The 121,896-nt window shown below is 45.3% G+C and overlaps 4 protein-coding genes and 1 long non-coding RNA gene across 5 annotated transcripts; 2 read left to right on the top strand and 3 right to left on the bottom strand.

Moving 5' to 3' along the window:
• The first annotated feature begins 528 nt into the window (after positions 1-528).
• Positions 529-17,810, top strand: SLC31A2 (solute carrier family 31 member 2). The gene is made up of 4 exons (XM_069748366.1): positions 529-610; positions 11,714-11,780; positions 16,013-16,265; positions 16,346-17,810. The coding sequence occupies exons 1-4, from the start codon at positions 605-607 to the stop codon at positions 16,530-16,532; spliced, it is 513 nt and encodes a 170-aa protein (XP_069604467.1). The 5' UTR covers positions 529-604; the 3' UTR covers positions 16,533-17,810.
• NIBAN2 (niban apoptosis regulator 2) lies at positions 17,627-72,426 on the bottom strand. The gene is made up of 15 exons (XM_069748365.1): positions 72,332-72,426; positions 69,974-70,060; positions 36,532-36,662; positions 36,234-36,362; positions 36,055-36,160; positions 35,453-35,617; positions 33,613-33,728; positions 33,375-33,479; positions 29,680-29,842; positions 29,226-29,413; positions 28,606-28,761; positions 26,442-26,558; positions 22,429-22,536; positions 20,495-20,606; positions 17,627-20,404 (listed from the first exon to the last, which is right to left on the bottom strand). The coding sequence occupies exons 2-15, from the start codon at positions 70,026-70,028 to the stop codon at positions 19,422-19,424; spliced, it is 2,634 nt and encodes an 877-aa protein (XP_069604466.1). The 5' UTR covers positions 70,029-70,060; positions 72,332-72,426; the 3' UTR covers positions 17,627-19,421.
• Positions 72,427-80,870: 8,444 nt separating this feature from the next.
• Positions 80,871-83,364, top strand: LOC138662572 (uncharacterized). The gene is made up of 4 exons (XM_069748364.1): positions 80,871-81,049; positions 81,512-81,615; positions 81,709-81,855; positions 82,329-83,364. The coding sequence occupies exons 1-4, from the start codon at positions 80,933-80,935 to the stop codon at positions 83,248-83,250; spliced, it is 1,290 nt and encodes a 429-aa protein (XP_069604465.1). The 5' UTR covers positions 80,871-80,932; the 3' UTR covers positions 83,251-83,364.
• Positions 83,365-84,180: 816 nt separating this feature from the next.
• On the bottom strand, positions 84,181-85,121 carry LOC138667299 (uncharacterized). Its single transcript, XR_011318697.1, has 3 exons — positions 84,763-85,121; positions 84,507-84,657; positions 84,181-84,426 (listed from the first exon to the last, which is right to left on the bottom strand). It is a non-coding gene; the product is annotated as an uncharacterized lncRNA (long non-coding RNA).
• A 25,103-nt stretch (positions 85,122-110,224) lies between these two features.
• On the bottom strand, positions 110,225-112,596 carry LOC138666316 (mucin-6-like). The gene is made up of 5 exons (XM_069754543.1): positions 112,552-112,596; positions 112,123-112,206; positions 111,833-112,043; positions 111,596-111,752; positions 110,225-111,480 (listed from the first exon to the last, which is right to left on the bottom strand). Exons 1-5 carry the CDS (start codon positions 112,594-112,596, stop codon positions 110,277-110,279), a joined length of 1,701 nt encoding a protein of 566 aa, XP_069610644.1. The 3' UTR covers positions 110,225-110,276.
• Positions 112,597-121,896: the final 9,300 nt, after the last annotated feature.

Raw genomic sequence — 121,896 nt, 5'->3', positions numbered from 1 at the left:
GTGGCCCCTGGACCCCTCTCCTGCTTTGTAGGTGGCACCTGATGCTTCATCACAAGGGGGTGGGCAAACACTGCAGAACCCCAGCCCCTGCTGCCACCACCTCCTCTACCAGCTGCGCTCTTACATAGGACTGCCGGGCAGCTCTGCTACATCTGGCCACCACTTTGCTTGTGCAGGCAGGACTGCTTGCCGTTTCGTAGACTACATTGTCCCCACACAATCCCTGTCTGCTACACAGTATACTGCCTCCATGCTGCACTGGCGGGTGCGGTCACGAAAAACTGCCATATTCGTTTATTATATAGCAAAAGCCGCACAAATAATGCCTGCCCCGTGATCTAACGCGATAATATGGCGGCACTGGTAAAATCCGGGAGCAGCAGCACGTACAAAACTGACGCTACTCGCAACGGAACAAAACTGCAGTCTACTCTGCAGCGTCCGCCATCGCAGAGTATATATAGTCACGTGACTACTCAGACCGCGCCCCTTTCCTACCGTGTCTCCGCCCCCCAGTTTCCCGTCAGGCTCCGCTCGGTCAGCTGATTTCAGAACTCCAAATGCTCCTCGGTGTTGTGAGCTGCTGGTTCGTGCGCCCGGTGCCATGCAGGTACGTCACCCCCCGTCCTGCCCGCGCTGCCAGCGGTCTCCCTCCTGCCAGGGAAGCAACGCCTGTTAGTCACTCATAACCTGTGGTTCAGCAAGTGTTGTAGAACTACAACTTCCAGCATGACTTGCAAATGCAGTGCAGCCATTAACGTAAAATATTCTGTAGGCGAGCGCTCACCCGTCCGATTTACCGGTGTACCTGTAGTAACCAATCACAGTGCAGCATTCATTCTTACAGGTGGGTTGGAGGAATAAAAATTACGCTGTAATTGGTCGCCGGGAGCTCTGAGGTGAACAGTACAGTACTAAAAAGTGATGGATGATAATCCTGCAAAGTTTCCTTGTCCGGGGACAATAGTAATGTGACTGGAGGGCTGCTGAGGACCCTCCTCACCCGTGACCCGTGCATCATCCCTACACTAGCTACAGGAGGCAGCACTGTCTGTGCGTATATTAGTTATTACAGGGAGGCAGCACTGTCTGTGCCTGCACTATTTATTACAGGGAGGCGGCACTGTCTGTGCCTGCACTATTTATTACAGGGAGGCGGCACTGTCTGTGCCTGCACTATTTATTACAGGGAGGCGGCACTGTCTGTGCCTGCACTATTTATTACAGGGAGGCGGCACTGTCTGTGCCTGCACTATTTATTACAGGGAGGCGGCACTGTCTGTGCCTGCACTATTTATTACAGGGAGGCGGCACTGTCTGTGCCTGCACTATTTATTACAGGGAGGCGGCACTGTCTGTGCCTGCACTATTTATTACAGGGAGGCGGCACTGTCTGTGCCTGCACTATTTATTACAGGGAGGCGGCACTGTCTGTGCCTGCACTATTTATTACAGGGAGGCGGCACTGTCTGTGCCTGCACTATTTATTACAGGGAGGCGGCACTGTCTGTGCCTGCACTATTTATTACAGGGAGGCGGCACTATCTGTGCCTGCACTATTTATTACAGGGAGGCGGCACTGTCTGTGCCTGCACTATTTATTACAGGGAGGCGGCACTATCTGTGCCTGCACTATTTATTACAGGGAGGCGGCACTGTCTGTGCCTGCACTATTTATTACAGGGAGGCAGCACTGTCTGTGCGTATATTAGTTATTACAGGGAGGCAGCACGGTCTGTGCCTGCATTATTTATTACAGGGAGGCAGCACGGTCTGTGCGTATATTAGTTATTACAGGGAGGCAGCACGGTCTGTGCCTGCATTATTTATTACAGGGAGGCAGCACTGTCTGTGCCTGTACTATTTATTACAGGGAGGCAGCACTGTCTGTGCCTACATTATTTATTACAGGGAGGCAGCACTGTCTGTGCGTATATTAGTTATTACAGGGAGGCAGCACGGTCTGTGCGTATATTAGTTATTACAGGGAGGCAGCACTGTCTGTGCCTGCACTATTTATTACAGGGAGGTAGCACTGTCTGTGCCTACATTATTTATTACAGGGAGGCAGCACGGTCTGTGCGTATATTAGTTATTACAGGGAGGCAGCTATGTCTGTGCCTGCATTATTTATTACAGGGAGGCAGCACTGTCTGTGCGTATATTAGTTATTACAGGGAGGCAGCACGGTCTGTGCGTATATTAGTTATTTCAGGGAGGCAGCACGGTCTGTGCCTGCATTATTTATTACAGGGAGGCAGCACTGTCTGTGCCTACATCATTTATTACAGGGAGGCGGCACTGTCTGTGCCTGCACTATTTATTACAGGGAGGCGGCACTGTCTGTGCCTGCACTATTTATTACAGGGAGGCAGCACTGTCTGTGCCTGCACTATTTATTACAGGGAGGCAGCACTGTCTGTGCGTATATTAGTTATTACAGGGAGGCAGCACTGTCTGTGCGTATATTAGTTATTACAGGGAGGCAGCACTGTCTGTGCGTATATTAGTTATTACAGGGAGGCAGCACTGCCTGTGCGTACATTATTAATTACAGGGAGGCAGCACTGTCTGTGCCTACATTATTTATTACAGGGAGGCAGCACTGCCTGTGCCTGCACTATTTATTACGGGGAGGTAGCACTGTCTGCCTGCACTATTTATTACAGGAAGGCAGTACTCTCTGTGTAACACATTATTTATTACGGGGAGGCAGCACGGTCTGTCTACATTTTTTATTATGGGACGGCAGCACTGTCTGTGCCTGCACTGTTACAGGGAGATAGCACTGTCTGTGCCTACATTATTTATTACAAGGAGGCAGCACTGTCTGTGCCTACACCATTTATTATGGTGAGGCAGCACTGCCTCTACCTACACTATTTATTAAGGGGAGGCAGCACTGCCTGTGCCTACACTATTTATTAAGGGGAGGCAGCATTGTCAGTGCCTACATGATTTATTACAAGGAGGCAGCACTGTCTGTGCCTACATGATTAATTACGAGGAGGCAGCACTGTCTGTGCCTACATTATTTATTATAGGAAGGCAGCACTGTCTGTGCCTACATGATTTATTACAAGGAGGCAGCACAGTCTGTGTCTACATTTTTTAGTATGGGACGGCAGCACTGTCTGTGCCTGCACTATTACAGGGAGGTAGCACTGTCTGTGCTTACATTATTTATTACAAGGAGGCAGCACTGTCTGTGCCTACATTATTTATTATAGGAAGGCAGCACTGTCTGTGCCTACATGATTTATTACAAGGAGGCAGCACAGTCTGTGTCTACATTTTTTATTATGGGACGGCAGCACTGTCTGTGCCTGCACTATTACAGGGAGGTAGCACTGTCTGTGCTTACATTATTTATTACAAGGAGGCAGCACTGTCTGTGCCTATACTATTTATTATGGGGAGGCAGCACTTCCTGTGCCTACATTATTTATTACAGGAAGGCAGCACTGCCTGTGCCTACACTGTTTACATTGTTTATTACAGGGAGGCAGCACAGCCTGTGCCTACATTATTTATTACAGTACAGCAGCACTGTCTGTGTGTACATTATTTATTACAAGAAGGCAGCACTATCTGTGCCTACATTTTTTTTATTACAGGGAGGCAGCACTGTCTACATTTTTTTTTTATTACGGGGAGGCAGCACTGTCTGTGCCTACATTTTTTATTACAGGGAGGCAGCACTGTCTGTGCCTACATTTTTTTTCTATTACAGGGAGGCAGCACTGTCTGTGTCTACATTTTTTATCACAAGGACGCAGCACTGTCTGTGCCTACATTTTTTATTACAGGGAGGCAGCACTGTCTGTGCCTACATTTTTTTCTATTACAGGGAGGCAGCACTGTCTGTGCCTACATTTTTTATCACAAGGACGCAGCACTGTCTGTGCCTACATTATCTACAGGGAGGCAGTAGTGTCTGTTCCTACATTATCTACCGGGAGGCAGTAGTGTCTGTCCCTACATTATCTACAGGGAGGCAGTAGTGTCTGTTCCTACATTATCTACAGGGAGGCAGTAGTGTCTGTGCCTACATTATCTACAGGGAGGCAGTAGTGTCTGTGCCTACATTATCTACAGGGAGGCAGTAGTGTCTGTGCCTACATTATCTACAGGAAGGCAGTAGCGTCTGTGCCTACATTATCTACAGGGAGGCAGTAGTGTCTGTGCCTACATTATCTACAGGGAGGCAGTAGTGTCTGTGCCTACATTATCTACAGGGAGGCAGTAGTGTCTGTGCCTACAACTTCTAGGGCGTTAAACTAGAAGAAGAGGGGACGGGAAGAAAAACATTAGACTTGAACAAAGAAGACCCAGGAAAACATACTCAGATGGGAGGTAAGAACATTTCTAAAGCAATCCACAGCGAGGAGATTGGAACAAAACAAAATCCTCTAAACTGCATGCTCGCAAACGCCAGAAGCCTGACAAACAAGATGGAAGAACTAGAAGCAGAAATATCTACAGGTAACTTTGACATAGTGGGAATAACCGAGACATGGTTAGACGAAAGCTATGACTGGGCAGTTAACTTACAGGGTTACAGTCTGTTTAGAAAGGATCGTAAAAATCGGAGAGGAGGAGGGGTTTGTCTCTATGTAAAGTCTTGTCTAAAGTCCACTTTAAGGGAGGATATTAGCGAAGGAAATGAGGATGTCGAGTCCATATGGGTCGAAATTCATGGAGGGAAAAATGGTAACAAAATTCTCATTGGGGTCTGTTACAAACCCCCAAATATAACAGAAACCATGGAAAGTCTACTTCTAAAGCAGATAGATGAAGCTGCAACCCATAATGAGGTCCTGGTTATGGGGGACTTTAACTACCCGGATATTAACTGGGAAAGTGAAACCTGTGAAACCCATAAAGGCAACAGGTTTCTGCTAATAACCAAGAAAAATTATCTTTCACAATTGGTGCAGAATCCAACCAGAGGAGCAGCACTTTTAGACCTAATACTATCTAATAGACCTGACAGAATAACAAATCTGCAGGTGGTTGGGCATCTAGGAAATAGCGACCACAATATTGTACAGTTTCACCTGTCTTTCACTAGGGGGACTTGTCAGGGAGTCACAAAAACACTGAACTTTAGGAAGGCAAAGTTTGACCAGCTTAGAGATGCCCTTAATCTGGTAGACTGGGACAATATCCTCAGAAATAAGAATACAGATAATAAATGGGAAATGTTTAAGAACATCCTAAATAGGCAGTGTAAGCGGTTTATACCTTGTGGGAATAAAAGGACTAGAAATGGGAAAAACCCAATGTGGCTAAACAAAGAAGTAAGACAGGCAATTAACAGTAAAAAGAAAGCATTTGCACTACTAAAGCAGGATGGCACCATTGAAGCTCTAAAAAACTATAGGGAGAAAAATACTTTATCTAAAAAACTAATTAAAGCTGCCAAAAAGGAAACAGAGAAGCACATTGCTAAGGAGAGTAAAACTAATCCCAAACTGTTCTTCAACTATATCAATAGTAAAAGAATAAAAACTGAAAATGTAGGCCCCTTAAAAAATAGTGAGGAAAGAATGGTTGTAGATGACGAGGAAAAAGCTAACATATTAAACACCTTCTTCTCCACGGTATTCACGGTGGAAAATGAAATGCTAGGTGAAATCCCAAGAAACAATGAAAACCCTATATTAAGGGTCACCAATCTAACCCAAGAAGAGGTGCGAAATCGGCTAAATAAGATTAAAATAGATAAATCTCCGGGTCCGGATGGCATACACCCACGAGTACTAAGGGAACTAAGTAATGTAATAGATAAACCATTATTTCTTATTTTTAGGGACTCTATAGCGACAGGATCTGTTCCGCAGGACTGGCGCATAGCAAATGTGGTGCCAATATTCAAAAAGGGCTCTAAAAGTGAACCTGGAAATTATAGGCCAGTAAGTCTAACCTCTATTGTTGGTAAAATATTTGAAGGGTTTCTGAGGGATGTTATTCTGGATTATCTCAATGAGAATAACTGTTTAACTCCATATCAGCATGGGTTTATGAGAAATCGCTCCTGTCAAACCAATGTAATCAGTTTTTATGAAGAGGTAAGCTATAGGCTGGACCACGGTGAGTCATTGGACGTGGTATATCTCGATTTTTCCAAAGCGTTTGATACCGTGCCGCACAAGAGGTTGGTACACAAAATGAGAATGCTTGGTCTGGGGGAAAATGTGTGTAAATGGGTTAGTAACTGGCTAAGTGATAGAAAGCAGAGGGTGGTTATAAATGGTATAGTCTCTAACTGGGTCGCTGTGACCAGTGGGGTACCGCAGGGGTCAGTATTGGGACCTGTTCTCTTCAATATATTCATTAATGATCTGGTAGAAGGTTCACACAGTAAAATATCGATATTTGCAGATGATACAAAACTATGTAAAGCAGTTAATACAAGAGAAGATAGTATTCTGCTACAGATGGATCTGGATAAGTTGGAAACTTGGGCTGAAATGTGGCAGATGAGGTTTAACAATGATAAATGTAAGGTTATACACATGGGAAGAAGGAATCAATATCACCATTACACACTGAATGGGAAACCACTGGGTAAATCTGACAGGGAGAAGGACTTGGGGATCCTAGTTAATGATAAACTTACCTGGAGCAGCCAGTGCCAGGCAGCAGCTGCCAAGGCAAACAGGATCATGGGGTGCATTAAAAGAGGTCTGGATACACATGATGAGAGCATTATACTGCCTCTGTACAAATCCCTAGTTAGACGGCACATGGAGTACTGTGTCCAGTTTTGGGCACCAGTGCTCATGAAGGATATAATGGAACTAGACAGAGTACAAAGGAGGGCAACAAAATTAATAAAGGGGATGGGAGAACTACAATACCCAGATAGATTAGCGAAATTAGGATTATTTAGTCTAGAAAAAAGACGACTGAGGGGCGATCTAATAACCATGTATAAGTATATAAGGGGACAATACAAATATCTCGCTGAGGATCTGTTTATACCAAGGAAGGTGACGGGCACAAGGGGGCATTCTTTGCGTCTGGAGGAGAGAAGGTTTTTCCACCAACATAGAAGAGGATTCTTTACTGTTAGGGCAGTGAGAATCTGGAATTGCTTGCCTGAGGAGGTGGTGATGGCGAACTCAGTCGAGGGGTTCAAGAGAGGCCTGGATGTCTTCCTGGAGCAGAACAATATTGTATCATACAATTATTAGGTTCTGTAGAAGGACATAGATCTTGGGATTTATTATGATGGAATATAGGCTGAACTGGATGGACAAATATCTTTTTTCGGCCTTACTAACTATGTTACTATGTTACTATGTTACATTATGTACAGGGAGGCAGTAGTGTCTGTGCCTACATTATCTACAGGGAGGCAGTAGTGTCTGTGCCTAAATTATCTACAGGGAGGCAGTAGTGTCTGTTCCTACATTAACTACAGGGAGGCAGTAGTGTCTGTGCCTACATTATCTACAGGGAGGCAGTAGTGTCTGTGCCTACATTATCTACAGGGAGGCAGTAGTGTCTGTGCCTACATTATCTACAGGGAGAAACAAATTTACAAAGAAAATACAGGGTGGTCTAAAAGTAGGTGGACAGAAAATAATATTTATTTTGATCTATTATTATTTATTTTGAATTTTTATTCTGTTAAACCAGAGATATGTCACACAAAATACTTAATAAATAACATTTCCCACACATCTACTTTACATCAGCACAATTTTGGAAACAATTTTTTTTTTTTTTTGCTAGGAAGTTATAAGGGTTAAAATTTGACCAGCGATTTCTAATTTTTACAACAAAATTTACAAAACCATTTTTTTTAGGGACCACCTCACATTTGATGTCAGTTTGAGGGGTCTGTATGGCTGAAAATACCCAAAAGTGACACCATTCTAAAAACTGCACCCCTCAAGGTGCACAAAACCACATTCAAGAAGTTTATTAACCCTTCAGGTGTTTCACAGCAGCAGAAGCAACATGGAAGAAAAAAAATGAATATTTCACTTATTAGTCACAAAAATTATCTTTTAGCAACAATTTTTTTATTTTCCTAAGGGTAAATGGAGAAAGTGGACAGCAAAAGTTGTTGTCCAGTTTGTCCCGAGTACGCCGATACCCCATATGTGGGGGGGAACCACTGTTTGGGCACCCGTCGGGGCTCGGAAGAGAAGTAGTAGCGTTTTGGAATGCAGACTTTGATGTAACGGTCTGCGGGCGTCATGTTGCGTTTGCAGAGCCCCTGATGTGCCTAAACAGTAGAAACCCCCCACAAGTGATCCCATATTGGAAACTAGACCCCTCCCTCCCCCCAAGAAACTTATCTAGATGTGTGGTGAGAAATTTGAACCCCAAAAGCCATGTTTGATAAATCTCCCCCTTCATAACCCTATTACACATACTGTCCACCTACTTTTGGACCACCCTGTATATTAGATCTTTGCAAGGTTCTTCATAAGTCTATCATAGATATAGATCGTAGTAGCAAAGTAGTGACCCAACAGATCTGACTTATATAAGGTAATGGGGACAGTCAGAAAACCATAAAGTGAAGGGAGGGAGAGGAAAAAGAAACCGACCAAAAAAGTTCCAATACAGTATATCATATATTATCATAAGTAACTTTATTAAAGATAGCAGCAACAGGGGTGTCAGCACAATGACACTAAAAACACAATTAAAAGCAGGGACGCACACACAGGATATATGGCAGTGTGGGAAGGAGGGCAACAGATCAACATAGTGTGCATATAGTCTTATCAAAAAGAAGTCCTTACACGAGCAACACAATAGTGAGTCTCGTTATAAGCAAAAAAGTAAAGTGTCGGTGCAATCCTCAATGTGTTGAATGATTACATAGCAGGTCCTAATCTAAAACACTATAAACATGGAAAGGTGCTCATCTCATCGTGAGCCCATATATAGTAAGTCACCTCGTGGTGTAGATCATATTGAAAAAAGTCTAATCAATAGTGGCTTACATTTATATACTGTAGCCCCTTCATCCGAATGCCGTCCACCCTGCTTTTAATTGTGTTTTTAGTGTCATTGTGCTGACACCCCTGTTGCTGCTATCTTTAATAAAGTTACTTATGATAATATATGATATACTGTATTGGGACTTTTTTGGTCGGTTTCTTTTTCCTCTCCCTCCCTTCATTATCTACAGGGAGGCAGCACTGTCTGTGCCTACATTATCTACAGGGAGGTAGTACCTATTCACAGAGTAAGGAAGTACTAGCTGTTCTCCCATCATTTACAGAGAGATACAGAGGACAGTACTACTTATTTACTAGAGTCAGAACCATCTGTCCCTATATTATTTATAGGGTGGCGATACTGATCATAGGAAGAGTGGGGGGAGGCAGCACTATCTGTGCCTATAATACTGTGCTGCTTACCGGGTGAGCACTATGTTGATTCTGCTGCCTTGTGACTGCCTTCATCCCCATCATTGTAGATATGTAAAAATCTTCAGTTTTCATTGTCCAGTGTAGTGTCAGGAGACGCGTCGTGCAGCTGCAATTTATGACCTTTGGCCAGTTTCACACTTGCGTTTCAGTCCGCAGCGTATGCCTGAGTACAGATCCGCATGCGTCTTGCGTACCTATGTTTAACATTGTGTACGCAGGGAAGTGCGTTGTGTGCGGATGCGTCCCCGTGCGTCATTTTGACGTACCCGTCAAACACCGAGCAGGATCAGCGCTGAAAAATCCGCATAGGAATCCGCAACGTGTGCACATAACCATAAGGGCGAAGTCAGACGGCAGTATAAATCGGAGTGCTGTGCACGGACTGGCTGGCGGCTCTCCTGAGCGTGACAGCTGCATAGAAAAACATGAAGCGATCACTCTCAGGATGGGAGAGCCGACAGCCAGTCCGTGCGCTGCACTCCGATTTATATGGCCGCCTGACTGTGCCCTAAGGGTTATGTTCACACGACAACTTTTTTGAGTGGGGAAAAAAAAGAAGAAATGGCCCATCCAATGCAGGGATTGTAAAAGCAAAAAAAAAAAAAATAGTAGACCGCTCAATTACTCCATAAGGCTATGTGCACACGTAGAATGGTCCTCTGCGGATTTTTCCACAGCGGATTTGATAAATCCGCAGGGCAAGAACACTACGTTTTTCCTGCGGGTTTACCGCGTTTTTTGTGCGGATTCCCCTGCGGTTTTACACCTGCATTTTTCTATTATGGAGCAGGTGTAAAACCGCTGCGGATTCCGCACAAAGAAGTGACATGCTGCGGAATGTAAACTGCTGTGTTTCCGCGCGTTTTTTTCCGCAGCATGGGCACAGCGTTTTTGGTTTCCCGTAGGTTTACATTGTACTGTAAACTCATGGGAAACTGCTGCGGACCCGCAGCAAAATCCGCAGCGTGTGCACATAGCCAAAGTCCTCCTAGAAATGTATTAAATGAACATATTCCTGACTGATAGAAAGAGATGTAAAACGGTATAAAAAAAAAAAAAAAGGTAAAAATTGTTTAAAAATTGACGAAGTGTTTCGGAGATCGGGGTCCCCTTTTTCAAACCAGCAGAAGTGATCACTTCGCGATCACCTGATATTTCTCCATATCCCAGGCTAGGTTGGCAAGGGTTTGGGAAATATTCAGTTGTGTCTTCCACATCTAGATCCGCCCGAGGAGAGCATTATTATTTTCATCTTTTATTAACGCATATGGTCCATTGACTTACTCTCCCTATCTGACACTTTTATCCAGATTTTTCCAGTCTTCTGCCCTTTTTCATCTTGTTTTTCAAGAAGAACAACATTCAGGAATTGTTCCTTTTCTTTCACACTTTGCTAATTTGAAGCATTTTTTTGTGTGTTTTCCCAGAGTTTTTGTTTCATCCCTTTTTTTTTTTACCACTGATAAAACACTTAAAAAAAACCACCCAGTTTTGTTCTGAGCAGAAGTGAAAGGTTGTGCTGCCCCTCTCGCTTCTGCGTTAGGATGTGATATTTCATAGGTCTTGCCAAGTGTAGTGCACACCCAGTGGGGATCACACTCTGCAGTACGATGTATGCACGACTTATAGAAGATGGCACCAGGCTCCATGACAGTCTGTCTATTCTTTGCCAAGCCAGAACGCAAGGCTTGGAATATTAGTGGAGAATGTGTTTTCTAATGAAGGCGAACCCCTGTCTAGATGCGCTATTAAGTCATTTGGACATTAACGAGGGGCTTCCTATACTCAGACCACCATCAGTGAGCCAAAATGAAGAATGGCTCCTGTTCTGTGTCGCATGCATCTAACCGGTGGGTCTCTCCAGGCTCCTGGTAGGTGTATAATCCAGCTTAAAAATAGGTCATCAATATCTGATAAATGGAGTTATCTCCAGGAGCGGCTGGATATAAGCGGTGAACGGGGAGGATTAGCGCAGCATGTTTTTTGGGTTCTGCAGTTCAGATCACATTCCCTTGAATAGTAGCCAAGCTGCAGTACCTGGAACAGCCACTACTAGGGATCGGAGCTGTGCCGTTACCGCTCCGTACACGGTTTACATCTGACCAGAGCCAATCACAGCTGATCAGTGCCGGACACCCACCCATCTCATTTTGATGACCCACTCTAAGGATAGATCAGCAAGATCAGAGGTCTGGAGGACCCATCAAATAAAACAACGTCTGTATCATGGTTGAATGGCGCTTCGGTGCAAGACTGAAGGCCGCTACTTCACGTATTCAGGCAATTTCTCTTTTTTTTTTCCTCAGATGCATTTTATTTTCTCGGACCATGTGACCCTGTTGTTTGATTTCTGGACGGTCCAGACCTTGGCAGGTAGGAGATGTAATTAAATCCGGTTCTGGGTGCGTCGTGGAAATGATGTTTGTATGTGGTTTTTAATGGATGATGGATGGCTCTGAACCCGGGGGGGACTGAAATGCAATTTTCTTCATTGCCGCTTGTAGTATCTGTTGGTGATTAAAACAATTTACCATATTCCTACCATCGAAACCTTCAAAAAGAACCTGAAGACCTACCTCTTCAGACAAACCTACAACCTGCAGTAACCACCGATCGACCAAACCGCTGCACGACCAGCTCTATCCTCACCTACTGTATTCTCACCCATCCCTTGTAGATTGTGAGCCTTTGCGGGCAGGGTCCTTTTGTCCTCCTGTACCAGTTGTGACTTGTATTGTTCAAGATTATTGTACTTGTTTTTATTATGTATACCCCTCCTCACATGTAAAGCGCCATGGAATAAATGGCGCTATAACAATCTAATATATAATTGCCTAGAATACTACTTCCTGCAATTTGTGCCAACTTCCGTGGCTTTGTCCGGAGCTAATGTCCGGAGCTTAATTGCCTAGAATACTACTTCCTGCAATTTGTGCCAACTTCCGTGGCTTTGTCCGGAGCTAATGTCCGGAGATAAGTGACGTCAACAGTGTCCAGTGTCTGATTGGTTGCCGCCTGCTGCGAGCGACCAATCAGAAACGTGCCGTACTGTGACACACTCCGCCCGCCATTTTGGTGTGATTTTTGAATTTTTACCTCACAGCAAGTTTCTACTGCGTGGAGGCGGGCCCAGTGACGTTGCTCTTCAAGCTCCTGCCGAATTTCGTCAAAAAAATGATAATACCATTTACCAAAACTATATATATTTAGTTGTGAAGTGGTTCAGTGACATTTTCACACCAATTTTGAACTTTTGTTTGGTGTTTTCTCCATATACTGCCTATTATTTTTGTTCTTTCTTACTATTATTTATTAATTGTATTATTCTTACATTTGAATAAATAAAGTATATATGGATTCTAGACTCCCGATTCTTTAGAATCTGGCTGCCATCTAGTAAATAATAATAATATTGCACTTTACAGGAATGCCAAACTTCCTGCAAATCCCACCATGCAATGTTGGACCTAATTTTCCCACTTTTGTATCCCGGAATATTTTGGACCATTTTGATTCTGAATGGGCCTTTAATAATAAACTGACGAGGACTAGTGATGAGTGAATATGGTGGGATAAGGTATTCTGATTATCTGATCATGCTCAGTTGCTAACTGCTTGTCTTCATCGTGCTCGAAAGATATGTTTGAGTCCTGCAGCTCCATGTCTCGTGGCTGTTCGACAACCGCAACACATGCAGGGATTGCCTGAATGTTAGGCAATCCCTGTATGTGTTGCCTCTGTCTAATAGCCACGAGACATGGAGCTGCAGGACTCAAACATTTTTCGAGCACGCTGAAGACAATCGGTTAGCACCTGAGCCTGATCAGATAATCAGAACACCTTATCCCAGCACGTCCAGTCTTCACTAACGAGGACTCATTATTGGGTGATGGCGCAGACTGAAAAGTCAAATCACTTCTGCAAAGTCCATGTCAGATGTCACTCAGGGGCGCAGTCTTATGATTATAAGAATCACTTCCTTTTTCTGCGAATTTACATTTTGGAGAACAGAACAATATCCTTATCACAGAACATTGTTTGCTTTAGGCCAGGTTCACACAATGCAGCTCCGATGATGGTTGTAAAGAGCTGACCAAAATAGCAGAAGGATTTGGTTCGGTAGACCCATAAGCTGTACTAGGTCAAGGAGCCAAAAGCTTGTTCAGACATCCATTTTTCACAGTTTGACTATAATGGGTCCATGTATTTTTGGACTGTTTCCTTATTATAGATGAATGTCCAATCATCAAGAAGTTAGAGCTCTCTGTCGGATCATTAGAAGAATCGTGCAAGTTAGAATCTAATTTAACGCTGGCACCTTCAAGTATGTGCCCAGATAGTGTTTCGCTGCTCCCCATTGCACCTCTGGAGCTGTGAATAGATGGTGACATGCCCACTGAATGTAGCAGACGAGTAATATCCACAAATATCAGACTTGACTGGGCCCGGGTGCCCATCCACAAAGCGGATGGGTGCAAGAGCTACCTGCTGTTTACATGTACTAGTCTGGTCCCTAAATTACGGTACACCGGACTATCACATTGCTGGGATTTTTTTTTCTTTTTCAAAAGGACCCGAGCTTAATAATAGTTCATATAATCCAGCACTTGAGAATGAAGGGGAAAAAAAATGTTAGCCTATCATACACCTATCACGCCTATCCTTAAAAAGCCAACCCTCAATCCAACTGCTATGTCCAGCTATCGCCCAATATCACTGCTCCCATTCGCTTCCAAACTTCTGGAGCAGCACGTCCACTCTGAACTTTCCTCCCACCTCTCATCTAACTTGCTCTTTGACAATCTACAATCTGGTTTCCGCCCCCATCACTCAACTGAGACATCCCTGACCAAAATCACTAACCGCCTACTTACCGGGAAAGCTAATGGACAATACTCTGTACTCCTCTTTCTAGACCTGTCCTCTGCTTTCGACACTGTTGACCACTGCCTCTTACTACAGATCCTCTCCTCCTTTGGCATCAAAGACCGTGCCCTATCCTGGATCTCCTCGTACCTTTCCAACCGCACATTCAGCGTCTCCCACACTACCTCCTCATCCCACCCTCTCTCTGTTGGAGTCCCCCAAAGCTCTGTTCTAGGACCCCTACTCTTCTCAATCTATACACTTGGCTTGGGACAACTCAAAGTCCCATGGATTCCAGTACCACCTCTATGCCGATGACACTCAGATCTACCTCTCTGGCCCAGACGTCACCGCTCTGCTGTCCAGAATCCCAAAGTGCCTATCAGCCATATCCTCCTCCTTCTCCTCTCACTTCCTCAAACTCAATGTGGACAAATCTGAACTCATCATCTTTCCTCCATCCCATAGATCTTCCTTACCTGACTTATCTATTGCAATCAATGACATCATGCTTTCCCCCGTACTGGAAGTCCGCTGCCTTGGAGTAATCTTTGACTCTGCCCTGTCCTTCAAACCGCACATCCAAGCTCTCTCCACCCCGTCGCCTCCAGCTCAAAAATATCTCCAGAATCCGTCCTTTCCTCAACCGTCAATCTACTAAAATGCTTGTGCATGCCCTCATCATCTCCTGCCTCAACTACTGCAACATCCTTTTCTGCAGCCTCCCTGCTAACACCCTCGCACTTCTCCAGTCCATCCTTAACTCTTCTGCCCGACTAATTCATCTCTCTCCTCACTACTCCTCCGCTTCTCCCTCTGCAAATCTCTTCACTGGCTCCCATTCCCTCAGCGTATACAGTTCAAATTACTAACAATGACCTACAAAGCCATCCACAACCTGTCTCCTCCATATATCTCTGAACTAATCTCCCGATATCTTCCCTCACGTGATCTCCGGTCCCCCGAAGACCTCCTTCTCTCCTCCACACTTATTCGCTCCTCATCCAACCGCCTCCAAGACTTCTCCCGAATATCCTCCATCCTCTGGAATTCTATCAGACTATCAAACACATTCAGATCCTTCAGACGGAACCTGAAAACCCATCTCTTCAGGAAAGCCTACAGCCTGCACTGACCCCACCGCCTCCCCATCACTACCGAAGCTACCGCCTCACCAACACCGGAGCTCCTGCAACCCTCAACCTACTGTCTCCTTCCCCATGATCCTGTAGAATGTAAGCCCCCAAGGGCAGGGTCCTCACCCCTCTGTGCCAGTCTGTCATTGTTAGTTTGTTTACTGTAAGTGATATCTGTAACCTGTATGTAACCCCTTCTCATGTACAGCACCATGGAATCAATGGTGCTATATAAATAATAATAATACACCATTACAACCTACGCCAAGTTCACACTTCGTTTTATTGCCTCTGATGAATGCACATGCTGGATAAAGCATTCGACTTTTGCATTCCAGAGAGTCTGCCAGCACAAAATGCCGAGGACAAACGATTCAGTGCACCTTCCTTATAGAACAATTATACTATTACAACACAGACCAGAAGATATGTTAAATAAATCAGGAAAAGGAGAAAAAAAAAAAAAGTGTGTTTGTTTGGGGGTGCACATTTGAGAAAAACATCCGTCTGAAACCAGCCTAAGGGTCTGTCTCATGACTGTGGCAGCTGCAGAACATTGTTCAATCTTTCCCGGTGTGATTATATTGTGTTTTCTTCCTCCAGGTCTCGTGCTTTCCTTTGTGGTCGTCCTGCTCCTCACGGTTCTCTATGAGCTTTCTAAGGTGTGGAAATCAAACCTCCTCGCCCGGGTCATCCAGACGCTGCCGGTGACCCCGGATTCTGCACTTTACCCCCCACTCATCTCTGACGCAGAGAGTAACCTGCCAGTGAGCTCTGACGCCTTGCTCACCCCCGATCCTTTGTGTCCTGAGGAGACCCCCGTTCCTTCCATGCAGTTTTCGTCTTCTACCTATCGGTAAGTGCCCGTTCTGCCGCATTCTCCATATTTTTCGTTCCTTTCTTTTGTACACCATTCACCGCGCTCTCTACACACAGGTGGTGGCTCCTGCACTCTTTTCTTGCCCTCCTGCACACCGCCCAAGTTTTCCTTGGATACGCGTTGATGTTGTGCGTCATGACCTACAACGCCGCCATCTTTATTGCCGTCGTTCTCGGGTCCGCCCTCGGATACTACGTGGCTTTTCCTTTTCTTGCCAAATACCCAAAGCCTCACAGTTTATAGAGGACTGAGCCGCGATGAATAAGAAAAAAAGTCTTCCAAACATGGCAGCCAAAGCAGTCCTGGATAACTCTTCCTACATATACACCTTGTGGATCTGAGCTTTTACTCCCCCATCATAAGGCAAGCTGCCACGCCTCGACAGTAACCAGTATAACCAGTTAACGTGTTGCTCACTGCTTTCTCTGCAAGGGTGCCGGTCCTTGGTTTGGTGGCCTTCCACTTTTTAGATTGCACTTTTAGCTCATCAAGAAGTAAATTTATATGTTTTTATGATGCAGACACCCATTTAAAAAGTAAATTATTTTATCATTGTACAGGCTGTGTATACCTTCATCATTTTTTAGTTTTTTTTTTCTCCAGTACAGAAATTTCTATAGTCATCGGTCTCCGTAGAGCTGGAAAGCAAAAGGACATTTTTATTTTTTTTTTTTTTAAATTAGGAACTATTACAAAGTTGTTTTTTTCCATTTTTTATGCATTTAGTTGCAGAGGTTGACAGCCTTTTAGGGATTTTTTTTTCTCCCATGCATTGTATTGTTTTGTCTAGACAGGAAAATCTGCTGGGTATTACACTCACACTATTAAGAAAATGTACAAAGCAATTTGACCAATGCTTGAGACTTGGAATCCGCAGAGTTATAAATGTAGGCTGTGGTCCTTCCCCCTTTTGCAACGTAAAGTGTATGGAAATTTGCAGCATACCCCTCTGCAAAAATTCAACAGAGGTGTCCAATGTGAGCAAACCCTTAAAGCCCCCCACCCAAACGAGGGTTTGGCTGGCACTGATCTCACCCGAATCTCCCATACACAGGAGCGCTCTTATGTTCTTTTGGAAAGAGCCGCTGTCAGACATCTCTGGTGGCTGTTTATCTCGGAGGACAAAGGATAAACAGTCTGAATCCTTTTCTGCCCCCCAACATCATCAGGTCCGAGGACCCCCATACACAGACTATCGGCCGAACCTGCCGATGTCGGTGGGTTTAGCTGACGTTAGTGTATGGAGGGGCTTTATAAGAAACAAGGAGTACAGAACTGGAGGAGCCAACTGTGCGCATGGCGTTAGGATTTCTCCTGAATACAACACTGACGCAATGTGTCTTTATACTGTTATTTCTCCAGCTTTATTCTTTTTGGTTGATGGTTTATCCATTTTACACTGGACTTAAAATGTGTCTCTTTCTCAGGATACGGGGTGCAATCCACATCCATAAAAATACACAGAAAATATTTCATACACCTCTGAATTTCTTATAATAAAGTATTTATTAATAATTAGAAGCTTTTTTTTGTTTGTTTCTTCTTTAAAACATTTAAAAGTTTTAATAAAATATAATAGAGAGAAGAAAATCCGCAGGTGTGGATCGAGATTAAAAAAAGGCACTGCTCGGCTTAAAACATTGGGTTGCCCCATATTGGCGTGTAAGGAATGAGATTGCTCCCCCGTGTCTCGGTCTCCTCCATGTGTCGACTGGTCGGTGGGACCCTACTTCTTCCTTTTCATGGAAGGATAAACTAATGTCCCTAATCCAGCTCATCTCATGTTGCTTACCCTTGCAAAGGTTAGGACTAGTGATGAGTGAGTGTGCTTGTTACTCGAGATTTCCGAGCATGCTCGGGTGTTCCCCAAGTATTTTGGACATGCTCGGAAATTATGTTTGAGTTGCCGCAGCGGCATGATTTGCGGCTGTTAGACAACCTGAACACATGCAGGGATTGCCTGTTTGTTAGGGAATCCCCACATGTATTCAGGCTGTCTAGCAGCCGCAAATCATGCAGCTGCGGAGACAAAAACATAATCTACAAGCACGCCCAAGATACTCGGAATACACCCGAGCATGCTCAGAAATCTTGAGGAAGGAGCACACTCGCTCATCACTAGTTAGGACTACACTGGTCTTCTATGGCCAGTTCACAAGGCAAGTTTGGATTGCCATAGGCCAGCACGAAGAATCGGGGACGTGTAAAGACACTTCAAGCATGAAGGTAAGTAAGAGTGACTTTTGCAATATCATACGGTTGGAGTGTTTGAGCTGGTGAAAATCGATGCACAGGACCCCATCCAGAGCGAGGGCAGTAATCCCGAACCTGCAACTGACTGGTTTTGATCAGCTGTCCTGGCACGACGTCACATGTGCTTCATACCGGAATGGTGATGTCCTGCCAGGCCGAATAATCAAAAGAAGAGCCATGGATGCTGGCAGGTAAGAGGCTCCTGTTCTGGTTCTGAGGGCTTACAGCCCCAGCCGCTGGATTGAGTCCTGCAAATGGATTTGTACCAACTCTACAGTGTGTTAAATATAATGATTTCATACCCAGATTTTTTTTTCTAAAGGGCAAAACTTAAGAGATAGGTGTTACTTTCTCAATCTTGTGTCAAATCACTGTTGCATCCTCTGACCCTTCCACAAGGGGGAGACAGTGAGGGCTGATGCTTGGGTTAGTGTTTATACAAGTGTGTGCGGTCACGGGCAGAGAACGTGTATACAGGAAGTGGCAGTAATAGAAGTGTGTAGGAGGTGACATCTAGATAAAAATAATGAAGCTCTAGAACGGTGATCTGCATCAGCTCAAAACTCAAATTCCCCCTCAGGACGGGCGTGAATGAGATTTAGTGGCAGACATGGTGAATCGGTGTTGCCTGATGGGCGAGGAAACAGCAGCAGTGTAATCGTGGGGTGCAGTGATGTGTGCTGATGAACATTGAAAACACTGAAAATGAAGGAAAAAAAAAAAAAAAAAAGCAAAAATATCAGTCCTGGCATAGCGGAGAATAGCAGAGCCAAAAAGCATTTAAATAAGTAGTTTTGTGCCAAAAGGAAGCAGCTCGGCGCCACCTCTCTGCCCTCCATAGAAGTTCATTGTACAACCTCAGTCTCTTGTTACTGCTACTCAGAATTGGGTGATGGCCTCACCACCCTTCCTTGGCGCAGGTACAGGGATTTCTCTGAACCCCTCACCACCTTCCTCTTCCTCCTCACTTAGGGGTGACTGGAATCCGCTATCGTCGGGAGTGCAATGTACTATGTGCGTCACCGGAGATTGTGGCGACACTGCATGGCATTCTTCTGTGGGGGTGACGAGGGAAGAGGTTTCCTCCTGCGGTGACTGGGGATGGGTTATTCCTTGTACTGTACGGTCTTCTGCTTCAGTCTCATCGTGTTCTGGACTTGCACGATCTATTACGAGTTCCAGTGGAGGAGCCATGCTGTCGTGAATTGCAAATTTCTCCTCCGGAGCTAAATGGTCATTGGGCTCTTGTGGCCGTTCGTCCTGTGCAGAATGCTCTTCTTCATCCTCTAAGACGTCTGTTACATGGTGATTTTCTGGAGTGGCCTCTACACTGTGCACAGCTGGTATGTTGTATTGTGGCGGTATTTCCTCTGCCCGACTGTGATCTGGCGTATCTGCATAGTGCTCAAGCGGCTCGGCACACATTTCCGGTTGCGGCCCAGCTGGCGGCACTTGCTCTGTGTGTGGCTGGATCACATGCACCACCGGCTCTTCTTCAGGTCGTACTTCGTCAGATTGCTCTACAATGTCTTTTACTGGAACTTCAACATCAAATTGTTTGACGAGCATGTTACGGATGGCGTGCACGTCACTGGACCCTGGTTCCTCGGGGATGTCTTCATTGGCTGGTACTTCCTGGCACGATTCCAAGTATTCTGGTACTTCATCATCTTGAATAATAGACACCACTTGGCGAGCTCTGGCATGTCGATTTCCAGACACGTCACTACTATTGGCATATTCATTAGTCCAGTTGATCGGAGGCCCCTCGCCGAGGAGATGAAGATTGGGGTCACTGTTATTCATCACCATACTATCCCGGTACAGGTTGTGCTTACGCTGAGTGGCAGCGTCTTTAACAGCTGGAAACAGATGAAAAATACATACATTATAAAGGGAACCATATGCCGACCTCACCGCCACCGCGTGTCCGATATCTGCGCCGGCCTTACCTTGCACAATATCTCTCATTACAGTTTGCAGTACAACTTCTTCATAAATATTCTCCAGCAGCACAAACCGGGACAACTCCTCAAATATAAGTTCCTGGTAACGGGGCAATTCCTGTAGAGGACAGAGAACAGAGCCATAAAGCTAAAATGCAGCAAGCCTTGTAGGAGCAGCCCATGTAATGGCAGGCGCTAGTTTCTAGGCTACTCTTCACATTGTTCTCCTGATCGTCAGTCCGAAACAGGATATTCCCGATCAGCATCTCCTCCGACCATCAGTCGGCCAACCCCCCATACACATTAGACCAGTGGTCCCCAACTCCAGGCCTCGAGGGCCGCCAACAGTGCAGGTTTTCAGGATTTCCTTAGTATTGCACAGGGATTGGAATCATCACCTGTGCAGATGATTACATTACCACCAATGCAATACTAAAGAAATCCTGAAAACCTGCACTTTTGGCGGCCCTCGAGGCCTGGAGTTGGGGACCCCTGCATTAGACTATCAATATCATTGGGTTTAGCCAACGTTTGTCTAATGTGTATGAGGGGATCGCAGGTGTTCAACATCCTTGTATCCAGTGCAGCAAGCAATACTGATTCTCTAAAGGCCCCATACATTAGAGAAAGGTCGGTCAAACATTCGGGTGACCGCTCTCCCCCAACTCAAGCCCTGACAAATCGCTCCTGTGCTCACTTTGTAAGAGCTGCTTCCAGACTCCATATTTCAGGGGGTGTGAATAATAAAAGTTCAGCAGCTGAAATTCAAGCGTATGGATCCTTCTTGCCCCTGATATCTGTCAGTAGGGTCGGGAGGACCCCCATTCACATTAGATCATAGTCTTGTCATCCAAAATCTGAAGGTTTGGCAATCTGATGTGTACGGGGGCTTTCGGACTATCTAATAACAGATCATGTCAGGAGGGAAAAGAAGTATTGGGCAGATGGAGTTTCTTCACCTGATCCTTGTGTCATCATGAATGAGCCACTGTCGGAGGTGTCCGGTAGCTTTCTCCACTCTCTCCCGGTGGAAAATGCGGCAGGACTGAGCACTCGTGTATAGGAGAGAGTCAGGAAACTGTCTGACAAATGCACATTAGGGTGACTAATCTCTCAGGTCTGGCCACATGGCGTTTTTTGCTGCGTTCTTCTGCAGCAAAATCTGCACTCTTGGCAGTAAGAAAGCTGCAGAGAAAACAGGTTTTTCTTGTGTTTGTTTGCAGCTTTTTGGTCATGCTACATTTGTGTCTGGTGCATGCTGATAAAGTTTAGTGGCAAAAAAATTAAAAAATAATTTTCTACTTCATAAGATTTTGGCACAAAAAAAAGCATCAAAACCGGGTATCTGCATTTTTTCAACACACATTACTTTCAGTGGGTGAAAAATGCTGAAAGAAGTGACGTGTTCTGTAAAAACCAAGCAAAGTACGAAATACTGGCACAAAAAACAAACAAGGCGTGTGCATGAGATTTCTGAAATCTCAGACTTTGCCGATACTGTAAAACGCAGCTGAAAACTTGCATTTAAAAAACCGCAGCAAAAACTCAACGTGTGAACATACCCTTAGATGAGAAACTCTGCCCACATACAGAATTATTCCTTAGTAGCTAAGGACTGTGTAAGGAGATGTGCACAGGGAGGACAATGTGCCAGGAATACGCAGCAGACACGGTGAGCGATTTGCATTGTGTCCACTTTTCCCATCACATTCATTTTTAATACATTTGTCAGAAAGCCGTGGTGTCGCAATAAGACGGAATTATCAGTGTGTTTGAGGGTAAGTTTTGTAAGACCAGACAGTCAGAGACTTCCGCTTTCTGTGACCTCTCCCCTCCGGTATGTGTCACACCTCGCTCATCGCTGCTGACACCGGTTTCCTGCACTCGTCCTGCTGCCCGTCCCACCATCCCCTGGTTTCCTCCCTTCACCCCGCACTCACAGATTTGCAGGTTGGAGCCAACTTCTTCAGTAGAAATGGGATGATAATTTGTAGTAACGCTTCTTGGAAGAACTTCTTGCGGACAGTGCTGCTGTCGTAATCGTATTTCTGTAAAATACATTAGTCATTAATGCTCTCATACCATGAATTCAATCTTCCAGAAATATTTAGAGGGGTTTTATTTTCCATGTGGTCATATGGTGCTAATAAAGCACTTGGTGACCATCCAGCCGCCACAGAAGAGGGAACTCTGGGCTCATACACTGCTGCAGATATGGAAACACGTGCAATAATTCACACATTCCACCTTAGCCTTGTCTGCAAATTGCAGAGGCAACTGCATCCGCGTGCGGCTCTGTGCGATCGTGCACATGGTGGAGAGGCGCAGTAGTTATCCCTCTTACAGTACATGGGAAACTAGCAAAGTCTCACTTGCAAAACACATGATTACTGACCGACATTACATTAGTCTGATCGTACGAGAATGCAGCTTTACTCCACTAAGGAGAAAATAAGAAATAACTGCTAGAAACCTCTCCTAAGGAAACAAAGAATCAGACATGTTGAAGTCTAATCTGCCCAACCCTTCGTTCCCCACATAGCTGCCTTTAGGGAAGAATAGGGTCTCATACATTACACTGCTGCTCTTATCCCCAGGCCTGGATGACTCTAATATCATGTGCGTGGTCAGCTTTAAACGCTACACCACTCCCTTGAAGAAGACCTGTCACTTGCTCAAAAAAACATTAAATACATTGTAAAAAAAAAAAAAACTCTGAGCTCCCCTGATTTTGCAGTTTTTTTCCGTTTTGACCTGTGTTGCTCCTTTGCAGAGATATTCACATTTGTTGCTTCCAGAGTGCAGTATGTGAAATCTCTGTTTTGTTACCCAACTGGGCATATCTTCAGAGTCTTCTCTGGTATGCGGGGGGAGTGCTTTCACCCCTACCAAACACTGCCAATCACAGGACGGCAGCAGCCGAGACTATTGTGATTGGCAGGCTTTGAGAGGGATGAAAGCACACCCCCCACCCCAGAGAAGACTGAAGAAACATGCAATTTGGTCTGCAAAGCAGAGATTTCACATACTGCAGAAGAAACGATGATATCTTTGAAATGAAGTGGCGCAGCCAAAAACAGAAAAAAGTGACAGAATCGAGGATTTTTACAAGGTATTTGATGCAATTTTTTTGAACAAGTGACCCCTATTAAAAAAGCACTCCTGCATTATTTACCCATTTAGTGCAGCAAAGGCCATTTTTAAAGAATAATGTAGACTCTTATGTATGCCTTTTATTCGATTCCCATTGTGTATCCTATGCGTTATATACGGCAGAATCTCATTGTATCCTATGCGATGTTGTATACGGCAGAGTCTCCGTATTTTCTATGCAGTGTATACGGCAGAGTCTCAGTATCCTATGAGATGTATACTGCAGAGTCTTGGTATATCCTATGCAATGCATACGACAGTCTCAGTGTATCCTATGCAATGTAAACTACAGTCTCAGTGTATCCTATGGGATGTATACGGTAGTCTCAGTGTATCCTATGCAATGTATATGGCAAAGTCTCTGTATATTCTATCCAATGTATATGGCAGTCTCAGTGTATCCTATGTGATATATACGGCAGAGTCTCAGTGTATCCTATGTGATATATACGGCAGTCTCAGTGTATCCTATGCAATCTATACGTTAGAGTCTCAGTGTATCCTATGGGATGTATATGGTAGTCTCAGTGTATCCTATGAGATGTATACTGCAGAGTCTTGGTATATCCTATGCAATGTATACGGCAGAGTCTCAGTGTATCCTATGTGATGTTTACAGCAGAGTCTCTGTATATCCTATGCAATGTATACGGCAGAGTCTCAGTGTATCCTATGGGATGTATACGGTAGTCTCCGTGTATCCTATGTGATATATACGGCAGAGTCTCAGTGTATCCTGTGCAATGTATACGGCAGAGTCTGTGTATCCTATGGGATGTATACAGTAGTCACCGTGTATCCTATGTGATATATACGGCAGAGTCTCAGTGTATCCTGTGCAATGTATACGGCAGAGTCTCTGTATATTCTATGCAATGTATACGGCAGTCTCAGTGTATCCTATGCGATGTATACGGCAGAGTCTCGGTATTCTCGGTATTTCCTATGCGATGTATACGTCAGAGTCTCAGTGTATCCTATGGGATGTAAACGTTAGTCTCAGTGTATCCTATGAGATGTATACTGCAGAGTTTTGGTATATCCTATGCAATGTATACGACAGTCTCAGTGTATCCTATGTGATGTTTACGGCAGAGTCTCTGTATATTCTATGCAATATACGGTAGTCTCAGTGAATCCTATGCAATGTATATGGCAGAGTCTCAGTATTCTCGGTATTTCCTATGTTATATATAAGGCAGAGTCTCAGTGTATCCTATGTGATATATACGGCAGAGTCTCAGTGTATCCTATGCAATGTATACGGCAGAGTCTCAGTGTATCCTATGTGATATATACGGCAGAGTCTCAGTGTATCCTATGCATTGTATACGGCAGAGTCTTAGTGTATCCTTTGTGATATATATGGCAGAGTCTCGATTTATCCTATGTGATGTATACGGCAGAGTCTCGGTATATCCTATGCAATGTATAAGGCAGAGTCTTGGTTTATACCTATGCGATGTATACAGTAGTCTCAGTGTATCCTATGCGATGTTGTATACGGCAGAGTCTCGGTGTATCCTATGCAATGTATACGGCAGAGTCTCGGTGTATCCTATGCAATGTATATGGCAGAGTCTCTGTATATTCTATGCAATGTATACGGCAGTCTCAGTGTATCCTATGTGATGTATAAGGCAGAGTGTCACCAACTATTTCAAACTTTTTTTTTTTGTTTAAATAGAAATTATAGTGGCAGATTTAGGAGAATGTATAGATATAACTGAGGTGGAATGAAATAAATTGCCGTAAACAGAGAAAAAGCAATACACATGTAAAAGCATCTTAAAACCGATGACTAAAAAACCCCAGAGTGCTCACAGAGCCTGTATTAGAGCAATCATGAGTGTGCCTACTGAGAGACGCCTACACATCTTACCTGTCACTCAGAAAATGTCAAACTTTCCCTCCACTGTAATTATTCTAGTCGGGGTGACATAAGGTAGACTGGATCTACTGACGATCACACAGGTAAGGTCATAGAATTTTCAAGGGATTTTCTATTAATAGGTTTTCATCCACAGAATGTTTGCTGTCCCGGGCCTTTATCGACAGGCTGCAAAAGGTGAGGAGTGCAGCGCACATGACCACTGCTCCCTGCGTACATTCTGATATAGCAAAAGACTGCCAAGGACAGTGATCGGCTGCATCGGTCACATGTGCTGTAGTCCTGATACCAACAAACTCCGGGGGCAGAGTGAGAATAAAGTGGATTTTATTATCCATTACCCAGAACCAGCATATAGGCATAACAGAGTTACTGAGGATAAAACCTAACTCTTACCTTTATGCATTAACAATGTTAGCAGGAATATTTAGATTTAAAAGGGGTTGCACAAAGTTTGAAAGTTATTCTCTATCCATAGGGTAAAGGATAACTTCCCGATTCCTAGGGATCTGCCAAGAACCAGGGGTGTGAATGGAGCGATTGATCCTGCGCTCTCTGATCCATTAATTCCTAAAGGGAGACCAGACGAATGCAGCGCTCAGCTATCTCGGGTGGTCCCATACAGAATGAGTGGAGCAGCAGTGCACATGACCGACCACCCTCGGTTTTTGCGATAAGTGTTGGTCCCTGCAGTCCTAATGATAACAGATAACTTCTAAACTGGGAACAACCCCTTTACATATTCAGGAGTCAGTGAAAGCTTACAGGCAGGATGGAGCCTGTGATCTTCGCTCTCCTGAGGGTCCTCACATATACACCCCAGTATACTAGCCGGGTCATAAACAGGCATGGGTTGTATTTGGCAATTCCTGCAATATAAAAGCTATGTGGATGTAGGTAGGGTCTTACCTTAAGAACACGTTCCAGTATGCGCTGGATGTCTCGGCACAGGTTCTCTGTTCCTTCAGACTTGCCCAGCTCCTGATGGATCAGCTGCTCGAAGGTGAAAACTGCATTGTCTGTTTGCTACAAGGAAAACATACCGAGTTATTATCTGTCATCCACCAGAGATTGTCAGAGAATAGAACCGTAATTGGCTGCATTTTATTATTACGTTACCATTGCTGAGCTCGGGAACGGAAGTTAGATTTAGTGAGAGGTCGTTACCAGATTTGGGCTACATCAGAGGATCGCCATCACACCAGACGATTGATATGGTACATGTAACATTGGTCAGGCTACAGAAATCCTGACAGTTGGTAAAACCCAACATATTTGTGCCATTTGTCTGCAACTATTTTAGAGCAGTTTGGTCATTTAGAAAATAATTACATAAAATAGATTGCAGATAAGACAAAACCCTATAGCAAGCAACTTGCATCGGAGACATGGATGGCAAGTACTTGCACCCAAAAAGTTTGGATTTTTTTTGCAATGACGATCTCTACATGGGGTGTCATGATGAGACACTGCGATCTTCATGCCGATCAGACGGAGCTTTATCCTATTAGCGTAAAGGGTCTATGGAGGCCGCGGGTTGTGCAGGAATCCACTGCACAATGTGGACACATTAGAAATGATCTCTGTGTAGAAAGACTAGCAAGGGTTCACAAAATGACACACCATTACAAAAGAAAGACCACTAGATGGAGTCACTGATTGTAAAAAATACAGCGTTGCCATTTAAACCCCACCACCACCTCCCAAAGGGGTTTTTCCAAGATATAGAATCTGCAAACTGCATGGAATGCTCTAAAATAAAATAACAAAAATAAACATTACTCGCAGGTTCAACTCTCCGGTGGTTCCCTCGCTGTCTCCATTTATTTCCCTTCCCTGCAGCAATCACATGCTATCTACTCCAGCATCACTGCTGACGCTGGTGATTTGGCTACAGAAGAAGTGTATGGCACAAGAGCAGCGCTCCTCGTGTGATCAGTGCAACAAATGGGCTCTACATGCAGGTGTGGTGACTGTCACACAGCCGCAACACAAGCATCTGCGGAGCCGAACAGCTGATCAGCCGCAGCCATCCAGGAAGCCTGGTTCCCTTTGCAGCTTTTATTCAGTAAGCACTATAGCTTGCCGAATAAACCCTGACCCGAGCAAATTCACTCATCTCTAACAGAGAGCCCTTTAGAGATGAGCAAACCTGAACTATAAAGTTTGGTGTTTGTACTGCACATCTAGAGTCCAGTACTGAACTCCAAACACTGACTCCTCCTGGAAGTCGGTTGTACAGTTTGGGAGTTGGTAGAGAACGTGGAAAAGAGGAGAGCGCGCGTGGAAAAGAGGAGTGCGCGCGCGGAAAAAAGGAGTGCGCGCGCGGAAAAAAGGAGTGCGCGCGCGGAAAAGAGGAGAGCGTGCGCGGAAAAGAGGAGAGCGCGTGCAAAAAAAGCGAGAGTGCGTGATTTTTCCAGCTCCAAAGTTCAGGTCACCATTCCTATGGGGTTCAGGTACAGAACCTGACAAGCCCGAACTTCCACGGCTCCGCTCATCCCTAGAGCCCTTCTTCTGTCTTAACCCCTAGATGCCAAGGGCACTATTAACTGCGGCATCTGAGGGTTTAAACGTCCGGGATTGGAGCTAGTAACTGCTTCTGTCCAATCAAGTGTAACAGACTCCCTCTGCACCATTCACAGTAATATCTGGAGCCTTTCATGCCAAGACTTGAAATGTACAGCCCAGGGTGGGAAACAAGAGACAAAGTTAACAGCGGAGTTTATTAGCTATTTTACCATTGTGTGCAGATTTTTTGACTTGTGACTCTGTGGCTTGATGATGCATACAAAACTGAACATTTCCTACTCTTATCTACTGTAAGATGGTTGATAATTGCTATGTACATGAATGCAGACACTTGATGCCGGTGGACACAGATCACGGCAAACCAAACAGTCCCCATATCTTTATAGATGAGAAGCTGTGATCAAACAAGTGGTTACATCATTGTGTGCATTATGGAAATATATAACGCTACCATACTATGCATTGACATTCATCCTGTAATTAGAGGCACGAGACCACCGTACGGAGCCATTTGAGGCTTGTAACCCTGTAAGTGTTCACTCACCTCTCGCATTAGGATTTGTGCCCTTTGCTTGAAAACAGACGGACTTCCGACATCAAACCTCTGCTGCAGGCCTTCCAGGTTCAGGAGATCCATCTTCTCATAGCACTGCTGCATTTTTACAGGATGATAGGCCAGCTGGGATATTTTCTCCATATGCTGGTGGAAATATACAATTAAAAGTTAGAGTAACAGTCCCCATAAATGAATGGTAAACATGAAAATAAGAAACCTTCTAACATATCTTATCAGACATATTTGCTTCTTTCTCCTCCAGGACTGAGCTTTAGCTCTCATCAATCTCATTTCACAGGTAAAAATGTGTCGTCAGTAAATTCAGACTTTCCAATTCCAAGGAAGAAGAGGAGACTTGGTGCTCATAAAGTTCTCTGGAGAACTTGCAGTAGAATGTTGGTGTCTCCCTATAGTTCCTCCGTAGAATTTTATGAGCACCGACTGTCTTCTCTTACTTCTGTAATGGGAATGTCTGTCTTCACAGAATACATATTTTACCCATGAATTGAGAATGAAAGAGCAGTCCAGAATTCTCTGATAAAGATATTACACAAGTTTCGTGACGCCACCGTGTGCGCCTCAGCCTGGCACCATCTTTCTCCCCTTACCTCACCCAGCTTGTCCCGTCCTCCCTCATTCACCAAGTTCTTGTTCATTTCTGTGGACTCGGTAAAGACTAGTTCTCGTACTTCAGAAAAGCCCTGACTTGTTGGCACCATCAGAGCCTCCAGAATAGACGGGATGTGAGACTGGACGTGGTTTCTCACGCACAGCTCCGCTTTGGGCAGCACTGCCGCTGTTGGATACAAACATCTGATTCAGGATCAAGCACGAATAAAGTAATCATTTATCGGTCATTTATTGTAAGTGATATCATCATTAATGGGGCTTTCTTGTGGGCCCCCATCAGCCGTTGTACAAGGCACCGGTCAGTCAGAATCCATAGTCTTTAATGCCCGATAAAATTTCATTCATAGCACTAAGGTCATAAGGTCAAATTACATACAGTAATTGGAGAAATAAATCTATGAAATTCATCTAAATTATCCGTTCCTCCTGTACCTCGAATCTTGTTGGACACGTGCTCCTTGCAGGCAATGATCTGGTCCATGTCCGTTCTGATCTGACTCTCCATCTGTGCTCTCCTGTCACCACATCGCTTTTCTAGTCCTTCATAAAACATACGTGCCTGCTCGTGGACCATCCGGTATACCGTATCAGAAATCTGTAAAAAATAAAAAATTGTTTTAGGAGCATATCTATCTTATTACAGCCCAGTCCAAAGCTTTCTACAGACGTCTTTTCATAATCTTGCAGGTTCAGCAAGCAGACGAGGGTGGAGCGCAGCCAGACAAATGTGGAGTCTGCTTATCTCAGGGGAAACAATAAAGATTGTATAGAAAAATCCAACAGAGATTTCCCTGAAAGAAACTAACCAGACCGCACCATCCATACTAGTGACCGAAAGCCACACATTAGATGGCCGTCAGCTGGCAACTATCTTGTCAGACTGTCCCACACACTAGTGCTCTCTGCTGAACACTTCTGTGTTCTCCTCGAGAGCCACTGCCAGACATCTCTCACTTATCTCTAATGAACAAGAAGATTGGCCATCAGAAATCGGCACCCATACATACTGACTGTTAGCAGAATGCATCAATATCAGTGGGTTCAACAGGTAGCCCGGTTGGGTCCCCCAACAGGTAGAGCGGTTGGGTCCCCCAACTGGTAGAGCCCATTTCCTATAGAGCATCACTTCACAGACAGGATCCATTCTCCTCCACACTTTAAAAGTGTAAAATTTGGGATCTCAATTAGTAAATCAGAAGTTAGAGATTCACTTGCCGATATATCTGCGTTTTTTCAGGTGTTTTTGCAAAATGACGATTGACAGAAGTAAAAATTTCTTTCAAAAATTGATGTTAATATCTTCGTCAATGACTGAATAAGGTGACAAAAAGGACAACTTGATTGTTACTTTTGTGAAACCAGTGTACGCGAGGTCAATATGGCCACACTTCCTATTTTAGGAAGTAAAAAAAAATGGCCCTTATACATTTTCTATACAGGGTCAATTCTCTATTACATCTGGGATTTATTTGGGGCAGTGATATGGGTCGGCAGCCTCTTCCTGTCCGATTCTCCCTCCATAATACACGTTGTATCTGGTGCACATGGCTCTGGTGTCAGTGAAGTGTTTTCTCTGCGCTTATCTCACTTATGCACTTGGGTTACAGATAATAACCGGCAAATACTTCAGCTTCACACTGGCTATCAGAGGGAAGGGAGCAGTCTAAGGAAATAAAGTGATGGCCTCAAACGAGGCTTCACAGCAGAGTAATAAGTGGCAGATGCTACGTTATGTGCGCTAAAATCCAACCTTAATATACAGCAGATTTTATAACACTCTGCTCCTCCACATGTCACTAATGTCAGCAGCTCATCTTACGCCCCCATATACATTAGCCTGGGTGCTTTAATGCAGAAATCTCCCAGCATGCATTGTGCAAAGATTTAAAGGGGTTGTCTGGAGCCACGTCTGCACATACTGCAGGGACGCACGGGAAGTAATCAGATGCAGAAAGTAAAACCAACTACTACTCCTCTTAGGTAGGAGCTCGGCTGATCTGCTATAGAAGTGCAACAACAAACTTCTGGACAGTTTCTGACAACAACCAGCAAAATTGTATTTGCAGGCTGTAATCCGGAATCCATAAAATATACCTGATGGAATTTCAGGCTTGGTTTTATCTGTGTTGTGGCTTTGGTTTACAACGAAAGAGCAAATCTTACATTATAGACCTCAGCAGTACCAAAAGACCCCACTGAATTAGATGAATTTCGAGAAAAAGAAATGAGAAAAAAAATATAGCAGCAAAAGTGCCTCTAAAACAGATCGGAGCCCTAACTCCATATACAGGCTAGTATTTAACGGTGGACAAGCTCTTCAGGACTAGATGGGGAAAATTATATTTTAGGAATAGTGACCTTTCCGAAATGTGAAATGACAAGTTGCACTCTCCTATCTTACAGAAATTCGCCCGCAGTTTCCTCCAATTGACTGTCACAGGAGAAATCTTTTGTATACTGAAAAATAGAACAAAGGCCAAATACCCCGTGTGAGTGGCTCCTGGAGAGTCAGAAGACTTGTGCATACAGTACTGTGACCCTGTACGCTGAGATCAGACACACATAGTTCAGTCTGTGTGCTCATCGTGTACAGGATATAATTAATGTGTGCTCATTGTGTACATGACTGCCCGCAGACTAACGAAGGTCAACAGCACCGTTCAGACTGCTCACAAACTGGTGAAGGTCCGCGACACCGTTCAGACTGCCCATGGACTATCAAAAGGTCAGCGGCACTCTTCAGACTGCTCACAAACTAGTGAAGGCCAACGACACTCTTCAGACTGCTCACAGACTAGTGAATGTCAACGGCACTCTTCAGACTGCTCACAAACTAGTGAAGGCCAACGACACTCTTCAGACTGCTCACAGACTAGTGAAGGTCAACGGCACTCTCCAGACTGCTCACAGACTAGTGAATGTCAGCGGCACTCTTCAGACTGCTCACAAACTAGTGAAGGCCAACGACACTCTTCAGACTGCTCACAGACTAGTGAATGTCAACGGCACTCTTCAGACTGCCCGTGGACTAACGAGGGTCAACGGCACTGTTCAGACTGCTCACAAACTGGTGAAGGTCAATGGCACTCTTCAGACTGCTCACAGAATAGTGAAGGTCAACGGCACTGTTCAGACTGCACATGGACTAACGAGGGTCAGCAACACTGTTCAGATTGTCCGTTGACTAACAAGGGTCAATGGCACTGTTCAGACTGCCCGTGGACTAACGAGGGTCAATGGCACTGTTCAGATTACCCATTGACTAACGAGGGTCAACGGCACTGTTCAGACTGCCCGTGGACTAACGAAGGTCAATGGCAGTGTTCAGACTGCCCATGGACTAACGAAGGTCAACGGCACCGTTCATATTGCTCACAGCTCACAGACTGAGAAAAGTCAAGAACAGTGTTTAGACTGTCCACGGACTAACGGAGGGTACAGTAAGCATAAAAAAATGCAGCATGCAATAGTCAAGTCTTACTTGAGGAAGACTTACATTTAGCTCAAGAGATGCATACAAAAAAAAAATTAAAACGTAGAGCGCACAGACCATTGTGGACATGACAGAACAGAAGTCATACCAACCCCATATGGATAAAACAAATAAATATATATTTCTGGATGCCAAACAGATGTTTTTTCATATGCTCATCAGAACTCCGGCTTAGATAACTTTTGGCCAAACACTTGTTCTGCTGACGGCAGACTCTCCTGACTCCGCTCCTACATATGCACGCTCAGTTTTGCAGAGCATACATGTGGTTTCAATGAGAAGAGCAAAGGAAGACATCTCTAGCGGCATCTTGTCTCCTACAGGAACAAGAGGACCAGGTGTGGAAATTCAAGAGCCCCCTATCCACAAGATGGTCCATTACTCCCAACCCTTCCCCCTAATCTTGTGTTTCATAGAGTTGCAATGTATCGCTATAGAACAGACACGATGTTACAAGTCTGCTAGGAAACTAGAAGTGATCATACAAAAATACAAGACCGGGAAGAGGAGAACTACTGTTCACGCCACATGTACGATGTCCGTGTAGGGGAGGGCAGCTACCACCTTCTGTTTCATTTCTCCCATAATTATTTTATCCATCATATTTAGAGGTCAGGAAATGATGGAGACTTACCAACCACCAGGTCCTCTGACGTTCTTGGGGTTTACCCCTTAATCTGGGGCCAATTATGTTTTTCAAATCAGGAATAAGGTCCTCCATCACCAGATTGCAGAGGACCTGCACGATAAAGAGACATTTAAACGATGGAAATATAAAAAGTATCCTAAAACTAGAACAATAGAACATAGAAAAGGATTTAGTATAGAACAATACAGGTTATCGGTCAGATGGCAGTAGATGCGTATCGTACCTGTACTTGGTTGCCGCACAACATGTCCCAGGTGCCATACTGATCGCGTGCTTGTCTATACAGCCTGACCGAGTCTGTAAAAGCCGCAGATTCCACTCGAGCGTCTTCAGGGATACCTGAACGGTGGAGAGGAAATGTACTATTAAACTTCACTTACTGTGAATTCATGTCGTTTCCAACCAGATTGTGTTCTGGGTGTTAAGATTAGGCGATTTACAGTGTCAAAAACTAATGGCAGACACAATAATTTACTGTACACTTTTATTGGACACTGTAGTTTTCCTTGCTTTTGCTCTGATATCTTCAAGCTTGGACCAAATGAAGACCTCAGCCATCTTTCTAAAACTTAAAAGGGAATCTTTCAGCAGGTTTCTGCCATAATCTGGCAGCGGCATAATGGAGAGAGAGACCCTGATTGCAGCGATGTACCATTTAGTTTACTGGGTGCCACAGTTGCGATACAATCCCTGTTTTTTCTGCCGAAGAGCTTTAACTGCTGAGCTCTGTATAATTCCGCCCACATCACTGATTAGCAGCTTACTGACAGTGTACACAGAAAGCAACCAATCAGTGCTGGGGCCTTGTTGGATCAGGAGGCACAAGACACCTAGTCCTGTAGTGATAATTTCCTGCTGATAGAACACTGATTGTACTGAAACAAATACACAGACTAGTAAGTGACGCATCGCTGGAATCAGTCTGTGCCCCTACAACACGGGTGCTCCCAGATTAAATAGCAAAAAGCTGCTGACAGATTCCCTTTAAGGCGATTGTCTACTCCTTAAATGCTCAAGTGTCCTTAATAAAAAAAAACACATACTTGTCACCAGGACCAGCATTTCCAGCATCGTTGACACATGATCGCTGCAGTTAATCAGCAACTGATTAACTGCAGCCTTCACGCATCAGACAGAACTGTGAAAGCCTCAGCCAATCAGCGGTCGCTGATGGGCTGCAGTGCTGGTCACAATGTCACGCTAGGAGACACCGCTGGAACGGCACCGGGCCAGGAAGTAGGTTTTTATTTGTTATTTTTATATAGCACTTTAGCATTTAAGAAGGGTTTGGCCAGTAGTGAACAATCCCATTTACAGATGTTTTACATGGGACTGATAGCAATGGCGGATCTATAGGTAATGTGACTCGCCATGTGGCTATAACCTGTGTTTAATGAAGCCCACTGGCACACCGACTTGTAAATGTGCAGAATTATCGTTCTGGGAGGAGAGGAAAGCAGCAATGGACGTCCCAGACATTTAAGAGACTTTTCAGACAGCTGGATTGTGAAAGAACAAATGCATGAATAGCCGTAGCCCAGACAATGGGTTCTTACACAATTGCTGGCCCCCATAAAATAAAAGTTTGACATTTGCATCAAACAAAAACACAGAAAATCCGGCATTCTCTTCTCGCTGTGCATCCACACATTGCCGCACGGCTCTCTACCTCCCCTGCAGACAGGGAGTTGTATTTACAGGGGTGCATTATACAGGTGTAATTGTGTGTATCTAAGCGGAGGACGCGGCAGAACAAGCGGGAGACGAAAGAATAGAAAAAAGCCTAATGAGATAACAAGGTACGGTTCATGGAGTGGCTATGTAGTAAGGAGGAAAGAATTTTTGCAAACTGGGATGAGGTCAGGACCTGAAATTTTCCACCAGTAAAATGATGGACTTCATCCAGTCTAACCAGTACGATCTCAACCGCAAGCGTGCGAATTTCTGATGACACTGTAGTCAATGGTAGACTTATTACAATAATGTAAGTGTCCACTGTAACTTCTTCCGTGCTTTTCTGTGCCTTCTTACCCATTACCGTTTTTTTCAGGCTTCATACGTACCATTATTGCAATGACGTACACAGTCCTGAAAGACGGCACTCCATCGCTGTTGCTCGCGCTCGGTCATAAAACAGAAGAAGTAATGACGGCAGTATGGGTGCCACAAGATTACGGGGAACTGTGTTGCACATTTCATCTGTGCACTGCCTGCCTTTGTCTTTAAACCTGCACATGACACAAGCATCATTAAGCCACGGCTCGTATTCATTCCTTGTGATTTTACAATAGCAGAGAAGCATTAACGTAAATACTATGTAATGCACCAACTGTACATTCATATCTCATTGCTGCCTAAATTCGCCAAGTTTCAGGACCCCACATATGTTAAGGGGGCTCTCCGAGAATATGATAAAAAATAGCTGCCATCACATATTTCAAGCGGCAAGCCATCATGACACAACTAGATAGAAATATGTGACGGCGGTTACTTATCACATTCTCGGTGTGCCCCTTCAATGCATTGGGATCCAACACAATGAGCTTTATATGGTGATCAAAATGTTGCACAGTTCAGACCTGGACTGCTAAGCGAAGGCTTCAGCAATTTCAGTACATAAGTGACTGGCACAGTTGAAAAATCAACAATGGGAAGAAGTACGTACCTGGAATTGTGCTATTAAGCATTTCTGTGTACTGATCCAGGGAGGTGAGGACTCTGTACCCAGCGCAGTTGATGCCAGCTCGGGGTTGCAGGCCACGCTCATAAGCCTGGTATGATAATTACATTTTAGCAGCTAGAACCACCTATAGGCCGCTTATGATGGCTATTGACAACACTTACTATTTTATTCTCATACAGTACTGGTCCATAATGGTGAGGAACGACGCAGAAACGGTTCCTCCACTTTTTTGTATCATCTAGATACTGGAATAGGTTCCCAGAAAAGATCACTCTGTCCTTAAGCGGGATCTTAAAAGGAAGAAAAAGAATAACAAACTGGTATATTTTCTTGTCCTCTTAATAGAGATGTACATCTTCAGGTCCCAGGTATACCTGACTGTATATATAGTCCAAGGGTATGAAGGAGGAAGCTACTTGACAATCTAATATTCAGAGTTTGATATTTTTCCATTCCTACCTTTCGATGGAGCAGTTGTGTCTGCGGACCTCCGTTCCCTTCGATCTCGTAACGAACACTGTTAAACAAAGCAACTCCATATTGCTCTTCGTATAACTTTCCAAATTCTGCCAGCAGTTTTCCTGTCCGTTCTGCAATAAGAGAAGACAGATGGTCAGCATCTAGAAAAATGAGGATATCCTCCCACAGAATAACCGATTGCTCTTATAAATCATATTCCTGTTCAATTCTTAGCTTTAAATTTTCCAAAAAACTTATGTTTAATCCCTAAGCAAATGTGGGTGCTCAGTGCACCCTTGGTGTGGCCGAAAATCTGCAGGAGCAGAGTGCACACAGTGTCAGTGCATGAGCAGAGCAAGTGCGTACACATTCACCTCTCCTGTCTGCTGTGACCGCACACTATATTGATTAGGTTTTAGAACATTTCACACATTTGTTACAGACTGAACAGAGTGGCAAACAAGCAATTTTCACACTGATTTATTATAAGGCTGTAATAGAGGAAAATAATGGAAGTGTCCGGCGGGTATGTGTCCAGACATACGTCCAGCGTCGGATTGAGACTGGGAAAAGTCATCAGATCCATAAAGAAAACTTTGGGATCGGGGCTCAGCGTCGATGTCCGAGAAGAAGAGCTCAGGGAGGATTATCTTTTTACTAATGTAGGCAAAATCATAACCCAGAGAGCAGCTGACTCAGACCGAGGCAATGTGTGAGCTGTCACTGTCCGCACACCCCCTGACAGTATGCGTCACTGGTCATTGATCATGTTCCAATTAATAAAAAGCAGAAAACATCCGAGAAGTTTTCTGATTACCAGTTACTGTAATTACCCTGACCGGACTGTAAGACAAGCAGCTGTGGTATTCCCCAAAAAACAAACAAATGGGATTAGTTTGAGGGGTTGTTTAATCTTTCTTCAGGAGCGCACTGCTCCCCTATCTCCTAGCTTGCCGGAAAGCAGCATGCTCCTGCAGGTCGACAGATCAGGCTGAGAACTGGCCTCTACAAAAGGTCTTCCGAGTCAGCTTTGCCTCCATAGCATCAAAAGAGCGCAAGAGCACTGAGGCTGTTCAAATCCAGCCAGTTTTAGAGCTGCACTTTCAAGCTCTATAGTAAACCGCTTGCAAGTGCCGCCCTTTTTGCTACTACTGATAGGACTTCAGAAGTGGCTAGTAACCACAGCAACAAGCAGTAGACTAATTAAAATTAGAACCCATCTTGTAGCAATCCGATGCGTCAGTGTTAAGAAATGAAGCTTTGAACAAATGTACATTATCCTGGAATTGCATTGATGCCCTCTGAGTGCAATGACACACCCACAATGCACTGCCAGGCTAATTTACATGTGACTTTAAAGCTTGATTTCTACATAATAGGTATCCGTTTTATTCTATACAGCTGTACCACTAGTTTCACTAGGAAAATCTTCCTGAAAGGATCCTTTTAACTCATCCAGCTGTGCATCCTTTACACAGAGGTGCCAAACCACTTTGTATGTAAGGTATAGGCCAGGGTATGTACGTGTCCACTCTACTGTGATTATACCAAGCCCAAAAGAAAACCATAAAGTGCATTATGCATTACAGGTCACATTGTAACCACCATGCTTGGCCATATAACGCTGCATTAACAATACCTGATTATATGGCTACATCTTCATTATCACAGTCATTTCAGCTATAATTAAACCCTACCTGCAACTTAACACCGTCACACCCGCTATACTACACGACTGCTCACAATACTTGTTTACCACGTGCTCGACATGCTGTAATATGTGTATCCCAAACGACCGATACCATAAAAAAGTGCGGGTAGGCTAAACCAAGAACGAGATAATCAGTAATGCCCTGTTCACACCCTGAGCTTGGGAATGGTTTTCAGAGGTGATTAATCAATGGGATTTTATAAATCTTAGCTCACGTTGTATTCTAGCCAACCATGTTTTTTTTTTTTTTTTTATTAAAGAATCTAGCAATTGTGATTGGCTGCAGCGGTCATATGTCCTTCTGGCTGAAACAAGAGGTAAGGAGATCCAGGCAGCGTTGGGAGAGGAGTATGAAGGGTATCAGTTGGGCGAGTATTTTTAGGTAGTTTTTTAGTAATTAGTGACGAGCGCAAGTGCTCGTTACTCTAGCTTGCCTAGGGTGCTCAGGTACACACTGGGTATCGCGGGTGCTCGAGTGACATGTTTGAGTTCCCACGGCCTCATGTTTCAAGGCTGTTAGACACAAAACATGCGAGCATTGCCTGACAAACACAGGCTAATCCCAGCATGTTTTGTGGCTGTCTAACTGCTGTGAAACATGCAGCCGCAGGGACTCGAACATATCACTGGAGCACCCGCGATACTTGGTGTGTACCTGAGCACCCTAGGCGAGCTTGAGTAACGGGAACACACACAGTCATAGCCAAAAGTATTGACACCCCTGCAATTCTGTCAAATAATACTCATTATCTTCCTGAAAATGATTGCAAACACAAATTATTTGGTATTATCTTCATTTAATTTGTCTTAAATGAAAAAACACAAGAGAATGAAGCAAAAAACAAAACATTGATCATTTCACAAAAAACTCCAAAAATGGGCCAGACAAAAGTATTGGCACCCTCAGCCTAATACTTGGTTGCACAACCTTTAGCCAAAATAACTGCGACCAACCGCTTCCGGTAACCATCAATGAGTTTCTTACAATGCTCTGCTGGAATTTTAGACCATTCTTCTTTGGCAAACTGCTCCAGGTCTCTGATATTTGAAGGGTGCCTTCTCCAAACTGCCATTTTTAGATATCTCCACAGGTGTTCTATGGGATTCAGGTCTGGACTCATTGCTGGCCACCTTAGAAGTCTCTAGTGCTTTCTCTCAAACCATTTTCTAGTGCTTTTTGAAGTGTGTTTTGGGTCATTGTCCTGCTGGAAGACCCATGACCTCTGAGGGAGACCCAGCTTTCTCACAGTGGGCCCTACATTATGCTGCAAAATTTGTAATGCCATGCACACAGTCAAGCAATCCAGTGCCAGAGGCAGCAAAGCAACCCCAAAACATCAGGGAACCTCCGCCATGTTTGACTGTAGGGACCGTGTTCTTTTCTTTGAATGCCTCTTTTTTTCTCCTGTAAACTCTATGTTGATGCCTTTGCCCAAAAAGCTTGACTTCTGTCTCATCTGACCAGAGAACATTCTTCCAAAACGTTTTAGGCTTTTTCAGGTAAGTTTTGGCAAACTCCAGCCTGGCCTTTTTATGTCTCGGGGTAAGAAGTGGGGTCTTCCTGGGTCTCCTACCATACGGTCCCTTTTCATTCAGATGCCGACGGATATTACGGGTTGACACTGTTGTACCCTCGGACTGCAGGGCAGCTTGAACTTGTTTGGATGTTAGTGGAGGTTCTTTATCCAACATCCGCACAATCTTGCGTTGAAATCAATTGTCAATTTTTCTTTTCCGTCCACATCTAGGGAGGTTAGCTACAGTGCCATGGGCTTTAAACTGGCCATGACTGACCGACTGACTATAGGTAGAATATATATATATATATATCTACCTATAGTCAGTCGGTCAGTCAGTCATGGCCAGTTTAAAGCCCATGGCACTGTGGCTAACTATATATATATATATTATATATATATATATATATATATATATATATATATATATATATATATATATATATATATATATATATATATATATATATATTATTCAAGCAAGGGATCTGTCAGTGAACAGCGTGAAAGCTGGTATGGTAACTCTTGTATCACATGTATTGTTACAAAGTATCATTGATCCAGTTATGGGACTTTAATCCGGTTATATAACAAATCATATATTCTACCGAACCACCTCCCTCAGTCCGGGAAACATGTTATTTACAGCAGTCATAGGGTTTCAATGTACTGTGACTCAGTATAGGAAAATGCAAATCATTTCATGAATTCAGGACATTTAACATTCTGTGCACCCATCTTAAAAAAGGAGGACATTTCCATGGATACAAAAAAGGTAGCCAGTACCAGGGATCGGCTTATTGCAGAATCTGACTGGTCCCAAGGCACCGGCTATACCATAGTGTTATACTAGCCCTTGGCTGAAGGTTGTCTGTAGGCTTTATTACACATAATGATAGTCACACTCCCAGGAAAAATGATCAGTGTACATCTAGCAGTAACCACCCCAACTCAACAGTATGGCAATTTAAGACTTAAGGCTGCCCTCACACACAAAAGCTGGACGAACTCGACGATTTCAACGATCCATTGGGGGCCTTCCGACTCCACCGGACAGCTGACCCGGAAGAGGAGAATCAGTTCATTGGACCGCTCTTATTTGTTTCCAAGGCAGATAAGGCACTGTTCTAAGACTTTGGCAGCGGCTTTCTACTCTCGCCCAATAGAAAACGCAATCTTGTGATATCTACAGAAGGGTACTTTTTTTTTTTTTTTTTTTTTTTTAACAAGGGCGAATTAGGAAAAGGTTTGTTTGTTTTTTTTTTTTAGCCAACAAGGGAAATTTGTGATAATTTTTCATTGATCTCACACATCTATTTTAAGCTGTGCAATGTGCCTGCCACAGATCGCAGTGGACATTTTATATGATGTCAGCTACCCAGAAAAATAAGCTGTGTGTCAAATCAGGAGACACATCTAAACCAACTGTATAGGAAGAGAGATGATGGTTTTGCAGAAAGCATTCTTGTCTTTGAGGCCCCACATGTACGTACAGTAGGAGATGGGAAATAATGGGAACCAGAATATCATCCTGATGTGGCCCCGGCCTTAGTACATATGGAGGACAGATTGCCGCTGTGGCAAAGAAAAAAAAAAAAAAAAACTCAGCCTCAATATCCGTTATGAAACTTTACATCACAAATAGATTCCAGTCCAATCTGTTAATCGTATGAATTTCTACAAACCTCACGGCATCATAAACCATCTGCTGGAGGACGCCCCGCCGCTGTCACTTTCACTAAGAACTTCTGTTAAAGGTCAACATTTTTGGCCTTCGTATCCCCCATGGCCGACACAAAGCACTAAGTCTACGCCAAATACACGTACACTGTGCTTTCATTCTGAACTTAAAGCATCTACGAGACATAATGCAGTCCGGTAGATTTGGGCATTAGGCCTTAAACACTTTTTTGAAGGGGTTAAGATAATGACCCCCCAGACTGCAAGAACCACAACAATCTGTGTCTGCGATTCGTCATCGCCCCTTCTCCCTTTTTTGGGAGAGTAATGTTCTCTAATTTATTTTTTTTTTGTGTCTGTGCCTTATTCTTTATATGTTTTGCAGCACTTTTTAAGTGGTCATTCTTTTTTAATTTTTTTTTTTTTTTTTTTTACAACTTTGTTTATCCAGATGTTTTAGTCAGATTCATGAAACGCAACTTTTAGCTAGAAGGTAGCATCATGGACAATCACTATGCCACAAGTATACATTCTAGATGAAATCTCATAACTGATAGATTCTATATTCCTGGTTCACCGACCGCCCACAGATGCGCCTATTACTAAATTCAGCGCGCCATCCTCCAATACATAGTAACATAGTAAGGCCGAAAAAAGACATTTGTCCATCCAGTTCAGCCTATATTCCATCATAATAAATCCCCAGATCTACGTCCTTCTACAGAACCTAATAATTGTAAGATACAATATTGTTCTGCTCCAGGAAGACATCCAGGCCTCTCTTGAACCCCTCGACTGGGTTCGCCATCACCACCTCCTCAGGCAAGCAATTCCAGATTCTCACTGCCCTAACAGTAAAGAATCCTCTTCTATGTTGGTGGAAAAACCTTCTCTCCTCCAGACGCAAAGAATGCCCCCTTGTGCCCGTCACCTTCCTTGGTATAAACAGATCCTCAGCGAGATATTTGTATTGTCCCCTTATATACTTATACATGGTTATTAAATCGCCCCTCAGTCGTCTTTTTTCTAGACTAAATAATCCTAATTTCGCTAATCAATCTGGGTATTGTAGATCTCCCATCCCCTTTATTAATTTTGTTGCCCTCTTTTGTACTCTCTAGTTCCATTATATCCTTCCTGAGCACCGGTGCCCAAAACTGGACACAGTACTCCATGTGCGGTCTAACTAGGGATTTGTACAGAGGCAGTATAATGCTCTCATCATGTGTATCCAGACCTCTTTTAATGCACCCCATGATCCTGTTTGCCTTGGCAGCTGCTGCCTGGCACTGGCTGCTCCAGGTAAGTTTATCATTAACTAGGATCCCCAAGTCCAATGTGCTTCTGGTTCAAGACTGGCCTGGATACATTTTCCACAAAGTGATAGAATGCAAAAAAAAAAAAAAAAACTTACTTAGACATCAACGCAGAGCAACCAGTATGCATTGGGAAGGACACATATGTGCATTAAAAAAAGGCAATTTATCATAAGAGTTGAACTTTTGCAGACCTTTCTGCACCTTTTCCTCTTTAACGAGCCTTGCATTTTTTTGGCTGACCTTGTTACTAATAACCCAGTGAGGTTAACATGGAACACAAAAAACATCCCAAGTATTTTGGTAATTGCAACACCAGGACACACTTATATAGAGCTGCTTGGAGACAAAATATAAACAGCATTGTTAAAAAAAATAAAAAAAAAAACATCCAAAAATAATGCGTAATTGTGTCCCACAGCCAATCACCAGGCCTGTAAACTGTGTCACAACCAATCAACAATGTCCAACTGTTTTGTGCGGCGCAGCGTAGTATGTGGTTGGAAAATTAAAAGGCGATTTCTGAAACCCGTTCTCAATATTTTATTTTAATTAAATATCACCGACTGGTCCGGCTCCGGTTACATCAACGTCAGAGGCTCAGTTACAAAATCCGCCATGTTTCATGGGAAGAAAAGCGCAGCAGGCAGAACTGCTCCTTCTGGGAAAATTATGGACATCACAACATAAGACCGTCAATGGGGTCCATCAGCGCCGTTGTTTTAATGATACTGGAGCGCTATTATTTTTTATTTTCTGCTCCTAAGACAGTAAAGGACAGACAACCTTAGAATGTATTCATCCACAGTAACAAAAACTGACCACTGGCATGGCTCACCCCCTTCTTTGCCATCCATCTTTTGGGCTGTCCAAGCATTTGGAAAAAAAAGTGCTAATGGACCAAACATATCCCAACATATGGAGAGAGAAAAATAATCCAAGTCTCCCGTAAAGAATAAATAAATTGGAGACTAATTTCTCTTCCCTACCGGAGATTTCCAGCTTAGACCTGAAGGCCCAAGAAAAGCAATAGTCTTGGATGTTTACCTTTTGTGGTCACTTGAAGAAGAAATGTCACGAGGAGGAGGTGTGGACTTTTTATAAACTCGGCTCTGATCTATTCTGAGAAACCACAGGAAACGTCCAGACTCAAGAAGAAAAAGTGGTTGAAAATTAGCCTTGGCAATTCCCAACCTAAATTGCCATCCCCCACCCTGCTAGCCCACTTACTTCCTACTGGAAATTTCCTTACTGGTGTATGACATAAGAATGTACGACATCGGGTAAAAATGGATGGCCTTCATGCGCCATGAATTTTTTAAATTGACCCGAGTTGCTTGACAGACAAGAACGTGTTGTGCGACCTAAAAAAAAAAAAGGTTCCTGCTGGGACTGAAAAGTGACTATATTTTTTGTAATGATCACCCTACGTGGTGTTGGCTATGGATGGGGAGGAGGTTCCCAAACTGGCTGCACCTGCAGCTTAACCACAAGCAGCAAGTTCTTTCATTTCTCGATTCGCTAAATGTCTACACAAAGTGCAACTGGGAAGATCTTCTGTGATAAAAATAGATGAGGCTGCACAGAATGCGACACAGAATGTGACAATGAGGCCTGAAATTTCTGGAGATGCCAATGTCTGCCAACGGCCAAACTCGTTCTATGGAGCAGAATTTTACTCAGATGGGATGCCATATCAGGCACCACCCATGAACAAGGGTGGCACAGTTTCTGGAGTGGGGGGGACACAACTTATTTTTTTTCAACTAGTGAACAAGAATATCTGTCTTTACGCTCCTTCGTTCCAAAGCGCAGCAGAAACGTACAAGGGTAGATACTATTCTAAATTTCTTGTGGATTTTCCTCTCACATTTTATCCTTTGTGGAAATCTGGTATTTTATATAATATTCATAAGCTCCGCAAAAAAAAAAAAAAATATTTATTTATTAATTATACATATATTTGTGCAGAATAATAAGTGAGATGTAGAATTTAAGATTCAAAACATTTTCATGAATGTCGTGAATTCCACGTGGAGAAGCCATGCGGTTACATGTGTGAGCACATTGGCCAGAGAGTACCCTGCATGCATTCACTCCAGCAGCTTGTTAAGGGGATTGTGCTTCCCCTCTCTGAAATGGCGAGGCATCACCACATGCCGGCTGGGAAGGTCGCGAAGTTATCAGTCCAATGCCCAGCAAATACCAGGCACCTGTCATATTCTAATAAATCAATCCAGAAACAATCATAGAGAATTAAAAAAAGAAGAAAAAAAACTAAACCGAAAATGTGATTATAGTGTAAACCTTGCCATGCATGACGTATGTATCTTCATGGCTGGTCTGTGAACATTGTCACCTTGGACAAAGCCATTGGTAACAGCAAAACCAGTCTCTGCCTTGATCTGTGGTTTAGGATCTGTTACTGAAATAGGAGAGGACATTTGGTGCTTTTAACATTCTATGGAAGGAGGAGTTAGAGGCCGACACATTCTACTGCAAGTTCTCCATAGAACTTTACGAGCACCAACTGTCATCTCCTATTTCAGAAATGGGAAAATCTGATTCACTGATGACACACTTTAGCCGTGAGTTGAGAACTTTGAGAATAATCAATCCAGTACAGTAGTGGTCGTACGAATAGTATCATTGCTGATGATGGTAGTACCATCGGCAGGATCACTAGTGATAATGGCACCAAACATGAAAGTATCGATAAGAGACGCAGCAGAGCTAGGGAAGGGGCTTTAAGGGGGTAACGGCCTTTAAATGGTAACTGATCAGCAGTCATTTAATAGCTCGTTAAGGTTGCATTTAAACTAGCCAGTCATCATGAACGAGTATTCCTAGGAATGCTTTTTTTTCCAATAATTGTATAACAGTTGCCATTGTCTAGTGTAAACCTACCCTTAGACACGCCAACCACCCGTACCATGCGCACAGAACAAAATCGACAATAGACTTACATTGTTCTCAGCAGCACGTCCTGTTTACTCAGTATGATGTGCTGCCAAGAACTATGATTTTTAAGCGTTTTGGTTGTCCATCAGGTGATTGGCAGTCTGCTTATACTGGACGAACAGGGAAAACAAGCGTTCCTGGGAATACTTATTGTCAATCGGTCAGCGTAAATTCACCCTTACTAGTACCAGTAGTGATAACCGTCATAATAATATTACCAGTAGTGATAACAGAAGAAGCAGAAGTTCAGCGAGAGATCTCAGCTGTAATAATGTCCAGATGTCCCAAAGAGCTTGAAAGGGGCTTCATCAGAGAAAATACCTTTACCCCAGTTTTCTGAAGACCAATACCTGCACTTCCTGCAAAGTTATTCTCTCTGATAAAGCCTCTGCAGACTGTTTGGGGCATGTGGAAGAATGATTGTCCAGAGAAAAGGTGAGTGCTACCATGAGTCCTGTGTCTGCCAACGGTACAGCATCCCGAGACCCTTCATGTGTGGGGGCCTCTCATGGATGGAGGGCGATCACTCACAATTTTGACGAATATCACTGCCTTGAATAAAAGAATGAGCGCTAAACAAATACCCAGAAATTGTGATAAACTCCAAGCCCTGAATGGACAAGAAAGGTCAGTTATCGGTTAGGATTTGGCCCAAAAGCCGATATCCAGCTGCCGGGACGAAGGGAAAAAGTCTGGAGAAATAAGAGTCAGCACTGGAAATATTGAGTCTCTACAAAAACTTCATGCATTTGTAAATAAAAGTGTAAAAACGTATAATGTTTATGAAGGTACGTTCCCACGGTCAGTAAACGCTGTGGGTTGGATGCTCCGTACATCCACAGCATCCAGATGTTACAGCATAGTGGATGGGATTTCAAGAAATGCCATGCCCACTATGCGTGCTGAGACGCCTACAGATCACCCGCGGAGACCGACATGCGGCGCGTCTTTCCAGACCGCAGCATGACAATTTAACTTGCAGAGACTCGAGTATCCACAAGAGAAGTATCACCCGTACAATGTATTGGATGCGGTGATTCTGCACTTTTCAATGAACACATGCGGATTCACCTGCGTTCAAAAGCCGGCAGCGCATCAGACATGTGCATGCATCCAAAGCGCTAGTGATCGCGGCTGTAGACTGAGCAACGATAGGAGCAGTAGTAGTATCAGTAATGATAGGAGCAGTAGTGACAGGATCTGTGTTAACACAATATGACCAGATGTGATAATCTGCGATGGATAAAGCACAGTAATGTCTGACATATCATCACAAACACTGAATAATCCTTTGATAGGAAATGTTTAATTAGGGACTGACACCTGCTCGTAGTTTACAGATCCGTGTAGCAACGATAGTGACTCATCATCATCAGATTATTTTTATACCTTTATATATTTGAACAAATTAAATCCCTTAAGATAAAAGTTTGCAGATCGATAGATAATTCTGTTATTTTTTTTTATGATTATTATTTTCATTTTGCGGTGGGAAGCAGGGAAGGATGTAGGCAGGAGGAAGGAATTCTGCTAAGAAATGTGTGATTCACTGACACCCCCATGTGACTCATGCAGACATCTGCTCCTATACACGTGACCGCGCAGCCTGTAGCGCAGACCCCAGTAATGGAGAATACAGCTGCGGTGAACACTATGGTCAGCCGTACATGTGAAGCCTTGCCCATCATTACTAGTGCTATGCCTGCAGTCAGTGCATCCACTACTTGCATCCATTGGTTGCAGGTGTGCCCACCGCCGTCCGTGTTTATTCACTCTGTAAGCGTGCCACATGTCGCAGCCTGCGATCTCGGGGCGCTCAGACACGCATGTGTGTGTTGTACCAGAATATCATTCCTTTTCCATCTCCTGTTTACATTTAAAGGTAATTAAAAAAGTCATCCAAAACAATTTCAACAAATATTGTCATGTATATTGGACCCTCCACTAATCCGGCGTTGACTTAGTCATGTCCGAACCTACATTCCAATACCAGACAAGAGGCCTACTCATGGAAATAAGCATGGGTCCCCTTCCCAAGCAGGAGGTGGATGGACACTTTGCATTATGGAAGTATCCTAGCGTGTAAATGTAAGGGGAGCGGGCCTCAGTTCTGTAGCCTCACATTGACCGAAGGTGAACAGACAGGTAGAGGTTGTAGTGAAAAGAAGCAAACATGCCAGGAATGTAACCTTGTGCTGGACGGTTCAGAGAATGGGTCACAGCGATAAATGCTGAAAAAATAATCCACGAGCCCAATACTAAACCCGGCCTCAAAGCCTCCAACACATTCGATTAAGGTCAGCAAAGCCCACCTTATTCAGTGAGACAGGCTGACCACCTGATGTGTGTATAAGGGGTAGAGATCAGTGAACGTGCGCAAATAAGGTGTTATCTGAGCATGCTCAGGTGCTAACCTAGCGACTTCAGCGTGCTCAAATAATATGTTCAAGACCCCGCAGCTGCGTGTCTCGTGGCAGTTCGACAGCCGCAACACATGCCAGGATTTCCTGTTAAGCTATCCCTGCAACAGCCACGGGACTCGAACATATTTTTCAAGCATGAAGAAGGCACTCCGCACCAGACATCTTATTTGAGCAGGTTCCCTCATCACTGATCAGGGGTCCTGACTCTTCCCTTAATCCAAACACCCAATCCTTTTATTATCCGGCTCTTTCCTCTCTCCATTGAAAGCACATGCATGCTCGGCACATCAGTAGACATGGCGGTCGGCTGAACAAGTGCTCAATCTACAATGGCTGACACAGCTACCAGGAACGTCTGACAACTGATCCAGTATGGTGACATTCAGCGTACCAGCAGTTGTCAGAAGTCCCTGGCAGCAGCTCATCCTCACACTTTAGTGAAACATGCACCCTCAGACAATCACAATACATGAGTGCACTCTTTTCAGCCTAGCGTATTTTCAGTTGCTGTGCTCGACAGCCTGCAGATCGTTGAGCACAACCAAAGTCAACGCAAACGATTTTCCACATGGGAAAAAAAATTGCACCCTACAAGTTAAATTGCAGACCAATCCTGAACCCATCCGCAATGTGGACAAGAGCATGGAGGGGGTTCCCTAACCAGTCACATTGGAGAGTGTAGCCCAAAGGCTCGGACATCAATTTTTCACGCACAAGTTCTGTATTTTTCACGGATAGAACTTATACCCATTATATTCCACTTACATGTACAGGTATTTTTGCTTACGAAATTGTTTCGAGCCTAAATTCAGACACGCGTCCAATTTTGATCCAAGTCACGGATCAAACTCGGCAATGCAAGTTTATGGGTCCATGAAAAAAATTGGATAATAATCGGATGCCATCTGTTCGCTGTTTTTTTGTTGTTTTTTTCAAAGACTGAATGGAGAAGCTTGAGAAACACCCATTTGTTTGCATAAAAGAAAAGCTAATGAAACTGATGGAAAAAACGGACACTAAACACTGATGAAAATTGGTCTGTTTTTTTTTTTGCATGAGAAAAATCACCGATGTCAATGAACCTGAATAGTGATAACTACCAAGGTTAACATTACAGTGCCCAGGGGATTGTCAGTGTCTCTGGTGACAACCCCTCTGGTAACTATAATGGCCACCATAGTGGTTTTCAGTTGGGGCTCACTTTAAATGGAAATTCAGTCGTCTGTGTAAGAACCACGACATGCCGTTCTCCATGTGACTCATTAATCAAGTTTTCCTTTTTTTATTCTGACCCGGCATTGACTTTAGCACACGGCACATACTGTATCGGACAGATTCCAGGGGCCTCAATTGCAGGGAAGTTGGGGGCATTGTGCTTATCTGAACAAACGATATTTACACGTGAATGTCACTTCAGATAAGGCCAAGTGTGTAGAAATATTTCAAGAACTCTACAGTTTATAGGATCAGTATTCAACCACCATCAGTACTCGTCCAGATTAATACCCCGGGTAAAGAAGGAGCAAAGAAAAGGGAGAGAGGACACAAGGCAGGAAACCGAGAACAGGGCCGGAAAGCTGAAGAACGCAGGACTGCTCAACGTGTGACAATAGAAGGTGACTGCAGGCGATCCCGAGATTCCGAAAATATCTTTTTGTCCATATAGTATACATCACAAACTGGGGAGAGAACAGAAGTATGTGCCCCCTTGTAGATGTACATTTCATCTACATTAATATCGAGTTGACCTCTGAGGATATAACGGCTCCCGCTCTTCTGGGAAGGATTACTACAAGATGTTGGCGGATTCTGTTGGAATTGTTGCATTTCTGAGGTCAGACATGGATGTTGGGGAGATGGGGGGAGAATCACAATCTCGGTTCTAGTTCACCACAAAGTTGTTGGAGGGGGTTCATGTCAGGTCTCTGAGCGGCCGGTCAGGTTATTCCCACCAAACATGTCTGTATGGATCTTAGGCACTGGACATGGGGAACAGAAGAGGGCTAGGGGATGCTAAAGGGTGCATCCTAATACTTTCGACCATTTGCCCGATGCCGGTGGGGCATGTGATACATCAAGTGACATGAATTGCCTCCATTTAAAAAAAAATAAAAATGTATGTGGTGATGCGCTAAATTCTCTGTTATTGTAAACTGCCAATAGAGGGGGAGCACTGTGCTGCAGATAGAGAAAATCGGACAAAACAAGGAGGCGGCAGCACATCGAGATCCTTCTGTAACGTTATACAAGTGACTTTTTGTGCTGCTTTAAACACTTTGAAAATACAAGTCCTGGAATCGACAGATTTTTTTTTGTATAGATTTATTTTTTAGGTTACACAATGCATTTCATTTTTAAACACAGGCTTTAATTAAAAATATATTATGGTTTTGTTTTTTTTCCCAAAAATGTTAACTGTCACAGAAATCAGCAGAAAGTCACTCGCTGTCAATCATCCTTCGGACACTTTAAAAGCCCTGGGTGACTACTACAAGTGCCGGTCAGAGGCCGGGTGCTGAGGGGCTTCCGCCTTAGGTCCCAAATCCAGAGCCCAGTGAATTAAAGGATGTCTCCCAACCCTGAGACACAGACAGAGACTCGGGGTTAAGCAGGGTACCCTGGATCACACAAATATGATCATATTGCAAATCTACACATCTAAGCCAAGAGGAAAAAAAATACTGTTTTGCTTCTGGCAGCAGACGTCAGACATTTGTACCATTGCTATTAAGATTAATGAAATATGCTCAGGCTGAGGACATATTCTCCATTCTCCCACGGCCGATTTTCTCTAATGGTTGTTATATTACATCGATCAGCCATATTGCTAACACATGTCGGATTTGCAAAATGCGACTACAGAACCAGGGGCAGAAATCTAATAATCTCTGCTCTGGAGGTGCAGTTTCAAGTGTCAGGAATCTTTACATGCGCTGGATTTTCACTGCCAAACCAACGGGCTGCCTCCTTTTCTTGGGCATCTTTGTCACCATAATGAGGACTATCATCTGAATTTTGCATAATGGGCGAATTGGGTTGAGAGCATCCATTCACAAGAATAGGCTGCTGCATCTTGGGCCTCTATCCTCATTTCTTGATGTAGAGAGCGGAGCAAATTTGACAAGGGCCAAATTGTGGTGGTTAGGTGGCTCGGTCAGAGCATATCCAAAACAGCCAATCTTGTGTGGTGTTCCTAGTATGTAATGGTTAGTACCTACCAAAATTGGTCGGAGGAAAGACAACCAGTACAGCTTGACCATCTCCGCCAGTCCTATAGACTTAATATAGTGCAGCACTGCACATGTGCAACCAATGCTTCATTCAATTGGATGGCATGGGGAATCCTATTCCTGTGATCGGTGGGGATTTCAACGGTGGAATCACAGCCTAATTTAATAGGATCTGCATACCCTCACAACCAAAGATGGCAGCAGTCTATTTCCTTTGCCACATTTCCAATAGTACAGTCTGATTTAGGCATGTGCAAAAAGACTGACAAATGAGAGTTAAAAACTCAATTTCCAGGCTTCCAACCCCTTTAAAGAGAATCGGTCATCAGGTTTTTACTATGTAACCCGAGAGTAGCATGATGTAGAAGGCAGAAACCCTGATTCCAGGGATGTGTCCCATACTAGGCTGTGTTTTGCCGTTTCAATAAAATCAGTGTTTTATCAGCAATATATCACTACAGGACTAGGTGTCTGGTGCCTCCTGGTCCAACCTCATACCCTGCACTGATTGTGCAGCTTTCTATCAATAGTGTACATAGAGAGCTACCAATCAGAAGTGTGGGCAGGATTATACACAGAAAGCTGCCAATCAGGGGTGTGGGCGGGGTTATACACAGCTCAGCATTCCGAGCACCGCTACATCTACAGCAGAAAAGATGAGGATTCTATCACAACTGCTGCACCCAGTAAGTGACATATCCCTGGAATCAGGGTCTTTGTCCCTATATCATGATGCTGTCAGATTACATAGTAAAAACCTGCTGAAAGATTCCCTTTAAGTAAAGCTCCTGGTCCTTTCCGTGCCAGCAGACATGCAATTTGTGTTGTCTTTTACATCCTGACATTCTTTATCCAATGTACAGATCAGTAAAATACAATAAAATTACTCGGATGCACTAAACAAACAGACACGCCAATGCAAACACATATAAGGAAATTAAAAACACAAACAGATTTCCCAATAAGAATATTAAGTGAGCAAGCGGAAAGGGAGACTGAACGAGCGCCTGTCTGCTTGACATTAGATCAATATCAATCTGCGAGGTCATTGCATTTGTCATCCGAAGTATATCAATTTATGCTGCGGTTTTTGACCGCAGATGTCGCCTCGTTTCCATAGTTCAAGTCACACGATGTGGTGCAGGTATTGTCACTGTTGGAAATATGCAGCACATGGGTCCTGTGTGCAGACATGCAGACGGCGCAGCTGCAACTCTGCCCACGGAGATGGCCAATGACCCCATGACATTCAAGCATAATTGCGTGGTCCCGGACCACCTCCTTATCTCACCCTTTGGGTTTTTCTTCACAGCTGAGAAAAATGGTCAAATGACTTATCAGACTCAACATAGACTTGCATTGCCAATTAAAATGTAATTAGATCAAAATTGGGCACATTGACAATTTTTTCCAGTCGGGGGGGAGGGGTGGGGGGGGGGGAAAAAAAATAAAAAAAAAAAATCGCACATATGCACAGCCCCATAGTATGTCACAGTTACGAGTGCGATCCATGAAAACCACGGATAGTACTCATCATCGAAAATCGGTCGTGTGCACAAGCCCTTAAGGTTAACTTCACACTTCTGTATTTTTGGTCTGATTGCTGAAATCACACGGATAGCACCATAACCAATGTGTTTCAATTGGGCTGTTCAGATGAGTGTTTTTGTATTCACTGACAATATGCATGTAGAAAAAAAAAATTCAATCATCCAACAGCAGCCTCTTCCATATTTTGGATAATACTCACCCATTCAAGTCTGAATGGGCAAGAACAAAAATTGAATCCCATACAGAGCAACAGTATAGTATCTGATTTTTACAGATAAATTGCATTATTTTTTTATTTTTATTTTTTTTACATAGGGACACTGTGTTTGGGCTGGTATAATTAATTAAAATAATTATTTTTTTTCTTGATGAAAGGCAGGCGATTGTTCTACACTTATGTAAACTTAGCGTTACGGTTATAATTGTTACTAGTTCTTACACTAACGATAAACCCGCTGTGATGTGCAGCAGAGAGACAATAAGAGCTAATAAACAGTAAAAGGCCAGAACTAATAACGGAGTGATCAGTGGAGGTGCCAGGTGTCAGACCTCCACTGATCTGATCGTGATGGTCTATCCTTCAGATTAGCGGAGAGCCCTTTTAAGCCCTAAAAAGAAGTGCACATTTTTTCACATTTCATACAGATACAAGGATTTTAAAACAAGTCTATATCTTTAGGATTAGCAATAATCAAGTCCTCCATAATTAATGAGCAACGGATGCAATTTCCATCTGTAGCAAATAATAAATTAAGAATTTGATTTGCTCTGCATTGATCCATCCTCCAGCCCGGTTCTCCGCGGCAGCCGATCTTCACTTCTGCACCCTGCACCCTCGGTCCGGCATTCTGGGCTCTACCCAGCGGCAACATGACATTGTGGGGCCTAATGATCGCCAGAAGTGCTTTTTTACACCGATGTTGACATTTTTAATACATTGGCACCTAGAGCAAGGAGTGTACTCCAAAAAAAGTTACCCTGTAGCTCCAATCCTGATAATTTTGCAATTTGAAATCCCCCCCCCCCCACCCAAGGGTAACACTATCGGCGATCTACTAGCACAGAGTATCACTATGGAGCCCCGGCTTTTATGTTTCAGAGACTACAGGGTACAACTCAAGCATGAGAGGAGACAGAATAGACGACTGGAAGCCGAGCATATCACACATGGTATAACAAATACCGAGGAACGTCCTTGTCACGGTGAGAGAACTCTATTGTGATGTGTCTTCCGAATGTCACTATTAAAAGAGAAGAACTTGCCACAGGCTTTTGTTACAAGTCCAGGCCCGTCGTAATTGTCTAGTACAGCATTTAAGACTGTAACCCCTTCACTACGCTACCAAAATTACCTTCAAATATTCCAATCTAGGAGCTGGGGAACCCCTAAAATGCTAATGGAAGTTACTGGGATGTAGCCATCATGTCTGATGTACCATGGCCAAGTCATCTTCACGTTCCCAAAGGTGAAGGGATCCACCCAAGATGCCTGTAGCCAACATCTGACTTCCTAGGTCATGTCAGCCTGCAGTTTTTCTAGTAATCCATCAACCGTGATCATTTGATCCTGCATATAATTGCAAAAAAGGGGTTCATGACCGACTCAAGACAGATTTGGTCTCTCAATGGAAAGCTGAAGACTAGTACGTGTGGTGGCCTGGACATCTCAGACTCTTGATATGTTCTTTTACACGAGTCATTGATAACGTACGCAAGGAGATGGTCGATGTCGGCCACGTTAGTGAAGTAGCCTTTCTTGATTCCTAACTTAGACAAGTTAATAAGAGTTCATTTTATTTGCTAAATCAATAATTGTAATTAGTAATTATCTTATCAGAGAAATCTGCTTCTTTCTCCTCCTGAACTGATCATTCAGTCATTTTTTTTTAGCACGAAGAAAACACTCAATTAGGACACGAGCATGCTCAGATAACAAATGATCCGAGCACGGCTCATCACTACTAATAATGTGCATCCAGGAAATTTGGAGCCCTTGGTGACCTGCAGGACTGGCACCTATCTGAATGGTTGTCCAGTGTGGCAAATGCAGCGCAAGAATCTTGCCCAACCAGACCTGGCTGGCTGAAAACAAATATATATTGAGCCAAGATCAGTTCTCCACCCTGAATCCTGTCAAAGAGAGATGAAAAGCACATTCTGTGCCAATACCCAACCACACGCCTGCTCATTAAATGACAACAGCCCTCAATTACTGTTCACGCCCAGACCCTGGGGAGAAAACTTACTCTGCCTCTCTGAAATCACAATGAGAAAACCGCCCCGATCTCGGTTCTCAGAGTCATTTCTGATATAATCCTGCTTCCTACAGCTAGATTTAGTCTTGTGTTATTTAGATGACCTGCAATTCCCTGGTACCAGATCTTCCTAAAAATCCGCTACCTTGTAGAGTGCTCCACACCCTAATTCCCACTGCAATGCAGCCCTGTCGCCTACAGGCCACAATAATTTACAGTATATAGGCTTTTTTCTTTACTTTTCTTTTTTGATCTCGCATATATTGACTTTATTTGCGCAAAATATTTCAAAATGCCGTACGCAATTTATGAATTTTGCACACAAATAAAAATTGCTTTTTTAAATTATTTTTGCAAAATTTGCACGTTCCACTAAAATGTTGCATCGATTTCAGTCATACATGGGAGGTACCAGAGTAAATTTGCAACCAAAATTTCCTAGCGTTGAAAAAGTCAATTGATTAAATCAGTCAAAAACGGCTGGAAACACCCAGATCTCAACCACAATGGACATAACCAAGGGTGGAGACATTTAACAGACTATTAAAAAGGCGCAAATTTAAAGAAAACAAGGCAAAATAAAAAATAAAAAACTAGACCCCCCCCACACACACAAAAAAAAAAAAATGCAATAATGAATCCAGCCCATAAGTTAACTGTGGCCCCTGCCTGAGGTTACAGCAATCTGTGGGCACTAGGCATCTGACCTGGGGAAAAATATCAATTAGTTTAAGGCTACTTTCACACTAGCGTTAATTGCAATCCGTCACAATGCGTCGTTTTGCCGAAAAAACGCATCCTGCAAAAGTGCTTGCAGGATGCGTTTTTTCCCCATAGACTTGTATTGGCGACGCATTGCGACGGATTGCCACACGTCGCATCCGTCGTGCGACGGATGCGTCGTGCTTTGGCGTACCGTCGGCACAAAAAAACGCTACATGTAACGTTTTTTGCAGCCGACGGACCGCTTTTTCCGACCGCGCATGCGCGGCCAGAACTCCTCCCCGCACCTCACAATGGGGCAGCGGATGCGATGGAAATCTGCATCCGCTGCACCCGTTGTGCGGCGCTAACAACGCTAGCGTCGGTAACCTCGGCCCGACGCACTGCGACGGGGCAAGCCCGACGCTAGTGTGGAAGAAGCCTAACAAAGGAGAACAATAGCAAATTCCTCATGATGGCAGCCTGCAAGGATGTATTACAGAACTGCTGAAATTACTATTATTATGTAATGCAGCATTTTTACAAAAGTCTATAGTCTGTGTTCCATCTTAAAGGGTATATCTATCTTTGAATACCAATTTAACCCTTACTAAAAAAAAACAGTGCAGAGATTTTAGCTCCTAAATGGTACAAGTAAATCTACAGGAGGGAGAATGTGACAAGTTACCTAATTCTTCAAATCTCCTACCTGACAAAGTCCCCTGACAGAGTATTGTACAAATCTTTATAGATTTTCCTTACTTAATTTTGTGTGCAGACTATCATTTTTCAGGTGGATTCCGCCTGGAACCTGCTTTAGAAAGCAGTAAAAAGAAAAAAAAAAATAAATGACAAAAAGAATTAACATAAGCACAGCAATGTCAAAACGACATTGCTGTGGACATGTCCCATCCTTTTTCACTTCTTTTAACTCCTTCAGGCTTTGCTAGCTGTGAAGCAGCTTAAAATAAGTTACCGGTCTGTTCTTCAGGCGGCTTCTGCTTGAAAGATGCCAATATCGTACATATAAAAAAAATGTAACACTGCCACAAAAACTGCCATCGGGATCTCCAGGAGGGTTTCAAATGCCAGTGACTCTTTAAAGGGTTCAGCACCATCAGTTCCAAGTCAAGTGAAAATTCTTTCTTACACAACTCCTAAGAAGAGAATAGACCTGTGCAATACGGATAGAATTTGTGACAACTTTCTACATTCAGAAAGTTCCCTTCTCTCTCACTACCCAGTAGTTTTCACTCTCTGCATATACAGCTACTGTATAACCTACTTCACTAGTCTGATAACTTGGTATGTAAATTGCATCACACACACATTCCCCTCAATATTGAGTTATAACCTATAATATACCCCAGAGCTGCAATCACAATTCTGCAAGCAATCACAACGTACAGAGTTGTAAGGAAAGCCACAGAACACGGCTTGTTTCATTCACATGGCGGACACCATTAGCACCCCAATGACTGATACTAGGGTCCATCGAGGTGTCCACCATTCTCACATGAAAAGCAGCATGGCACCCAATGATTTTTCTTGTCTGACAAAGACGTTCGATGTGAACGGAGCTTTAGCCGAGCTCTTATAGTGGGATGATTATGTTTTTCTCTGCCATAGACTGCACCAGATAAAGGCTTATTATTACAGTAAGCTGCGAAAACTGTATCTACTTACAATGCCACCAAGCATTTGCCGTTTAGTTTATGGCATACAGCTGTGTATAATTAATAGTAATCTGATGAAATAGTTCAAGAAAATTGATGATTTAGCAAGTACAGGCGCCAATAGGAGCAGTGCGACGAGGCTGGGTTAAGCAATCGGGTTTGAATAAACATGGGAAAAAGCACAGAAACTGGAGAGACGATGACTTTATATTTTGGCCACAGAACCCAAGACTACAGTGCTGAAAATTCATCTGACCTTTTCTTTACAATAGGAAATTTGGGGAAAGGGTCTTGCTTTATTAGAAAGATAACCAAACTCAGATTTGGCCACCCGCCATCTATACAGACTCTCCCTTACACACACTACCGGTGGTAGCGGGGTATCCTCAATTGCCATAGGTCATTTATTCGGAGTATTTATTGCCGAATGCAAATCGATGTTATTTGAATTGTATTCTTTAAATTCACCCCAACTCTTAGAAACTTTTTTTTATTTCCAACTTTGATCTCGAAAATCTCTTTAAAGGGAACTTGACTTGCTGAAAACTAACTGATCTGCAGACGGGATGTTCTAGAGAAGGAGGAGCTGATTAAACTGATTTTTATTGCAAAAAAAAAAATAAAATAATAATATAACTTGTATTTTATTCATTGAAATCCCTGGCGTTTGTATGTAGGAGTCCAGTGGGCGGTCCTACTCCACGGGCAGCCCTACTCCGTGATTGACAGTCTTTCTTGGATTGCCTACTGTAGTTGTATCCTTCCGGAATCTTTTACCATAAATCTTTATATATTTTTGATCAGTTTCTTCTCTATACTTATTAGGAGGTAAAGTGCTGGTCATAGAGGCATTAATGGGTTCATTTTTTCTTCACCTCCCGGTGCCCATTACAAAGGGGTTGTCTAGTAGTGAACAATGCTTTTAAGTTAAAATATCCATGAATACGTTCTTGTACTAATCTGGAGCAGTGACTTGTTCTCTTCACCACTTACACGAATAGTGAAAGTACACGTGTCGCAGCTTCCATCTTCCTGGCCGGTACCATAAAGCCCAGTTCTAACCCTACCACCGGCACCTGAGCTTTAGTAACAGGATATAGGAGGAATGATGAGCGCTCATCTTCAATCTCAGTAATGGGAAATTCTGTATTCACTCAATACAGATTATACCTTTGAATTGAGAGTTTTGAAAATAAAAATTCTGTTCAGTAGGTGAAAAAAAGGTTTTTCTAATAATATTATGAGTTTTCTTATTTACGCATGTACTATTGATTTGTGAACTAAAAGCATCGGCAATTCTTTAATCAGATGGTGCCGAAACTGAACAACCCCGTTTCTGGCTTGAATGAATACGCCACAAATTCAGCGCTAATCCACATTGCTTAATGGATGAGACACAGATTTGTTTTATTCAAAGGGCGCTGGCCAGAAGCCAACAATGGGAAAGAATGATATCATGCAAGAGAGGTTATGGGGTTAATGAGAGAAGCGACTTCTCCGCTGCAGATTATCGTCGCTCACATTGAGAATGGCATCAAGGACAGACGTCCCAGTGCCACGATCCCCGGGTTAGATCGAAAAATCACGTCATGCACAGAGGCCCCATCACAGATGACTTTATATACGGTCCACCAATTTTCCCAGACAAATCTCCCATTATCTTTTTTTTATGTTACCAGTCAACAAAATCTCAACAACCGGCTCCCTTGAACTCCAACTTTAGCTCCAGGAGAGAGAAAAAAAAAAAGAAAAAAGTCTCATATATATTACTAAATATTTCCACCACTCCCCAAAATGTCTTAATCGAAACGTACACAAACAGCGATCCGCTCGGTGCAACAGAGGTGTCATTGTGACGCCATGTACAAGGGAACCTGTGACAGGCCCAGCGGGCAGGACCCGGGACATTGCCACCTCCTCCAAATATCTGAAAGACTCACAAAACAAACAGAACCAGTTTACACCAAACACCGGCTCTGCAGTTTAACCTCTTCGCTGGCAGGGATCTGCGTGCATATTACAGGAGCTTCTGTGTGCGGGTTATGAATGCCGGGGTGTATATCTAGAAGGCACGGCGCACGAAACACATGGGTGTAGCTACTTCTACACATCACATCCACCGCATATAGCCACAAGATTCAATATACGGAAGAAGAAAACTTACACACAGTCATGGAGAATTCATCCAACCCTGCACCTCGCAGACATTTAACTCATCCCTTGAACCAATTTAACCATCGAATGTGTATGGGGGGGGGCTGTTGGATTTCAGTTGTTCCCGCTTTTTGTTCTTGGGTTGATATCTCACTATTAAGCTGTCCATAAATGAAATCGCCAGCATTTGGCAGACTTATATCTCCAGACTGCCCCATGCTCGAGTGCTCGTCTCATCTGAGCGTTCATGTTCATGAGGACGGCCAATACCACATTTTTGGTTTAAAAAAAAAAAAATGGATTGGGCATTGATATTCTAGCAACCCAATCCTTGTAATGTTGTGGGAAGAGTCAGGTGCCCCCAATATAAATCAGTCTAATGTGTGTGGTGGCCCTTGGACATGCAGCTACTTACTCCCCACCCTTCGGTGAGAACATATACACGTTGGGCCAAGCCTTTATGGGCGAGATCGTTACTTAAAGTGTATGGTCAACCTTAGATTGTTCACATGCTCTACCTCTACTGATCTTAAGGTGGCCATGCCTATCAAAGCTGTAGGACAAACCGTTCTCTTGGTCCCCGTTCACATTCTTGCTCAAGTACATATTGGGTAGAGGTGAGTAAGCCGCAGAGGACTGCTTAATTCCAGAGAGAACAAATGGATCAAGCGCTATAATTCAATATGGCCCATTCTTTCCATCCCCTAATAGATGAGTTGGGACACCTCCCTATAAATTAGATGATCGCTCCTAGCCAGTTTGGTTGAATTCACCATTGAATGAGGGATTTTAAAAGGATTGTTTCATCAGCGACTTTTGCTGGGCATGACAAGGTCATAAGTGGAGACAAAGTAGCACAGAGCTTTCCCAGTCCCTCTGCCACTTTATTACATCTATCAGATCGCAACATTCGGACCAGGGTGAGTAATGTAACAACCTTTACATTGGGGGCTAATCAGGAGAGGACATAGGAGAGGGTCCCTGTAGAAGAACAATATATGGGCACTTTGCAGTGTCGTAGCTCGTCATAATGCTCAATTCCACCTGCTTTGGGGTTGGAAGTGGCCCCCTTACCTCCTGGGGCCCTACAACAACAAAAAACAAAACGCTCCACTAATTTAGAAATAAAGAAAACAAAAAGGAACTATAAAGGAATAAGATGATCACTGTCACTGTAATGTCACCCACGGATATCTGACAGTTAATGTTCATTGTCTGCGCTGACATTTCATCAGACAGCGTGGCGCTCTGGAATATAGCTGCCACAAACACGAGTGTAAGCGAGGAGCGGGGGTCTTCAGTACAGCGTCAGGCTTTATGCAGGTCATCTGTACATGAATATATGGAAATATACCACTGGGGGAGAGATTCAAGAGTATTGCTGTACTGGTGAGTGGCGGCACATGTTGGAGTGACAGGAGAGCGTATACTCTGCGTGCTGACAGTTTGGCGACATACCTGTCAGAGTTATAGATACAAGACAATTGGTTCCAGATGAGAACCTCCGTCAGCCGGACCCCTCCAAAGAGGTTTTCCAGACTTCAATGTATGATCCATGGGGGTTCAGCCCTCTCCATTGAGTATATCATTGTGACCCATCCCAGGGTGGTTGCTTTATAGGGGTATAATGCAGACACTTTTCACCCTGCATGTCATATTAAAGTCATCTTCTTTAAAATGAGATCCCCCCCCCCCAGGCAGGGCGACACCCTCTCTTCCGCCCCTATGCAGGGTGACACTCTCCCCCCTATGCAGGGCAACACTCTTCTACCCCTACACAGGGTGACACTCTTCTGCCCTTACGCGGGTCAACACTCTCTCTACTACCCCTACGCAGGGTGACTCTTCTGCCCTTACGCGGGTCAACACTCAGTGCTACCCCTACGCAGGGTGACACTTCTGCCCTTATGCAGGGCAACATTCTTCTACCCCTACACAGGGTGACACTTCCACCGCTACGCAGGGTGACACTCTTCTACCTTTATGCAGGTCAACACTCTCTACTACCCCTACGCAGGGTGATACTCTCTTCTACCCCTACGCAGGGTGACACTTCTGCCCTTACGCAGGGAAACACTCTCTCTTCCGACCCATCAACCGACCCTACGCAGGGCAACATTCTCTTCCACCCCTATGCGACAATTTCACTAATGGAGCGTGAAGTTTACAGAATACTTTCCTAATAATCATCCCCAGAAGGAGTATATTAATTTATGGTAATCCGGCCACACAGAGAGATTTAATATTTTCCTAACCAAGAACAGTCCATAAAATAATAAAAACCATCTGCTGGGCACCCAGCTATGAGCAGAATGCAGTTGAATTGTAGGAACGGGTCTTGTTTTGGAGCCATCTTTGTGTTAAGGATTTCTATTCACCTGCAGGGAAAATGTCTCGCTGCCTGTTGTCTCCTTGGAAAAATTAGCCGTTTTGCTTGTGGTGCCATAGCCACATTTGAAAGTGATGGTTTCTGACGGGAGGACGCCTTCACAGACCTTAACTATGGCAAGTTCTGATGGGAAAATATGCAGATAAAGGGTTTATCCCGCAATTCTCACTTTGGCACAGAGGCGCTGCTGACGTGATGTCTGTTGGCCACTTGGCACTTGTTCTACGCACAATACCTGCCGATACTAGACAAGTATTATACAGACGCCATGTTACCCGCATCTCTTAAGATTTTTATGAGAAAGTAAGAATAAATGGAGGAACTCCGTACAGGGAATCTCTCAGCAGGTTTTTGCTATGTAATCTGAGAGCAGCATAATGTAGCGGCAGGGAACCCGATTCCAGCAATGTGTCACTTACAGGGCTACTTGCTGTAGTTTTGATAAAAAAAAAAAAAAAAACACAGTATCCTCAGCAGGAGATTAATCAGAAGAGGGGCTAGTAAACCTGCTGCTAGGTAGTCCAACCCCACCACCACTGATTGTCAGCTGTGTACACTATGCATAGGCAGAAATCTGTGATGTGGGCGGGGTTATACAGAGCTCCGCATTCAGAGATCTGCAGCAGAGAAAATGGATGTTATCAAAACCAACCAGCAAGTGATGCATTACTGGAATCAAGATATCTGCCCCTATATCATGCTGCTCACAAATGCAAAAATCTAGTTTGAGATTGCCTTTAAGTCATTATGCACATACTGTCTTTTTATTAATCCATGTTATCAGAGGCTTAGCTAGAGAAGGTGGTAAGTGCCAGGGAAGGCACCAATATCTGCCAGGGTACATAGATACAGGGCTTGAGCAAGAAAGTGAATCTTTAACCCAGGCGAGTGAAAAACCTTGGTGCATGACAGAGGAAGCATATGGTGGTAGAAGGAGTGCCCAATGGTCCGCGCACCGTTATACATAGTCACTACATGTGGAAAGGATTTGTGCACGGACCCTGGATAAATAACACGCACCATAATTTACAGCACATATAATGGTACATATAGTGCACCACTGTAATAACAGAAAAAAACTGCTACTAAGCTTGGGTATTTTTCACCTGTTCCACAATGACTGCGTCCATAATTATTGTATTGTGCATCAAGAAGGAAAACTGGAGAAGCTTCAAACTTAAAAAAATAATCCTAATTTTGGAAAATAACGGTAAATGTTGTTCCCCATCAAAACAAACTTAGGACACGAAAGGAAGCGAGCGGTTAACTTGTCCCTTTGTTTCAGCCCGACATTGTTCCCATAGGAACAGTGGCGACACTCATTACTAATCAACCAAGCAACGCGAGCATGTGGGATGGGAGCTGTACGAAACACTAGTTAAGAAAAAAACCTATAACCTATTCTTGAAAGAGTTAATAAGTTTGACAAATGCAATCAGCATATCCAGCAGATCTTATCTTAATGCCTTGTGTTTGCAGAGAAGAATATAGTGTATAGGGTTACATTATGGGTTCGCCCTGCATTCAGTACATATAGCCATTTTCGGTAATATCCCATTGTGCCGATAATCGCTGGGGTAAATGAGCAAAGTGAAAGGCGGCTTCAGGTGCGAAAGTAATCTAACTTGTGGCAAACTTTACAACCTTCTTATCATTTACTGCAGCAGTTGTAGTATTAGACGGTTATAAAACTGTAAAGCATCATTGAGGGGAAAAGAAGGCTTTATTCTGCGACAACCCGAATTATTCGGCTTCCAATTATATCTGTGCATTTACTTGGCGCATTCAGAACTCCTGTAGCAATGATTTGGGAGAAGAGCTGGTGTGCACAGGTGGGATCTTCAGCCTTCAGTCATTTCCTCAGTGGATTATTCCCATATTAAAAGGAATCTGCCAGAAGGTTTTTGCTATTTAATCTGAGAGTAGCATAATGTAGGGGCAAAGAGCCTAATTCCAATGATATGTCACTTACTAGGCTTTGTGTTGCTGTTTCAATAAAATCAGTGTTTTATCAGCAGGAGATTATCACCGCAGGATTAGTTCTCTCATGCCATGTAGTCCTCCATATTCATATGAGCTCTTTATAACCCGGCCCACACCACCGATTGGCAGCCCAATCAGTGGTGTGGGCGGGGTTATACAGATATCAGCATTCAGAGAACTGCTAGATCTGCAGCAGAGAAAACAGGGATTTTATCAAAACTGTACCAAACAGCCCAGTGAGTGACAGCCTGAATCCAGCAATGTATCTGCCCTACATCATGCTGCTCTCAGATTACATAGCAAAAACCTGCTGACAGATTCACTTTAATGCAGCAGAAGTGAAATTGGCTGTGAACCGATTGCAAAAACCCTATGGGATTTGGCTTTATGATTGTACATGGATTGGTGCTGAAATCAGATGGAGGAAAAAGTAGACAAAGAATCAGTGATGTATCGAAAACTCTGGTGACATGCCGTTTGTCTGGGTTTCCAATGTAGGTGTAAATGGCTGTAGCTTTGCAGGTCAAATGCCTAGCTATCCACTTGCAAAAATCATACAGCTCTTAATGAATTGGCCCTGGAATAGACGGTCACAAGTTTTTGCCACCTAATCTGAAAGCAGCATAATGTAGAGACAGGGTCCCTGATTCCAGCGATGTGTCACCTACGGGGTTACTTGCTGTAGCTTTGATAAAATCACTGTTTTATCAGATGCAGATCTTCAGGAGGACTTGTAATCCTGCTTCCAGGTAAGTCCTTTATATGCATGGGCTCAGTCTATCCTCTTCCACACCACTGATTGGCAGTTTTCTGCCTATGCACAGTGTACACAGAAAGCTGCCAATCAGTGGTACGGATAGGTTATACAGAGCTCAGCACTGATAAGATTAGCAGAGCTGCAGCAAATAATGGAGTGAACCCAATAAGTGACCCAGGGCAGGAACCAGGATTTCTGCCACTGCATTAGGTGCCAGATTCCCTATATTGGCTGCACTATATTACCTGCAGACAGACATTATATGAAAAACCTTAAAGCCATTTACAATCCATAATAAAAATCGCACCAATCATCATATCAGCTGCTCGGACAAGGAGGTGCCGATTCGCGTTGGGCTTCTGACAGGTGGCATAGACACTGCTGTACTACTTTAATGGCCTTTTTTTTTACCGTACTTTATTTTCAAAAATTATTAATATTGAATAAGAAAGTTTTTCTGTAAACGCGATAATCCTAGACATCCTAACAGTGAAAGGCCGTGCCTCCGCTACACAAACCTGGAGAAATAAGGGGTAAAAGAGCTGGGGGATCCCAAGATTTGACTTCAGTCTGCACTGAATAAAGTCGCCTTCCCCTCCCCATCCATACCCTGGAATTTCCGTCCTCTGCATCCTGCCCTAACCCATGGAAATGTCTGGCTCCTTCCCCCCTTCTTGCAAATCTCCTACTGACTACGTGGTACTCTTACATGCTCCCACCTCCTGAATAAGCCCGAATTCTAATAGACATACAGCGGGGTATATTCAGAGATCGTAATCGTGCAAACACTTGGCAGAACTTTCAATTTCTTCTGCAGACAAAAGGCATATAAAACGCTGTATTATTAGCATTCGACACTGCTCGGAAGACGCGGAATGACTTGGCCAGAACCGGTAAAGACGATGACCGTGATTGCTCATCCGCACTGGGCCACGTAAGGATCTAACCATGTGTAATGGAAATAGTCATTTCGGACAACGGTCAAATATAAGGAATCTATTTATGCATAGAAATAATAAAGCATAAAAGATATGAAAATGTATGCACTAGTGTAGAAAAATGCCAAGACTGCCCCAACATAGGGTCTACTACTTGGTGGCAAACAATCAGTGCAACTTGTCCTCTCTAGCACGTCCACAGATGAACACTGGGCATTCATACAGAATCGCCTATAGCTACGACATAAGACTCTCGGGCTCCGTGGGGCCACATACAGTACATTGCTATAATAGGGTTGCATTGGGACTAGGGGGCACAAAAATTCCCTTTCCCCTATGAGAAAAGTCCTACCCTTGTGATAGTTGGTGGCCCTGACGCAGATTTTCCATATGGTTGAAGTTAGGCTTGCAAGCATGGCGTTCCTTAGTCTGCAACGATGCACAGTAATGGAGAAGTACACAATATATCCCTCCGTTATGGGGATGGAGAAGATTTTTAACAATTCTACTGAGAAAATCCTTAGAAAATTTGGCCTTATGGGGTCTTCTCACCTAAGGGTATGTGCACACAACATCTTTTCCAGGATGGTAATCTCCACAAGTTCTTTAAGAGGAAGACTTTACCTCTTTTCCTTTAGCGTTTCTTAGCGCTTTTTCAACATTTTTGGCAGCTGGCGGTTTCAGAGCGTTTTTCCAGCGTTTTTGTAATTGGAATTTTTTTTTTTTTATAACTCCATTGCCATTCAAAAATGTACAGTATAGAGCGTCCTCAGAGGGGGAAGATGTCTGAAAAATGGTCAGGTCATTTATCCGCTTGGCATCTTTGAAAACCTGAAGCAGTTAAAATATGCCCAAAATACTGAATCTATGCACAGCAATCTTTTGCGTTTTCTATGGGGGTTTTTTTTTTAGGTCGTTTTGGTTCTCACCCACCTGAAAAAGACGTACTGTGCCCATACCCTTAGAAATGGATATCAATTATCGATAACTGTCTAGAGAAAAACGTATTCTTCACAGGCTGAAAATCTTTACTGTACGAGCAGAGAGACTGCAGATTCTTTGCAGTAAGGGACTTAAAACTCTCTGCCACATGATGCAGATGTTGTAATTGTTAATTCACTAAACTCAGGGACGGCCTGGACGCCTTTCTTGATACATAGACTATCACAGGTTATGGGTAGATTCTATGATGGGATGTTGATCCAGGGAACTAGTCAGATTTCTGTATCTGGAAATTGAATTTCCCCCCTAAATATGGATCAATTAGCATCTTCTCCATGGAGTTTTTGCATCCTCTGGATCAACGTGTTGGGTTCAACTTGATGGCTTTGTGTCTACTTTCATCCTCCAGCACTGGGATACTGATTGTGGATCCTTTGTACAGGTCACCAATATCAGATCAGTGGGAGTTTGACATTACAGAACCCCCGCTGTTTGTTGCTCCTGCTTCCACCAAAAGTAGTGTATGGATCTCCCATTGATCTGATATTGAGAACCCATCAACATCAAAGTCCTGGACAACCCAATTAAAGTGCATATTAGTGCTGAGCAAATTTACTCAGATAAGTCGTTATCAGACAGAGTGTCTTCGGCGTGCTCGAAAAATATGTTAGAGTCCCCACAGCTGCATGTCTCGCAGTTGTTCATCAGCCGCAGCCCGCAACATATGCAGGGATTGCCTAACAATCCATCCTATTGGAATCTATGGGTGATTTTTTCTTTATTTTATAGCCCGGCAGCTCTCACTCCTCCTATTTCCACATGAATTACATCACACACATATACCAATAGTTCTTCCTTCGCTCCAGCATGCTCCAGGTACTCCTTTCCTGTACAGCGATGATTACATTCGTCACTAACTATCTCCTGTAGGTGGATGACACATAAACTATCAAAAACCCCGCTGCTTTTAATAGGTTCCCATGTGGGAAACGGCAGCGGGTAATTACGACACAACCTTCCCATCCCAAGATTTGTTTCAAAGTCTCCAAGTTCACAAGACGAGCCTTGTTTTCCAATGTCAGGCATCATTACACCACAAACCAACCTAGCTATTATTCCGCGCAGTCATAGAAAGCTCTTATTGCGCAGGGAAGAAAATGGCAACAGTAAAACTGAAATAAGCGGCTAAATGACCTCCATCGACCTTCCTGCAGCCGCGTAGCTGTAATAGGTTTTAGATCATGCAGCGTGAAGGTGAGACAATGAAACGTCATCCACAACACTGCTGATATGGTCTTGAGATGACATTTTTCCTCCATAAAATCTGCTGCATATGTTGTGTGTGCACATATGCTTAGATTGGATTCATACACTATGCATTTTTTTCACCACGGGTTTGGCAGCAACAAATCTTCTGTGACATTTGCATGCAATGGGATGGAAACCAGAGTCACCCATGTCAGATTGGCTGTATAATCCTTTGTGAAAGTTTCCCCACCTGATATTAATGTCAGCAATTTGTGTTGTTAAATCTGTTGACAAATCAAATTTAAATGACATTTCCCTGCTGGATACATCCAATGGATATCTACTTGTCTACTTTTGCCATGTACAATCCCAAAGTGTCTGTCAGCCATATCCTCCTTCTTCACCTCTCGCTTCCTAAAACTCAATGTAGACAAAACCGAACTCTTCATCTTTCCCCCTACCTGACCTATCTATTATGGTAAACGGCATCACGCTCTCTCCCGCACCTGAAATCCGCTGCCTCGGGGCAACTCTCGACTCTGCCCTGTCCTTCAAATCGCACGTCCAAACTCTTGCCACCTCCAACTCAAAAATATTGCCAGAATCCGTTCCTTCCTCAGCCCACAATCTACCAAAACTCTTGTGCATGCCCTCATCATCTCCTGCCTCGACTACTGCAACACCCTCCTCTGTGGCCTCCCAGCTAACTCTCTTGCACCACTCCAGTCTGTCCTCAACTCTGCTGCCCGGCTAATCCACCTCTCTCCTCGCTACTCCCCTGCTTCTCCCCTCTGCAAATCCCTCCACTGGCTCCCAATTCCCCAACGAATCCAGTTCAAACTACTAACACTGATCTACAAAGACATCCACAACCTGTCCCTTCCCTATATCTCTGAACTAATCTCCCGATATCTTCCCTCACGTAATCTCCGATCCTCCCAAGACCTCCTACTCTCCTCCACTTATTCGTTCCTCACACAACCGCCTCCAAGATTTCTCCCATCCTCTGGAATTCCATGCGTCAACATGTCCGACTATCCACCACCCTCGGATCCTTCAGACGGAACCTGAAAACCCATCTCTTCAAGAAAGCCTAAAGCCTGCAATAACCATTCTGCCACCTCGCCAACGCCAAAGCCGCCGCCTCGCCATCGCCAGAGCCGCCTCGCCCCTACCTTTTGCCTCTTCCCCACTATCCCATAGAATGTAAGTCCACAAGGACAGGATCCTCTCCCCTCTGTACCAGTCTGTCACTGTAAACTTGTTTACTGTAAACGATATCTACAACTCTGTATGTAACCCCTTTCTCATGTACAGCACCATGGAATTAATGGGGCTATATAAATAAATAATAATAATGTACAAAATGGTTGATAAACTGTATAGATCCCTCGTGATGACCCATTTACCCAATGCAAATTTTCTTTTCAAGGGGTTGTCCAGTAAAAAAAGTTATATTATTGGTCAGTTGGGGTCCGACCGCTGAGATCAGCATTGATCGGCAAAATGGAGAACATTGATTGGAATGTTGCGAATGGATCGCAACTCCATTCATTCCGGCCGAGCATGCGCAGGCAGAGCTTGCGCACTGCCGATCCATTCTAATGAGTAGAAAAGTTGCCCTGGGGAAATCAGTGTAGGTCCCAGTGGGCAGACCACCACAGATTAATAAGTTAACACTTATGCTGTGGATAGGTGATTACTACTTCTAATTGGAAAACCCTTTTAAATCTCAAAAATTATTGTGTCACAAAATGAAGGTGTTCCTCAATGATTTACCTTCTTTATACAAACAGACACCTGCTATACATTCACTTAAGAATCTATAAAGTGGCCAGCACCCACTCATTCCCTAAGGAAAGATGTTCTACAAGACGGCACCACTTCACACAAAGAACCCACGCAAACAAGAAACGAGAGGTGCAAAAGACATTCCAGTCTGTAAGAAAATCTCTTCCTCTGCTCAGTCATCGCTGCCAGAAGGTGACTTTAGCGGCATGCAGACTTACCTGTAATGTACTGACGTCTGCCTTCATCCAGGTGACTCGATATAACATCCCCCATGGCCTACTACTGGTGATCACAGCAGGTCCTGCCTGGGAGACACAGATGAGATTTAGAGGAGGTATCAATGCTGAGATCCGAGGGTGGTGTGGAGAGGTGGGATTAGCCGAGGATTGTGGTGGGAAGTGGGTGTGAATTGGAGAGGCAAGCGAGTTGTCATGGCACTGAAGACAAAAAAAGATGGCAAGTGAAGAGAATATGAGATTTTCATGAAAAGAAAGAAACAGGAAGGTGGTGATGTAGGAGATAGCTGGCGCGAGAAAATGCTAAAGTAGACAGACGGTGCCAAAAAGTTAAATATAAAAGATGAGTAAAAGCACATGGATGAAATAAAGGCGTAAAAAGCATAACAGGCGCCAACCTTCATTAACTATAGATAACTGGAAAATGGGGACCACTGGGAAAAATCTCCAACAGGGCCCCGGACTTCTCATATGGGCCACAGAGACCTTTTGGGTCACTCTGGGGTCCGGGATGTGACTATTGCACCCACTATGGGGACACTCCTTCCTGTGGCTTTTATGATTACTTTTCAACATGGTCAGTGAGGTCCGAGGAAAAGAATCACGGATTCTGGGGATATTTTATCGTCCACAGACTTCTATGTCAAGTTCATATATATAAGCACATATAAACAAACACTGCCGCCCCCTGTATATGTGATCAGCCCCAATACCACTACTGTGCCCATTAAAACACTGTGGATGTATTCTCAGTTGGGGACATTTTTTCCCTTAATTGCATGAATTTAGGACTAAAAATCTTATTTTGGGGCTTTCGTTAAAAATGTTACATTCAACGTAAAGTGTTCTGTGGTCATAAAATCAGCTGAGAGGAGCTCAGAAAAAGACAGATAAGAGTTACAAAATCTATTTCTTAAAGGGAACCTGTCACCTGTATTTGGCGGGACTGGTTTTGGGTAATATGGGCGGAGTTTTCGGGTGTTTGATTCACCCTTTCCTTACCCGCTGGCTGCAATATTGGATTGAAGTTCATTCTCTGTCCTCCGTAGTACATGCCTGCACAAGGCAATCTTGCCTTGCGCAAGCGTGTACTATGGAGGACGTAGAATGAACTTCAATCTAATATTGCAGCCAGCGGGTAAGCAAAGGGTGAATCAAACACACGAAAACTTCGCCCATATGACCCAAAACCAGTCCCGCCAAATTCAGGTGACAGGTTCCCTTTAAATAACGCCATTATTTCCACAGCACTTTACAGACATTATCACTGTCCCCTATAGAGCTCACAATCTAGTTTCCCTATCGTTATGCCTTTGGCGTGTGGAAGGAAACCCACGCAAACACGGGGAGAACATAAAATCTCTCTGAATATTGTCCTTGGTGGGATTTGAGCCCAGGATTCCGGCGCTTCAAACAAAAGTGCTAGCCACTGAGCCACCGTGTCAGATCCTGCTCACTGATGGATTCTCAATTGACTCACTGGGCAGCCAGCGATAGTGAAAACAAAAGGCCCGAATACTCGCTATATAAAAAGGTCCCCAAAAAATGTTGTGTAAGGTAGATATACCCTCTAAGTAAAACAACAAAATATCTACATTTGAGCATTTACAATACAACTACAGACAAAATCTGAATTATTACATCCCCTTTAGCATGTCTTTTTTTGTTTTTGTTTTTTTTTTTTTGCATAAGCGCCACATGTGATTTGTTAGTATAGCAGTACAAAAAAAAAAAAAAAAAAAAAAATAACCCCTACTGGCCAAATGTACTGTAAAAAAAATAAAATCCTGATCTGCCAATAAAAACAAACATAGGTGGACATCCAGCATGCGGATGTGTTAAGCTGCCATGCCAAGTTTCAGGCTTGCTCATCGTAAGAGCGTGGTTTCTAAATGAAGGGTGGCATGACCAACGAAGGGTGGCATGACCAACGAAGGGTGGCATGACCAACGAAGGGTGGCATGACCAACGATTCACAGGGTTAAAGCAAGCAGAGCATGGCTTCTGAGTAAGAGACAGGGGGGAGACGGGTCTGGCTGCTTCCCAGAGAGACAGTCTGAGAGCAGACCTCCACACCCAGGCTGTCTCATTCATTGTGTGACTCATTCCTTGTCTCCATATATACGGTCCATATGGGACACGGCGTAGAAGCCCCAAGTGTTCCCCAGTCCCTATATCCATCCAGCTGTGGGAAATCACAGACACTGGAGTGGGTAGAACTTTGTCAGTCCCTAGCACATGCCCACAGTCCTGACCTGTCTCCCACACACCCTGTATAGCGCCTGCTGCCCCCTACCATACCCCTGATGTATGGCCCCTGGAGCAGGGCTCAGCACTTACCCAGCTGGGGAGCCTGCCTGTCTCAGTGTGACACACCCAGCAGTCTCTGTGCTCTCAGCCTCTGCTGCCACCTCCCAGCCTCTGCTGCCTCCTCCCAGCCTCTGCTGCCTCCTCCCAGCACAACACTCCCTCCAGCTCCTCTCCCCTCCCTAGTCCTCTCCACAAACATTTCTCTATCTCTTTATTTTCTCCAAGGCTTTAGCAGCAAGAAACAATGTGACAAACTCTGACATTATGTGACTTTTTTTGCAGCAAGTTTTTTTTAATAATAATTAAGCTTTTATTAAACCTGCTATGTAAGGGGCCTGTAAAAAGAAGGCATTGACCTTGCAATAAACCTGCACATGGGTATTCCCTCTCCGCAGTTACGACAGTACAAAATTATGGTCGTTGGGTCTCCTTTTGACATCGGAGGTGAAAGCGTTAAAATGATAGTCGTGAAAATTCCAAAGCTGACGGAATTTTTTTTTATCGTGTTAATTCAGATATCACTGATTTTTCTCGTAAGCTAAAAAAAATGGACCGATTTTGGATCAGATTTTCATCAGTGTCAGTTTTTACCTTTGTTTTTTCTCATATGCAGAATAAACTGCCGAAGGTTTCTCAAGTTTCTGCTATCAGTCAGTAACAAACGGATGCAGCTGAGTGCGCTCTCATTATTACGGACCCATAGACTTTCTTCGGCGAGTTTGATCTGTGACTTGGATCAGGGTACGTTCCCACGGTCAGTAAACGCTGCGGGTTGGATGCTCCGTACATCCACAGCGTCCAGATGTTACAGCATAGTGGATGGGATTTCAAGAAATGCCATGTCCACCGTGCGTACACAGAAGCCCGCAGATCACCCGTGGAGACGGACATGCGGTGCGTCTTTCCAGACCGCAGCTTGTCAATTTATTTTGCGGAGACGTGAGTCTCCGCAAGATAAATATCACCCGTACAATATATTGGGTGCGGTGATTCCACACGGTTCAATGAACACATGCGGAATCACCTGCGTTCAAAAGCCGGCAGCGCACCAGATATGAGCTGCGTCCGCTTCCGATTCCTTACCATGGGCACATACCCTCAGTGTTTTGGTGCGGATCATTGGGTCCACAAAAATACACGAACATGGGAACAGCTCCATAGACTAATAGGTACTAGTTATATCTGGGAAAAATGTAGCTAAAAATCATATGTGAAGAACGGATATCTTAATGAGCCCCATGTTAATAACGGAACCGGCAGGGCTTTTTAGACGAGCTGAGAAAATAGAGTTGGTGTGACGCAATTCACAGGAGCCGATCCATCGGACACATCAATAATCTGTGCAGGAGCCCTGATAATCACCTCCTAGCAACTGGCATCCGTGGCTCTTTTGATTAGCCTGCCTGGCGCAACAGTGACGCACATGTGTGCGACTTCATTAAAACTCCAAGTTGCCAATAAATCTCATATACATTTTTTGGGACACACAACTTGATGTCGTGCAACCAAATCTGTGGTGCAGCCAGGGGCATAACGACCATGGTTGCAAAGGTTGCGACCGGGCCCGTGTGGGTGGAGGACCACCAACGCCAGCACAATTTTCATCTGGTTGTGCGTCCTTCAGCTGAAGTGTATTGCGGCGCACAGACCCATCATTAGAGGCCAGCAGCTGAAATCGGCTTGCACATGACAGGGGGCTCATGGCCATGACGTCATGTTCTCCCAGCACTTGCACACTGAAGTCAGCCGGCAGTTTCAGAAGAGGACGCCGCGTGGCGGGGAAGCAGAAGGAAGGTGAGTATAATTGGTTATTTTTTTCTATGCATTGAAGAACAGCGAGGAAAAGGGAAAAAAGGATGATCATACAGTCCAGAATTATGGTGGGAAAAATAGCATCTTTATTGTATAAAAGGCATGGGGAGTTGAAACAATGTGAAACACAAGATATACGGTACATAAAAATCACTAAAGGACTTACAGAATCCAAATGAGCAGCATATTCAGTCATATAAATATAGAACACTGCATAGATCCCACAGGGTTTAAGGTATATCAAATTATATACTAAGTCAGTGGGACTTAAAGTATCGAACTGTATGACCCCTGCAACATGGTGTAGGTAGAAACCTCATAATGCATTAATAGATATACCGTAACCAGCAAAGACTCTTTCCCATAATATTTAATAGTAAAGTGCAATAACATATATAGGGGAATAGGACCAGCTGAGTAAAAAGGAGTCTTGGGGTTAATATCTGGGAGTTAGCACCAGCAGGGGCTCACAGGGTCCGCTTGTCCACCCCTATGCGCATTTCAGATGGCACCTTCGTCAGGGGTTTGCTGTATCAGTGCAGTGTGGCATGTAGGCGATCGGCCTGTGACACTGCTGAGGTGTTATGGAATCCCAGGTTGCTTTGATAGCAGCCTCCAGCTTGTCTGCATTGTTGGGTCTGGTGTCTCATCTTCCTCTTGACAATACCCCATAGATTCTCTATGGGGTTAAGGTCAGGTGAGTTTGCAGCCTATCAAGCACAGTGATACTGTTGTTTTTACACCAGGTATTGGTACTTTTGGCAGTGTGGACAGTTGCCAAGTCCTGCTGGAGAATGACATTTCCATCTACAAAAAGCTTGTTGGCAGAGGGAAGCATGAAGTGCTCTAAAATTTCCTGGTAGACGGCTGCGCCGACTTTGGTCTTGATAAAGCACAGTGGACCTACACCAGCAGATGACATGGCTCCCCAAACCATCACTGATTGTGGAAACTTCACACTAGACCTCCAGCAGCTTGGATTGTGGCCTTTCCACTCTTCCTCCAGTCTCTGGGACCTTGATTTCCAAACGAAATGCAAAATTTACTTTCATCTGAAAACACCTTGGACCACTGAGCAACAGTCCAGTTCTTTTTCTCCTTGGCCCAGGTAAGATGCTTCTGGCGTTGTCTATTGGTCATGAGTGGCTGACACAAGGAATGTGACACTTGTAGCCCATGTCCTGGATACGTCTGTATGTGGTGGCTCTTGAAACAATCACTCCAGCAGCAGTCCACTTCTTGTGAATCTCCCCCAAGTTTTTGAATGGCCTTTTCTTAACAATCCTTTCAAGGCTGCGGTTATTCCGGTTGCTTGTGCACCTTTTTCTACCACACTTTTTCCTTCCACTGAACTGTCCATTAATATGCTGGGATACAGCATTCTGTGAACAGCCAGCTTCTTTAGCAATGACCTTTTGTGGCTTACCCTCCTTGTGGAGTGTATCAATGACTGCCTTCTGGACATCTGTCAAGTCAGCAGTCTTCCTCATGATTGTGGAGCTACTGAAACAGACTAAGGGACCCTTTTAAGCACTTAGGAAGCCATTGCAAGTGTTTTTTGTTAATTCTTATAATTTACTGAGACAATGACTTTTGGGTTTTCATTGGCTATAAGCCATAATCATTAATATTAACAGAAATAAACAATTGAAATAGATCACTCTGTCTGTAATGACGCTATATATGAGTTTCACTTTTTGTATTGAAGAACTGAATTAAATTAACTTTTTTATGATGATCTCATTTTTTTGAGAAGCACCTGTATACAAGGATAAGAGACATGTATACTAGCATGGGGCCCTGGATAGGGGATATATATATAGCAGGATGGGGCCAGGATGAGGGACATATACACCAGGATGAAGGACATATGAATGCCGAAAACTCCCCATCACATTAGATGAGTGTCAGTGGGAGTAGTGTTCGGCAGTGCATAACCATGCTGAGTGCTCTTGTGTATGGGGGTCCAGAGAGCTGGCTGCCATTTGTCTAATGCCCGCATTCACATTTGGATAACGGTTATTTAATATGAAAAGGCATCTGAAATGTAAATGCAAATGCTGCGTATTTTCCTGCAGGAAATTTGCAGGTGTTACGTGCAGTTTTGGGTGAAAAAAATGCCGTTTTATTATAGACAATTTGTTGCCGTACACAAAACCTGCATTGCAGTCTATGAAGTCAAAAAAGTTGCATGCAGCTGGCTACCAAAAACACAAGGTTTGGATATTTGTGCCACTGTTGCACCACAGTCATGGGTACACAATTGTGACAACCATTGGATGTTATCTTGGCTGTAATATTGCAGATTATTTACCATGTTTTTTTATGTTCCTGATAATAACAGGTGCCAAAAATTGTAGTTATTTCTGGATTCCTATAAAACGAGTAAGGGTATGTGCACACGTTCAGGTTTTTTCGCGTTTTTTTTTTCGCGATAAAAATGCATTACAAACTGCAGACATGTGCATCCTATCATTTAGAATGCATTCTGCAATTTTTGTGCACATGATGCGTTTTTTTTCCGCAAGAAAACGCATTGCAGTAAAAAAAAGCAGCATGTTCATTAATTTTGCGGATTTTTCTGCATTTTTCCCGCTATTCTATGCATTTGGGGAAAAAACGCAACAAAAACGCATCAAAAATGCAAAGAAAACGCATGCGGATTTCTGGCAGAAATGTCCGTTTTTTTGTCAGGAAATTTCTGCTAGAAAATCCTGACCTGTGCACATACCCAAACAGCCATAGATCTTGATAATTGTCCAGAATTCCCAGAAATTGGTACTAAAACACACCTTTAGGCTGCCGTCACTCTATCAGTATTTGGTCAGTATTTTACCTCAGTATTTGTAGCCAAAACCAGGAGTGGAACAATTAGAGGAAAAGTATAATAGAAACATATGCACCACTTCTGTATCTATCACCCACTCCTGGTTTTGGCTACAAATACTGATGTAAAATACTGACCAAATACTGCTAGTGTGACAGCAGCCTTAGGCCAGTCTTACACATCCAGATAATTCCGGTACCGGAAAAATCGGTACCGGAATTATCCGTGTCCGTGTGCTTACGTTGAACATCAGTGTGGCACACGTGCGGCAGCCGTGTGGCACACGTGCGGCAGCCGTGTGCCGCCCGTGTGCCGACTGAGGACCACACGGACCGTGCAGGAGACAGCGCTAGAGTTAAGCGCTGTCCCCTGCGTGCGGTGCTGAAGCCGATATTCATCCCTTCTTCCCAGCAGCGTTCACTGGAAAGAAGGAATGAATAATCTTTTTTTTTTATTTATTTTTTGTTTTTAAAATAAAAAACCCTATGGGAGGTGGAGCCGCATATTCATCACTGTAATGTGCGGCACCACATGACGGCTCATACAGGACAAGCAGCGACGCTGAGAGGATGTAAGCACCGAGGGAGCTGGGTAAGTATTTTAATGCCAGCGGGGGGAGGGGGGAGGGGGGAGGGGGGGGGGGCGCACAGGGGGTGGGAGGGGGCAGATTATCGGCAACTTTATTTTAAAAACAAAAATAAATTAAAAAAAAGATTATTCATTCCTTCTTTCCAGCAAACGCTGCTGGAGAGAAGAAATGAATGGGGCTTCAGCACCACACGCAGGGGGGGCAGCGCTTACAGTAGCGCTGTCTCCTGCACGGCACACGGACTGCACACGGACAACATCCGTGTGCAGTACGTGTTTTACACGGACCCATTGACTTTAATGGGTCCGTGTGATCCGTGCGCTCCCACGAACACTGACATGTCTCCGTGTTTTCCAAACGGACACATGGTCCGTGAAAACACACTGACATGTGCAGAGACACATTGATTTTAATGTGTCTACGTGAGTCAGTGTCTCCGTTACGTGAGGAAACTGTCACCTCACGTACCGGAGCCACTGACGTGTGAAACTGGCCTTATTGTGATTTTTTTTTTTACTAAAGTGCAAAAAGCAAACACAATGCATTTTTTGTACAATGATGCATTGAATATTAATTTTTTTGCAATAAAGGTGTGAATTTTTTTTTTAACCAATCTCTGGAAATTCTTGATAACTGACAAGTGAAAACCAGCCGGGCTTCGTTATCCGAGCATCTCGTCTTATAAATTCCCTAGGTCCATTTTTATTTCTAATAATATAGATTCAAGGAGCCACTTTTGTGCCTTTGTAGTGGATCACGGCACATAAATAATATTTGTAAAAATAATATTACTGTCCATCTCCTTGGCAGAACAACATGGAGGTGTTAAATTTTGCGGTGGCTGGCAAATTAATGTCTCCACACATATCCCTGCCACATCATAAAAACTGGTCATACCACACAAATGGCAGTATGTGGCTAGAAATTTGCAGTCACTTGCCATCCATCTTGTACATTTCCATAATAACTACCAAAAGATTTGATGTATGCAAAATGTTATGTCAGGAATTCACTAGTAATATTAGTCACAGGACACACCATCACTGCCATTTTACCTCAGATATGTTCTACAATCTGAGTAATCATTCCACCTATTGCCTCAGGCAAAACAGCCCTGGCACCATTTATTTCCCGCCACAATCCAGCCCATCCGTAGAGATAGGAGCCATTTCCACACAGCATGCGCCATCTAGTGGCCGCAGCGTGTAACCGCACCACTTGAGCGGTGAACTACAAGTCGCAGCATTCATCTTCCTACTTGTTTTCTATGGAAAGCAGAGCAGGGTTATTTAAAGCAGATGGCTGCTTCGTGATGCTGTGACATCATTTTCTGTACGTCAGAGAATGGGAGGGCGGACATGATTATTCTGAGGAAATGGCACAAACAAGAGGTAGTGACGCAACGTAAGGAGGCAGGAATGTCAGGAATGAAGTCAGATTTGGTGATGAGAACACGTTGTATGAGCCATGACAGCTCCTTGTAAGAATGCAGGGTGACATTTACTGAGATAAGGCACACAATGGAGCAGGAGATAAGTGTGAGACATAACAGAGATGGAGGGGAAAATAAAAGAGATTTACCCCGAGATAAGATCTAATTACACCTAAAAAAGGAGTCCACATGAGGTGGCTGGTTGCCCATAGCAACAAGAATATATTTTTCATTGTTCCGAACTCTGGTTGCTATGGGCAACATGGCCTTTTTACTCAGTCCAGACCTGGAAAATTTTCGTTTTTGCACTTTTATTTTTCCAGTCTTATGAGTTCTTGTTATTTTTGCTAAATCATTTGTATTTCTTTACAACACCATTCACTTTATCATATAATTTCCTGAAAAATTAGAGAAATAAAAACATTACAAGTGAGGGGGGAAAAAACAGACAGTATGTCCGTCCCTGATGAGACCAACATCTTATATGGCTAAGTTCACACAAGCATATTTCAAAAATTGTCCATTTTTCCCCCAGACGATTTTTCATCCGTATTTATACAGCAGCAGTGAATAACATTTACAAGACAAGCTACAATTTCCTATATTAATAAATACAACGTATCCATAAAAAAATTCAGATGTTGTACGAGTGATTTATATGGGGTCCTATTCTATTTATTTTTTTTGCACCCATAGACATGAAAAGCTGAGCCCCATCCAAAATACGGACAAGACTGGCGTACGGTGAAAATCCCGTAAAGAAGAAGGGTGAAAGAAAGGTGAAAATCCCTTAGGCGGTGTTCATACTGCATTTTAGGCGTAGACGGACTACTTTACACCGCGGCATAACGCGGTGTAACTCAGTCCGTTAACGCCGCCATTGAGTCCAATGTCGGACGCATCGCTAGCGCACGCCCACAATGGGCGTGCGCTAACGATGTGCTGTCATTGAGTGACGGACCCTGGGACGCGGGCTGCAGCGTTTTCAGGTCCGTCACTGCTAGCGCAGATAGATCATCTGCGAGCTCTATCTGCGCTAGCGTGATGTCATGTCGGCGCTTGCGTTAACAGCAGCCAGTTAACGCATGTGTTGAACGGGCTGCTGTTAACGCAATTTGAACCCGGCCTTAAAGGGCTGGCATGCTGCGTCTTAACAAAAATGCAGTGAGGCTCAAAATGTGAGATGGCAGTGTGTAAAAAATGGCAGTGTGCAAATTAGATTTCAGAAATCTCATTGATCATGCTGGTACTATATTACACGAAGCAAACGCATCATGTGTGAACATAGCCTAAAACACTCATCTAGCCACCAAACTAGTGCCTCATCTCCAATAGTTCTTTTTAGGCCGGTGTCACATTTGCGAGTGCAATGCGAGAAACTCGCGCATCAATACCCGACACCGGAGTGTGCGGCTGCATGTATTTCTTTGCAGCTGAACGCTTCGGTCCCGAGTGCCGGTGGCAGTGCCGGGTATTGATACGCGAGTTTCTCGCATGGCCCTCGCAAGTGTGACCGCGGCCTTACATTGACTGCACATGTCACAGCCCATTATGAGAACTGCAGCTAATCACTGGCCTTAGCGGTCTTGGTCCATATGCTGGGAGATGGAAATGGGCAGCATTTTGTTATTTTGGATAACTCTTATAAAGTTTATTGTATGTACCGTATTTTTTAGAACTATAAGGCTATGTTCACACGTTCAGGATTTCCATCCTTTTTTTTTCCTGACTGAAACCGCAGGTCTCTGCAGAAAACGCAGGTGCGTTTTTTGGTGCGTTTTTGGTGCGTTTTTTGATGCGTTTTTTAGTGCGTTTTTTAGTGCGTTTTTTGATGCAGTTTTGTCTGCAGATTGTCTGTGTTTGACAGAAATAAAATTTACTGCAGTGGGGGGGAAAAAAAAAAAAATGATGTCATTTCCTTGTCCAACCCTTTTCTTCTTCCATCCTCCATTTTGGAACTTACACATCAAAATGAGTGGACGTGCTGAGCGTCGTCCAGATGACAGCCCACGGATCCAGCTCCGCACGCCACACCGGATTGCGATCCTGGGGTTGATGCTTCTAATTCTGAATCGACATGCATGTCAGGTAAGCAGATGTCTGTTTGTTTTATATATTGGGTTATGGGTACATGTCCACGTTCTGTAAACGCTGTATGTTTGGCGCTGCGTGTGGCCGCAGCGCCAAACATGCAGCGTCCACATGTAACAGCATACTGGAGGTGATGTCATGAAATCACGTGTCCACTGTGTGTCATCCGTCAGCCCTGCGACTCCGGACATGCTGCGCGTTTTTTATGATCACAGCATGTCCCTGTTCCTTGTTGTGAAACTGCGGCTCCGCAATGAATAAAACAGGGCCCTATGCGTCGGGTGTGATGATGCTGGATTTGTACAATGAACACATCTGGCATCATTGCGTCCCAGAATGGGGTGGGCCTTCCTGAATGTGGACACGTACCCTTACATAATCGGCATTGTTTTCCTTGCATGTTTGATATATTTTTCTAATTGTTGTGTTTACAAAATATTTTTTTATTTTTCTATTTAGCGGCGGCAGAGAAGACGTGTGCAGAAACGAATGTGGGTGCACCCGCTTGTAGAAGACCGAACTGAGAAGGGGCACTTTCATGTGCTGTACAATGATTTGAGGAGGTAAGTAGAAATATATAGAATGACTAATTTACCTTTTTTGGCTAGCAATACTTGTGAAGTAACCCTTTTTTGTTGTTCTTTTGCAATTTACAGATATCCTGAAAAATTTATATCGTTTTGTCGGTTACCAATTATTGCCTTTGACAGACTGCTTACCATCCTGGCACCCCATTTGACACTGCAAGACACGGTGATGAGGAAGTCCATTTCTGCTGAAGAAAGGCTGCTCATTACCTTGCGGTAAGTAACAATTTTTTGGGGGGAATGTTGTTAGGTCTGTATTTTACTTGTGTGTGTGTCCAGTATGTGTGATTAAACCCACCCAGTCCTCTTGTTGGACAGGGGGCACACATACACACACACACACGTGAGATACGGCTGAGTGTTGCATGGTAAACCCCGGCTCTGCCGCCTGCACTCTGGAGCGGAGTGTGCACCCACATACCAATACATGGAGCCGCACGCTCCACAACGGAGTGCATGCAGCAGGTCCTGGGATTACCATGCAACACTCGGTCATATCTCGCATGCGTGTGTGCACAAGTCCCATCAGGCCTTTTATTAATGTTTTTTACACCCTTTGTGTTGTGCTGGGTGTTAATGCCAGCATTATTGAATGGTGCTGGACGCATATAATAGCGGCCTTAACTTGTGACATGTTGTAATTACCTTTTTGTGTGACATTTCTAATTTTCTTTTTTGTTTCTTTCCAGATTTTTGGCCACAGGAGAGAGCTATACATCCCTGCACCTCCAATTTAGAGTTGGTAAATCTACCATCTCTAACATTGTGAGGTGTACATGTACCGTCATCTGGCAGAAGTTGCAGCCCATGGTGATGCCTTCCCCAACCGAGGAGACTTGGTTGCAGGTTGCAGCAGGCTTTCAGTCTGTGGCCAATTTCCCAAACTGCATAGGTGCAGTCGATGGTAAACATGTTCGGGTTCAGCAGCCACCACGATCAGGATCACGCTTCTTTAATTATAAGAAGTATTTTTCAGTGGTCCTGATGGCGGTGGCTGATGCCCATTACAAATTTGTTGCCATTGACGTTGGTGCCTATGGTAGTACTGGGGATTCTCGGGTGTTGCGAACGTCACAGATTGGGATGCAAATTCTTCGAGATGGCGGCACGCTCCCAGCCCCACGACCTTTGCCGGGTTCCACACATCCAGTGCCCTTTGTGATGGTATCGGATGAGGCGTTTCCCTTAACGACAACCCTGCTGCGCCCATACCCACGAAGGGGACTGGATGCCCGACGTAGGATTTTTAATTATCGGCTGAGTCGTGCACGCAGATATGTGGAATGCACCTTTGGGATCATGACTAGTCAGTGGAGGATCTTTCACACTGCCATTCAGTTGGACACAGACACCGTTGATGCTGTGATAAAGGCTTGCTGTGTACTCCACAACTATGCTCGTGAGTACAACACTGACGTTGATGTGGAGTACCAGCAGCCAGTATTTAATCCAGTGGTCAACGGGGGTCTGGGTAGGCCGTCCAACTCTGGTGTGCGTGTGAGAGAATCCTTCACTGACTACTTTATGAGTCCTGAAGGTGCCGTGCACTGGCAATGCTCCTGTGCTGGTGTTGAGCAGCCTGACCAGCAGAGAAGGATGCATCTACACTGACCCCCCCAAAAATGTTGCCGACATCGCTGATAACAGTTTTGACAACATCCCGAAGAATGAGAAACGCCAGCAACCAACACAAAAGTTTGAAAAAAAAAATTTTTTGTTTCATGTTACCAAAAACAGTTTTAAATAATTGGTTGTAATATAAATAAAAAATCTATTTGGGTGTTGGGTGTAATTTGTTTTTTTTTTTTTTATGTCTAAAAAATTGTTGGTGTTTTACGAAAATAATAGCAGTATGACGTATACAATTGTTAACACATCAACACATAAACCACTAATTGATAGCCCATAAACCCAGGATAGCGGCCTTGTCCGCATTGTAATAAAGAAGAGAATATTATGTGTGAAATATAATATATTTAAAAGAACACAAATTCTTTGTAATATTTACAAAAGATTTTTCAATTAGAAAAAAAAAAAAAAGCCCCTTTCAAATCCAAACGGCAACTGGAGCTAAAAAAAAAACAAAAAAAAACTCTGTGCCACTGAAAACTTTTGCCCACGTTCAATTCAGAAATGTATATTCGGGAGAATAGAGGAAATTTGATCCCTCTGATTGATATGGTGCTCCCCCCATATGCTGTGAACTGCCTCTGTCTCCAGAACTTCCTTGGCTGTGGGCCAAATACTGGGGTCTGGTAGCTGTTGTTTCCGGTGTTCGGTGTCGGGGCCTGAAAAGTCCCAACACCCCCATCAGAACTTCATTGTAGGGAGAAATCGGAGCAGGGTCCTCCAGAGCAGTGAGGGACATCTGGACCATAGACATGAAAAGAGATTGTCTATCCGGTGGCAGGGAGCGTGTTTTTCTTGCGACAGTTAGTGCGAAGGAGTCGCAATGGTCATCAGAACTAGATTTTTTTTAATAAATCTAACGTGTCGCAAGCTATTTGGACAGTTTGCTCATCTTGGTTCTTCTTTGTTTTTTGTTTTTTTTTCTCTGCTGCCACCGGATAGACAGCTCTCTTCTCCACTCTCACAGCTTCTGCGGAATCAGATGCTTCAGCAGCTGCTGAACTAGATGTTGATGCAGCAGCTGCTGAAGTGGATGCTGATTCAGCAGAAGCTGTGGGAGTGGAGGTAGAGATGGTCCCTCCCACTCCAGAGGAACTGCCTGCTCCATCCTCTTTGTCGCTGTCCTCCAAATCAGCTACCGACATGTTTCCTTCCGTCCTGTTGGAGAAAAAAAAAACATCAATTTTTCGCACAACATATTATATATAAATAATCATGTGGAGTGGATTTTAACTTACTTTCTCAATGTCCTACTGGTCACAAGAAACTGCAGCTCTTCACTAAAGGGAAATTTACTTTTGCTTGGCGAAGAGCCACTCTTTGAACATTCATTGAGGAACTTTGTGAAACGGTCTCTGATGGAGCGCCAACGTTTCCTCACATCGTTATCTACCAAAAAAAGGTTACAAAATACAACAACATTTTTTGTGAGATCTAAACAAATTATATTTTTAATATACTCAAGGTTTACTAAATAAATTTAATTAAAATTACCAATTTGCTGCTGTGTACTCCCTGGATACTTGTCCCAATCTGGGATAAGGTCGCGCACTATTTTTGTCCAGGCTAGTTCCCGGAAGTATTTATCCTTGTATGATTCATCGGCTGGGTCCCACAAGGCCGGATAATCACGAACCTACAATAAATACAATAGTGTCATCTCATAATCTATAGCACGACCAAGTAATGTTACACAATTGCTGGAAATATTTCAAAGTAACCCCTAATAATTGAACACAAGCACAAACTGAAAACACAAACACCAATAAAAACGTTTGTGTGCAGTTGTTTTACCACTAGCTCTGTCGCCGTCAATCCTGAGTGGTTCGTGCGACAATCAACAACATTCATTAAAAAACACACTATAAACTGAAATAGTTAGGGTAGGGTTAGGGCTCATAACCCTAAGCACCCTACCCCAAAAGGGATCCTAAACATAACCCAACCACAAAAGGGATCCTAACCCTAACCCTACCCCTAAAGGGATCCTAACCCTAACCCTACCCCTAAAGGGATCCTAACCCTAACCCTACCCCTAAAGGGATCCTAACCCTAACCCTACCCCTAAAGGGATCCTAACCCTAACCCTACCCCTAAAGGGATCCTAACCCTAACCCTACCCCTAAAGGGATCCTAACCCTAACCCTACCCCTAAAGGGATCCTAACCCTAACCCTACCCCTAAAGGGATCCTAACCCTAACCCTACCCCTAAAGGGATCCTAACCCTAACCCTACCCCTAAAGGGATCCTAACCCTAACCCTAAAGGGATCCTAACCCTAACCCTAAAGGGATCCTAACCCTAACCCTAAAGGGATCCTAACCCTAACACTACCCCTAAAGGGATCCTAACCCTACCCCTAAAGGGATCCTAACCCTAACCCTACCCCTAAAGGGATCCTAACCCTACCCCTACCCCTAAAGGGATCCTAACCCTAACCCTACCCCTAAAGGGATCCTAACCCTAACCCTACCCCTAAAGGGATCCTAACCCTAACCCTACCCCTAAAGGGATCCTAACCCTACCCCTAAAGGGATCCTAACCCTAACCCTACCCCTAAAGGGATCCTAACCCTAACCCTAAAGGGATCCTAACCCTAACCCTACCCCTAAAGGGATCCTAACCCTAACCCTACCCCTAAAGGGATCCTAACCCTAACCCTACCCCTAAAGGGATCCTAACCCTAACCCTACCCCTAAAGGGATCCTAACCCTAAAGGGATCCTAACCCTACCCCTAAAGGGATCCTAACCCTACCCCTAAAGGGATCCTAACCCTACCCCTAAAGGGATCCTAACCCTAAAGGGATCCTAACTCTAACCCTACCCATAACTATATTGGGATACTAGTGTTAATGATAGGGTAGCTATTGTAAGGTGGCATTAAGCACGGTTAATAATGGCGAGGCGTCAATAAGACGCCGATCCATTATTAATCCTATTAAGGTTTACTATAATATATGTGGACCCCCTAAAAAAAAAAACGTGTTGGGGTCCCCCTATATTTTTAGGCCAGAAAGGCTAAGCAGACAGCTGTGGGCCAATATTTGAGGCCCGGGAAGGGGTTAAAATACCCATGGCTGTTCCCAGGCTATGAATATTAACCCACAGCTGTCTGCGTAGCCTTTCTGGCACTAAAATATAGGGGGCCCCGAAAAAAAAAACGTGTTGGGGTCCCCCTATATTTTTAGGCCAGAAAGGCTAAGCAGACAGCTGTGGGCCAATATTTGAGGCCCGGGAAGGGGTTAAAATACCCATGGCTGTTCCCAGGCTATGAATATTAACCCACAGCTGTCTGCGTAGCCTTTCTGGCACTAAAATATAGGGGGCCCCGAAAAAAAAAACGTGTTGGGGTCCCCCTATATTTTTAGGCCAGAAAGGCTAAGCAGACAGCTGTGGGCCAATATTTGAGGCCCGGGAAGGGGTTAAAATACCCATGGCTGTTCCCAGGCTATGAATATTAACCCACAGCTGTCTGCGTAGCCTTTCTGGCACTAAAATATAGGGGGCCCCGAAAAAAAAAACGTGTTGGGGTCCCCCTATATTTTTAGGCCAGAAAGGCTACGCAGACAGCCGTGGGCTTATATTCATAGCCTAGGAAAGGGGCCATGGATATTTGCCCCCCCCTGGCTACAAATATAAGCCCGCAGCCGCCCCGGAAAAGGCGCATCAAAAAGATGCGCCAATTCCGGCACTTAGCCCCTCTCTTCCCACTCCCGTGTAGCGGTGGGATATGGGGTAATGAGGGGTTAATGCCACCTTGCTATTGTAAGGTGGCATTAAGCCCGGTTAATAATGGAGAGGCGTCAATGAGACGCCTATCCATTATTAAGCCAATGAAAGGGTTAAAAAAAAAAACACAAAGACTAGAAAAAATATTTTAATGAAATAAAGACACACACTTTTTGACCATATTTTATTAAACGCCTAATCCGTCCTGAAGACCCTCGACCTGAAAAAAAGGCAAAACAAAAAAACAAATTCATACTCCCTGGCCCTGTCCGCAGAAATCCATCGAGGGTCCCACGAAGATCTTCCATGGAGAACAGACACATCCAGAGATGTGTCTGCTCTCCATGGCTGCAGAAACACACTGACAGGAGCCATAGTTCCTGTCGGTGTGTTACTGCGCATGCGCGAGCGAGTTTACCGGCGGTCATTGACCCCGGTACTCTCGCTTAACGGCAGTGCTGCGTGGGAAAGTTCAACGCAGCTGTACTGCCGTTAACCGAGACGCCGGCGCCATTGAACTCCGGGACAGTACGCGATACACTGCTAGGAGCTTTGCTCCTGGCAGTGTATCGCCGGAGAGCAGCCGATCGTCGTGGGACAATCGTTTTATGGATTCTGCGGACAGGGAGTATGAATTTGGTTTATTATTTTTGGATTTTTTCCTTGAGGATCGAGGGCTTCGCCTACAAGTGTGGTGTATGGTGAGTATATACTCTATGTTATGTGTTGTATGTACTGTACTGTGTGTCATGTATGTGTATTGTGTGTTTGTGTTTGGTGTAAACTTTACAATTGTGCTAAGTCGCCGGACACAGGGACAACTCTCCCATCCTAAATACCGGATGGGAGTAGTAGTCCGATACGGCGACTTAGCACAATGGAGGCATATCGTCGCATGGGGACGGACACACAGACTTACCAGATCAATCAGACGCCCGACATCGATCCCCATGCGACGGTATGCCTCCATGATGACAGTCTCTTCGGGATACAGTCAGGACCACACACGCCGCCCACGGACTTCCGCCCACGCACTTCCTCCCGCTTCCCCGCACTTCCTGCAGCAGCGGTTCTGCACATCAAACCGCAGTAAAACACGCAGATATATTTTTGATCTGCGGGTTTTACTGCGATTTTGACCTCACAATGGAGGTCTATGGGTGCAGAACCGCTGCGGTTCCGGAAAAAGAATTGACATGCTCCTTCTTTTTTGCCGCAGCTATTCTGCGCGGCTTTTTACACGAAATTCCGGATCATGTGCACAGCAGTGACTGTTTTCCATAGGGTTACATTGTTATGTACCCTGCATGGAAAACAGCTGCGGAACCGCAGCGGCAATACCGCTGCGGTTCCGCAGTAAAAAACGCACTGTGTGAACATGGCCTAAGGGCTCATTCTCACATGCGAAAAATGCTACTGGAATTGTCATGCCTAAAAAAAGTATCTCAGGTCAAAAAGCGTAAAGGAAAAAAAAAACACCATGTGAATGAAATGTTAGAATTCTTATGTATTTTTCTGTTATTGTAAAATGCTCCTTTTTTTTTCTTGCACACAAAAAAAATGCACTGAATAAAACGGATCAAAAACGTAATGTGTGAATAAGCCATAGGGCAGGAATGGAAGGTAAAAGTGATGTGCACTGTGTCTCCGTTACAATATTCAATAACTTTTGCTCTGATTATTATAATTTTGCTGCAGTTTTTATGTGTCTTCCTAAATATTGATGCATATTTTGTGAAGATTAGCCACAGAGTTTTTTTATTTTTTATTTTTATGTATTTTTTTAGTTCAGGAATGCTGGTGTCCAAAACACAATTGCAATATTAGATGTATGTTTTCAGACTCCTTGTAGAAGCCTTTAGGGAAAAAAAACGCATAAAAACAACCCCACACAGTTCTACAGGATCCCTCGCACAGAGTTTTCACAAAATCGCATCCACTTTACTTGAACTGTAAGGCCCCTTTCACACATCATTTTTTTTGTCATCAGTCACAATCCGTTGGCTCGACGGATCTGTCGCAGATTGTGAAAAACTGATGTGATGGATTCGTTTTTTCGATGGATCCGACTAGCGGATCTGGCTAATTGGATTCTAAATAATTCGGAGCATGCTCAGTTAAAAAAACGGAATCCATCGCCAGATTCCGTCATTTGACGGAACTGGCGCCCATAGGCTTCCATTCTAGAAAACAACGGATGGCGACGGATCCATCGCTGTCCGATTTTTCGACGTACACAAAAAACGTTACTATGTCCGTTGTCTCCGGCCACCGAACAATTTTCGACGGATCCGGCGAACAACTAATGAAATGTGAGGCCATCCATCGCAATCCGTCGCTAATGCAAGTCCATGAGAAAAAAAACGGATCTGGCGGCATCAGTCGCCGGATCCGTTTTTTTTCAAAATTCGACAGCTTGTGACTGATAGCAAAAAACTGATGTGTGAAAGGGGCCTTAAATGCAACAAATTTTCTGTACAATATAAGACAACCTCACTGTTTAAGCTGTGTGGGAACCTGCCCCTTAGGCCACTAAACATATGAAAAATCAGTCCGAGTCTCCCCGCCGAGAGTTGCACGAGTGTAATGTAAGTGTCATGCCAGTACAATCCGATTTTTCACACCCAGCATCTAATTTGCATCCGAATGTAGTGTGATTGATATCTGACTACAATGCGATTTTAACTAGCTTTTGCATAGAGAATTGCTCTGTCATTTACACATCATTTTCAAAGGAAGTATTCTTCAAAACATATATACAGTGTGTATGTGTATATATATATATATATACATATATATGTATATATATATGTATATATATATATTAGTCGACAATTCATGTGCCACGTACAGTAAAATCAGAGTGACAGGTTAAAATAGATACAGTGCCTTGCGCAAAGTATTTGGCCTCCTGGAACTTTTCAACCTTTTCCGACTTATCATGCTTCAAACATAAAGATACAAAATGTAATTTTTTTGCGAAGAATCAACAACAAGCGAAACACAATTGTGAAGTTGAACGAAATTTATTGGTTATTTTAAATTTTTGTGGAAATTCAAAAACTGAAAAGTGGGGCGTGCAATATTATTCATCCCCTTTACTTTCAATGCAGCAAACTCGCTCAACAAGTTCATTGTGGATCTCTGAATGATCCAATGTTGTCCTAAATGCCTAATGATGATAAATATAATCCACCTGTGTGTAATCAAGTCTTCGTATAAATGCTCTGTAAGGCCGGCGTCACACTTGGCGTAAGACATTACGGTACGTTTTCTACGTCCGTAATACGCGCGTGATACGCCAAAATGTCTCCGTAATCTCTCTCCGTAGTTCTTGCGTCGCCTAGGTGTGGTCGCGTATTTTGCGCATGTACTGGTCCGTGTGTAATCCGTATGTGATCCGTATGGCGTTTTTACCACGCACCATTCCAAAATGGACATTTAACGGTTTTCTGGCCTGCAAATCATTTAAACCATCATTAACAACACTATTTAAGCCCTCGACAACAGGTGTACCCCTCCCATATGCCCTATATGTTCTCAAGCATATTTTGGCTGTGGTACTTGGAGCTCCCAAACATGTCTGACCATGTGTATTTAAGCACAACTCAGCGGGTGTTGCTTCACTGGGTGTTGTCTCGTCGCTTTGGCCAGCCATATACGGTCAATGCAGATCCGCGAAGGAGGAGACAAAGATTGTGGGTCCATCCTCTATTGACCCAACGCCCGAGTAAAGGACATTTCCAGAGACTCTATTCATCTTTGAGGGCCCATCCAGACAAATTTTTCCTGTATACTCGCATGTCCATCATGACTTTTGACATGTTGCTGGAGATCTTACGTCCTGGACTCACCTATCAGGACACCTGGATGAGAAAAGCCATCTCTGCTGAGGAGCGTCTGCTCCTAACCTTACGGTATGTATTTAGACCTTTTAGATTTTGTTGTGTTGGCCAATGTGTTTTGTCCTACTATGTTTCAGTTCCTTAACTTAGACATGAGGCCACAAGCACATTTCTAAAAATGTGTTTAATATTTGATTATAGTAATACTGTGAAATGTCCCTTTTTGCTTACTCAATAATCACAGAGAAAATTTACTAGACACTTGTGTTTCGTCCTGTTTTCATATTCCTCATGTTCCTTTATTTTGTTTTCCTTGTTTTTCAGCTTCCTGGCCACAGGCTTGTCCTATGCGGGTCTACACCTGGAGTTTCTCATTGGGCGTTCTACCATTTCAGTCATTGTTAGGACAACCTGTTCCCAAATATGGCTGAAACTTAACGAAGTTGTGATGCCAGAGCCAAAAATGGATGATTGGCTCAAAATCGCCACTGGATTCCAAAATACTTGTGACTTCCCTAACTGCATTGGAGCTGTGGATGGGAAACATATCAGGGTGCGTAAGCCGCCGAACTCTGGTTCCCAATTCTACAATTATAAGCAGTTTTTCTCTGTAGTTATGTTAGCAGTTGCTGACAGCAACTACAGGTTTATAATTGTAGACATTGGGGCCTATGGCCGAACTGGAGACTCTAGGGTCTTCAATTCGTCCATAATGGGTCGCCGGCTACGTGACAACCAGTTGAACCTCCCACCACCACAACAACTCCCAGGCTCAAATGCGGAAGCAGTGCCTTTTGTTTTGGTTGGAGATGAGGCCTTCCAACTGACGAGGCACGTCATGAGGCCTTACCCCAGGCGCAACCTTGACCACCGGCGGAGGGTTTTTAATTTGAGACTTACCAGGGCACGGAGACTGGTTGAGTGCGCCTTTGGGATTCTTGTAGCCAAATGGCGTGTTCTTCAGTCTGCAATTCAGCTGAGTGAGGCTTCAATCAATGAAGTGATCAAAGCCTGTGTAATTCTACATAATTTCACCAGAATACATGATTGTTTGTCTACTAATTTGCAAAATCACGTCATGACCAATCATAGTAGGCCTCCCCCATATGTCCCTCCTCGGCGACGTCCCCTTTCTGGCCTAAAAGTTCGGGATGTGTTCACCAATTATTTTTTGAGTCCTCAGGGTGCCACTCCCTGGCAAGACTATGCAATTTTGCATGTGTAATTATTTATGTACCTAAATTTTGCCATTATCAAGTTTGAAAATATGTCTGCTGTGTTTAATTTGTTGACATATGGTTCTGATCATATCATGTGTGTGTGAGTTAAGAAGAATGAACAGAGTGCATACATAGTTTTTTGTTAAGTAAAGGCAATTTTACTTCTTAAACTTGTTTTTGGTTTTTTTGTTTGTTTTGGCATAACCAATCTTTGTGCACAAAAAAGAACAGCTTTTTTTTAACAAAAAAAAAAAAAACTAAGTAAAATAAAAGCATTACAGCTTGCTTTTTAAGCACAAACCAAACCAAATGTCTTAAACAAATTAAAAAAAAGTTGTACCCAACATTACAAGTCCTGGTACGTAGGAAGGGGAGAAGTGGATTGGTCTGGGTCACCATCAGATGGCCTTTGCAGGCCCAATTGTCCAGCAGCCTGTGCGGCTGTTATAGTGGCTTGCGGGAAATTCTGCCTGCTCTGATGCTGGCCACTTTGATGAGTGGGGCCTGGATTTGGGAGATAACCCTGATGTTGCAGCCCATATGTGCGGGAATCATACCCCAACCCAAAATGACCATATTGTCCAAACCCAGGTTGGGACCAGCCTCCAGCACTGGGTGCGGACAAGTGGCCATATTGGGATGGTTGATGATATCCTGCAATATGGTGCTGATGTTGCCATTGTTGGTTAGTTGGTGGTTGGGGTGGAGGTGTTGGCTGACGTGGAGGGGGTGCTTCAGATCCTTGGTGCGCATGCTGGCCTTGTAGTCTCGGAGGCCGCAGAATATTTTCAGGTGACATCTGCCACTGTTCAATCATCTGCATCAGATTGTATGGGTTATTTGGGGGGGGTGCATGCGTCAATAAGGATCTGAAAACACCCTCTCAAACGCAGCCTCAACTCCCGCTCTATGGAGCGTAAATACTGGGCAAGGCTCCGTGTGAATCCCTCCTCCCCATCATCCTCTCGAACCCGGGCCAAATAGTTCATGACCCCAGCATCCACGTTTTGCCTGCTTTGGCGAAGCTCTCTCCTGCGTCGTGCACGCTGGGGTCTGACTGCAGCCTGTGGGGATCGGTCCAGGGCAACAGTTGGGCTGCTGCTATTACCAGGGTCATCCTGGCTAGGTGCTGCTGCTGCAGAAGAGAACTGTGGGCCCTCTGGGTTTTCTTCAGAAGCAGCTGGAGCTGGGTGGGCAGATGATGAAGATGCTGTAGGTCTTGCGCAGGAGGGAGCAGCAGATGGACCAGCCACCTCTTCACCTTCTCCAACTGGGTCAATGACCAGTTCTGAGTCCGACCCTGTCTCCCTGTCAGTGAGGTTAGACTGAGTTCTGCAAAGATAAATTTGACCAGTTACTATGTTTTTTGGAATCATCTCTCAACATTCAAAAATTAACCCATTTTGAGATGTTTTTACTTACGGCCTGAGGTCCATGCTGGGGTTAAGGAAGGTTAGGCGGTCAAAGTAGATGTATTTTTTTTTTTTAGGAGGGGCCCCGGCTCCACTTCTCTCCCGCTGTTGCCTCTCCCTCCTATACTGGTCCCGGATACTCCGCCACCTTGTTGTAACATCATCCACTGAAACAACAAAAAATACACACATTGCTTAGACCATTATGCAGAGTGCTCACACAAGGTGTAATGGAGTACACAGATTGCAATGTAGCATAGAAAGAGGCTTTTGTGGCTCACATTAAGCCAGAATTTCCTCAAAAAAATACAAATTAGGAAGAAAGGCCACAAGGACAGAGTCAGCTAACCTCTATCACAGAAAAACAAATTACTGGAAAACCATGTTATTAAGGGAACACCTGTTCTAAACCTTAATCAAATCCATTTATCATATCCAGCACCATGTATATACTCCTTGGATATATATAACTTTAAGGATGAATTAATAAATTAAGGTTTAGCAATTCAAAGTAGTAAGGGCCTGCTGTTTAGCAAGAACATTACATTGCAAACATGGGTGTACTTACTTATTTGTCGCTGGGCCGCACGTGGCTGCTGGTCATACTGGGGGAAGAGGGACCCACACACGCTCCTCCATGCAGCTTGTTTTACTGCCCTGTTGGCATAGTTGGGGTCTCTTTGGTCCCATATTTCTGGCCTCTCCTGGATCAAAATGATCAGCATGTCAACATTAATTATGCGGGCCATGCTGAATCTCTCACTCCGTGGAGGCGTGCAGCAGACTTCCGGGTTCACTGTCTGGCTTTTTCAGCTAATTAGCATGTCTCACCTGCCTGATTGATGGCTTTCGAAAGTTCAGGACATCTGCCAGTGAGGTGCGTATTTCTCGCAATGCACACGCATGGTCCGTATGCATTCCGTATTATACGCTCTCCCATAGACTTGCATTGGCGTTTTTTTTGCGCAATACGCTGACAAACGCTGCATGCTGCGATTTTGTACGGCCGTAGAGGAACGTATAATACGGATCCGTAATATACGCCTAAAAGGACTAGACCCATTGAGAATCATGGTGCCGTATGTTTAGCGAGTTTTACGTACGTAGATTATGCGCTCTTACGCACGTAAAACTCGCATGTGTGACGGCGGCCTAATAGTCTCAGGGTTCTGTTTGAAGCACAGAGAGCATCATGAAGACCAAGGAACACAACAAGCAGGTCCGTGATACTGTCCTGGAGAAGTTTAAAGCCGGATTTGGATACAAAATAATTTCCAAAACTTTAAACATCCTAAGGAGCACTGTGCAAGCGATCATATTGAAATGGAAGGCGTCTCATACCACTGCAAATCTACCAAGACCGGCGTCCCTCTAAACTTTCATGTCAAACAAGGAGAAGACTGATCAGAGATGGAGCCAAGAGGCCCATGATCACTCTGGATGAACTGCAGAGATCTACAGCTGAGATGGGACAGTCAGTCCATAGGACAACAATCAGTCGCACACTGCACAAATCTGGCCTTTATGGAAGAGTGGCAAGAAGAAAGCCATTTCTCAAAGATATCCAAAAAAAGTGCCGTTTAGGCTATGTGCACACTTTGCAGAATTGCCGCCGAAATTTATGCCGCAATTCTACAACTCCCTGCAGTGGGTATAACACATGCAGAATTGGCATACCTTCTCCAGCTAACCACTAGTGTTTTGCAAGCCTAATTAGCTTGCAGAAAGCTAGAATTTTCCAAGCGATAGCCCCATGCGGGAAGTAAGCGGATTAATGCATTCCTATGTGTGCGGAATCGCCACGATTCCGCACAAAGAATGAGTATGCTGCGTATTTTTCCGCGATGCAATTCCGCTGCAGAAAATTATGCAGCATTAGCACAGCATTGCGGAATCCCATTGAACTCAATGGGTTGTGTTGTGTATGCGTTTTCGCAGCATTTTCACCGCGATTTTCTGGCGAAAAAAAACGTGGCAAAAACACATGCAATCTGCAACGTGTGCACATAGCCTTAAAGTTTGCAACAAGCCACCTGGGAGACACACCAAACATGTGGAACAGGTGCTCTAGTCAGATGAAACAGAAATCGAACTTTTTGGCAACAATGCCAAAGGATATGTTTGGTGTAAAGGCAACACAGCTCATCACCCAGAACACACCATCCCCACTGTCAAACATGGTGGTTTCAACAGGGACAGGGAAGATGGTTAAAATTGATGGGAAGCTGGATGGAGCCAAATACAGGACCATTCTTGAAGAAAACCTGTTGGAGTCTGCAAAAGACCTGAGACTGGGTTGGAGATTTGTCTTCCAAGGGGACAATGATCCCGAATATAAAGCAAAATCTACAATGGAATGGTTCACACAAATAAACGTATCCAGGTAGAATGTCAAAATCCAGACCTCAATCCAATCTAGAATCTGTGGAAAGAGCTGAAAACTGCTGTTCACAAACGATCTCCATCAAACCTCACTGAGCTCGAGCTGTTTGCCAAGGAAGAATGGGCAAGAATTTCAGTCTCTCAATGTACAAAACTGATAGAGACAGACCCCAAGCAACTTGCAGCTGTAATCGTAGCAAAAGGTGGCGCAACAAAGTATTAAGTTAAAGGGGCCACTTTTCAGTTTTTGAATTTCCACAAAAATGTAAAATAACCAATAAATTTCGTTCAACTTCACAATTGTGTTCCACTTGTTGATTCTTCACCAAAAATTTACATTTGGTGTCTTTATGTTTGAATCATGATATGTGGGAAAAGGTTGAAAAGTTCCAGGGAGACGAATACTTTTGCAAGGCACTGTATATACACATAGATATATATCTATGTCAATGACACATACATATATTTGTGTATATAGTACATGGATAGATAGATAGATAAAAAGCCAGCAATTCAGCAGTCGCGCAGTGTAAAATCACAGCAGAAGCCAACAACATAGAATAGATGGATTACATACAGTATATACACATAGAATAGGTAGATATACAGATGTCAGTGAAAAATACAATTAGTACAGTGTGTGTGCAGCTTACTGTACATGTATTTTAATTATTAAAAGATTCCCACGTAATTTTCTTAACCAGCAGATGGAAAGCCAACGGCTGAGGGCCGATGTTTATAGCCTGGGAAGGGGGTAATATCGATGGAGCTTCCAGGCTATTACTATCAGCTCGCAACTGCATAATTAGCCTTTACTGGCTCTTAAAATGGGGGACCCTAAAAAAAATGATGAAGGGTCCCCTAATCAATAACCAGCAAAGGCTATACAGAAAGCTGTGGGCTGATATTAATAGTCTAAGAAATGGCCATGGATACTGGCCCACCAACCCAGGCTAAAAACATCAGCTCTTAGCCGCCCCAGAAAAGGCGCGTCTCTAAGATGCGCCTATTCTGGCACTTAGCCTCGCTCTTCCCCCTTGCCCTGTAGCAGTGGCAAGTGGGGTGATAGTTGGGGGGGATGGTGTCACCTTTGTACTGTCAGGTGACATCGAGCCCCGAGGTTAGTAATGGAGAAGTGTCAATAACACACCCCCATTACTAACTCCATAGTCTGTTGTGAATTCTATTATCGAACTCCCTCCTGTGGTCATGAATGGTACTTCGGCGAGTTCTGTCTATGGACTCCCTCTGGTGGCTGTGAGTGGAGCTGCTGGTTCTGAGGTTCCTTCCACAGGTGACTTAGTTTATTCTTAGGCTGGCTGCTCTATTTAACTCCACTCAGATTGTTACTCCAGGCCAGCTGTCAATGTTCTTGTACTGGTTCACTTTGCTCTTGGATCTTTCTGGTGACCTGTCTACTCCAGCAGAAGCTAAGTCCCTGCTAGTTAATTATTTGTTCATTGTTTTCTTGTCCAGCTTGCTATCATGATTTTGCCTTGCTAGCTGGAAGCTCTGGGATGCAGAGTGGCACCTCCGCACCGTGAGTCGGTGCGGTTGTCTTTTTGCACACTCTGCGTGGTCTTTTTGTAGTTTTTGTGCTGACCGCAAAGATACCTTTCCTATCCTCTGTCTGTTTAGTAGGTCTGGCCTCCTTTGCTGAAACCTGTTTCATTTCTGTGTTTGTGACTTTCATCTTAACTCACAGTCAATATTTGTGAGGGGCTGCCTTTTCCTTTGGGGAATTTCTCTGAGGCAAGGTAGGCTTTATTTTCTGTCTCTAGGGCTAGTTAGCTCTTAGGCTGTGAAGAGGCGTCTAGGCAGAGTTAGGTACGCTCCACGGCTATTTCTAGTGTGTGTGATAGTATTAGGGGTTGCGGTCAGCAGAGCTCCCACTTCCCAGAGCTTGTCCCGTGTTTGTTTAACCATCAGGTCATTCCGTGTTCTCTTAACCACCAGGTCCATAACAGTACAGCTGGCCCAAAGTGTTAATGCATCTCAATAGAGGGATAAGAGAAGTTCTTAGACCATTTTTTTTCTCTGCAGTGTGTTTTGTCTTTCTTTTCCCCTTAACCTCTGGGTGGTTCAGGACACAGGTGTAGATATGGACATTCAAGGTCTGTCCTCTTGTGTGGATCATCTCACTGCAAGGGTACAAAACATTCAAGATTTTGTGGTTCAGAATCCGATGTTCGAGCCTAGAATTCCAATTCCTGATTTGTATTCTGGGAATAGATCTAAGTTCCTGAATTTCAAAAATAATTGTAAACTGTTTCTTGCTTTGAAACCCCGCTCCTCTGGTGACCCCGTTCAACAAGTAAAAATCATTATTTCTTTGTTACGTGGCGATCCTCAAGACTGGGCATTTTCCCTTGCGCCAGGAGATCCTGCATTGCGTGATGTAGATGCGTTTTTTCTGGCGCTTGGATTGCTTTATGATGAACCTAATTCAGTGGATCAGGCAGAGAAAATCTTGCTGGCTTTGTGTCAGGGTCAGGATGAAGCGGAGGTATATTGTCAGAAGTTTAGAAAATGGTCTGTGCTTACCCAGTGGAATGAGTGTGCCCTGGCGGCAATTTTCAGAAAGGGTCTTTCTGAAGCCCTTAAGGATGTTATGGTGGGATTTCCCACGCCTGCTGGTCTGAATGAGTCTATGTCCTTGGCCATTCAGATCGATCGGCGCTTGCGTGAGCGCAAAGCTGTGCACCATTTGGCGGTATTCTCTGAGCATAGGCCTGAGCCTATGCAATGTGATAGGACTTTGACCAGAGCTGAAAGGCAGGAACACAGACGTCGGAATGGGCTGTGTTTTTACTGTGGTGACCCCACTCATGCTATCTCCGATTGTCCTAAGCGCACTAAGCGGTTCGCTAGATCTGCCACCATTGGTACGGTACAGACTAAATTTCTTTTGTCCGTTACTCTGATTTGCTCTTTGTCGTCCTATTCTGTTATGGCATTTGTGGATTCGGGCGCTGCCCTGAATTTGATGGACTTAGAGTTTGCCAGGCGCTGTGGTTCTTTCTTGGAGCCCTTGCAGTATCCTATTCCATTGAGAGGAATTGATGCTACGCCTTTGGCCAAGAATAAGCCTCAGTACTGGACTCAATTGACCATGTGCATGGCTCCTGCACATCAGGAGGATATTCGCTTTTTGGTGTTGCATAATCCGCATGATGTGGTCGTTTTGGGGTTGCCATGGCTACTGGTCCATAATCCAGTATTGGATTGGAAATCAATGTCTGTGTCCAGCTGGGGTTGTCAAGGGGTACATGGTGATGTTCCATTGCTGTCAATTTCATCTTCCACTCCTTCTGAAGTTCCGGAGTTTTTGTCGGATTACCGGGATGTATTTGATGAGCCCAAATCCAGTGCCCTACCTCCTCATAGGGATTGTGATTGTGCTATTAATTTGATTCCTGGTAGTAAGTTTCCTAAGGGTCGACTGTTCAATTTATCTGTGCCAGAACACGCCGCTATGCGGAGTTATATAAAGGAGTCCTTGGAGAAAGGGCATATTCGCCCGTCGTCATCACCGTTGGGAGCAGGGTTCTTTTTTGTGGCCAAGAAGGATGGTTCTTTGAGACCTTGTATTGATTACCGCCTTCTTAATAAGATCACGGTCAAATTTCAGTACCCTTTGCCGCTGTTGTCTGATTTGTTTGCTCGGATTAAGGGGGCTAGTTGGTTCACCAAGATAGATCTTCGAGGGGCGTATAATCTTGTGCGTATTAAACAGGGCGATGAATGGAAAACAGCATTTAATACGCCCGAGGGCCATTTTGAGTACCTGGTGATGCTATTCGGGCTTTCTAATGCTCCATCTGTGTTTCAGTCCTTTATGCATGACATCTTCCGAAAGTACCTGGATAGATTCATGATTGTATATTTGGATGATATTTTGGTCTTTTCGAAGGATTGGGAGTCTCATGTGAAGCAAGTCAGAATGGTGTTCCAGGTCCTTCGTGCGAATTCCTTGTTTGTGAAGGGGTCAAAGTGTCTCTTTGGAGTTCAGAAGGTTTCATTTTTGGGTTTCATTTTTTCCCCTTCTACTATCGAGATGGACCCTGTTAAGGTTCAGGCCATTTATGATTGGACTCAGCCGACATCTGTGAAGAGTCTGCAGAAGTTCCTGGGCTTTGCTAATTTTTACCTTCGCTTCATCGCTAATTTTTCTAGTGTTGCTAAACCGTTGACTGATTTGACCAAGAAAGGTGCTGATGTGGCCAATTGGTCCTCTGCGGCCGTAGAGGCTTTTCAGGAGTTGAAGCGTCGTTTTTCTTCTGCCCCTGTGTTATGCCAGCCAGATGTTTCGCTCCCGTTTCAGGTCGAGGTTGATGCTTCTGAGATTGGAGCAGGGGCTGTTTTGTCTCAAAGAAGTTCTGATGGCTCAGTGATGAAACCATGTGCCTTCTTTTCTAGAAAGTTCTCGCCTGCTGAGCGCAATTATGACGTTGGCAATCGAGAGTTGTTGGCCATGAAGTGGGCATTCGAGGAGTGGCGACATTGGCTTTTAAGGAGCCAAGCATCGCATGGTGGTCTTGACGGATCACAAGAATTTGACTTATCTCAAGTCTGCCAAACGGTTGAATCCTAGACAGGCTCGATGGTCGCTGTTTTTCTCCCGTTTTGATTTTGTGGTTTCATACCTTCCGGGCTCCTAGAATGTGAAGGCTGATGCCCTTTCAAGGAGTTTTGTGCCTGACTCTCCGGGTGTTCCTGAGCCGGCGGGTATTCTCAAAGAGGGGGTAATTTTGTCTGCCATCTCCCCTGATTTGCGGCGGGTGCTGCAGAAGTTTCAGGCTGATAGACCTGACCGTTGTCCAGCGGAGAAACTGTTTGTCCCTGATAGATGGACTAGTAGAGTTATCTCTGAGTTTCATTGTTCGGTGTTGGCTGGTCATCCTGGAATCTTTGGTACCAGAGATTTGGTGGCTAGATCCTTTTGGTGGCCTTCTTTGTCGCGGGATGTGCGTTCTTTTGTGCAGTCCTGTGGGGCTTGTGCTCGGTCTAAGCCCTGCTGTTCTCGTGCCAGTGGGTTGCTTTTGCCCTTGCCGGTCCCGAAGAGGCCCTGGACGCATATTTCCATGGATTTTATTTCAGATCTCCCTGTCTCTCAAAGGATGTCAGTCATTTGGGTGGTTTGTGATCGCTTCTGTAAGATGGTCCATTTGGTACCCTTGTCTAAATTGCCTTCCTCCTCTGATCTTGTGCCATTATTTTTCCAGTATGTGGTTCGTTTGCATGGCATTCCGGAGAACATCGTCTCGGACAGAGGTTCCCAGTTTGTTTCGAGGTTTTGGTGGTCCTTTTGTGCTAAGATGGGCATTGATTTGTCTTTTTCTTCGGCTTTCCATCCTCAGACAAATGGCCAAACCGAACGAACTAATCAGACTTTGGAAACATATCTGAGATGCTTTGTTTCTGCTGATCAGGATGATTGGGTGTCCTTCTTGCCTTTGGCTGAGTTCGCCCTTAATAATCGGGCCAGCTCGGCTACTTTGGTTTCGCCTTTTTTCTGTAATTCTGGTTTCCATCCTCGTTTCTCTTCAGGGCAGGTTGAGCCTTCGGACTGTCCTGGTGTGGATTCTGTGGTGGACAGGTGTTAGGTGTCGAGTTCCCGCTTCTGCACAAGGGGAATCTCGAGCCATCTCCGCTGCGGTCTCCCATTCTTCTCCAGCCGCAGTGGAGTCTGCTCAACAGAGACGTCGTTCCCAGCATCTTGCTCAGTCTCACTCTGTACAAAGAGTTACTGCTGCTTTTCCTGCTTCTGCCATTGAAGTCAGTGTTGAGCAGCGGCAAGCAGATGCTTTTGGGGCTAAGTCCTGCTTTTCTCTTTCTGAGCATGCCCAGGGCAAGATCTCCCGTTGGAGATCGAGGGTCACATGCTCAGGTACTGCAGCACATCCCATTGGTCCTCCAGGAAGGTCCTGAAAGGGCAAAACTTCGGTAGCAGCTTCCCATTGGACCTTTATTGGAAGGTCCTGAACGTGCTGCAACTATATAAGCTGCGCATGACCGCACGGCCATGCGCTAGTATAGACTTGATAATGTGTGTGTGTTGATGGATGTATGTCGATGGATGAAAGCTCCTAAATCATTTCCACTCCTAGTGTTGTTGACTGGTCGCGAATGAAGGATTGCTATCTAGCGCCCGACTTAGGCTGCTTTCACACATCAGGTTTTTTGCCGGATGCCGGATGCGGCGTCGCGCCGCATCACCGGATCCGTTTATTTTTAAAGAAACCGGATGCAACCGGACGAGCCGGATCCGGTTTTTTAGCCGGATCCGTTGTCCGGATCCGGCAAAAAACCTGATCCGGCTCGTCCGGTCGCATCCGTTTCGTCCGTTTTTCTTTCCAGTTTTTTACGGATCCGGCTTTAAAAAACGCCCCCTGAAAGGCTAAAAAGGTGATTGGCCGGCTGAAAACTATATATACAGTGTTCTTAACATCTGTGACGGGTTGGAGAGGAGCAAGCTACAGAGCAAGATGGAGGGCATTATTGCAAAGATTCTGCAGAACAACGTGGATTTTATCACAGAGGCGAATCGATTAAAAGCTATTGTGATTGAGAAAGAGGAAGAGAGACAGCGTGTCATGCGTCTGCGACGACGCCGTTTGTGGATCCACCCCATCACGGCACAGAGAATGACCCGGGGAGTCTTTTCAACGTTGTATATGGAGCTTCGAGGTGACTCTGAAAAGTTTTTCTGCTATGTTCGGATGAAAGCGGAGAACTTTGATATATTGGTGGAGCGGGTTCAACATCTGATAAGAAGGAGTGATACCTATTGCCGATTCTCCATTACCCCAGCTGAGCGTCTGATGGTGACTCTTCGGTAATCATTCTTTCTTTATCGCCTCTCATTGGGGGACACAGGAACCATGGGTGTATGCTGCTGCCACTAGGAGGCTGACACTATGCAAATAACAAAATTAGCTCCTCCTCTGCAGTGTACACCCCACCGACTGGCATTAAACTCTTCAGTTTAGCTTAGTGTCAGTAGGAGGTGGACACGGGTCTTTCATTAGACCCTTATCTACCTCAATGTGCGTCGTTTCTTTTCAGTTTTTTTCCGGAGGGATACAGGGTGAGCAGTCACACCTGTATTCCCACAATGCGGACTATGAGTACGGCGTGTACTGCCACCCCGTATCCTCATAGATCCCTCTCCAGGACCAAGATCCTAGCACAGAAGCGTGCTCAGAAGTCCGGTCCTGGCTCCGTCCCTCACCCACTCGCCTACCAGAGCCTGTCGGTTGGAGGAGACGAGGACGTCCATCACAGCTCCGTGGACGTCTCATTCCCCTCAGGTTAGTAACGGCGTGGGATGTTTAGGTGAGTATTTCCCCTCCATTCCCCCGGGATCTTTTCTCCAGATGTTCCCCTGTCCTCCCTCATGGCGTTTATTTTAGAGGGATCCCAGGGACAGCCATAAGCTCTTCTTCCTTAGCGGCCGCAGTTCTCTCCCTGCAGCCGCACAGCCCCTTACAGAGTCACAGCCTAGCAGGCTGCCGCGCCGCTTCCCCCTGCGGTCTCTCTCTGTTCGGGGGCCACAATGCGTCCTGTGTCTGCACGGCGTCCTTGGCAGGATGCCGTGCCACTTACTTTCTGCGGCGCTCCGACGCCGCGATTCTCCGGCGGCACTCTGGCTCCGCGATTCTCCGGCGGTGCTCCGGCGCCGCGATTTTCCGGCGGCGCTCCAGCGCCGCGTTTCTCCGCGAATTTCCGGCGGCGCCGGCCTCTAATTTAGGTCCCGGCTTCTGCCGGGGCCTACTTCTGGCGCCGCGACCCCGCCAGTTCCGTTTTTCCCGGACAGCCTTGGCAGGCTGCCGCTCTTCTCAGTCCCTGCGGCGCACTGCTCCGGCGCCGCGGTTCCCTTCTCCGGCGGCGCCGGTCTCTAATTTAGGTCCCGGCTTAGGCCGGGGCCTACTTCCGGTTTCTCGGCTCCTCACTTCCGGTTCTGCGGGCGGGCTTTTTTCCCGCCCGACATACTGCGCCCTGCCCACCGGCGCCTCTGCGTCTGGCTCCACCCCCTTCCTCGTGGGTCCCTCGGCCGGTGTGCACCGCTTCTCACAGCAGCAGCCGCCCTCGCAGTGCCTCACGCAGCGCGCCACGCTCCTTCACTCGCATCTTCTGTGGCTCAGCATCGCAGAATCAGCACCTCAGGGAAGTTCTCCACCGAGGACAAGTGGGACATCTTCCAGGACCGGGTCCGTGAGTAGCTGCACTGCAGACTGACACCCCCTTCTGCCCACTGTCCCCTAACCCACTGGCATCTTCAGGGTCCCTAAAAATGTCTACCTCTAAAGGGGGCCGCTCTCGTCCCCCTACCTCTTCATCTTCTGCCTTAGTCACGTACTTTGCATGTTCGTCCTGTAACAGCAAACTTCCCTCAGGTCAGTCCTCCCCGCTGTGTCAGTCCTGCAGCAACCCGATTGTTCCCACCGCCCAGGATCCCCCGGCTGTTCCGCCCGAGAGTGATCCCCCCATCCCAGGCTGGGCCGCCTCTCTGTCACAATCGGTGGCCGATTTAACACGGGTATCTCAAACCCTAGTGTCCGCGCTGGATCGGTTACCCCTGCAGACCCCTGCAGTGGCCAGCGGGTCGCAGGAACCGCCGCCCGAGCCCTCCTTGACTAGCCACAAAAGGTCCAGACAGGAACGTCGGTCTGAGTCCTCTTCGTGCTCCATCTCGCCGCTCGGCCCTCCCCCGCGGTTGGTGTCCCACCGATCCTCCTCCCCTGAGTCAGGCGAGGCATTATCTGATGCGCCTTCGGAGGATACTTCGGAGCTGGATCCTAACCAAATCGCCACCATGAGTGAGACAGTCCAGAACCTCATTGGGGCAATAAACCAAACATGTGGCATCAAGGATCCCTCTACGGAACCCGCAGATCAGGCGGTTTCGTTCAGACGGGCCAAACCACCTTCAAAATTTTTTGCTCCTTATCCTGAATTCGAGGAAATCGTGTCCAGAGAGAGAGAGAACCCCACTAGGCGTTTTCAGAGGGGAAAACGCCTGGGTGTGTTATATCCTTTTCCTCCAGAACTTGCCGCCAATTGGACGGCATCTCCCTCGGTGGACCCCCGTTTCCAGGCTGTCCACCAACACGGTGCTTCCTCTGTCCGGCGGAGCATCTCTGAAGGATTCTAACGATAGAGTTATAGAATCCTTCGCGAAATCTGCTTTTGAAGCGGCTTCAGCGGCTCTATGTCCAGCTTTTGCGTCCACTTGGGCTTCAAAATCCATCTCAAAATGGGCCAAGGATCTTCGGCGGGGTATCCTGGATGGGGCGCCTCCCGCGCAATTAGCGGAACTTGCCAACCAGATTTCCCATGCTGGTGAATATCTGGTTTCCGCCTCCCTGGATGCCGCGTCTTGTGCGGCTCAAGCTTCCAGCAATGCCGTTGCCATCCGCCGGACCGTTTGGCTCAAGGCCTGGCAGGCGGACTTGTCCTCCAAAAAGTCCCTCACTAGCCTGCCCTTCCAGGGCTCTCGCCTCTTTGGTTCCCAGCTGGACCAAATAATTAAGGACGCCACCGGGGGTACAAGTTCTCTTCTCCCCCAGGCTAAGCCTCGTCGCCCTCCTCCTAGACGACAGTTTCGTCCTTTTCGGCCTTTTCGTCGCTTCGCTGCATCAAACTCCTTTTCCTAGCAGCAACAGAGGCCACAGGCACGTCAAGAGAAGAAGGCGGTGTCCTTTAGGCCCACTCCGTCCTGGCGTCCTCGTTTCTCCCAGGGTAGATCCTCCAGGCCCAGGACTGGAAGATCCACCTCGGCATGACTCTCGGCAAGACTCCAGCCCAACTCCCAGATTGGGCGGCCGTCTTCTCCTTTTCAGGGACGTCTGGATTTCCGCAGTAGAGGACGCATGGGTCAGGGAAGTTGTATCCTCGGGATACAAAATAGAGTTCGCTTCCCGACCTCGGGATCGTTTCTTCCAATCCCGTCCTCCAAGAGACCCCGCTCTAGTTCCGGGCTTCTTCTCAGCCATCGCTTCTCTGCTCAAATCCGGGGTAATCGTTCCTGTCCCAGAAAAGGAACGCTTCACGGGTTTCTACTCGAATCTTTTTGTGGTACCGAAAAAAGACGGCAAAGTTCGCCCCATTCTGGACCTCAAATTGCTGAACAGGAGAGTTCGCCTGAGACACTTCAGGATGGAATCCCTTCGTTCAGTAATTGCTTCCATGGAGGCTCAGGAGTTTCTATGCTCAATAGATATCCAGGACGCCTACCTCCATGTCCCGATATTTCCCGGACATCACCGTTTCCTGCGCTTTGCAGTGCAACGAGATCATTTTCAGTTCGTCGCCCTGCCGTTCGGTCTCGCAACCGCGCCAAGAGTGTTCACGAAAATCATGGCGGCGCTGATGGCCATCTTGAGAGTCAGAGGCCTGGTCCTATTTCCATATCTCGACGACATCCTCATCAAGGCTCCGTTCTTCGCTCAGGCCCACGAAAGCCTGTCCATTGTTCTCGACACCTTAGCCCGTTTCGGGTGGCTGGTAAACCGGAAGAAGTCCTGCCTTATTCCTTCTCAGCGCATCATCTTTCTGGGCATGCTTTTCGATACTCGTCAGAGCAGAGTCTTCCTTCCCACAGACAAGAGATCCACTCTCTGTCGGGACATACGCTTGCTCCAGGGTCCTCGACCTCCCTCCCTCCGTTCGGCCATGAAGGTTCTGGGGAGGATGGTAACTACATTGGAAGCGATTCCCTTCACCCAATTCCATTCGCGACCCCTTCAGCAAGCCATTCTGTCTCAGTGGGACAGGTCGGTCTTCTCCCTGGATCGACCGATCAAACTCTCCTTTCGGGTCAGGCGGTCTCTCAACTGGTGGCTGACGTCACCTCTCATCTCCCAGGGCAGGTCCTTCCTTCCAGTTCACTGGCAGGTGGCGACAACGGACGCCAGCCTGCTCGGCTGGGGTGCGGTTTTTCGCCACCTGACGGTCCAGGGCCGCTGGTCGCTGCAGGAGTCATCTCTGCCGATCAACGTCCTCGAAATTCGGGCCATCTTCCTGTCCCTCCGCCACTGGGAAAGGATTCTCAGGGGCCTTCCAGTCCGGATCCAGACGGACAACGCCACGGCTGTGGCATATGTCAACCATCAGGGGGGGACTCGGAGCTCCTTGGCCCTTGCCGAGGTATCCAAGATCCTCCTTTGGGCAGAGGCAACGGTTCCGGTGATATCCGCGGTGCATATCCCCGGCATGGAAAACTGGGCCGCCGACTTCCTCAGCCGCGAGGGCCTCGCGGCAGGGGAATGGTCCTTACATCCGGAGGTCTTCCATCAGATTTGTCTTCGATGGGGAACTCCGGATGTGGATCTCACGGCGTCCCGAGTCAACAGGAAGGTTCCGCAGTTCGTCTCCAGGTCCCGCGATCCTCTCGCAGTGGGCGTCGATGCTCTGGCCATTCCTTGGTCACAGTTCGAGCTGCCCTACCTGTTCCCACCCCTTCCATTACTTCCCAAACTGTTGAAGAAGATCAAAGCGGAAGGGGTGCCGGTCATCCTGATCGGCCCGGATTGGCCCAGGAGAGCTTGGTTCGCGGAGCTCGTCAACCTTCTCGCGGACGCTCCCTGGCGCCTTCCAGACAGGCCCGATCTGCTGTCCCAGGGTCCGATCTGCCACCCGAATTCTCGGTCGCTCAGTTTAACGGCGTGGCTGTTGAGACCGCGGTTCTGAGAGCGTCTGGCCTTTCGGACCGGGTGATTCACACCATGATTCAGGCTCAGAAGCCTTCGTCTTCCAGGATCTACTACCGCACCTGGAAGGCCTACTTCCGGTGGTGCGAGTCCAACCGCCTTCCGCCTATGGTTTTTTTCCCTGCCTTCTCTTTTGGCCTTCCTTCAGGCAGGACTGGATTCGGGCCTGGCTCTTAGTTCTCTGAAGGGTCAGGTCTCTGCGCTTTCCATCCTCTTTCAGAAGACCTTGGCCTCTCGGCCACAGGTTAAGACCTTCTTTCAGGGGGTAGCCCACGCCGTCCCGCCGTACAGGGCCCCTGTGGAGGCATGGGACCTAAACCTGGTACTGGACGTTCTGAAGGTTTCTCCCTTTGAACCTCTTAGGGAGATTCCTCTATCAGTTTTATCATGGAAGGTAGCCTTTCTTGTGGCCATCACGTCCATTCGCCGCGTTTCCGAGCTGGCGGCCCTGTCTTGCCGTCCTCCGTTTTTGGTCATTCACCAGGACAAGGTGGTCTTCCGGCCCCCACCTTCTTTTCTTCCTAAGGTGGTTTCCACCTTCCACCTCAACGAGGACATCGTTCTACCTTCCTTTTGTCCAGCTCCGACTCATCCTCTGGAGCGATCATTGAACAAGCTGGATCTTGTCAGGGCTGTGAGGATCTATCTGGACAGAACGTCCACTTTCCGGAAGACGGATTCCTTTTTCGTCATTCCTGATGGCACGCGCAGAGGCCAGCCGGCTTCTAAAGCGACTATTGCTCGATGGATCAGAATGGCAATCTTGGAGGCTTACCGGGTCAAGAACAGAGTGCCCCCTCCTGGGATTAAGGCTCACTCTACCCGGGCAGTCGGCGCCTCCTGGGCGGTGCACCACAGGGCTTCCGCCCTACAGCTGTGCAAAGCGGCAACTTGGTCTTCCATCCACACGTTCGCCAAATTTTACAAGGTCCATACCTACGCATCGGCGGACACCAGCCTAGGCAGAAGGATCCTGCAGGCGGCAGTGGTGAGTCCTCTGACCTGATGGAAGTCTGTTTTTCCCGCCCTTGGGACTGCTTTGGGACGTCCCATGGTTCCTGTGTCCCCCAATGAGAGGCGATAAAGAAAACAGGATTTTTGGTTGCTTACCGTAAAATCTGTTTCTTGAAGCCTCCATTGGGGGACACAGCACCCTCCCAATGTTTTTGTTATATGTTCTCTGACTGTTCTCACGTTTACAGTTCTCAAGTTTGTGGTTATGGTTTTTCAACCTTGTTCTTTCTCCTACTGCTTTCTCACTAACTGAAGAGTTTAATGCCAGTCGGTGGGGTGTACACTGCAGAGGAGGAGCTAATTTTGTTATTTGCATAGTGTCAGCCTCCTAGTGGCAGCAGCATACACCCATGGTTCCTGTGTCCCCCAATGGAGGCTTCAAGAAACAGATTTTACGGTAAGCAACCAAAAATCCTGTTTTTTGCATCAACTTTTGTTGTGGACTCTTTATTTGATATTTTGAATTTGTAGTAATTTCTTCCTTCCTTTTCTTCACAGATTCCTAGCAACCGGTGAATCCCTGTCTTCCCTACATTTTCAATTCAGACTGGGCATTTCCACAATATCAGGAATAGTGAGGCACACTTGCCGTGCACTGTGGGACTGTTTGCATGAAGAATACATTCCACATCCCACAATGCAGACATGGTTGGAAGTAGCTGACAGATTCCTGGAAGTGTGCCAGTTTCCCAATTGCTTGGGTGCGGTGGACGGGAAACACATCCGTATCGTGAAACCGGCTGGTTCTGGATCTCAGTATTTCAACTACAAGAAGTACTTTTCCATCGTGCTGATGGCCATTGCCGATGCGGATTACAAATTTGTAGCGGTGGACATTGGGGCGTATGGTCGTTCTAATGATTCGCAAGTTTTCAAACTGTCTTCTATGGGGCGGCATTTATATGGAAAAACCTTTCAATTTCCCCCCCCAAGACCACTGCCTCAAACTTCCGATCCACCAATGCCATTTGTATGTGTTGGGGATGAAGCTTTTCAGCTTTCAGAGCATCTTTTGAAACCCTACTCCAGCCGTGGTTTAACCAATACCAAAAAAATTTTCAACTACAGACTCACACGTGCAAGGAGAATGGTGGAGTGTGCGTTTGGGATCCTAACCGCCAAATGGAGAGTTCTCTTGACATCCATAAACTTAAACACAAACACTGTGGATGAGGTGGTGAAAGCGTGTGTTGTCCTCCACAATTATGTTATATCCAAGGAACAGCTTTCCATTGAGGACCATTCTGCCGAAACCACCTTGATGGATTACAGCATCCATACATACAGAAGTTCTGCCACAGTGTCCACAATACGGGATCACTTTGCAGAATATTTTATTTCACCCCAAGGAAGAATACACTGGCAGGATGATATAGTTTAAACACTTTGTGTATACCTAGTAATAACTTTAAACTTTACCCATGTTGCGTACCTGTTGTTTTTAACCTTACCCATGTTGTATACCAGTTTGGTTTTTACCCTCATGTTGCGTACCTGTTTGGGTTTACCTTTTAACCATGTTGGGTACCTGTTTGAGTTTATTTTTAAATCAAGATGTGCATACCCAAAGTTCTACTGTTACCAATAAACCTTTTTTTTACAAAAGTGTTATTTGTTCCTAATGAATAAATACAAGAGATTTTTCAACCAAAAACTTTTATTAACAATGTAACACACAAAAAAATGGGGTACTAAATGTTTTCATACGTCGGGGTGGAGATACTATCGGAGGCACTGTCTGATAGGGACACTTCGACAGTGGGAGTGTGGAGAGAGGAATGTGATGGTGGTGGAGAATGTTCACCGGTTAGGGGTGAAGGAGTGGAGAAAGCTATTGAGCGGGTGGACAAGAAAGTGGGATTGGGGTTAGAAATTTGGTAGGGTGGAGGGGTGTACGAAATGTTTTGGGAGGACTGGGTGGCAGAATGAGTGATGTGTGTAGAAGATGTTTGGGAAGAGGGTGATACAGTCTGTTGGAAGTGGGCAGGGAGAGGAGATGAGGATGAAGTAGATGGGAAGTTGTATGGGTCTGGATCATCATATGGGTGTGAAGTGGCACGGGAGGGATGCTGATAGTGTGGATGGTGGGAAGGGGCACGGGGCTGGTGGTGTGGCTGGTGGAACGGGGCACGATGTGGATGATGGCGAGTTGGGCGTGATGGGGCAATGTCTGTTTGGCGATACGGGTCAGGAGGATGGTACTGGCTGTAGTGGTGGACAGTGGAGGAAGGGGGGCAAGTTGGAGGATGGTTGGAAGAACTATCTGCTCTAGAGGCAATTAGCGCTAGAGTAGACTGGCAGGATTCCATTACTTGCATCTGCTGAGAAGTAGATAGCGTCTCCATTTGCTCAAGCACCGACTGAAAAAAAGTGTTGTTCGGGGACTGTTTTGCCTCTGAACGCATCGTTACCAGAAGTGTATGCATCTCGAGCATACTTTTATTTATGAAATTGAATCCTGCAGCCATTTGCTCGGACAAAACTTTCAGACAGTTCTGGAACGATGCGTTCAGGTGCAAGAACTCGGGAGCATAACTATGTATCTGACCCCTCTGGCGAAACCGCCCCGATGCTACAGGTGTACTAGAGGTGGCTGCAGCAGAAGGGTGGGGTACAGGAAACGCTATGTTCTCACCAGCAGCTACATGCAATGGAACCGGCCAGGATGCTCCAGTGCTCGTGGATGGGAAAGAGGGATCGGTAGAGTGGGAAGGTGCAGAGTGGAAAGGTGCAGAGTGGAAAGGTGCAGAGTGGGAAGGTGCAGAGTGGGAAGGTGCAGAGTGGGAAGGTGCAGAGGGTTCCTCACTGTCAAAGTGTCCCTCGGTGGCGGCCTCTTGAGGGATCGCCCCAGAAGTGTTCAATTGTGCTGCAGGCTCCAGAGTGCTCCCAACGGTTCTGTGGAAAAAGAGAGAAACAAACAATTAATATACTGTCATTGCATGGCCCTGGCTGAAAGAGCAAAAGAGGTTAGACATGTAAAACATTAGTGCATGTGGTGGGTAATATTTACCTTCGGGTGACCATCGTTGACCTGAGGAACGACAGGGCCCTTGCGTATTTGTACGTGCTCCTGCGTCCTCCAGATCCACTCCGGGCCTGCATCTCTTTATTGAACTCCTTCTTAAAGCGATCCCTGATCGACCGCCACCTTTTCACAATCCGCTCACCTGTTAAAATAGGAGAAAGACAACTTGGTTAGAAACAGCATTTTAGAATGCATCACCAAAACTGAACTGAGGATACTTACGTTCTTGAATCTGGGCCTGAACATCTAGGTCCTCCCACCTCGGAATCAGTTCACAGCAGATTTGCTCCCAGAGTCGACGGGTCACTGAGAGATCAGCATGGCGGCGGTCACCCATATTCCACAACGGCTCCCTGTCTCTGACAAGATCGATGAGGAGGTCAATATCAAGGCCGACCTCCTCACCGTCCGAATCTGGAGCACGCTGTGAAACCTGTTTGAAAAGGGGGAAAAAATTAACACCAAATTTGAAACATTGCTAACCTGCACCCAAAAAATAACAAAAAACCTACATGACGACGGCCGCCACGTGAATGTCGCCGACGACCCCGGGAGCCACTGGCAGGACCTACTGCTTGGGCACCAGATTCAGAACTCTAGAATACAAAAATAAAAAATTATGGGGTTGTTGGTAGCCATTCTATGTGTTGTGTGCCATGTGATATATATGTTTTGTATGTGTTGTGTGTGGTTTGAAAGTATCAGTTTCTATGTATTTTGTTGTAAGCATCTAGTGTTATGTTTTGTGTGTAGTGTAGGGTGTGTTTCCGCAATACATCACAGATACATACCAATTGTGAGCCCTCTCCGTGGGTTTCTCCACCCCTTCCCTCATCTTCGGGGACCACCTCTTCTCCGGGGGACTCAGCCTCATCAGCTTCCTACGATGAAACATAAAAGAATAGATGATACACACACACACACCTTTGGTTCATACTAACCTCTGTGCGTGGACGGCGAGGAGGAGGAGGCCTCCCCGGAGACATGGCTCTCAGCTCTGTGGAAGTCTCTCGGCTCTCGGCTCTGTGGCAGGCTCTCGGCTCCCGGCTCTGTGGCAGGCTCTCAGCTCTGTGGCAGGCTCTCAGCTCTGTGGCAGGCTCTCAGCTCTGTGGCAGGCTCCCGGCTCTGTGGCAGGCTCTCAGCTCTGTGGCAGGCTCTCAGCTCTGTGGCAGGCTCTCAGCTCTGTGGCAGGCTCTCGGCTCCCGGCTCTGTGGCAGGCTCTCAGCTCTGTGGCAGGCTCTCAGCTCTGTGGCAGGCTCTCAGCTCTGTGGCAGGCTCTCGGCTCCCGGCTCTGTGGCAGGCTCTCAGCTCTGTGGCAGGCTCTCAGCTCTGTGGCAGGCTCTCGGCTCCCGGCTCTGTGGCAGGCTCTCAGCTCTGTGGCAGGCTCTCAGCTCTGTGGCAGGCTCTCGGCTCCCAGCTCTGTGGCAGGCTCCCGGCTCTGTGGCAGGCTCTCAGCTCTGTGGCAGGCTCTCAGCTCTGTGGCAGGCTCTCGGCTCTGTGGCAGGCTCTCGGCTCCCGGCTCTGTGGCAGGCTCTCAGCTCTGTGGCAGGCTCTCAGCTCTGTGGCAGGCTCTCAGCTCTGTGGCAGGCTCTTGGCTCTGTGGCAGGCTCTCGGCTCTGTGGCAGGCTCTCAGCTCTGTGGCAGGCTCTCAGCTCTGTGGCAGGCTCTCGGCTCCCGGCTCTGTGGCAGGCTCTCAGCTCTGTGGAAGTCTCTCGGCTCCCGGCTCTGTGGAAGGCTCCCGGCTCTGTGGCAGGCTCTCAGCTCTGTGGCAGGCTCTCGGCTCCCGGCTCTGTGGCAGGCTCTCAGCTCTGTGGAAGTCTCTCGGCTCTGTGGCAGGCTCTCAGCTCTGTGGCAGGCTCTAGCTCTGTGGCAGGCTCTCAGCTCTGTGGCAGGCTCTCTGGCTCCTTCCGTCTTGGCAGGGTGTTGGCTCTTCTGCTTTTGGGCTGGAAATGGCTGAAGGCCTCATGGCCCTGCTTTATATATAGTCCAGGGGGCTGATCAAAGTTTTTTGAGCATGCTCAGTGTAAAAAGCCGTATACGGCCGCCGGATCCGATTTTTTCCGGATCCGGCGCTTTCCGGCATCCATAGACATGCATTGTTGTAAAAAGCCGGAAAGACCGGATCCGGCCTTTCCGGCTTTTTCGCCGGAGACAAAAAACGTTACAGTACACGTTTTTTCCAGACGCCGGAATCGACTTGACGCCGGATCCGGCATCAAACCGGAAGGAATGCTGGGCTATCAGGCGCCATCCGGCACCAATAATATTCAATGGGGGAAATGCCGGATCCGGCTTCTCCGGTTTTCTATTCCATTTTTTGTCGGAAGAGCCGGAATTCGCCTGAAACAAAAAACCTGATGTGTGAAAGCAGCCTTAGCCAGCAGCACGTAAACACACAATACAGCGTCTTATTGCTGTGACCGCCAGTGCGGCGCCGTGCGCTTTCACAGCGCTTTCCTGACCCAAGCCAGGGTGGTTAGTGGCGTTCGCCAGTGCGGCACTGCATGCACTCTCGTGCTTCTATTGCTGACACTCTGACACCCCAGTAGCGGTGTCGAGCGCATGAGGTCTATGTACTCAAATCCTGTGTCTTGGGATTGAGTGCTGAGACTCCTTGCTTGCGCTCTTGGTGCAGTACCGCGGCCCTGTGACGCAACAGGGTTCGCTTCCTTCACACAGGGTGAGGTTAACCCGTGTGTGTATTCACTTTGTACCGCCATATAGTCCGTCATTACTTGGCAGCAGGTTCCATCTCTGCACGGTGGACCCCGGGCTGCGAACGCACCATACTCTATCTGTCCTATTATTTGGTGCGTTCCGCTAGCCCTAACATTATACTAGCGCCAGGGTCTGGCTAGTAATGACGGACAAACAGCAATCCTTGCGGTATATCCAGCAGCTGGAGGGTAGGTTGGCGGCTCTTGAGAGCTCAACCTCAGCTGTGGATGTTACCACAGTTGCTGTACAGGCTGCTAGCGTGGCTGCAGCAACCTTGTCCATTGCCATCCCTGTTCCGACATTATCTCGCCTTCCGCTGCCAGAAAAATTTTCTGGTGATAGCAAATTTTGTAGGGGATTCGTGAGTCAGTGCTCTATTCACCTTGAGCTCCTGGCTGCACGTTTTCCCACAGAGCGGGCTAAGGTGGGATTTATAGTGTCTCTCTTGTCGGACAGGGCGTTGGAATGGGCTACGCCGCTGTGGGAGAGTGGCGATCATGTGGTGCAGAGTGCTCCGCTGTTCCTGAGCACTCTGAAACACGTCTTTTTAGGACCTCAAGTCACCCATGATACTGCGCTCCAACTGCTGGCATTAACTCAGGGTGAGTCCTTGGTCAGTCATTTTGCCGTCCAATTCCGCACTTTAGCTTCTGAGCTGGAGTGGTCGGATAAAGCCCTTATCCCCATATTTTGTAGCGGCCTGGCTGATCACGTTAAGGACGCTCTGGCCACTAGGGAGATTCCTGCCACACTGGAGGAGTTAATAACTGTCTCTAATCGAATTGACCTCCGTTTTAACGAGCGGAGGTTAGAGCGAGCCCAGTGTAGGCAGAGGTTTCGGCTGGCTCCTACCTTCGCCAAACCTCTGGAATCTCCGGTCCTGGTTCCTGAGTCACATGAGGCCATGGAAGTGTCACCAGCGGGATCCAAGTCCTGGACCGCTTGTGCACTCAAGGTCTGTCATGTTTGCCAGCAGTCAGGACATCTAGCCACCAGATGTCCTCAGCGGTCGAGGAAACGTCAGCGTCTAGTGGTAACATAGTAACATAGTAACATAGTTAGTAAGGCCGAAAAAAGACATTTGTCCATCCAGTTCAGCCTATATTCCATCATAATAAATACCCAGATCTACGTCCTTCTACAGAACCTAATAATTGTATGATACAATATTGTTCTGCTCCAGGAAGACATCCAGGCCTCTCTTGAACCCCTCGACTGAGTTCGCCATCACCACCTCCTCAGGCAAGCAATTCCAGATTCTCACTGCCCTAACAGTAAAGAATCCTCTTCTATGTTGGTGGAAAAACCTTCTCTCCTCCAGACGCAAAGAATGCCCCCTTGTGCCCGTCACCTTCCTTGGTATAAACAGATCCTCAGCGAGATATTTGTATTGTCCCCTTATATACTTATACATGGTTATTAGATCGCCCCTCAGTCGTCTTTTTTCTAGACTAAATAATCCTAATTTCGCTAATCTATCTGGGTATTGTAGTTCTCCCATCCCCTTTATTAATTTTGTTGCCCTCCTTTGTACTCTCTCTAGTTCCATTATATCCTTCCTGAGCACCGGTGCCCAAAACTGGACACAGTACTCCATGTGCGGTCTAACTAGGGATTTGTACAGAGGCAGTATAATGCTCTCATCATGTGTATCCAGACCTCTTTTAATGCACCCCATGATCCTGTTTGCCTTGGCAGCTGCTGCCTGGCACTGGCTGCTCCAGGTAAGTTTATCATTAACTAGGATCCCCAAGTCCTTCTCCCTGTCAGATTTACCCAGTGGTTTCCCGTTCAGTGTGTAATGGTGATATTGATTCCCTCTTCCCATGTGTATAACCTTACATTTATCATTGTTAAACCTCATCTGCCACCTTTCAGCCCAAGTTTCCAACTTATCCAGATCCATCTGTAGCAGAATACTATCTTCTCTTGTATTAACTGCTTTACATAGTTTTGTATCATCTGCAAATATCGATATTTTACTGTGTAAACCTTCTACCAGATCATTAATGAATATGTTGAAGAGAACAGGTCCCAATACTGACCCCTGCGGTACCCCACTGGTCACAGCGACCCAGTTAGAGACTATACCATTTATAACCACCCTCTGCTTTCTATCACTAAGCCAGTTACTAACCCATTTACACACATTTTCCCCCAGACCAAGCATTCTCATTTTGTGTACCAACCTCTTGTGCGGCACGGTATCAAACGCTTTGGAAAAATCGAGATATACCACGTCCAATGACTCACCGTGGTCCAGTCTATAGCTTACCTCTTCATAAAAACTGATTAGATTGGTTTGACAGGAGCGATTTCTCATAAACCCATGCTGATATGGAGTTAAACAGTTATTCTCATTGAGATAATCCAGAATAACATCCCTCAGAAACCCTTCAAATATTTTACCAACAATAGAGGTTAGACTTACTGGCCTATAATTTCCAGGTTCACTTTTAGAGCCCTTTTTGAATATTGGCACCACATTTGCTATGCGCCAGTCCTGCGGAACAGACCCTGTCGCTATAGAGTCACTAAAAATAAGAAATAATGGTTTATCTATTACATTACTTAGTTCTCTTAGTACTCGTGGGTGTATGCCATCCGGACCCGGAGATTTATCTATTTTAATCTTATTTAGCCGGTTTCGCACCTCTTCTTGGGTTAGATTGGTGACCCTTAATATAGGGTTTTCATTGTTTCTTGGGATTTCACCTAGCATTTCATTTTCCACCGTGAATACCGTGGAGAAGAAGGTGTTTAATATGTTAGCTTTTTCCTCGTCATCTACAACCATTCTTTCCTCACTATTTTTTAAGGGGCCTACATTTTCAGTTTTTATTCTTTTACTATTGATATAGTTGAAGAACAGTTTGGGATTAGTTTTACTCTCCTTAGCAATGTGCTTCTCTGTTTCCTTTTTGGCAGCTTTAATTAGTTTTTTAGATAAAGTATTTTTCTCCCTATAGTTTTTTAGAGCTTCAATGGTGCCATCCTGCTTTAGTAGTGCAAATGCTTTCTTTTTACTGTTAATTGCCTGTCTTACTTCTTTGTTTAGCCACATTGGGTTTTTCCTATTTCTAGTCCTTTTATTCCCACAAGGTATAAACCGCTTACACTGCCTATTTAGGATGTTCTTAAACATTTCCCATTTATTATCTGTATTCTCATTTCTGAGGATATTGTCCCAGTCTACCAGATTAAGGGCATCTCTAAGCTGTTCAAACTTTGCCTTCCTAAAGTTCAATGTTTTTGTGACTCCCTGACAAGTCCCCCTAGTGAAAGACAGGTGAAACTGCACAATATTGTGGTCGCTATTTCCTAAATGCCCAACCACCTGCAGATTTGTTATTCTGTCAGGTCTATTAGATAGTATTAGGTCTAAAAGTGCTGCTCCTCTGGTTGGATTCTGCACCAATTGTGAAAGATAATTTTTCTTGGTTATTAGCAGAAACCTGTTGCCTTTATGGGTTTCACAGGTTTCTGTTTCCCAGTTAATATCCGGGTAGTTAAAGTCCCCCATAACCAGGACCTCATTATGGGTTGCAGCTTCATCTATCTGCTTTAGAAGTAGACTTTCCATGCTTTCTGTTATATTTGGGGGTTTGTAACAGACCCCAATGAGAATTTTGTTACCATTTTTCCCTCCATGAATTTCAACCCATATGGACTCGACATCCTCATTCCCTTCGCTAATATCCTCCCTTAAAGTGGACTTTAGACAAGACTTTACATAGAGACAAACCCCTCCTCCTCTCCGATTTTTACGATCCTTTCTAAACAGACTGTAACCCTGTAAGTTAACTGCCCAGTCATAGCTTTCATCTAACCATGTCTCGGTTATTCCCACTATGTCAAAGTTACCTGTAGATATTTCTGCTTCTGGTAGTAGGTGGAGGTATACTAGACACGGCGACGTTTGCCTCCAAATTGTCCTTTAAATGGACAATTATTATAGGCTCATTCTCCCACTCAGTAGAGCTCTGCGTGGATTCTGGGGCGGAGGGCAATTTTATGTCTTCTGCCTTCGCCCAACGTCACGCAATACCCCTGGTTATGCTAGCTCAACCAGTAACGGTACGAGTGGTGAATGGGTCGACACTGCCCTCACAGATAACACACAAGACCATCCCTTTTACTCTGTCCATGTCGCCATCTCATCAGGAGATTATATCTCTGCTCATCATTCCTGAGGGAATTGATGAGGTCCTGTTGGGAATACCTTGGCTACGGTACCACTCTCCTCATATTGAGTGGTCCTCAGGCAGAATTCTGGGATGGGGCGAATCTTGTGGGGGTAGGTGTCAGAGGGAGTGCGTTCAGGTTGCTACTACAGAGGTACCCGCAGATCTATCCTCTCTCCCCAAGCAGTATTGGTCTTATGCAGACGTGTTCTCCAAAAGGGCGGCGGAGACCCTTCCGCCCCATCGCCCCTATGACTGTCCTATTGATCTCTTGCCTGGTGCTGAGCCTCCCCGGGGTCGAATCTATCCGTTATCTCTCCCGGAGACGGAGGCAATGTCACAATACATCCAGGAAAATCTGGCAAGAGGATTCATTAGGAAGTCAGTGTCACCTGCTGGGGCAGGGTTCTTCTTCGTGCAGAAGAAGAATGGGGAATTGCGTCCATGCATAGACTACAGGGGTCTTAACGCCATCACCGTTAAGAATAAGTATCCTTTGCCCTTGATATCTGAGCTCTTCGATAGGCTCCGGGGAGCAAGGGTATTTACTAAATTAGATCTGCGGGGTGCTTACAACCTGATTCGCATCCGTGAGGGGGACGAATGGAAGACGGCTTTTAACACCAGGGATGGGCATTATGAGTATCTGGTGATGCCCTTCGGGCTCTGTAATGCCCCAGCCATTTTCCAAGACTTTGTGAACGACATTTTCCGGGATATGCTTTCCACCTCGGTCGTAGTCTATCTGGATGATATTCTCATCTCTCTCCAGATATTGACTCCCACCGGAGAGATGTTTGCAAAGTCTTCGACCTCCTACAGGCAAACTCCCTCTATGCCAAGTTGGAGAAGTGTATGTTTGAGCAGGAGTCCTTACCTTTCCTAGGCTATATCATCTCTGCCCAGGGATTGGCTATGGATCCTGCCAAACTACAGGCTGTGATGGACTGGCAAGAACCCCATTCTCTTAAAGCGGTGCAGTGCTTTATGGGGTTCATTAATTATTATCGCCAGTTCATTCCACACTTCTCAACTTTGGTAGCTCCCTTGGTTGCCCTCACCAAGAAGGGGGCAAATCCCAAATTGTGGTCTGAGGAGGTCTCCAAGGCCTTTAACTCCATAAAGTCACACTTCGCTAGCGCTCCCATCCTACATCGCCCTGATGTTGATAAGCCATTTATCATGGAGGTGGATGCCTCTTCTGTTGGTGCTGGAGCAGTCCTCTTCCAAAAGGATGCTCAAGGTCGGAAGCATCCTTGCTTCTTCTTTTCTAAGACCTTCTCACCAGCAGAGAGGAATTATTCCATCGGGGACAGGGAGTTGCTAGCCATGAAGTTGGCTTTCTCGGAGTGGAGACATCTCTTGGAGGGAGCTCGTTTTCCCTTCCAAGTCTTCACAGACCATAAAAATTTGGTGTATCTGCAGACAGCCCAGCGGTTGAATTCTCGCCAGGCCAGATGGTCCTTATTCTTCTCCCGGTTTCATTTCACCCTCCATTTTCTCTCTGGGGAGAAGAACATTCGGGCCGACGCTCTCTCTCGCTCCGTTGTGTCATCTGTGGAGGAGGAAGAGGAGCCTTGGCTTATTGTCCCCACCGAGAGCTTGAGAACTGTGGCCCCAGTTTCGCTAGAGTCTGTGCCTCCGGGCAAGACTTTTGTACCATCCAGTTTGCGACCGGAGGTTCTCTCTTGGGCACACTCGTCCAGGATGGGTGGACATTTTGGTTCCAAAAGGACATCTGAGTTACTGGCGAGGACATACTGGTGGCCGCATATGGCTCGTGATGTCGCAGAATATGTTCGGGCGTGTGTCTCTTGCGCCAAGAACAAGTCCCCTCGGCAATGGCCAGCTGGTTTGCTTTACCCTCTGCTGGTGGCGGACAGGCCCTGGGAGATGGTCGGGATGGACTTTGTGGTGGGCTTACCCAAGTCTCGTAACTGCACCATTATCTGGGTGATCACCGACCATTTTTCCAAGATGGTGCACTTGGTGCCTCTTCCACGGCTTCCTTCTGCACAGGCTTTGGCTGTCTTGTTCATCAAACATATCTTTCGCCTACACGGTATGCCAGACAAAATTGTTAGTGACCGGGGTCCCCAGTTTGTGTCTCGATTCTGGAGAGAGCTTTGTCGTCTACTCAGTATTGAGTTGAATCTCTCTTCGGCATATCATCCCGAGACGAATGGGTTGGTAGAGAGGGCCAACCAGACCTTGGTCACATATTTACGACATTTTGTTTCTGCCAGGCAGGATGACTGGGCATCCTTGCTACCGTGGGCAGAGTTTGCGCTTAACAACGCCGTAGCCGACTCCACCGGTCAGACTCCATTCCTCCTAAATTACGGCCAGCATCCGCGTGTCCCTGTGCCCATGCCAGTGTCTTCCGCTGATTCCAGGGTGGCAGATTGGGCTGTGGAGGCACGGGACATTTGGGACCGCACTCAGGATGCCATTCGGGCCTCCAAGGAGAGAATTAGGTCCTCTGCCGATGCTCATCGGCGCCCCGCTCCGACCTTTGCTCCTGGCGACTTAGTGTGGCTCTCCGCCCGTAACATCAGGCTGCGTGTTGAGTCCACTAAGCTTGCACCTCGCTACTTGGGTCCCTTCAAGGTCCTTGAACAGGTTAACCCTGTGGTCTACCGTCTGGCCCTTCCTCCACGCTTGGGTATCACCGACACCTTTCATGTGTCCCTCTTGAAACCCGTATACATGTCCCGGTTTTCCGAGTCATCTGCTGGGACATCGGGTTCGTCTACGGACGATTACGAGGTGAACGCTATTTTGGGGTGCAAGGTGGTATGTGGCAAAAAATTCTATCTGGTGGATTGGAAGGGTTATGGCCCAGAGGACAGGTCATGGGAGCCTGCTGAAAACATTCGGGCCCCACAGCTCATTGCTGACTTCGAGCGTAGCGAGGTCCAAGGAGGGGGGGTAATGTTAGGTGTCGAGTTCCCGCTTCTGCACAAGGGGAATCTCGAGCCATCTCCGCTGCGGTCTCCCATTCTTCTCCAGCCGCAGTGGAGTCTGCTCAGCAGAGACGTCGTTCCCAGCGTCTTGCTCAGTCTCACTCTGTACAAAGAGTTACTGCTGCTTTTTCTGCTTCTGCCATTGAAGTCAGTGTTGGGCAGCGGCAAGCAGATACTTTTGGGGCTAAGTCCTGCTTTTCTCTTTCTGAGCATGCCCAGGGCAAGATCTCCCGTTGGAGATCGAGGGTCACATGCTCAGGTACTGCAGCACATCCCGTTGGTCTTCCAGAAAGGTCCTGAAAGGGCAAAACTTCGGTAGCAGCTTCCCATTGGACCTTTATTGGAAAGTCCTGAACGTGCTGCAACTATATAAGCTGCGCATGACCGCACGGCCATGCGCTAGTATAGACTTGATAAT

Source organism: Ranitomeya imitator, chromosome 2 (assembly GCF_032444005.1).
Source record: "Ranitomeya imitator isolate aRanImi1 chromosome 2, aRanImi1.pri, whole genome shotgun sequence".
Taxonomy (NCBI): Eukaryota; Metazoa; Chordata; class Amphibia; order Anura; family Dendrobatidae; genus Ranitomeya; species Ranitomeya imitator.
The sequence above is the reverse complement of the archived record's forward strand: the minus strand, read 5'-3'. Positions and strand labels throughout refer to the sequence as shown.

Coding starts and splice junctions, on each gene's coding strand:
- SLC31A2 (XM_069748366.1), top strand. Junction 11,781..16,012: donor GACGGTCCAGACCTTGGCAG/GTAGGAGATGTA, acceptor TTCTTCCTCCAG/GTCTCGTGCTTTCCTTTGTG. Junction 16,266..16,345: donor TTTTCGTCTTCTACCTATCG/GTAAGTGCCCGT, acceptor CTCTACACACAG/GTGGTGGCTCCTGCACTCTT.
- NIBAN2 (XM_069748365.1), bottom strand. CDS start 70,028: ATGGGGGATGTTATATCGAGTCACCTGGATGAAGGCAGACGTCAGTAC. Junction 36,663..69,973: donor CAGACGTCAGTACATTACAG/GTAAGTCTGCAT, acceptor CTCTTATTGCAG/AACGGACAGGAAAACTGCTG. Junction 22,537..26,441: donor TACTGGAACGTGTTCTTAAG/GTAAGACCCTAC, acceptor TGTATTTTACAG/AAATACGATTACGACAGCAG.
- LOC138662572 (XM_069748364.1), top strand. CDS start 80,933: ATGAGTGGACGTGCTGAGCGTCGTCCAGATGACAGCCCACGGATCCAG. Junction 81,050..81,511: donor TGAATCGACATGCATGTCAG/GTAAGCAGATGT, acceptor TTTTCTATTTAG/CGGCGGCAGAGAAGACGTGT. Junction 81,856..82,328: donor AGGCTGCTCATTACCTTGCG/GTAAGTAACAAT, acceptor GTTTCTTTCCAG/ATTTTTGGCCACAGGAGAGA.
- LOC138666316 (XM_069754543.1), bottom strand. CDS start 112,596: ATGTCTCCGGGGAGGCCTCCTCCTCCTCGCCGTCCACGCACAGAG. Junction 112,044..112,122: donor CACGTGGCGGCCGTCGTCAT/GTAGGTTTTTTG, acceptor CTTTTCAAACAG/GTTTCACAGCGTGCTCCAGA. Junction 111,753..111,832: donor TCAGGCCCAGATTCAAGAAC/GTAAGTATCCTC, acceptor CTATTTTAACAG/GTGAGCGGATTGTGAAAAGG.